This window comes from Syngnathus acus, chromosome 16 (genome assembly GCF_901709675.1).
Source record: "Syngnathus acus chromosome 16, fSynAcu1.2, whole genome shotgun sequence".
Taxonomy (NCBI): Eukaryota; Metazoa; Chordata; class Actinopteri; order Syngnathiformes; family Syngnathidae; genus Syngnathus; species Syngnathus acus.
The window spans coordinates 9,135,498-9,279,676 of NC_051101.1; the positions used below are offsets into that span (position 1 = coordinate 9,135,498).

The 144,179-nt window shown below is 40.1% G+C and overlaps 7 protein-coding genes and 1 long non-coding RNA gene across 12 annotated transcripts in view; 3 read left to right on the forward strand and 5 right to left on the reverse strand.

Annotated features, from left to right (window-relative positions):
• Positions 1-3,191: 3,191 nt before the first annotated feature.
• Positions 3,192-75,744, forward strand: col14a1a (collagen, type XIV, alpha 1a). The gene is made up of 48 exons (XM_037272914.1): positions 3,192-3,438; positions 4,981-5,084; positions 11,702-11,818; positions 13,554-13,697; positions 14,824-14,913; positions 25,629-25,784; positions 25,867-25,986; positions 26,146-26,310; positions 26,431-26,595; positions 27,295-27,443; positions 28,235-28,364; positions 28,937-29,082; positions 29,156-29,285; positions 29,525-29,664; positions 29,936-30,062; positions 31,279-31,418; positions 32,419-32,551; positions 33,016-33,051; positions 33,884-34,026; positions 35,924-36,056; positions 36,973-37,095; positions 37,654-37,803; positions 40,358-40,474; positions 41,120-41,266; positions 42,333-42,407; positions 43,410-43,549; positions 45,973-46,096; positions 51,707-51,850; positions 51,922-52,086; positions 52,159-52,197; positions 52,284-52,422; positions 53,514-53,656; positions 54,371-54,480; positions 56,209-56,367; positions 57,148-57,225; positions 57,912-57,998; positions 59,170-59,223; positions 61,579-61,674; positions 62,059-62,112; positions 65,300-65,353; positions 66,493-66,546; positions 66,633-66,704; positions 67,784-67,819; positions 68,767-68,833; positions 69,272-69,463; positions 69,981-70,058; positions 71,160-71,315; positions 72,929-75,744. Exons 2-48 carry the CDS (start codon positions 4,985-4,987, stop codon positions 72,955-72,957), a joined length of 5,346 nt encoding a protein of 1,781 aa, XP_037128809.1. The 5' UTR covers positions 3,192-3,438; positions 4,981-4,984; the 3' UTR covers positions 72,958-75,744.
• On the reverse strand, positions 75,562-81,841 carry mrpl13 (mitochondrial ribosomal protein L13). The gene is made up of 7 exons (XM_037272917.1): positions 81,705-81,841; positions 81,139-81,262; positions 80,727-80,820; positions 80,417-80,477; positions 80,142-80,228; positions 78,704-78,825; positions 75,562-76,003 (listed from the first exon to the last, which is right to left on the reverse strand). The coding sequence occupies exons 1-7, from the start codon at positions 81,729-81,731 to the stop codon at positions 75,979-75,981; spliced, it is 540 nt and encodes a 179-aa protein (XP_037128812.1). The 5' UTR covers positions 81,732-81,841; the 3' UTR covers positions 75,562-75,978.
• A 5,712-nt stretch (positions 81,842-87,553) lies between these two features.
• Positions 87,554-90,387, forward strand: dscc1 (DNA replication and sister chromatid cohesion 1). Its single transcript, XM_037272916.1, has 9 exons — positions 87,554-87,744; positions 87,820-87,988; positions 88,447-88,581; positions 88,667-88,757; positions 88,850-88,988; positions 89,090-89,142; positions 89,216-89,370; positions 89,451-89,599; positions 89,763-90,387. The coding sequence occupies exons 1-9, from the start codon at positions 87,575-87,577 to the stop codon at positions 89,872-89,874; spliced, it is 1,173 nt and encodes a 390-aa protein (XP_037128811.1). The 5' UTR covers positions 87,554-87,574; the 3' UTR covers positions 89,875-90,387.
• Positions 87,738-89,298, reverse strand: LOC119135388. The gene is made up of 3 exons (XR_005100553.1): positions 89,206-89,298; positions 88,636-88,743; positions 87,738-87,919 (listed from the first exon to the last, which is right to left on the reverse strand). It is a non-coding gene; the product is annotated as an uncharacterized LOC119135388 (long non-coding RNA).
• On the reverse strand, positions 90,303-98,166 carry LOC119135384 (carboxypeptidase Q-like). The gene is made up of 11 exons (XM_037272915.1): positions 98,026-98,166; positions 97,519-97,636; positions 97,140-97,349; positions 96,848-96,964; positions 96,479-96,686; positions 96,186-96,393; positions 93,969-94,080; positions 93,751-93,842; positions 93,425-93,520; positions 93,155-93,260; positions 90,303-91,525 (listed from the first exon to the last, which is right to left on the reverse strand). The coding sequence occupies exons 2-11, from the start codon at positions 97,634-97,636 to the stop codon at positions 91,365-91,367; spliced, it is 1,428 nt and encodes a 475-aa protein (XP_037128810.1). The 5' UTR covers positions 98,026-98,166; the 3' UTR covers positions 90,303-91,364.
• Positions 98,167-98,400: 234 nt separating this feature from the next.
• Positions 98,401-105,745, reverse strand: LOC119135380 (syndecan-2-like). The gene is made up of 5 exons (XM_037272910.1): positions 105,468-105,745; positions 101,699-101,831; positions 100,806-101,011; positions 100,471-100,726; positions 98,401-100,395 (listed from the first exon to the last, which is right to left on the reverse strand). Exons 1-5 carry the CDS (start codon positions 105,525-105,527, stop codon positions 100,232-100,234), a joined length of 819 nt encoding a protein of 272 aa, XP_037128805.1. The 5' UTR covers positions 105,528-105,745; the 3' UTR covers positions 98,401-100,231.
• Positions 105,746-106,560: 815 nt separating this feature from the next.
• ankrd28b (ankyrin repeat domain 28b) lies at positions 106,561-118,121 on the reverse strand. The gene is made up of 28 exons (XM_037272909.1): positions 118,095-118,121; positions 115,677-115,760; positions 115,390-115,468; positions 114,898-114,968; positions 114,587-114,787; positions 113,602-113,689; positions 113,054-113,196; positions 112,727-112,939; positions 112,402-112,480; positions 112,182-112,296; positions 111,946-112,028; positions 111,812-111,875; positions 111,629-111,697; positions 111,396-111,536; positions 111,025-111,136; positions 110,916-110,942; positions 110,562-110,636; positions 110,282-110,483; positions 110,115-110,202; positions 109,915-110,032; positions 109,388-109,607; positions 109,003-109,090; positions 108,839-108,922; positions 108,615-108,760; positions 108,223-108,305; positions 107,994-108,076; positions 107,572-107,663; positions 106,561-107,476 (listed from the first exon to the last, which is right to left on the reverse strand). Exons 1-28 carry the CDS (start codon positions 118,119-118,121, stop codon positions 107,196-107,198), a joined length of 3,156 nt encoding a protein of 1,051 aa, XP_037128804.1. The 3' UTR covers positions 106,561-107,195.
• Positions 118,122-132,250: 14,129 nt separating this feature from the next.
• The window catches only part of hdac9b (histone deacetylase 9b), a 17,592-nt gene continuing 5,663 nt past the window's right edge, over positions 132,251-144,179 (forward strand). The window contains exons 1-7 of one of the 5 annotated variants that reach the window (XM_037273857.1): positions 132,251-132,721; positions 137,597-137,838; positions 138,055-138,262; positions 138,958-139,084; positions 139,183-139,304; positions 142,476-142,607; positions 143,098-143,213. In XM_037273857.1, the coding sequence (XP_037129752.1) occupies positions 132,613-132,721; positions 137,597-137,838; positions 138,055-138,262; positions 138,958-139,084; positions 139,183-139,304; positions 142,476-142,607; positions 143,098-143,213 (1,056 nt within the window). In that variant the 5' untranslated portion in view covers positions 132,251-132,612. The other 4 variants (XM_037273860.1, XM_037273856.1, XM_037273859.1 and 1 more) reach the window with 4 other exon arrangements.

Below are 144,179 nucleotides of genomic sequence, written 5' to 3' on the forward strand. Positions count from 1 at the left end.
CACTAGGCTGTGGTCACTTCAGGCCTATATATTTACCTGCTGCTTGTCATTAACACTCCAACTGAGTGTGTGTGTGCATATATGCAAGAGAAGGAGACTGAAGTCTTTTTTGGTCTTCAGCGTAAAAACTACCTCAGCTCGTACGTGTAAATAAGCTCTATAAGAGCCAAAGTGTGCACGAGAGGACATTAGTGAAGGACAACAGTCAATACAGCAGCATTTCATGGCGAAGTGACCAGATGGGAGCCATTTCTCAGTGAAGCACACATGACAGCCCCCTGGGACTTAGCCAAACGCCACCAACATGACTCACTGACCATGAAGCTCAAATCCATCCATCTGATGGGATGAAGATTGAACTGCTTGGCCACAATTCCCAGTAGCGTGTGTAGAGAATCCCAAACTGGGATCCGACTCACATTAATATCTCGCTTACAGGCACACTCACTAGTATTAGAGACATGCTGTGAGGATTTCGAACAACATATGAGTCGAGAAAGATGGAAGTGGGAAATATATGGAGACGTTCTCACAAGTAAAGCTCAGTTGGAGCTTTCAGGAAAGTGTGAAAGTCCCACCGTGGCCCATCAATGCACCACTGCACAGATGTGAAAATTGCCCTGCACTGGCGCTCCCCATCTGGTTTGGCTAACTAATCTAACAAAAGCAGAGTAAAGAAACTTCCAAAAATAAACAGTCTTGAAAATAATCTCTGATTAAATCTACCCCGTTGGTTCTAAAAGTGTTCCTTGGTTTAGAGTAAACACTTATAATAACCCCATTATTTATTTGGGCAAAATGAATGCTGACTGTCAAAAATTGCAGTCAGAATTTTTCACAGACGAATAGACGGCCTTATAATAAAAAGAAAGTAAAGTTCCCTGCAGTTAAAAGCAATGTGAATTCAGATATTTGTCTATATTTGAAGATTTCATTTTTAAAAACATTTATTTCATTTTTCTTTTCATTTTTATCCATTTTCTTTCCGTATTTTTCCATTTTTTATTTCATTTCTGAAACTATGACTATGTTTGAAGCCTCATTTGATATACTTGATGATTTATTCAAACTGGGCAGTGTTGTTAACAACACTCTTCTCTGTAATATGTCAAATTTACATTTATTTTCACTTTAGAGGGACCTTAAGGATATGATACATGTATGCCCTGGGAGTGCTGAATAGCAGTGGAGTGACAATTTATCACTCTGGACAAGAGAAAATGAGAAAATAGTCTCTTCAAAACCTTATCTCTTCAAAAAAGTTGCTTACTTTGAAGAAAAGAACACTTCTCTAACCCTTTTCAAACTCAAGGCAAATGTAATTGTCTCAAAATTCCGCCTATTTTTAGCACAACTGAGTTCATTATAAGATATTGCTTTGAATCAGTGTAAATCCCGTCATAGTTTTTTTGGGATGTACATAATTCTTGGAGCAGGTCAAAGAGTTATTGTACAGCAATGCCAGGGTCACAAACTTTTCTGAACATCACAGATGGACCATATGGAGCTGAGCACAATGACCTGCTGCTCAACTCTACCGACCATGTGACTGATGATTTTATTCATTAGAGCCGCCGCATGGGAAGGGCGGCGACATTGAAGAGGTAGACAGAAGGAGGGTGCAGAGGTGAGAAAAAGATACACTCATTAAAGGAGAAATAAAAAAAAATAGGAGAATATACCGGACATGTGGGAATAAAAATCAAAACATTGAAAAGAGAGAGCGAGAGAAGCTGTCAATCAAAAGTCATCTGGGCTCCAATGACACACAATATGAATTAAAATGATGTCAAATAAAAAGCATAATTTGTTGAGCAATCAATTAAAGCATTTTGTTTAATTTACATTACTGTGCCTTACTTTAATGTAATGCTGCAAACTTGACACACTTCTATGTCCATTATAATCAATTTGGGCATGCTTGCTTGTTTGCCATCCAATATAACGGCCAAAGGATTTTCTGCAACTTTGATTTGTTCGTTTATTTGTTTCTATCACCTTTAGTTATCAGTACAACAGGAATTGATCAATAACAATAACAGAGGTAAAAAAATATGCATTTTTTTAACCATATTAGCCAAACTAACGTGTTCTGTAATGCCAATTTGGGCCACAGGAGGTAAGAGTGAGCACCAGAAATGAGTAGATGAGTTATGGTATGATTTAAATATGTCTATGGAAAGTATGCATGTATACAAAATCATTTAAAAAGCCTTAGAGTGAATTTATCCCCTCAATTTTTTATTTTAGGTTTGCACAACAGCAGAAGAAGGGAGCACCATCAAGTGAGGAGAACAACAAGAAGGAAGGGCGTCCTCAACCACTATATTATAGTGTTTATGACATCTGGTCAGTTGTTTGACTGAGGCATGAACGGGTGTATGTGTGTGTGACTTTTAGATGCTTCAGGGACACACCTGGTGTGTGTCTTTCAGCTTTTAAGACATCCAGACGGACATTTGACCAGACCAGCTTGAGTTTCCCATGACTCTCTCAAGCCTGGGGGCGAGGCACACAGCATGGCAAGTGTTTAAAAAGATGCCTTACAGATTGCCTTTTGCCTAAAATAAAACAATCTAAGGATTGATTTAGCTGTTCTTTTTAAGATTAGCACCAAAAGCTTCCTTGTGCTTTAGCTTTCTGATCCTTGCTTCTAAGCAATAGCCAAAATCAGTGGTGTGGTGGCCATTAGGAACTTCAAGAAAAATGATTTTCCTGAACAGCCGGTCTGTTTTTGAGACGGCTGCCTCAATTTAAATCTGATCTTTAAAATCTTGTGCAATACTGATTTTACCATGTCCTGCTTTCAATTAATTAAATGATCTGTAAAATCATTAAAACAAAATATTCAAACTGAACAGCTATTCTGGAGCAGATTATGTTCACATTACATGAAGATTTTTAAACCATAAAAAAATGCCTCTGGAGCTCAGTTGAATTATAACCGCACAAAATGAGCTTTATTAAGAAGGTGATTCATTCCAATCAATATTTCCTCGCCTTGACTGGTGGCAAAAATACAGCAACGTAGCCGACTCCTGAGCGCAGGTACCGGACGTGAACCTGGTCACGGGGTCGAAAGGTGACCCCGGGAGGCTGCAGCGGCTGCAGCGGCTGCAGGTTACAGGTTGCACGATGAGTGCGGGTTTGTTTGCGCAGCTGCACTGCGTGGCGCCTCCGTACAACGCGTGTGCGTGATGAGACGCGAGTAGTGAGGGCTGGGACAGGAAGGATTAGCCGGAGGGAGGGATGACTGAATAACGAGGAGAGATAAACACCCACCCACCCACTGCCCGACTCCCGACCGACCGAGCCGTATCCGGAGAGGAGTGACACGCGAAGAAGGAAGGGAGAGAAGAATCGGGACGCGGCAGCGGTCGTTTCGGATTTGTCTTTTTGGAGAAGGAAATAGGACGCTTTCAATATATGACTGGAGAGGTATGAATTGCGATTTTATTCAGCGTGCGTAATTGTGCGTGACATTAGGTGTGTGGGGTTACAGGTGCAGACTTTTGATTTCTGCAAAGAAAATGATAAAAAACTAAAAGTCAGACAGAGTTGGATTTATGATCAATTTTGCACGTATGCACGGGAGAAAACATGTTCCTATCTCATGAAATACTTGGAGCTAATCGGCAGTCTGAAAGGAGGGCGAGCGGCTCGGCTTTGCTCCACATGCCACAATCCAATCTTGACACAACTTTGTTACAAGTGCTGTTTTATTCATAGAGCTGCAGGAGAGCGGGTGTCCCTAGGTGAGAAAGATTCCTCAGCCTTTCTCCTGCAAGGGTAATAATGAGCAGAAGTCAGGAGGTGAGAGGTAGAAGGGGTGAGAAGGAACAAAAAGTGGGAAATTGAAGAAAGGAGAGGGGTTGGTCAATGAATGGCACTCACACCTGGTTACTTATTTGAGCTGTCAGTCAAACTTGCTGACATGTTTGTTCTCCAGTTTTTGCCCCTTGTTGATTTCTCACAATCTACCCAATTCCTTACTTCCAATCTAGTGCTCTAAAACAGAAGAACATTGCAGACTTTATGTTTTAATAACTATACTGCAGGTGATGTAAAAGTGGAATTCTTGCTTAATATTAAAGGAACGTGATCTTCAGATTTGAGTTGATATCGAGAGGCTTGTTAACAGTGCATTTCAAAATTCCGATTTGAATGTTCATTCAAATTTCATAGTTCCAAATCAATTCAATCTTATCTTGTTTTTCAAATCAATAAAAGTATGTGTGTTATATATACGAGGAATCCAACTTTTATGGGTCTTTCCTTAACCAAATTATTAATTAGAATGAGCATCCCTCCCCATCAGCTTTTATAGAATGACAAAAACGTTTGCGGAAGTTCAAAGGTCTCTTCTCCATGTTCTTATCTGGAGAGTATACGATAGGTGCGCTGTTAAATAAATAATCACTTATTTCTTGTATGTCAGTCATTTTGTGGTGTACAAGCCAAAAATCTGCCAATTTTCCATTTGAAATCATTTGTATTCTTCCATTGCCTGCATGCTTCGCTTGACTTTGTCATATAATAAAACCCTAAATTAGTTTTTGAAAGGACAAAGACCACCTTCTTTTCTACTCTGAGCTCTTGTCTTCTGCTCTAAAATTCAAAATTTCTTCCCATCTTCTCTCTACTCTTTTCTTTCACGCTTCTCCTCTCTTCTTCTGCCAACAAAGTCCTCCACTGTTTTAGCCTCCTCCGTGTGGGAGTGAAGTTCGACGACTGCTCTGTGGTCGGTCTAGAACGCCCGACAACTGCTGTGTAATTGTCTCCAAGTGGACATTATGTGGGGCTAACTGATTTCAGATCAGCCCCTTGGGGTTGTGTTGGGGGCTGGGAGGCAAGGTGGGTCTTCTTGACCTCCCGAGCCTCCCTTCAGCTGAATGGCATTCCTCAAGTCTGTCACTGGATGTCTTGTCTCCTTCAGCTTTTAATCATTTGCTCATGTTTTTTTCTCCCATCTCTTTCCAGGTCCATGTCGCTGGTTGTGAGGATGTTTTCTCAGGGTTATCTGTGGGCTCCACTGGTGTTACTGGTTGTCATTTCCCATTTCCCCAATAAAGCACAGGATCAGGGTAAGTTCTCTGCTTTTACTCGTTTTTTTTGGTCTTCTGCTTCTTCCAAACCCCCGTCCAGCTTTCCAAGATCCATCTCCAAATTATGTTCTGTTTCCTCAACCTACTCCGCAGTAAACTTTCTTCTTCACTCTTCCCTCTGTGTAATAATCTTTGATGGAAAGGCTCAGTCTAATCAGATGACCTCATGAGCACGTCGATGCTATCATCTCTGTCAGGGTAGCGTTTTGGCTTCGGCATCACGCTTGCCACCTGGTTGCAGATGCCGCCACGGTTCAGAGCGTTTTTTAATAAATATGGTGTAAACGCGAGCTTCAGGGTGTGGTGATTTGCTGCGTGATGTGCCGCACAACATATATAACGCATCAGTGTGCCTTGCAATCAACTGCAACTCAGCAAACCGGATTGATTCAATATGGGGCTCATCACAAACGTGGCCTGTCTGCTTTGTGCTGACGAATGACTGAAATACGGAGATGAATCGCCATATCCATTTCCCCAATTTGTGTTTACTTCAACCTTTAATATTGTAATTTCCCGAGTATAAGATGCCTTTTAATGTATTTGTCCTAACACTAAAATATATGTGCTGTGAAGGAATTAGCTTGTGTTTTTTATGTGCTACACTAATATTGTATGAGCAATGAATGAAGGTTAATGTCACGGTATCAAGTGTGTGTTTGTGTGTGTGAGAGAAAGAAATATTTGAGCAGTGAAAGGGTTTTACTAAATTTGAAATAAAACAATCAATATTCAAATGTGGACTCAATACCACCAAAAATATTCAAAGTGACATTTTAAAAATCTTAGCACTCTGGTGAGACCAAGTATCTCAATCATTTTATTATGAATGAATGAATGAATGAATGATGATGAGGACATTTATAGGCAGAATGTGTCGACTATACAGTACAAGCAAACATTCTTGGACGCAAGTTTAAAGCATGCACTTTTATACCATTTCTCAATTGACCTAGATCAAGATGTCAAACTCAAGGACCGGGGGCCAGATACGGCCCGCCACATAATTTTTTTGTGGCCCGCGAAGACAAATTGTGCATCGGCACGTGTCAATATTAAAATTACAAATTTTCTTCATTTCACAAAATAGAAGTATTGCTAGCAATTTTATTACCATTCATCTTCTTAAAATATTGGAACAGTTTTTACTCATCTCTTATTTCAAAACTCGTTATTCATCAGTTTGTTGTGTAACAAAAGTGAGGGGGCTAGCATTTACATCATTGAAGGCCCTATGCAAATTAAATAGAACTGGCACCAAGCTGAAATCTGATTGGACAAAGCAAAATGAACCCACAAATGAATGGAAGCTGTGCAGCCAAGACACAAATTATGAAATGAAGACAAATACACAGTTGAAAATAAATGATTACAATTCCATACAAGTTGTGAATGTAGGTCAGTGCTTTGAATTATTTGATTGGCCAGGAGAGAAGTTATTGGCTGCACATTCTCGATACGAAGCTGCTTTGCCAAGCTGTCACTGCATCCACCTTCAATTGTTGCTTGTTTATTTGAAAAGTATGTTTTATTGGCTCTCGACTTGCCCATTTAATTAAGAATATTCCATTTCGTGCTGTTAAACCATGCTGAGGTGCTTTATATTTAATGGCAAAATTCCCTTTTTAACTGCTTGTTTACAAATTACTGAGTGCCTGCCTGCAAATCAAGTGTGAAATGAAACCACCATGTAAATCTATGGTTACATGTCTAAATTGCCCGAGAGTTTTTTTTTTTTTTGTGTTTTGCTGCATGCACCACATGCATGGATCCGACTTATTGACGGGTGTAATGAGGCGGCTTGGTGATGAAGTACTGCCTGTACAAGGTGAAAATACAATAAATGTTTGAAAGGGCATTGACTTTGTTGCTCACCTTGTCTCGCTCGCTTACTTTCGCTCCGGGTCGATTTGCAGCAGGACAAACAGATTCATTTCAATATCAGTGTGTATTTTGACCAAAGAATGGTAGAGACCTATCAAAACACTTTCCCGTGGTGTTCATGATTTTACAATCACTCAGAACTTCTCAAGATCAATTATTCACTTGTTGAGTAATCCTTTCATTGATCTCTTGCACATCATTCGCACAGGCAACCTTCAAGGGGAATTCGATCTTTAAATAATAAATGTTTGTTGGTGGATTTCTACAGGTTGTCTTAAATCATGTTGGGTGCGGTGGCGTCTTGTGTGTAGTTGATTTATTTACACTCGCACGTCCTTATTAAATGGTGATTGCCTTGAAATGAAAGCGGGGCTTTTCTATACCTCCCTCTTTTGCCACTACTTAATTTAGACCTCCCTCTTTGCTCGCACCATTTCCTCTCACTCTATACTATTTTCCCCATTTTTTTTTTCATCCACTTCCTCATCATTTCATTCCAATTTGCAGCAGCTATTGTACCGCATAGAGTGATTTAATTTGATTTTAGACAGAAATAAACAAGTAGTGTGACCAAAGTGTGGATGTGTAAATTAGACTGGGATTTGTTGCCTCTGAGTTAAAGCATCACAGGGGTGACCTCTATCCAGTCTCTTCATTAGGGGGCAAAGAAAAGCCACAAATGTCCCTCGAAGCAACAGCATCAGGTCAGATGGGATTTTAGGGTGAGGATTAGTGTGTGTCTTAGAAATATTTGTATAAACAACACATATCCTCAGGAACACCTACGGTACCAAAGCGTAAAGAATGACTTGACTGCAAGAAGAGCAGCTATTATTCCAATTCAATGAAGACCGATAATATAATTCCAACCATGCATTATTTATTATAACTCAATATCAAATCACATGATACAATTTCAAGAAACCCTCCTGAGGCGCACATTTGACAAGATATGTGACAAGTTATGACTAAACTCATTAAATATAAAAATGTGAAAGATTCTGGGATGAGGTAGCAAAAGGTGCATTTAGAAAAAAAAATAGTAAAGCCACAGGAGGCTCATGTTTAATTTAGTATAATTATTTGTCGCTCAAAGTCCCTGTTATGCTTTGTTTGGAGTGCAGAACAACTGTAATTCTCCTTTTGTGTTCTGTAAGTCTGTAATTCAAGTCCACAACATCACATGAAATATTTGCTACGGCGACATTGAGATTTATTTTGTTCCCAACTCAGCCCCCAGAGGGTGCAAGTAGAAATATTTTTGTGTTGCAGCTGTGGAGGCAGCAACATACTAGGAGTATAATGTGCTGCGTTTTGCACATTTTCATTTTGATAATTAAGTATTTGTTTGTAGTCCGGTCACTCAATCAAGCTCCCTAAAGTGTGTGTGGAATCCCACACCGTGTGTGTGTACTCAGCTCCTGTGTGAATACTCTTCTTTTTTTTTTACGTCCAGTGATTCGTGTGTGTGTCTGCAGTGATCGGCATTTGTGCAGTGAAATTGTGTGCTTAGAGGACAGACAGTAAATGTGAGTGACTTTGCGGTGGCCGATGATTCCGGCTATAATGAAATCCGAGTGAAGTCAGTGAGGCAGAAGCATTAATTCATAAACAAAAGGCATGATGAGGTGGAAGCAACCTGCTTTGAATTAAAATCATGCTCATTTAGCCAAAGCCAATCAAGTGGTAGCAGCTCCTCACCATTCAATGTCTGTTGAATGGAATCCAACTTGTCACCATCTCCAACCACTCTGAAGAACAAATTGAGCTGGAGGCTGTGATGTAAAAAGTGAAGAACAAATTATTATCAGTCAAATTAACCTCACTGATTGCAACGCTGACCGTCCAAAAATGGACAGCGAGACACAATTAATGTTCGGCTAAATCATTTGGATTGGTATCACTTCATAACTGTGTGTCTCCTGGTTCAACGTTTTGTTTTACAAAAGTGTCCAATCCAGGTCCAGAAAGTTAAAAACCCTGCCACAGTTTAGAGCTACTCAAAGGCGCTCCTAATCAACCCCGCTGGCGGGCTGTAGGTCAAGTGATGAGCGGTGCACAATTTCCTCCAAACATGACACCAAAGTGTTCAATCTTTGTCTCCTCCTCAGACCAGGGGAAAATTGAAGCACTGTGAATACTTTTTTTTTGGATGCTCTGTACAACCTGTTCACCAGTCATTCTCAGGGCAGGACATTGTTATATATTATATTCGAAACGGTGTGTAGCGCAAGTTACAAGTGACCCGAGTGTGACAGAGGATTTCATCATTGCAGTTGTATACTACGTGACCATGCTGAATAAAGAGCCTTTTTTTTTGTGGACACAAGTTTTTTCATTTCAAATCCAGGAGGAGGGTACTGCTCCTTCCCGTTTTATGACACAAGAAAAAAAAAAACGCTTTATAGTGGTATGAAGGAGAGCAGGCGGAGGAAAGATTTGAATAAAAGCTAACATGAGGTGCAAACTGTTGTAATGCGACACGTCAATCCGTTTTAAGAAGCGACAGGACAAAGTAAACATTTCTAGGAATGGCTGTAATTGTTTCTGGCTCACACCTCCTGCGTAGTTTAAGATTACGCTAATTAGCCGCTTGTTAAAATGCCTTTGAATGGAATTCACAGCGCCACGCTGCAAGAAAATGTCCTAGGTGTTGTGTTTGAATAGATTTCTTTAATTTTCAAAAACTATGAGGCCTTTTCTGCATAAGTCACTTCAACGCCTCGGACTATTTCCTGGTGCGAAAACTGTTGTTGCTGAGGAAGCCATCAATGTCCTACTTTGAGGATGGTCTTTAATTTTACTGCCTCGCATGAATTGAGCAGTGGCTGAGCAGGGGGGAAGCCACTAAAAATGGCTCTAGTTTGCGAAAAATACGGCTGAGTTTTATACAACACATATATCGTACTGTACTGTATACTCAGACGAGGCTTTCTTCGTATTGGCTATGATTCAGCATTTTTTCTACTATATCCCCAAAAGCATCTTGGCACGTAAAGAAATGGAATGTCGAGGTGCAATATTCATATTCTCTATGTGGCAGATGAGCTGACCTGTGAAGAAGAGTTTAAATAAGAAGCCCTCAATTTCACTCGGCATCCACGGCTATTAGCTATACGATATCCATATTCATTAATCACAGTTCCGCTCTCTTGAATTGCCTCAATGTACAGAGCTTGAGCATTATAGCTGTCTCCTTCAATTTTTACATTCGTTAATTATAATTCAGTGCTTGTAAGGGTGTGTTCTTTGACATGCAAAGGCAAGGTCTCGTTATTAATCTCCTGCCAACTCTATTCAAACGCTATCAAGCACACGCCCAACGCTAGCAGAGTTCTAATGTTCCCAGTGGCCCTGAATTATTCATGGGGTCTTATTGTGCTGAGGTGTAATTATATAGTTTTGCACCATGCATTTGGACTATTTGATAGATGACGTGATATGATTACCTGAGGACTGCAGTGGATTATTGGTGAAACTGCTGTACTCGACACCATAATCAGATCTATAATAAAAAGCAGGGAACCAAGGAGGATTTGAAGGACAGCAACCCAAAATAAAACTTCCTTTAATTTTTTTTTTTGCTTCGAACTAGGTCGGTCAGCATCAAGTGTTTTCAGAATCGATTATTCTCGCAAGCATTCCATTGAATAATTGAATAATCGGATTGAAAAATGCTTTAAATATGTATTGCAAAATCATGTTTTAAATTTGGGAGGATCAAATCAGAAGATTTGGACATGTTTTGTTCATCAATGGCTCTAAACCAGTGGTTCTTAACCTTGTTGGAGGTACCGAACCCCACCAGTTTCATACGTGCATTCACCAAACCCCTCTTTGGTGAAAAATAAAATCATTTTTTTCAAATTCAAGACATCAATGTTTTTACTGGTGCACAAAATGAGCTGTGCATGAACATCCCCTTGTTCAAAGAACAAAACCAACACACTGCATGAACTCAAAACAAATTACATACCTGCAAATCAGCATGACTTCTGCTGTTGCCTTTGCGAGACCACTTTAGATATGCGTCATCACGAATTTACACGATGAATCAGGTGTGTTCGGTCCTCTGCAGAAGAGACTGACTCACCGAACCCATCGGGTTCAATCGAACCCAGGTTAAGGACCACTGCTCTAAACGATAAATTGATTATCAGAATAGCTATAGATGATTTGTTGATTCATCCGATTATTGATAAATCGATGCTTCAACTTTGAAGACATATTTGTTCGATTACAAAACTTGTATTATTATTTGTTTTTACATTCTAGGGATTAAGATCATGTTCTCGAGCTGTTGTTTTGAATGTAAGCTACTGCCAATAAGTTTTCTTCAATGCTTAAACAAGAATGAATATATATTTTCCAATGCACTTTGAGATCCATTTTCCAAAGTTTGCCTTTTTTTTTTTTCTCAAAAATACTGTTATTGTACTTCACAGACACAACTAAAGCACTGGCTGAGGTACCCCAGAGCAAATATGCCCACCTCAAATGAGATTTGGTGCATTGATTGAAAAATGAGTTCACAAGAAAAACAAAAGTCCCATTCTTAAATGTTCACATACTGTTGCTGTAAGGATGAGGGAAATATTTTCTTCCACTTGTGTCCCTGGTGACTGGGAACATTTTAATTAATATAATTTTGATTAATGGCTGCATGACTAATTTCCCATGATAGAAGTGTTGATCATGATGTGCTCCTTCAGTTCCAGCTCCGAGGAGGCTGCGATTCAAAGTGCTGAGCCCAAACAACCTGCTCATCTCGTGGAAAGAGCCCAAAGGCGACTTTGATAGCTACTTGTTCCTCTACAACAGCATACCAGGTAGGGATGTCAACCTTAAAAAAATAAATAAATAAATAAATAAATTATTAAAACTCTCAGAACATACAGAGAAAAAAATCTGCTCTTCAAATTCGAACTGACTCAACTTTAAGGAAGATTTCATCATGTCTTGGATGTTCCGTATCTCAGGAACAATTTTGTATTGAGCATATTATCGAAGCTCCTGCACTATTATCCGACATCTCTGCTCAGTTTGAGATGACAAAAAGTTTGTTGTAACAGCTTGCAATCTGTCAGCAAGTTACAAAGTGAGGCTTTTAGTCAAGTAGCTTCCATAATGATGGAGTCGAGCTCGGAATCAATGTGAAGCACAGGCTGCACACACAGCCGCAAGATTCAGCGTCTCACCCCGCCCATTGTGAACAACTGAAGAATGTTAAAATGTCTGATATGACCTCATCTACTATAATACATTCATTGGTCACCTTAATTGCCATTGATGTGTCTTGTAATCATAGCACCTCTTCGTCACATAAAGTCCTTGACGATGATGCTGCCAACCTCGCAACGCCGTTCCGAAACACAGAAGATAATTTTCTCATGTGCAGCCATTGTATAAGTGAAGGAGCAGGTCTGAATAACCACGTAATATAAAATGCACCCCCCCCCCCCCCCCCAAACAAGCTATCGGGAGGAAAGCTGCGTCTGACAATTTCGTGTTGCGTTTAATAGCGTAAAAAAAGAATAAAAAAAAAAAAAAAATCTAATTTACGGCCGCTTCCTCTCAGGGAGGAGTGGAAGTACTGCAGTGGTTGCTTGGCACTCAGCACATGCAGTAAACATTTTGGCCCTCCACTGTGTCCTTTTTTGTATCAAGATAGTTAAGAGCTCCATGCAAGAGCATCCAAACAGTTTCTCCTTTCACCTCTGTATTATTTATCTTCATATCATGCTCAGATTTATTTTAAGCAGACAAGCTGCATGATGAAAATTTAAGTACTGATTTGGTGGTATTAAAAAAAACCAGCTTAATAAACTGCTGTGCTTGATTTATAAATAAAATGAAAAAAAAATCTGTCAAGCTGACGTTCTCATTAACAGTTAATGAAAATAAATTCAAAAAACTAAAACAGCAATGTTTGTATACATTCTATGTACTGCAGACATTTCTTTTCTTCATTCATTGTTTCATGAAGACTTTTAACCTCATGAGCGCAGCCCGGGAAAAAGAAATGAGAAATTGTTATTCATACACAGGAACACGTGATTATGTATATTGCGAATGAATGCGTTTTGGTTCGGAAATGATCGACAGCATAGAGGTGTGCAATAACATCAAACTATCCAATTAAAACACTGAGCCTGTATTTAGCTGATTGACTTTAGTTTGAATGCTGAGCGCTGCTGTTTCTTCACCTTCTCTCTACGCCTTGCTAGTCTTTTAAGGACGTCATTATCCATCAGACTGCAGCGGTAGGGGGACCGCAGAAAGCGTGCACACACCTTATTGATGGCTTCATTGATTGCAAGTTCAACATTTAAGTGGGCTGATAGTGTGGCTGAACAGCTCACATTGTCGCTCTCAAACTATGCAACAGCATTCTTGGAGTGTCAAATCACAGGAAGTCACTCATTTTGTCCACCTCAAATGTTACTCAGTAAAAATGAATCATCTCCAGGAATTAAATACAAATTGGTCATAAAATGGACAGACTTCCTCCAAGGAACTGAATCAAACTTATGGTTAACCTTGGTGTGATTTTCTTATACTCAGGTGGCCATCAGAGGGAGATCATCATATCAAACAGTGACACTAAGGTGTTGATAACGGACTACGATCCATCCAAGGACTATGTCGTCAGTGTCATTTCTGTCAGTGGCAGTACTCAGAGCCGAGCACTTCTGGGCAGATTTAAAGGTGCGTTTATACCTTTAACCCTTGTGGATTGTTGTTTTGGTCATTCTTAATATGGTCATCTAACTGGAAGATGACTACGGATTCAACTTCCATCTCTACTTTCTAAGTATCCACTGATGTACTATGGCTGCTGCTGATACGCTCTCATTAGTGTGAATGACTTGTTTACTGCTTTCCTTGACAACATACTTTATGTTTACTGTGTGAGCGGATGGATGAGGAAACACTATAAAAGGCTACCTTCTGGGAGGAAAGCTGCTGTATGAATTTATTACAGTGAATCCCCATTTACTGCAAGGATATGTTCCAGACCCAACAGCAATAGTCTGCGCTATAGAGAGATTATTTTCTCCTTCCACACACTTTAAACACATTTAAATATATTAGAACACACTTAATTATAACTTTTTATTTATTTATTTTTATAACCCCCCCCCCCTTTTTTTTTTTCCCCTACTCTCTTGCTTCTTGTACGTAGTATTTACAGAAATCGCCGAACGCTAACTCGGTAACACTGATTGTTCTGGAAATTTAAAAATCTTGGGCAAATTGCATTAATAATAAAATAGTTTGTTGATGTACCATGTTTTTTGGACAATAAGTTGCTTCTGAGTATCAGTTAAAAAAGTACATCAAGAAGAAGAGAAGAACATATGTCATATTAAACTGTAAGTTTGGGTGAAATTTCTTTCATAAAAATCAGGACCAAGAACAGACGTTCTTGAATCGTGGTAACGGCAACGAACGAGAAGTTGCAGTTGATTTACAAATTTGCACTTCTAACTGTGCCAGCTATCCCTTTTGCTGTTGTTTTTATTTTTATAATTTTTTTTATTTTTGTTAAGGAATTTTAAATTAATTGTGTTCTTTTGACAGAGGAACTTCCTCGCCAGATTATTATAAACAGCAACTGTATGCCAATGAGAGCGGCAGTTAGTTAGTACAACATGTTGGCAAATCTCATCTTCATATCTGTAAATCTGGATTTGCTTGTACACTTGCTTGTAAAAAGCAGAAACAAATGCTCGCTTAAAAATCAACAATGTAACAATAAATTGTGATTTATGATGGGGATTGACAAAATCATCGTGCATCTTGTGACACGTCTTTTCTATTCCATGTGCAGCCGTCGATGGTGGTGGAGGAGGCAAAACGGAGCCGCAGCATTTGACCGATTCATTGATTCTTCCCGAAGATGTCAATGAGATCTCCGGAGGTAAGACGAGCACTCGCAAAATTGCCAGGAGGATCAGACGTCACGTCTATATTAATGTGTTGCTCAGATGAAAAATGTAAAACATCAAGTGTTTGCTTTGGTGTGCACTGCTGGTGAATTGACGTACCAAGAACAGCTGTCGGGGCCATGTCGAAACAACAGCTCATTACAACCCAAAGCCAAGAAATAAAAAAACGACACTCAGGGTCTTTCTAAGTCCAGCTGGATAAGATTGTGAATTTTTTACTCCATGCTAACAGAACCGACCTTTTAAAAGTGACGCAGGTAACAAATGCTAAGCCTAATTACACTCTGTTTGTAAATCATTCAGAGTTGTGTACACAGGGTTGAGTGATGTATTTGTCAATTGTGTCTTTGTGGTTTCCTACAAACTTGAACTATGTCACCCCAGACTGGACTGTCTGGTTTTTCATCTTGAAATCATTCAACTGGCAGCCTTAGTGATACACTACTTGTATTTCAATTTTACTGAAACGACAGAGACAAGGAAAGTTTGATAGTCATGTTAGATCCTCTTAAATTTGGTAGGTTCATTTTATATAGACACCTCATATTACACTGGCAGTGTGGTTATTGTTTTGTTTGTTGGGCTTATTATTCAGATTTGCATGAAGATAATTCATCACGAGGCGTCAAGGGAATGCAACTGGGCAACTCAGAACTCTTCTGGTAATTTCAATTAAGCCATTATTCTTATGACTCAAAGGAAACAAAGTATACACCGAGAAATTGAGGGGAAAGTTAACCTCGATAATTGACGAAGAGCTTTTTTTTCCCCCCAAGACCTTTGAGTGTGTCCATCTCATCCGGTTTCTCTTGATGCACAGGAACTAATATTCCCGGACCTTGCCACCGAGGATCTTTTTAACAATCTATAACTTTAATCTAATCCTTAGAGATAGGAGAACCCGCATCAGTGTCGAGACTCTGCTTCCCCATGGGAAGGTGTGTCAGTGGATTTGAGGGTTCGATCCAAGCATGCGTTCCCAAACTCATCACACACAATTTATTTCATCACAGTGACAGGAAATAATTGTATGATCTGCTGATGCTTGAATGATTTTTCCCAACTTGGCCACAAAAAATGAACAATCTTCTCATCTTCTTGGCCTGTCTGTAGCTAGATTCGACATTTGAGTTTCCTTCTGGCTGTTTTATCCCAACTGCAGCGGGGGTGACCTTCATTAGGGTTGTGCCTCACATCTCTCGAGGTTTATAATAGTATGCCGCTGTGCGTCAGTAGACTCAATGAATGCTTTGCGTGTCGCTGAGCTTTTGTGTACTATGTCACACTGGATGAGTGAAAGATGTTCTTTCATTTCATTGTGTGTTGTCAAGGCTTCTATCACATGGCTGTGTTAGTGCATATATTCACATCATTTTAATCAATGATACATTTCATTAATATGGTGGACGAGATTTGCGCTGTTTGGCGTTTGAATGTTCAGCATTCCCCCAAAATATGCATCTTTGGTTTTATTAAATACTTTAAATTGATTATAGGAGTGAATGTGAGTGTCATGGTTGTCCATATGTGTCCTGCCATTTGATGGCGATAGGTAGTGTGTGCACAGCGTGTTCTTTCGAAAGTTAGTTGTGATAGCTCACCTGTGACCCTAATTAGGAAAAAGCGTTCTCGAAACCGGGTTGATGGAGATCCGATCGTCACTTGCCTGATGGTGTGTTTATGGGAGAGTTGAAAGAAAAGCTAGATTGTTTTTGTCGTATAAGCAGGAAAATAAATTGGGATCAGGGCTTGACGTTAACTTTTTGCTCACCAGTCGCTGTGGCTATTGGATTCCTAGAGTTACGAGCCACTCAGCATTTTCACTAGCCGCAATTTTGCTGTTGGATAATAGACATTCTGCCCGACCAAGTTCTGGTTTTCTGAAAGAGGACAAAAAAGGACTATTAGAAAAAAAAAATAGAAAACGAACTGTGCTCAATTTCTTTTTCCACAGCAAATCGGAGCATGTCAGCAGCCAAAGGATCACAAAATGTCAATACGATTGTATGTATGAGTGGTACAGCTTACTTTTTTTTTTTTAAACTAGGGTTTCAAACTAAGGTTTCAAACTAGGGTTAGGGTTTCAAATTAGGGTTGCAAACTAGGGTTTAAGTGCAAGAGCCCCACTCTCCTCAATGAAGCTAATACGCAATTCTCTGCTCCTGTGTAGGTCTGCATCTTAACAGCTGGATTTGAATAATCGATGCAGTGACAGCGCTTTTTTTTCTCTTTCCTTCCATGTAAATGTCTGCCTTGAGAAAAACAAAGTCAAGATTGATGCATTATGGTGTCACAAAGATGTAAATTGAAAGATTCACAAAACCTTTTCTCCATGAACAACGCTGTAAGCGTTTCAATAATAGCCTTCAAGCAGCTGTAAATAACATTAAGCTATATTATTACGTTTATAAGAACACTTCTCCCATGCTTCTTGTTGTTGTCCCTTCTAAACTTCTATTCTTGGTTACTGCGTAAATTTCTTACACTTCCGTTCAAACGTTTGGGGACACTTTGAAAATGTTATTTTTAAAATAAAATCGCTATTCGAGGATAACAAAATTCATTAGGAATACACAAATGTAGATGATCAAATATTTTCTTCAGCTATTTATTTATTCATTTATTTATTCTTTTATTTTTGGAGACCCTACCTCAAGCCTCTTGCTGGGTGGCATGGGTCCCTAAGGTTCACCAATAGCAGCGGGTGTGCCAGGACAGATGCTTGTTTTGCTTGTCAAAGCAACTATAAACTCATTAGTGGGACTCGTGTTAGGCAGTAATGGAAGTCGACCCGAACCAACGTTTCCACAAACACGATAGCTAATAGATGATTCTTTGCACAGCTGCGTGGCATCAGATCAAACACTAATGTTTATGTGTCGGCATCACAGATGTCGTTCATGATCCTCCAGTAGTTAAACAGATTCCAGTCTCCTGTTGAGCCCAAAATTTAAGTCGTAACGGAGTTTGAAACCAAATGGTTTTTCCCGGTGAAATTATTCCCTTCAATTAATTAGACGGCAAAACTTCTTTTCTTGCATTGAGAGTTGATGATCACAAAACACTGGGTCCCTTTCCCTCAGTCAGTCTTTCTCAAATAGTGGGGCGGGCCCCCTTGCGATGGGGGTTGCGATGCCAGGGGGGCGCGTGTGACCCCAGGGATCTTGTTAATTAGGACACAGTGCTACGCAGAAGTGTACTTCTTACGATTTTATAAACTAATGATACTATTTATAGTCACGGGAGGGCGTGAAATATTTTCTTCTTCCTGGGGGGGCATAACAGAAAATAATTGAGAAGCACTGCCCTAAGTTTTAATTCTGTCGAGAAAAGACACCTTAATAATAAGCTTTTGGTTGACTGAGTTTCAGAATCATGGCAGTGAAGTTATTTTTGAAAACTTCTTGTAATGTAAGACACACAATCACATTGGCTGATTTAACATCCAAGAGTGTAAAGTAAAAAATACATCCCAAAAACGCATCCCCTTTGTTACAATGCATTTTTCAACACCTACATAAATTAATAGGATGCGAGCGTTTCCTCCTCCCTCCGTCACTGAAGCCTCAGACTGGCAAGCACACGCGTGCAAGCATGCACACAAATTCAATGAACCCAAGGGACAGATGTAGTTCAAGTTGAACTGGAGGCCAATGAGATTCTGATGCTCTGATAGTGAGAGATAGAAACGAGAGTCATCTTAGAGCATCACCCCTACCTCCGTGTCAGAAATCCTTTATTTGCGACACTATTTGAGCTCTTTGGCTCTGTAATTAGAAGGTTGCGTTGCACCCTCCTGGAGGCCCTTTAATTTAGAACTTGTATTTATTTCCCACTTTGTAGCAGGCTACTCCATCTGTTGTCCCTTTTTCTCCATTCACCTGTAGTACTTTACATATGCTCGAATAAATTTGGTAGCAGTGCTACCTTTAATAACCAGAATATTATTATTGTCATTATTAGTAATATTATAGATTTACTTATTTTTAGCCAGTTTCCAAACACAACAGACAACAGACAACAGCAACAAGACACTGCAAGATGACATCCAACCATCCTAAGTTAATTCTGCAAACTTATTTTGATCTTGTCCTGTGCAAATTTCAGCAGTGTTCATTCAAATGGCATGCTGCCAGCCAGCCATATTGATATGCATACACAGTTGCTTCTTCTTCCACTTGGTTGCTTCCACTTCTGCCTTCATTGTTTTTAATCAATTTCTTGTTTGTGCATTTTCCGTCCGCATGATGTGGCAACGAGATCTGATGCTCCAAATATTAAACCCAGAAATATGTCACAATGTTGGTAAATTATTATGGCAGGCGGTAGGCCCACTCCAACATTCGTTTGAATCATCGCTTGTAGATGTTGCCAGTTCAGAACAGGGTAGAGTGATGATAATGATGACAGCTGGTGAGATGATATAAATACGGTAAGAGAAAGAGCAGCGGGCGAAAGCGGTGAGAAGAATTGAAAACTAATGAACATAAACATTGATGCAAAGTGAGGAGGCAGCTAAAGGACTCACGGAGGAAGCTCATTTCAGTGTCCTTTGCAATTTGCACACTCCTTCTCCATTAATCTCCCTTTACTTACAGCTCTTTCCATCCTGCCAACGTGTCTTTAATACTTTGCTTTTGCCCCACAGCTGAGTCATTTCTATTCAAAGCTGCGTCGACCTCGCGCACGTTGGATGTCAATTCGCAGTCTCGGGAGCAGATCGACCATCGCTCACTTTGGTTTGCATGCAAGCGAGAAAGAGCGAGTGTTCTTGCCAGACTTTTGTCCTTGTCCTCAATTAAGTAACAAGAGTTCGCCACTAGGTGAAGCTAATTGTATGACACTGCACTTGGGTGGCTCGTCCACTGGTAGGCCAAGTAAAGAGGTCAATTAGATTGATTTATGTCCACTTATGTGCCTTTCCAGCTCATAAAAAATGCTGATAATGGTAGCACTCTGAAATATTTTAATCATGTGAAGCAATGTCACACGGAGACGAGTGGCAGGTTAAATGCATTATTTAGTACAGCAACATGCCAGTGGTTTGTATAATTTTGGTTGCTAGATGGAATGATATGGCGAATTTGGAATTTGATTGAATTTTTCAGTTTGACTCTGGCCATCTTGTAAACATGTCTCAATATTCAGGGTTCTCTCTATTTTTTTGGCCACTGTAAATCAAGAGCAGGATACACATAGGCAGGCTTCCCTAAAAACTGTTTTTTTTTTGTTTTTAAATAGCCATAACTGCTAGTAACCACTGACTGGGTAACTACTCGGCTAGAGCTGCATGGTGCCAGGCCAGATAATTAATAATTGTAAAAAAAAAAAAAAAAAAATCCTGCTTTTTGAGGTAACTCATCATAGGTTTGTAGGTATTTATTTGTATAATTTGACTCCTGTGCGAGATCCTTGGGACTCTCCCGGCCCTCCCAGGGAAACAAAAATCGAGCTCCTCCAGTGTTGGTAACATCATTATAATCGTGTTGAATGAATTTGTCACCCGACATCGCACAGCCGCCTCACACTTTTCAGGTTGGGAGTTTGAATCTGAGCTCTAGCCTCCCCAGAGTTTGAATGTTTTCCCCGTGCTTGCACGTTATTTTGTTTTTGGGGGTGGGGGTATGCTGGCCTCCCTCACACATTTCAAAACTGTAGACTCAACAAAACTGTAGACTCAAAATTATCTGTAGATGTGAATGTGAACTGTTTGTCTCTATAAGCATCCGACCCAAAGTCAGCTAGGAAAAACTCCAGCACAGCCGTGATCAAAATAGATGGATGGTGAAATCAAAAAGTTTTTTTATTTGGTACAATGCCAAGTTAGACTGCTTGTTTATTTATGGACTGTATAATGACCAATAAACCGGGAGCAGTCCCAGACAAATAAATTGAGATCCTCTCCCATAGCCGTCACTTACTTTTATTTACAAGCTAGTATGCGTTGGCCATGGTGGAAAGTATCATCTTGAATAAAAATGCCATGCTTGGCCATATTTGACCAGTTTCTTTGACTTTGTTTGAGGGATTTGTGCTAAACTCAAACTGGTTTCACTTAATTGGCCGTTTGGCCTTGGGCATAGCACAGTTGTTAATTATTAATGATTATAATTCATGATGGAATCATAAGGTAAAAAGTCAGAAAATAAAGTATGCGGCAAACTAATGCATCATGAACTTGTGCACTGGTGTCATGATGAACCACTGTGTGTTGAAGTACAGTATCATATAAACAATACTGAGTGTAAACTATTTTTTAGAGCACCAAAATTTCCTTTTTGAGAGAATATTTTCTTGCCGACCTGCGATTGAGGGGTGACCAGTCTACATTTTGCACCCACCTATTGACCCAAGATGAGCTCCAGCTCACCTGCGATGCTGAGTATATAATATGAATTAATATATCTTGCACTTGACTTTGGTGGTTTACAAACTAGTGTCTCGCATTTTGCAGAGTCAATTATTAAGCCGTCTTTAATGGATCCAGGCAGAGTCACCCATGCATTTTTTTTTTCAATATGTACATAAGGCTAAAGAAAAAAAAAATCCACCAGATATGATAAGCGAAATAGAAGCCTACTCTGCTCAACAAATATGTGAGCAACCAAGCGCAGAAATTAGGTTAAGACAAACAGATTGGAGAGAGCGGCGAACGCAAACAAAGGTAGAGGAGAGACGGCTTAAGGGAAAGCCCCTCGGTGTATTGAGCCAATACATAAAGCATCTGCTGTGTCAGAACGTCTTTGGAGGGAGCTGAAACAGAACACGGCAGTCGATTAAAGTTCAACATGTTGAGAAAGGTCACTCGTGGAACGAGGCAAACTGTCAAAATACATTGTTGGGATTATGTTGTATAACCCAATGCATCATTAGACTCTCCCAAGGCGGTCTCGCCGACTCCTTGCATGAATAGCAATGAGCGGCTGAGTTGATTGAGGTGCTCTGAGGATGGCAGATGTGACAATCCTCGACATGTTGCCCGATCTAATGAACTTAAAAAAAAATAAAAAAAAAAAAGAGAGAATATTTTCCTTTTTGAGCCCTTGTCACAGTTCTCAGGAACTTTCATGAAGACTTTGTAAGCATTCTTTACTAACTAAGGTTGTAATGTTTTTTTAAATGTTATCCTTATTTTCAACATGCTTTGAAAAAAAATAGTTGAAGTGTTATCCCACACATACAGGAAGCTGTTCATTTTAAGGGTTCAGTTCCAACATATCCTTTGCACTGTCACAGGAAAGCTGGAGCCTATTCCAGCTGACTTATGGCAAGATGGCTGATACATCACTGCAACGGTGCCGCCGTATATTTTGGCCTGTCATAGCAGCGAGACAGTGCTGTATCCCATTATCGTTTTGTGCCTGGGATTTATCTTAAATCAAGACTGCACATTAATTTAATGAAAAACTGTTTCACAGATATCAGTTTGATTATCTTTGCAATAAATTATCATGGCCATGGAGGTGAATTGCTACTTTCAAACGAGTTTTACGCAGGAATCTAAAGTCTGTTTCTGCTGTCAGTCCATCTGCTTAACCGTCGCTGTTCTTGACATTAATTCCAGCCACTGCAATGTAATCACAGTGCTTGGGAGGAAATAAAACCTCACAAGAGAAGGACTGAAATGGCAGCAGACTCAGTCTGATCCAATAAATAAGTCGCTAATAAATCAAGACGGCGTGGTGAGAAGCAACGGTTAATGAAAATAAAGCAAGGAAACAGTAACATGGAAAAAGGCTGCAAATGTTAAATGTGTTTGTTTAAAGGGCTGACTAAGTTTTCCTACTTTTAAGAGCTCGGTGAGTTTTATTTCATTTTTATATTTTGAGTGTAACTTTCAGTTCCAATTTTTCTTGTTAGTGGTCATTAGGGAGTTCTCGGGGTTAGTCACTTGTGACTTGCTCAATCTGCAGGATGTTGGATAATGGCTCTTTGTTACTGTAATGCCAGGTAGAATGTTGCATTCAAGACTGCTGGGAAATACGCAAATGAAATCCAGGGTGTGGGGTGTGCGACTACAAAAAAGAAAACATTTCACTTAATAACGAACACCTTTCTTTTCTTTTTTTTTCAGCACTTTTATGTATTAAATTGACTGTGCATGGCAGCATACTGTATTTTCTTGTCAAGAAACCTTTTCAGTCAGGCAACTCCAAACACATTTCAGTTTAAACAGAATTTCTTGATTAAAAAAGAAAGCATTATTTTTAAAAAAAGTGTAATAGCTTTTGTGTCGCTTCATTTGCGGGGTGAGCATTTTAGCATCCGAGATACATTTTGGATTTGTTTATATGAGATGCAAAATGTGAATTTTGACTCTCAAATTGTGTCACACAAGTCCATGTGTTACGACCTCTTACAAATTTTGATGTGTCTCTCCATCTTCTTGCTCTAGGTACCATTTATGATCTGCGCCCCTGTGTTTTTGCTCTCCTTGAGGAGTCTGGCAGGCAACTATGGTCTCTTATTGCACTCGTCCCAGTTTTAGTAACAATTTCAGCGCTCCTGCTTGGTAATCCGATTTATGTCTGGATTGCACATACTTTTCCCCATTGGTCTGCTTTGTGGTTGATCCCTTAGGCCTGGTGAACCGTCAGTTTAACCGTTTGTTTGCAAGCCAATTATGGATGATGCGCATCCATTTGTGTACTCGCACGAAAATAGAATCGGTTACGGCAGCGGCTTTATTAATCACGAGCTTATATGCAAATAAGGTTCAAATACAGTTCACTCAACATTCTTTAGCACCTGATATTTCAAAGTTAGCTCAGCACCAAATGCTCTGAGTCTTTATAGGCTTGAATATGAAGAAGAGGAGTCCAGATGTTTGATTCACTTTCAGTGCCGTTAGTTAAGTGGGCCTGGAATTGTGATTGTCTATTTTACAAAGTCATTTTGAGCAATTCTATGCCTCTGGCTTTTTGGCAACAGTTTACGGGAGGCTTTCTTTTGTTCCAGCACTGTGCCCAGATGTGCAAATCAATGCCCATAAGGATATGCTTGCATCATGAGGAAGAACTTGTCATCCTAACTAAAAGTCCATCCTTCCATCCGGTCAACCAATGGGAACAGAGAGAAACAGAAACTGCCTTAGTAAGACTTAACATTACAGACTGGAAGAAAATAGAACAGAACTTATTATACCCACTAAAGAGGACTTGTTGCCTTCTACCTGGGTCTCAATTCTTCATTTTTCAAACCATAAATGAGCTCTTGGACATTGTTCCTCAGGATGTGTAATTTCAGCAAAGGTGTTAGATGAGAGGGGAGATGGAGCGTTGGTGGTTGAAAAAAAAAAAAGAGAGAACTAAGGCAGATGGAACTTTGGGGGAGAAGAGACACCTTTGACCAGCCGGCTGTTGTCTGCAAGGCAGGCGGTGTGTAGCGATGAGATGTATCGGCACGAATCACAGGAGCAAGCAACCAATCTCTCTGACATCAACAACACTGTATGCATATTTATGTGTCGGCACAAAGCAGGACTTTGATTTGCTGTCCCCTTCCTATGCCTCGCTGTGTATTATTTGCGTGCATGGGTGAGTCAATAGCCGCATGATTGCAGAAGTAATGTATATCGAATATGTGATTGTGAATCATTTTTCAAAACATTGGGCAGATTTAATATGGAAAACTGTCAGATGATTACAGTATCAAATACTCTGTAGATTGCAGAGGCTTGTGCAATTTTTTATCACAAACATGCTGAAGTTGTCAACACTTTGTTCCACATGCTCCAAACAAATCTGTTCAGTGCTATCTATACGTACATGTAAGATGAAAATTGTAAAACGAATTACAGTAGTGGCTGGGTATTATGTAGCCCTCCTGAAATTGAAATTGGTTTTGGTTATAGTCAGATTACACCTTGAGGAGGTTTTCTTCCGAGACATTAAGAGTTGTTTTCGTCCTGTACCAGGTTAATGGAAATCCCATTAGGCAAATAGTCTCGTTACAGTATGCCCTCCAAGCATATCATGACAATTAAGAAGCTTGGTTTTCATTCATGTTAATTACTTACGGCCATATTCTCAGAAAAGGTTGTGTCGTTTTTTGGGCTGTGCAGATCCTCCCTTGGACTTCATTCTGTCATTTGCACACCTTTTCACCATTTGCACACTCTGCGTGGAACAACCCTTAAATCTGTCAAATCTGGAAGAGTGCACATTCTCCCAAAGACTTAAGCACCTTTTCTCTTGTGCAGAAGAAAGGGTGAATCATTGCATGAATCAACTCATTGAACGCATTATTCTTATTCTTATTCATCATCGTCGGTTTAAAGTCCGCTTTCCAGGCGTCGCTGGGTTGGACTGGGTTCTCGATATGGCCTTCTTCCAGCGGGAACGGTCCATGGCCATCTCGTGGTTGATGCCGAGTGCCTTTTCTTGCCTTTTAAAATCATCCTAGGAGGTGCGTCACGAATTGCTTGCAGTTCCTTATAAATGTACGCACTTTGAGCTTCTGCCAAACTCAAATAAGTTTCTTTTTCTGCCACATCAACAACTCTCATTTGCATTTAAAGGAAATGAGACGAGACACTCAGATCAGGGTACTGAGTTTGACTTTTTGCTGTTCTACGTTATGGTCAACTTTCATTAGGGAGACCTTTGTAGACTTGGTGGAGGTCTGTGCTTTTGTAAATGTCATTCTAGCATTGATTTTTTTCATGGATCTCTTTTTTTTTTCCCAGTGGACCAGTTTGTGTGCCACACTGAGTCCATAGCAGACATTGTGATCCTGGTGGATGGCTCGTGGAGTATCGGTCGTCTCAACTTCCGGCTGGTCCGCATGTTCTTGGAAAACCTGGTCAGCGCCTTTGAAGTTGGCATCGACAAGACCAGGATTGGTACGTCTCCCTTCACCTTTCCATTATGAAACGAGCGAGTCTTTTGAAGGTTGTGAAAATGTCATTATGTGTGTGATTGTAGGTTTGGCTCAGTATAGTGGTGATCCCAGGATAGAGTGGCACCTCAATGCTTTCACTACGAAAGAAGCTGTCATTGATGCTGTCAAGAACCTTCCTTACAAAGGAGGAAACACTCTCACGGGTACCGATTTATTGTTGCCATCTTTATTTTAACCATTTCCATACTAAAATTTCAATTCATTCGGACTCGAGTGCCTTTCATTATGTCTACCTTCTTTTAGTCCCCCACCCCTGTTTTCTTTTTATGAATGTTCCTCCTCTATCCTTTGTCTCTCCCAAGGGCTTGCACTGTCCTATATCTTGGAGAACTGTTTCAAGGCTGAGTCTGGTGCTCGTGTTGGTGTACCTAAGATCGGGATCCTCATCACTGATGGGAAGTCTCAGGATGATGTCATACCGCCTGCAGAAAGCCTGCAAAAAGCTGGGGTTGAGTTGTTTGCAATTGGTGAGATTGCACACACAGCGGGATGACAGGAGTTGTGAATTATCCTGTTATAGTCGCACGCAAGTGGCCACCGTTAGAATGGACTCAAATCCCCATGTGCAATTCCCTCTTCTTTCGCAGGTGTAAAGAATGCTGATGAGAATGAGCTGCGCTCCATTGCTTCAGAGCCCGATGACTCTCATGTATATAATGTTGCTGACTTCAACGTTATGAGCTCCATTGTAGAAGGACTGACGAGAATGGTGTGTGAGCAAGTGGAGCAGCAAGACAAGGATATTAAGGAGCGTAAGTGGACAATGATACACTATGTGAATGGCAGATAAGAGACTGGAAGGACTACATGGAGTGAAAATGCAGATGCATGTCAACTTATAGATAGAAACTGAACATTTTTAAAAAGTATTTTAGTCAATTAATTGCCAAAATGAACCTTATATGTTCCCGTATATTGACTTTTTGGGGTTAAAATTGGTTTAGTTTTTTTCCTTCAAACATTTATTACGTGTGTCAATTACAGAGATTTTTGTTTGGTCCCTTTGCAGAACTTTTTGAATTAAGGTACTGAGATAACATGCTTTGCACGATAGCTACCTTAACGAGGTGCATTATCTGGGTAATTTCTTGCAATTGTATCACAATGATGTAGGCCTTAATTTAAATTAACAATCCAACTTAGCTTGTAGTTCATGAACCAGATATAAAAAATTTAAACCTAATGGCGAGTCCTAAACCTAAAGACCTATAAAAACAATTTCAGCCTTGTTATCATCATTATGGTTTTCCGAACGGAAAAACCATGAATCAAATCGACTCTAATACGTCTCAATGAGTGCAAACTAAGTTATTGCAAATATTAAGCTTAAGCGGGCAGAAAATAAAAGAAAATTGAAACTATGTCTTGTTCCTTTCCTCATTGTCCCAAATCTTGCACCACTCAGGAAATAATTCATATATCTCCGTGTATCCTTTTTTCCTCCCTTTCAGAACAGCCAGAAAGAATTGGACCGCCATCAGACTTGGTGACTTCAGAGGTGACCGCCAGGTCCTTTCGAGTGACATGGCGCCACACCCCTGGAAATGTTGCAAAATACAGAGTGGTTTATTTCCCTGTTCATGGAGGACAACCGCAGGAGGTAAAGGGCTTGTATTTATTGTCAAAACAAATCCTGGTAAGAAATCTCTTCATCAGAAAAATCAATATCTGATATATACCTACAGTCTCTATTTTCATCGTGGCAATCTCCTCATCAATTATTTAATCAGTCCTATCTCAGTTATAGCCTTCAATATTCTCAGAAACTTCATTTTTGAACAAGTTTAATGTGGAAGAACTCAAGAGCACTCTCGCAAACACCTTTGAGATGAACTACAACAGACACAAAATCTCATTGAGAAGTTCTCTCTAATTACGATCAACTTGATGTTTTCGTAAATCCTTTTTACTTGAAGGTGAAACGGCCTGGCATCCTGAATCTTTGGTCCATATTGTTCATGCTCTGAGAACAAAGAAAATATGACGCAGTAGTGCCTAGAAGGAGAGTGCTCTCTATTTTTACAGAACAAATGTGTGATGGCTCCAGCGAACGGACTGATCCATTTCTATTCCTGTCATCTTCCTAAAAGACACACGACCAAATCAGTTCAAATAAACACATTAGAAATAAAATTCGGACATCTTGAGAAATCATAGTTCCGCAAGTGAAGAGATTTTAGTCTGAATTGTAGCATAGCTTTTAAATTGGCTAAAACATATTCCAAGACTAAATAAATAAATAGTTTCTGTACTGCTGTTTTTTTACGGCTTCCTTCCAATTCATTTTCCCACCACCATCTTTGTTTTCATGTTCTAACATTCATTTTTTCCCTCAACCATCTGCTCCCCAATCTTGTCTATTTCTCTTTGCGCCACTTCCCCGCACCCCAGGCTGTTGTTGACGGCCGTGACACCTCCGTAGTGTTGGGGCATCTCAACTCGCAGACTGAATACCAGCTGTCCGTCTTTGCTGTGAATGAAAACGAAGCCAGTGAACCACTAAGAGGATCTGAAACCACCCGTGAGTGTTTATGCACACCTGTAGTGCATGCTTTCAGTCGCATACATCGCAAGTTTAGCATTGCAATAAATGATTATTATTATTATTATTATTATCCACATGGTTTCTATTATTATTATTATTAAAATGTCTTAAAATTTTAACTCTTAATTGATCCTAAAATGTATCATTTTTATTATACATGTGCTTTATTGTGCGAGGGCACCAAAAATCTGTGTCTTTTGTTGTGTTTTTAACTTTTGTTGAGTCTCTCTGTCATAAAAATATTAAATTTGCTTCATACAGGGCATATCATGCAGATCAGACACCCACTAATAAAGACTAAGAAAAAAAAGGTCTTGCAAATTTGCCATGATTATGTTTTCAATACAGGGTCATGCTGTTTTTTGATGACACCCTTTTTATGGAGGTCATTCTTTCTGCGGACCATTAAAAGTGATTCACTCTTCTATTAGTGCAAAATGAAGTTGTTTAGATGCAACGCAGCCCTTCCAAAGATGAGATTTTTAATAATTTTGACACAATTCGGGTTCTGACTGCTTTTCGCTGTGTGTGGTCTTGTGCATACGCAGTGGCTCTTCCCACCGTGACAGACCTCCAGCTGTTAGATGTGACTCACAACAGCATAAAAGCAAGATGGGACAGTGTGAAGGGAGCATCGGGCTACATGGTGCTTTATGCTCCACTTACGGATGATGGCGACTTAGATGAGAAAGAGGTACTTTTTAAAACAAATGTAGAGCTAGCATACCTTGACTTGATTTTGGTGATTGGTGTCTTTTGGTCTGAAGGTCAAAGTGTCAGAAGCTGTGTACAAGCTGGAACTAGATGGTCTGATCCCCCACACTGAGTATACGATCACTGTTTATGCTATGTTTGGAGAGGAGGCCAGCGAACCCATTACAAAGCAGGAAACAACTTGTGAGTGTTGCATAGCCATATTCAAACATTTGTTATTCAGTATACTGAAAGGAATGAATAAAAATGGATCAAGGTGTAATATTGCATTACTACCTCTGATTATGTTTACCAAACGATCTTTTTAAAGGCTTATATTTTGAGAGCTTTGGAGCAAATTAGATAGTGCTGGTGTGTTTGATCATGTGTGTATTGCGAGCATATTGATTTAACGCCACAACTCTTTCTCGCTTTCTGGTCAGTGCCACTTAGTGCGCCTCGGAACCTCCAGTTCTCTGATATCACGCACAACTCGGCACGCATCAGCTGGGACCCCGCGGCCAATGGAGTGACTGGTTATCGTATCATGTGGGTTAAGACGGATGGGCGGGTTACTGAGGAGGTACGTGTGTCAAATATGTTTTTTTATTTTCTACACTGTATGCTTGCTGACTGAGATAATAATAATAGTCATAATAATAATACTTTTAGTACATTAACCATAAATACTGTTCACATGCTTCAATACTGGTGTAAATTAGCAGCACATCCCTTCCTGCAATTTTTCTTTCTTTCTTTCTTTTTTTATGTTTTTCTTCCTTTACAAAATTAACCAATATGCAAGGAGAAGTGGTAAATGAAATTTGATCCAATTGTGTTTGTTTGTCTTTTAGGTGGAAGTTGGACCTGTGAGCTCTTATGACCTCAGTGGACTGACATCTCTGATGGAGTACTCGGTGGCTCTATTCGCTTTATATGATGAAGGCCAATCAGAGCCGCTCACTGATGGATTCACGACGAGTAAGTCCCTTTTGTTGAAAAATGGATCAAGATGGCTTTTGGAAAGTTTTGTGGAGGGCTATTTGTTTTACCATTTGTTGTTTAGCTTTATACATAAATGAAATCGACAAAAGTCGGTTCATGGATTTTATTTATTTTTTTCTCCCAAGCATTTTGTTGGCATCCTCCACTATGTTGGCCTGAGTCATGACATAGTTTGCAATACTATCACACAATAACTCAGCAGGGTTTATGAGCACAAAGTGACTCAGTGGGCAACGTACACAAAAGTATTGGGACACCTAAGCATTCCACTTACAAATTGAAGCCTTTTGAACTATTTTTTTAACCAATTATATTACGTTTATAGGAATGTATGGAATTGATTGATATAATGCTGACAGGGATTTAAAAAAACTGGCTATTTTGTATCTTCTGTTTTCCTTGCTGCTTTCAAGTAGATTTACTTGGCTTTATCTATTGGGATCATATTGGGATGTGCAACTGTTAACCAAGTGAGACAGATGCCACTACTATAGTACTAATTTGCATGAAGAAGTAAATAAATGTTCCCCTAACTTTGTCTTCTAAATTGATTGTACTTCATTGGGCCAAAGTGAGCTTTACTGGTGGCAATTTATTCTTAGTGTCCATGAAAGGGTGTATCAATACTGTTCAAAGGTGAGCCATTTTTCTCCCAGTGTTGAATTTTATTGCCCCTACAGCTCCCTCTGCTACACTGGCAATATGCCCACCTCATTTACACCTCAGCATAATAGCCCAGGCCCATTAAAAGGTCATTTCCTTGTCCCTGACTATTCAATCATACTAACGATTATTGATTGGTTGGAATATCCCTTTAAGCAACAGGCTTTAGTGCTGAGTCAGAAAAAAAATGGACCTTTGGCAAGGTACCACTGAAGTCCTCAATGGAGAACAAGGTGATGTTTTACCACTTGGTTTAATGAGGCAAAAGCCTCGGGTTCTTTAAGATGAAAGCTTCTCATAAAAATATATTTTGTGACATGCCTTGTGCTTTTTTTCTTATTTTTTAATCCATCCGTCTCGTATTTTGTCTAGCGGGGTACACCCTGTACTGGTGGCCAATCAGTTTATTATTATATATACATTATCTACTGAAAAACAACAATACACGCATTATGTTCTACTTTTATTGCAAAATAAACACTAATGAAGGCATTTCAAAACTGTAAACAACTTAAGCATTTTGTCACAGCTCCAGTTCCAGGTCCCCTACATCTCCGATCCAGTGATGTCAGTTCAGATGGCTTTCAGGTCAACTGGGATCATTCCGCAGATGACATCATCGTCTATAGACTCTCCTGGGCACCACTCGCAGGAGGCAACACAAAGGAGGTTGGTACGGTATCAGTAATGAGCACTTGCTACATGGCTGCCACTGGAACGCTGCAGACTTTGAAGGGTTTATTCTGACAACAATGAAGGCGTGAAATATAAATAGGTTTTTAAAAAGCCACCATTTGGTACTCTCTTCTCATCAATTTGAAAACTATTACATGAGTGAGAATTTAATTTAGAGCCAAACGTGTTTATCCTTTGGGGTACTGCTATTGTTCAGTAAGACAGCAGTCTACTTATGGCTGTGTGTGCCCTGATAAAGTGGAACGTGTGCCGGTTGGACCAAACTGCTTCACTCGAGCTGATAAAACCGCAGACATGACTGAGTATAAATAAAAGCTGAATGAACCCAGAAATGAATGGCTTGGGTGGTTTATTACACTGATCTAGGCCTTGGAGACAACTGGGAGACGGCGATAAAGCGCTCTCATGTTTCCAATTGCATGTGTGCGTGCACGTATGTGTGTGTGCACCCTTGGTGAGAGTGATCAATGCTGGAATTATCACTCTTGGGAGTTAGAGAGGTAAGATGTCAGCATGGATAGTGAGCAATTTTTGACTCTGTCCCGTCTGCTACCCTTGCAACACACGCACGCTTTTTATAGCTATTAAAATACAATTTCTTGTTAAAGTTGGAACCCGCTTTTTCGAGCTGCTCTTGAATAAATCATGAACGGTTGCCTCACAGACAATCAATTACAAAGGCAGCTAATGAAACTGACATGCCTTCCAGCTAGTCATGGCAGAGCTAACAAAAAAATGTTGCGCAAACCAGCCTGCAAGCAAGAGATGTCATTTGAGTAAAACTGGTGCAAATTAATAATGTACAGGACAATTTATGACAAATTAATAGGTCACATAAACATTGTCAAAAGAGCAGATGCATGCCAGGGTTCAGATTCTGATATGGTAATAATAAATTAGTATTATTTGATTGGGTTTTGGGTGAGAATCTAAAAATTTAAAATGTGTGTGTTTCCTTTTTTTTTTTTTTTAGGTGATCCTGAGTGGAAGCGATAACCGATACATGTTGACTGATTTGAGTTCTTCCACTGCGTACGAAGTTATGGTGATGGCAGTCTTCAAAGATCAATCAGAGAGCGACGCAGTTTCTGTCACAGAGACGACATGTACATTTCTTTCAGCATTTGCATTTCTCATAATAACATGTTTTTTCATAATAATAATAGCAGTAACAGGAATAACAATCATATTTTCAATGAATAATTACTTTAAACAAAAACCTCATGTTTCATGTGTACCGCAGATTCCAGTTATTGACTGAAGAACATCTAATCAATACAATTGAATTCCTTATATTGCTTACCCTCACGTCGCACTTTGCTCTCAAGGCAGTATGTTGCCAATCAGCCCAAACATATGTCATCAAAAACAATGTGTAGTTCTGTATTCAGAGTCAAACCCCAAATGTGACTAATTGAATTGGCTTTTGTCCTTGTTTATCTCAGAGGTGGAAAATCTATTTTCCCCATCAATGATTTCTATGTATCTATCTAATTACCTGAGCTATTGATATCAAGGGTTGCTGCGTTTGGCTCTAATTATGTGATTGATGCTTTCTGTATATCCCCAGTGGCCAAGACAACAACCATCGCCACCACAACCACTGGTAAGAAGCAAATGATGCATCATGCACGTGATGTCATCAGTGATATTAAATAATAAATAGTTCCTCTAATTACCTTTAACCGTGGAGAATTTCATGTCAATGACAAGAGTTCTACGATCAAACAGTTCCCGTTTTTATTGAGCGTCAATACAGTGGCCCGCTGAGTTTTAATTACGGTTCAAACCAGAGCATGTTTACAGTGTCATAAGTCTTTCGATTGTTTAAAGATTGGCAAGCTGGCAACGCACGCTGGTATTGCACTAACCTCGTGAGATCCAGGAGATTTGCTAACAGTTTAGAGCGCTGTGCTGTCTGCGTTTGTATGATCCAATCAAATCTGCAACACAGTGGAGTCACCCTGCAACTGTGGTTCAAACGAATTATTTCAGGAGCGTCCCAGAGGCGACCTCGATTGTTTTTCTGTTATGAACCAGGGGTACCTAATCGAGTCAAAGCTTTCAAAATGTAAATTATAACATAAGTTAGCGAAATGGAATTCTGCAACCCTGTATCTCAAGGTTTTTATTTAAGAGTTGCTTTATGTAAGTAGCTTTATAGAATCCAGCAGTGAAAGTCTGCACAAGCTTGATTTACGTGCACAAACATTTTAAAGGCGCTATCATGACCATTGGCACAAACCAACAAAATAGTTACTTTACAGTTTTGTGGGAGACTCCCCCTGTTAAAACTGTCTTTTTTGCCACCTGACATTTTAAATCTGTCCAACCCACTGCTGACAGCAGCGCACTTAAATCTGCTGCCAGTTTTCAGTGACATTTCGATGGATAAATCTCACTGTTGAATACCTTATGTCTGTGCTGCTGTTGCAAAGCCCCCCGCCAGGCGGTTAGGAACCTTCATCTGAGTGATGAAACCACGCAGAACCTCCAGGCATCATGGGAGCTGGACGACCCCCGTGTGGAGAGCTTCAGGCTGTCTTACGCCAGCATCGGGGCCAATCACAAAGAGGAGACGGTGCGTTTAAGAAAATCTTGACAATCTGCCCCCACTAGTCTAAATTTGTGTTTAACGTTTGTTTGCATTTTCAAAACTTCTCTCTTATGATTAGTAAACAAAGGCCAGTCAACTAAACACGGAGTAGTAAAGCCTGACATTCGTCAATGATTTCGGTAAAGCAAAACGATAACAAAAAGTAAACCCTTCTCTCGTATTCTGCTCACATCATATCGCCTTTTCACACATCATAAATTCTTGCAGCAACAAGCTGGGAAGTTGTACACATCGATTTAACAGAACAGACAACAACGCTGCTTTTTCACAGACTTTGCAGTGGTTGCTTCTGGTAATCATTTACTCCCATCAGAAAAGCGATTCCACGTTTAGTGCCGCTCCACTTGGCTTCCCCAATCCCAGATCGCTGATTCACACATTCATTCTCAAGCGGCGGGCGACTCCCTTACCTCCCCCTCCATCTGTTCCCGACTGTGCCTCCCTCTTCTCTCATCACCTCCTTTTACTTTCATCCCTCGAACCCTTATTCCCCCTTCTCGTTTTAATTTCCCGCTGTGTCGTCAGAGCCGCACAAGATGGAGAGGCCTGACCGAGCCAAAGGACATTCCATTATCTTTTCAGCAGCCATTTACCTCCGTGGCTTCAGAGATGGGGCACAGTGGAGAGACGAACAAAAGAAACAAGCTGGGGTGGATGAGGAAACAAATGTGGGACAAGGGTCTAAGCCTGACCACATAATTGTTGTGTCTCTTTGGGAAATTTGAAAAGACTCAGGGCAAGCACGATAAGTCGTGTGATGCCTCAAATAGCTCACTTTCATTACATCAACCTGCTGTCGTCTTGCGATGGATCCACGGGGGACTCTGCGATGAGCACCAGTCCATGCTGTGACCCTCATCTGAATATACAGCAGAAAATTGATGATTGGTTTGGCAAGCGTGACAGCAGTAGCGAGTGTTGACCGAAATATGGGCCAACAGTCATTTATTGTGCACGGATGTTCTTACCGCGGGAATTTCGCCTGGACGGTACTTTTGAAGTCCGATGGACATTTTTTAATCAAAAGCTTTAAGTGCTCTTTCATATTTTCTATTTCAGATACGTATAACCAAGAGTGGTCTTTAGAAAGTCGACAAAGCCAGGAGCTGAAAGCTCAGGTGGTTAGTGACGGGTGTTTTATTTGGAGATGGCCTTTCATCATATTTGAAAGCATGGCACTTGAAACAGGTTCTTCCCAGCTCGGTTGGGTTCTTGGAAAAAGTAAATCCAAAGCGTTTTGTTTTGTTTTCTGGATTCTGGAGTTCACTTTTTTTTTTTTTTTGCTTTCCTCTAATCACTGAAACTTTCCCTATCATGAGGTTGATTGTTCTGATGATCTCTCACTCGTCTTTAACGCTCCCCATTTCTGTGGCCTTGGGACAAAGTTGGACTGGCAAGGTTCATTTCCAGTCCACCGCAGTTTTTTGAAAATGGACACATCAAATTTCTTCTGCTAACGCAGAGCTTGTAAAGTGATGGAACATGTCTGAACAAGACACCCTGAAGTTAACCTTGAGAGGACTTATTGCCAACCATTCACAGTCATCATCACTCAATATCAGTCTTGATTCATCTTCACATCATCTGATCAAGATTGCACTTCCGTTTTGTTGCTGTCATATTAGGCAACCAATTTATTTGGTGGCAACAAGCACATTGAAATGCTGAAAGAGAACCAACTTCAACACTAATAACCAACTTTAATTGCTCCATCTCACTCTTGGCCTTTGTGACTTTATTGACCGAGCTGAAGTGAGCAGAATTGCTGAACAGTTGTGCTTTAAATCCCTTACGTTACACAATATTCTGCAATCTGTCACCACATGAGCTTTGAAATCCGCGTCCATTTGTCTGTGTTTAGGTGTTAGTTCCTGGTCGTCAGAAAAGTATGTTGCTCGAGTCCTTACTTCCTGACACTCAGTACAAAGTAACTGTCACGCCAGTTTACACGGATGGAGGCGATGGCATCAGTGCATCCACACAGGGGACCACGTGTAAGTCACACACACCTGTATTTTCCTGCCAACACATTTCTTAGAGGAGCAATGCAAATTAATTTTTTCTCGCCAATGACAAACACTGATGCCTACTTAATTTTCCTAATGGGGACCATTCATAATTACAGCAGTTCTTTTCATTACGAGACACTGCTGAATTCCTTATTGATTACCTCAACCATGCTCGTGAGAAATACTGATTACCTCGTCGTTAAACAGGGAGAAGGCATGCTTGATAAGATATGTCATCTTCGTAGTATATGAAGCCTCTATGGCTGGCCTTATTGCAAATACAAATCCGTGTGCCTACAAGCAACTGAGTCATAAATCAGATCTCAGACACGGATGTTGGAACAGCATGACAAGATAATCTGTTCTGTGCAGAGATAAAAGTTCACATCAATTATTCAGGAAATAAACATATTAAAACAACCCTAGAACCCCAGCAACACATTTCTAACCCTATCATTTGTCACATTTGCAATTTAAAACCTGTATACAGAGTCTCAGCAAGACATAACAACCAACCATCCGGGCCCTATATTTATATTGTTGCCTCATAAATGAGGAGCATAAATTATTAATTATGTGAGGCACTCACTCAGCCAGAAGCGCAATATAGTTCCTTTTTTTTTTTTCGCTGGAGATTCAAACTAGTATGTGTAATATACCAAACTCTGTGCACTGAAGCGTTTCTTTTCCCTCCTCTTTTTGACATTTTCTTTTGATCAATATTGTAATTGTAGGGCAACTCTGTTACTATTTTTATTTGCACCAGCACTAAAAAAATATTTTAGACATTTTCAAGTTAGACTCTTAATATTGCTCGTGAAAAATTAATGTAAAACTAGGAAATTATACATTTTGTGTACAAGTGGATATATTTGAATGAATGTATTTGTTTTTGGTCCAGTGCCTCTCTTGTCTCCTGAAAACCTTCGTGCATCAGAGGAGTGGTACAACCGCTTCAGGGTCACCTGGGATCCTCCACCGTCTGCTGTTATGGGTTACAAAATCATTTACCAGCCGATTAATGGTAGGTCAAAACAAGTTTTGCAAATGTAAAACGAACAAAAGGTTCATTTGACTCACATGACTCACACTGAGAATGCAAACTGGAGAGTACACCATTTTGGTTTTCATTACTGGTTAGTTTTATTTCATTTATTGTAAGATTGTCTGAACTTCGACATTTATTGCCTTGAAACATGTGCCAATATTTGCTCTTCGGTTGCTAATTGACCACTAATTGCGTCACGGGTCCACTAGAGTTACTTTCATGTCCAGGTCTGCTTGCTGTCAACTCGACGCAATAACTGCTTCGCCTCAAACCAAGAATCCACATTATTCTAGTTTTAGGAAGAGAACAGAAATAACTTTCTTAGAATATATTGCTTGTACAATAAGAATGGGCAGAGTGGCTGTCGAGTTGGTTACCACATAAACAGTCTGGTTTTTAAGCTACTGGTGTTTTACAAAGATAATTGATGCCCCTGTTTGATATTCATAAAATCTTTTCCTGGTTTTGCTTTAATGTAGTCTTCTGCAGAACTATTTTTATTATTGTGTGTTTGCGCATGTTTGTCTTTTGCAGCACCAGGGAATGTTTTGGAGATGACCGTGAATGAAGACTTTAACTCGGTTCTCCTCCTGAATCTGCAAAGTGGGACAGAGTACAGCGTTCAAGTGTCCGCTTCCTACCCTTCGGGACAAAGTGAACCATTGCTTGTGAACGCAAAGACATGTGAGCCCAGTTTTATTTAACGATGCTCGATATCCGATCGCATTCACGTTTACGAAGGAAATTGTCCTTGCAGAAAACAACAGTGTGTGTTGCACGAAATTGAAATGGAATCCATCTTGCAGTTAGTTTGATGGGGCAAAAGGTTAATGATGACAGTGTGGTTAAAATGAGATCTTAAATTGAATTCCTACACGTTGATGGGACGTTGCTGTCAGGTTAAGTCTTCCTCGCAAATTTGTGGGAAGGACAGCGTGACCGACAGAGTGGAAGCAATAACAGCGAAGGTACAAGTACAACGTGCATATTAAAGGCCCACATTTCTATTGAGACTCCAGCAAAAACGGAGCGACAAAATATTTATGTATCCCAGTCAGATGAAAAGAACATTTGTTCATTCATTCTCGGAAGCGCTTTTATTCAACAATTTTTTAATAAATAGATGATTTCAGCAGATGTCCAAGGCTAAAACCTCAGATTTTAGAGGGAGGTGCTTTTATGAAGTTAACAATTTCATTTCCTTAACGATTCAGCTTTTTTGTATTACCGTAATTTTCGGACTATAAGTCGCACCGGAGTATAAGTCGCACCAGCCATAAAATGCCCAAAAAAGTGAAAAAAAACATATATATATGTATATAAGTCGCTCCTGAGTATAAGTCGCCCCCCCACCCAAACTATGAAAAAAACCGCGACTTATAGTCCGAAAATTACGGTACTTGAAACTATTTTTTCGACGGCGTGACACCTGCCATTAAAAAATTCATGAGGTGTGTCTGAAAAGTTACAGGACTGCCTTCAGAGAGTATAAATTCAAGCTAAAAAGAAGAGGGAAGGAGAAAAAAAATCACATTGTGTGAGTAGTGATCGAGGTTGCTTCACCATGGCCAGGAACTGTCAGATGCTCGGGTACATTGAAGGACAAAACTCGTAGTTTGAAACATATCCAATCGAGGAATGCTTCTGTCACACCTCATATACCGCATCCATTGCAAAGAAGCAAAAGTGATACAAATTATACTTGACATGATTTAAAGTTGATGCTTGTGGTGATTCACGATAGCATCCTTCTAATGGTAGCAAACACGCTTGCTTGCACCAATAACTCACACATATGAGCAAGTGGGAAAATAATGATTGGTGCCGATGGAGGGAATGAAATTGCTTCCTCATAATTAAGTTTGATGTTATTTGCTTTGAGATGCCTCTGCATACTGTAAAAAGTGGTTTTACAGCAGTCTCTTCAAAGTACTTGCAGCATGTCTTCAATATGTGTTGTTTCTAAGCAGAAGCCACTCAGATCTGCTCTTTGCCACTTTTTGCTTTCTTCCCTTTGCCTTTCTATCACCTTTCGATTTATCCGTGACCTAGATTTCATTTCTCGAGCCGTCTTCATATTCAGATATGATTCCCCATAGCACTAGAGGGATTTTGTTTAGTTTTTATTTTACATAATTGATCTCCAAGGTAAAAAAAAAAAAAAATGTCTTGTTTGAAGACCGTAATTAATTGTAAAACTTTATGAAGAGGAATCTTGACTTGAGTTTATCGACAAGACCACGTACATGGCAAAATTATGATACTTATTATTATTATTGCTTAAATCAAGTGCATAAAATGCATGTCTTTTTTGCATATTGCTAAAATGAATCATGTTTCTTATAAGCCCAAGTAGCTTTTTAAAAAAATATATAAAAAAAGAGCACCTTCCATATGCGTACTGCACTAAATATCAATTAGGTGCGAGTGAAGCCAAGTTTATTTCCTACTGTCAGCAAATTTGGTTAACAAGGGGGAAGTTGCGGCAGGAAATAAAAGTGAGGCAGGAAGTAGCTCCTTGGAGATTGGCTTGCTTACCGTGCTATTTAAGTTGTTTATGATGTTTTGCATCATGCTGCATCCTGGCTCATTTAGAATAAAATTTGTTACTAACTATAACTGAATTTACTGGTGCTACTATACATTGCCACCAGTGTCTCCAACCAGATTTCTACTACACTACACTCATATTAATAATAATCATAATACATTTTATTTATAAGGCGCCTTTCAAGGCACTCAAGGTCGCCGTACAAACATAAAATAGCATGCACAATTAAATGAAAAAGAGTACAAAAGCAAAGAAACATCTGCACAAAATCAAAGCAAGACACAAAACAAATTAAAACCGACATGTCGCTGTTCAGCTTGTAATTATAATATTTAACCGATAGACCAACTTTTTGAGCTCGCTGTAGTGTTACTTCCTGTGTCTTTGTCTGTAACACTTGATTGTCACTCTCTCACATCGATCGCAGCATGAAGGTGACTGTGAAAAAATTTCACTTGTAAATGTGAACCAAGTCCCACCTCAAATTAAAGGCTTAATGGTTTGCAGATTAAATTCTAATTTCTCATCATAATAAATTCTTCTTTTTTTTTGGGTGGGGGTCATTGGGTCAAAACTCACCAGTAACAAATCAAACTAACCTCATATTGTAAATTACTATGATCTGTAATTGCACAATGTACATGACGAATCGATTATAATCAATATTGTCTTCCTCATCCTCTGCAGTGTTCCTGGGTGTGTCTGACTTGACAGTCTACCAGGTGCGGCACAACAGCATGTGTGTGCAATGGCAGCCTCATCTGCATGCCACTTATTACAGAATCTCCATCCAGTCCACACTCAGTAAGTAGAATAGGATTCACTACTTATACAAATATTAAAGCAAGTGTTAAATTATGTACCCTTCATTACTTTTAAACAGTTTTAACATGTTTCCAGGTAATAGTCTTGCTCCAGTTTTATTGCCAATCTAGATTCTCCTTCAGCATCTCTAAATAAGAGAAACTGTCACTGTATGGCCTTTGCAAAGTCTGGAGAAAATTGAGAATAGATGAGGAAACAAATCAATACTGTGCTGCCATTTATTTACTCTGTTTGTTTTTGTCACCTGTCGAAAGTTGTATTTGTTCAAATGTCAAATGCGCCAGCAAGATATTTGATTATCACAGTCAATAATAACTTTGACAAAACATGCATCTTATCAAGGAAATTCACTATAAATAGAGTTTTGTTTTGTGTGTGTGGATGCATGTGTGTTTTTAAAATTAAATATTGGCCTTTGCATGAATGCGCTTGTTTTTTTATTGGTTTCGGAGAACTTCTGCACTTCATTTAATGTTTTAAAAAAGTACAACAGCAGCTTATCCTGTGTGATCTTTCATTTTTCAAACAGGAAGAAAACGCTTAATAAGATTTCATGGGACTGAGGGGATTTTTATTTTCTTCATCCTCATGGACATTTTGTTGACGTTTGTTGTTTTACTGCAGACAGTCAGCGACAAGAAGTGAGCCTAGAAGGCGGGGCTTCTCGACAGTGCTTCTACGACCTTTTTCCAAGCAGCCAATATGAGATCAGCATTCACGCGCTGATGCCGGACATGGAAGGACCTCCCATCTCCGTCACTGACATGACACGTATGTTATACAAATTATTGCTGAATGTTGAAAGAAAAAAACCTGGCAAGTTCACTTCTCAGTGTTTCTCAAATTTTCAAAAACGTTTCCATTAAAATTTTGCACTGATTCCAAATCTGCAAAAACAAAGACTTCCATTGAAATATGTATAAAACCATCAAGGGAAATATTCTGTGCCTATCGCATGTTCATTTTCATTTTTTATCACTTTCACTTTCCCTTTATTACATCTTTAAGTTTCTCCACCAGTCCCATTTCGAATTAGTGAGACATAGCCGCCTCTCTGCAGCAATCTCGTCGACCTTCATATTTTTTTTTTGTAATACCAGAATCTCTGTAAGGATTCTGGCTCTGTTGCAGTCCATTGGCCAGGTGATGAGCTCAGTTGAATCACACAACTCCAGGGACCTCGGGGGCTCTGCTCACTGTCAGAGTTTTAAGATAGATAAGACTCACCCCAAAACACACAGATTCCCCTCCTGCAGTTTTTCCACCCAGTTGTGGGTGGGGATTAGTTACAACTTCGCAAACTGTGGTGGATTAAAATTTGCCGTTCAGTTTTTTTGTCACTCAGGGCCTTATTAGTACTTTGAGATTTCTATGAAATGTAAAGTGCGTTAGAAATAATCGACTTGTTTATTTGCCATTGTGTTTGTGCCCAATTGTGTCCAGTGTAATTTATTTACATTTTAATTTAAGCTTATTTCACCACATCTGCTCCTTCCTGCCAACTAATCATTTTGGAACAGACACAATCCTCAAGCCTGGGGTTGTTGTTTTTTTATCCCTCTGAAAAACAGCCTGTGGTCAGGTACACACTAGATTGATGAAAATACTTTTTCTGGCCTTAGGTTGTGTGTGTACAGATTGTAGATCTAGACACATTTTTGTCTTTTTTACTCTGACTATAAGTGGAAAGAGACAAAAAGACAATTGGGTTGCTTGTAAATACACATATGCCCCAAAAAAGGTCAACAAAACACAGCTATTGGTGCTAAAAAGAGGATTAGGAAACTTCGGATTCACAGACAGGATCCCATTACCAATTTGTCCTGTGTCTCTCTAGTGCCAGCGCCCACTCAGGCGCCAACTGAACCCCCTGCCACGGAGCCCCCTCCCACAATCCCACCTGCCAAAGAAGGTAAGCAAAGACTTTTCATGATGTCACGCTGTTGTTGTTGCACTATTTTTTCTGACATGGGCAAGTCAGCCACATCACTTCATGTTATCAAAGCGCAGTGAGAAGTAAATTGTTACAAAATGGTTTAAAAAAAAAAAAATGCCACTTGTCGCTGTTCCCATCAAATTAATTTCTACAGTAAAGAAAAGCACCCCTGAAATCAGACAAGATTGGAAGGTGAGGAAGAAAGGCAGACAGTTTCACACGATACACGCATCACCCCCATGCCAAATGTTCCCACGATGCGATGTTGCTGTCTGATAAACTCACCTAACAGCCTGACCCGCGACACAAACTCCACGGACATGATCCAGCAAGCCTGCTGAGCCCTCTGTTGTAATTCAAGTCTACATTTCTGACCTTTGATGCCTTAAGTCTGGACAAAACCACAAATAGCCAAAAATACTAAGCCTACTTGGGAAAATACTGTACAGACAGCAAAAACACAACTATGAGTGATTGCAGTGGAAATCTAAAAAAAAAAAGCCAAGAGAGAAGGACAACAGAATATGAAAATGACAAAAATAATGTGAGAAAAGAAAAAAAATCTGGAAAAACGACTTTTCGTGGGGGCAGGCTACAAAAACATCACAGGTCAAGCATGTAAAAATTCAGCACCTGACCTTTTATCTTGACATTTCTGACAAGCATACTTGCAATGAAATGGCATTTCCTTCCTTCGAAACACAGAATAGTTTTTTTGGGTAGGGGGTTATGTTTTATTATTGCTCCAAAAAAATTGAGTTTTACTTTCTTCACTTGAACATTGAGAAAAACCTTTCCCTTGTCATTTATTGATTATAACTCTAACCCTACAAACTAGAATTTCTTGCAGAAAATTTCCCCTAATGTCAATCGACTATATTTCTTCTCTTTTCAGTAACTTGTTTGTGTTATGTTTCAGTTTCCCAAGCTGTTTGCCCATAACATGTATGCATCTGCCTCATGTGCTTATCTGTGAAGTATGCAAGGAAGCCAAAGCGGACCTGGCATTCCTGGTTGATGGCTCCTGGTCAATTGGAGACGACAACTTCATGAAAATCACAAATTTCTTGTATAATGCCATTGGATCACTGGATCAAATTGGGCCCGATGGTACCCAGGTGAGTTGCGTTAACATGCTGTCACCGACACCATGTCACAAAATGCGTTAGAGGACTCCTCATATTTGTTCCAGAGCTTTTTACTTTGGGAAGTGCATACATTTTTAAGTCTAACTATTGTGTGTAGGATTAAGTCTTATGTCTGATCTGTGAAATCTGAACACAGTAAACATTTAAGATGATGCAAAGTATGTTTTTACATATTGACAAATGAATCTTGGATAAAGATTTATTATTTACTCTCTAAGAAGTTGGTATATGCGGTATATGTTAAGCAAGGCCAAATCTGAAAATGGGAAAAAAAAGTCCAACACAAACATGAATGATATATTTTAATTAAAAAAAAGAAAAAATTGACTATCATTTTTTTTCTCATATCATTCATATCACATTTGGTTATATAGTAATTATTTAATATAAAATAAAAATATCTATTTGATTATTTACAACAAGTCAATCAAGCAATAATTTGATACAATAAATAAAACCCGAAAACTACAATTTTGATAAAGCAATATCAGGAGAGAACATCTTAAGAAAAGCAACAAATATTACAGAACTCTCGATAATGTAAATACTCGCTTCAAGGAATGGGGTGGGCCAGGATGTTGCCCTGGGCCGTACTTTGCAGGCTCACTGATTTTCAATCATGAGACTCTGCTGCCAAAAGTACGTGTCAAGGTTTACAAAACCTGCAGCAGTATTGTTTCTTGCCTCATGCAAGACGTGTCTGACAGTTAACTTACAGTAAATAGAAGTGCACTCATTTTCCCGGGAGCTTCAAATCCTGAGCTGAATAAAAGCTCGATGCTTCTTAATAATAAATGAGATGGTTTACTGTAGTTCTTTGTTCACCTTTTATACTCACATTTACACATATGTTCCCCCTCTGTTGAAAGCTATCTCATGCCATTGAACTGCACACACTGCCTACATTTGTTTACAATACACAGTTCATTCAAAAAAAAAATCCACCCAATGTGTATGAAATCAAATTCATATTGAGTGCATATTTTCAGAAAAAAAATCCAACACATCTCCCATTCATAAACCAGCACCATAACGTTAACTATTTATTTATTTCTAAACAGGGTTGTTATCTTGGGTTTTCTGTTGTGAAATTAGCATAACAACAGTCTATAAATTCACGAAATTGCAAGAGCGAGAGAAGCTTACAATGACTGAACACTGCACCCCAAGGGAGTCTGTTTGTGTTGTTTCTGAAAAAAACAAAAACGTTTAAGCATCTCTGTTTATTTGCTTTGTTTTGTCCCTGAGAACTTCTGGCTAGTTCATTCCAAATGCATTACTCTTTAGAACAAATATCAAGTGGTTCCAGCCCCAGCGCCTTGAGGCAATAGGACTACTGGAAAACACAATTATCTTGATCCTTAGCATAAAAACTACCAGGAGGAATACTTAGAATCATGTTGCCAGAGCGAATGCTACAATCTCTTCAGCCTCAAAGCGTTTCTCTTATATCAGGTTCATCAATAATGCCAGGTTGTTGTAGACCACCCCCCCTCCCCTCCACAATATGTCACCAGCGGTCAGTTGCTTCATTTGTCACGCTGTAGAGTTGCTTGGGAAACCTTTTTCTTTCATTTGTGCAGTACAGTATGTGCTATTAAGCACTTTGCTACCCTCAGCATGCCCTGTAACCTCGTGGCGGTGGGCTACCGACAGCAAAACACTGGCTGTAATGCGAGAAAGTTGGCAGTGATCTAAAGTGAAAGTTGGCTGCTTAATGTTGGATGTCTTGAGCCAACAAAAGTAACATTACAGTTCCCATCTTGGGTAAGCTATTTTAGATTTTGTAAATGACCCTGATTTTGGGAGTGTGGAAATATTACAATTAATGTTCTAAATATTTTCTTGACCACCAGTTTAATTCACATCTTTAATAGAACTCATTAGCTTGCAGTTTCAAATGCTCAGAAGAAAATCAAATGTTCTCACTTGTTGGCTCAGCATTGGTACACTTAAATAAATGAAGCTTTTCTGGGGGGATAATGAGAGAAATATTTTTGAAGACAAATCACATGCTCTTGGTTTTATATTAGCACATACCAAATCAGCAACTTGGACAAAATTGTCCTCTTGGTCAAACGTGTTGACAAAAAAAAAGTTTTTTTATTAAAATGCTGGTGTCGCAGGGCAGGGCTGGTGGGCAGATCCCACCCCCAACCCTTTTGCCCATTGCATCACGGTGCATCATTACAAAACCCAGCTACGAAGTCCTTGAGGTTGCCAATATTTTTGCATTGAGTAAAGTATTAAGTATCACTTAGATTGTTCCATAGTTATACAGAAACTTTTTAAGGTTGTTCTTATGTTTAAGATTTTGAAGTTGTGATTCCCCCTTTATGATTTTGTTTTGTGTATCTGGTGCTCTTTCTACATCACTAAATTTCTTTGTCCAGGTGGCCATTTGTCAGTTCAGTGATGATGCTCGTACAGAGGTCCAGTTGAGTTCCCATGGTAACAAAGAAGCACTGCTGGAAGCGATTCAGAGGATCAGATACAAAGGAGGCAACACAAAGACGGGTCAGTACATCTTACAGCAGCCTTGGTGTTGATTCACAGGGGGAAATTTCAGTAGGACGAAAGATGTTTTGCTTTGGCGCATCAGTCAGTCCGCATTGCAGACACAAGGTCCACTGGCAGCCGTTCTGGAGCTTTGATGGGTGCCACAGGATGCCCAGCAGCAGATGGACTTTCCTCATGTGTAATATTAGGCGAAATAGTCATTTGCAAAGGCAACAACTAACTGTCGCTCTCAACTTTTAAGCTAACTTACTTTCCTTGGAGGAGAGCGTGGGGGGGGGGGGGGGGGGGGGGGTATAAATTTCCAATTAAAATCCATCTCAAAAGGACATCTGCTGCTGTACGATAATCAAAACAGCACAAGAGCATTAATGGGCCTTTTAACAGATTGTGATCGCAACTAGTTATAATTCTCCAATAGACTATTGTCCTCCTGTTATACACAGTCAATTTTCAGACAATCGTAAAAAATGTGAGTAGGAATCACAATTTCTTTTTGCTGTTTTTTTTTTTTAAAATTAAAATGCTCCCATACCATACCCAGGAGACATACTCTGAGGGTTTGAATACTTAACAAGTAGCATGGCTTCTGAATCTGTTGTAATATTCATGTCAGAGTGTCCAGCTGTGCTCGTGAGCACAAGGTGAATGTCGGCAACGTTGATTCGATAATGAGACTTTACAGTGAATGCCGCTTGTTGAGAGCATTTTAAGTCTGGGTGTGGATCAGCGTCTTTTCAGAGGAACGGTGTCCTTGTGCTTTTGTCTGCTTCAGGGCGGATCTCCTCATCATTTCTATACTCTTGTGCCTTTTATCTCCACCAGATCCCAAAGGCCCCTTTTTTTCCCTCCCCTCTTGAGGACCCTACTGTTTGCTTCTCCCTGCCCCCACATTTGTTTCCGCTTTTTATTCGTACCACCTTTCATATTTGCAGCAGTGTTTTGAAAAATTATAGTCAGGTTTCCATTAATCACTACAATTTAGAACCATTTTGTTATTTCTATTGTCAAGTGTACTAAAATACCTTAACCTACTATGTGAGATAATCAAATCAATTGAATAGAAGGGTGCTTCTAAAACTTTTTACTTTAAGTTCCACCTCCAAAACGCATGGCTCTCCAAGGCCAACTTCAACGTACAGTCCCATTGATGGTGCGAGTGTTCATCACAGACATTGGAGAGGTATTAAAGCATAGGTGTCAAACTCAAGGCCCGGGTGCCAGATATGGCCCGCCAAGTCATTTTATGTGGCCCGCAAAGACAAATTTTGCATCAACTTTGTGTCATTCCTAAAATTACAAATTGTCTGTATCTTTGTCCAGTGTCTAGTGAGAAAAAGAGAAAAGAATTTACACGCTATAACGTGTCAGCCAAGGAGGACGGGCCTCTAAGGTTGAAAGTGGAATGATTTATTTTTTTGCAAAGCAGAGTGCCAAGTTTTGAATTTGATAAAGATCTGAACCAGGTTCTCAACATGTATTTATTTATTTAGTATTTTTTAGATAAATTTAACAATTTGAATGACCATACACCCTATTAAAAAAAACTTCCATTGTAATATTTTCACTAAACTTAATTTGTCATTTCGTTAATGAAATAGTGCCTACGTGAATGTATATTAGAATATAGTTTCAAGAGTTACTGAACAAATCAAAACTGAGATTAAACAAAAACAAAAAAACGGACAATATTTTGTTATTTGAAACGGTTCAAACAGAGAAAATACGATACAAGTAAAAGAAAACATGATTCTTGTTCTGAGTCTTTCCGGTGGTGTGTTTGTTTTGGCAGAGACCCAAATGCTTCTGGCAAAATATCCACAGAGGTAATGACCAGGGTTGGCATCGCTGATTATTCAACCTTGATTGGTTATATTAAAACACACGCGGGAACATCCTGGCAACTTCGGCACGTAAACAATTTAATAACTGCACCTTGCTTACTTTGGGGATGTGCGTGTTAAGTAGTCTGCATCTAATCTTCATACCAGAATTTGTGTGTGACAGACACACAATCATGGATGTCAGTACTCTACTCGAATAATTGCTCCTTACATGAAATGAGGGAAAAATGGCACATATAAATGTTAAGGAATGTCTTGCAGCATGTACAGTGTTCTTCGTAATGTATTTATGCATTAGTCTAGCGACAAGATCATTCTTCTTCAACCCATAGAAATCAAGTCATGCTTCTTTTATATGATTTATTGTATTTTTTAATAATGTAAATCTTGAGATATCGCAAAGGAAGTAGAAGCAGATATAATTAGTATTCTTCAAATATGAGTTCTTTCTTGGTCCATGTACACTCCTTCACCAATAAAAAGTGCCAACTATGTCTATTCTTGCTTAGAAACTGGCAAACAAACAAACAAAAAATCATAAGCTCCTTGGCAGAGGTAAAAATATCCTTCTGAACGAGAGAATAAAGGCTTGAGAGGCAGCGAGGCTTTGCGGGCTAAAACAGGAAGAGATTATTTCAAGTATTCTTTTTTTTTTTTTTAACTTTTACATCTTCACTGATTGTGAGACAACTGCTTTCATAAAAGGAGCCCAACGTACGCCGACAGGGTTGACTTAAATACACACAAAGTACTGGTTAATTGAGCTACTAAACCACAATTCCATGTCATATTTCAAAACATTTTGCCTGATTGACTAAAATATTCTCGCCCTTTTTTTTCTTTTTCAATCTTGCCCAATACCATGGTTCCATCTCTGAGTTCCTGGGCCCTCTGCTATGCTCAGAGTCTCACTTCATGCCTGGCTTGCTTCTGCAATTCCACTCTCGCCCCGTGTGATCCCTGGACAGTGTAGAAACATGTATTACTGGCAGCTATATGACAACGCTACTTTTTATAGGCCAACCGCGCTATCATTTGTCATTTTTGACACATCTTTGAAAAAAAGAATGTCTGTGTGGATTCCCTCGGACATCCAGGTCATGGTAATCCGTAAAGGGTTAATCGAGGCTTCTTGGTTGTTGAGGGTGTTTTGCCCTTTATCCCCTATTTATGTCTTTGGTTGGGTGTTATTGTTGATGTTTTGCTGCTGTTGTTTTTTCAACTGCCTGGTGACTTACAAGCCTTGGGGGAGAGATGTCAAGACTTGTACCCTGACGACAACTCTCTTTTGGGATTAGGCCTTTCTAGTTTGACATTGATGCCTTTTTTCCACACCTCTCACAAGCCACAAAATGTTATCATTGTTATTTTTGAGATACAAATGAACTGCTGATCCCGCACCCAAAGAGGTAAAGGAAGTGTCAATCTTGATTTTCATTTTAGTTTCATCAGACTCACTTTATGTGATAGCAGGTTGGTGTATTGACTTATTTAAATGTGATTGGTCATTATTGTGCAAGTTTTTATTGTAAGTTATTCGAGGGTGTGCACACACCACTCATCACAATATATTTTTTTACACGTTCCCTTAAACGATTCCAATGAGTTATTCAATTAAGTTGTGCAGGTTATAGTTCACATTAAAAGTAAAGGTTATGAAATAAAATTTTAATACCTTACAAGAAAAGTTTCAACACGTATCTTTGTCACTTAAACACCTTTCTGATTCAAGGTGTTCTCTTTTTGCGTTTCCCTAACACCCAACGACAAAATGACAGTCTGATAGCTTTTAATGAGTCTCAAGGCTCTTGCTCATATCAAACAGGTGAGTGCATGTGATGGGAATGCCGTGAAAAAAGCCAAATCTGCTCGGAAATATCATCTTGAAGGAGTCTTTCCGCTCCACATTCACATGCCTGTCAAGTTGACTTTGGAGGTGGCGATGTATGTGAATGTGGCTGTCTTCCATCCTCTGGCATGTTCTCATGAGAAACATTTAGCAGCCTTCATAAATGTGCCTGTGCGAACTTTGACTCAAACCCTTCATTTCACTCTTAAATGCATACATGCTCTGCTATATTACTTTATTTTGCAATTCAAAGATTCTATTTTCCATGGTCTCATAACTTAAACTTGAGCCTTATATTATATACAGTATAGGCTACACAACAAACCGATGAATAACTAGTTTTGAAATCAGAGACTAGTAAAAACGGTTCCAATATTTTAAATAGATGAATGCTAATAAAAATTGCTCGCAATTCTTTTATTTTTTTGAAACTGAAGACAAGTCAATGCACAATTTTTCTTCGCGGGCCACATACAATGATATGACGGGCCGTACATGGCCCCCGGGCCTTGAGTTTGACACCCATGCTGAAACGTAACCCAGTTATGTACAGTAGCTTTACTTAAATGTGTGACTTCATTCATGTGAAGATAACACATACTTTCTTTTGGTATCATTATAATAATTGCAATTCAATAATGTCTGTTAATAATTATGTGAGGTGAAGAAATGGTGAAATAATAACTATAATATCCTTCACTGAATTGTTTCGTCTGTCGAGCAATCTATTATCCTTTCTTTCATCGTATTTAATTTAAAAATTTATTATCTGTGCCTTTCTTTGGAGATTAGCTCGTGATTTAGGTTTGTGGGGGAAAAAAAGAGTTTCTTTTAAGACCCAAATTGGTGGGCATGTCTGTCACTCACAGCTTTTAGAGTCCGAAAAAAAAAAAAAAAAACTTGTTGATGTAAGATTGACTCCATTCTAGCCCTGCCACCATTAAAGATCGAGACAAGCCAGAGAAAACAGAAGAAGGATGAGAAAATAAAATGTTAATTGACAGGAGCACTTCTGAAGATAGATGACAGCGATTGTCCATGCCATCATAAAAAGGTCAAGTGCAGCGTCACAAACTATAAATACTAATCAGAATGGCTAAGTGAGAAGTTCCAACATGTTGTGTGGTGATAATGAACTGATCAATCACGGCTTTAAAGGACAACTTAATGATCTGCTTGTCTTGCCATTAATGATCCTAGAGTGTGACAATAAACGGCAACAAACATGAAGCCTCCTGCTTTATCGTGATATGTATTCGCAATGGTTCCTTTCAAAGGTTAGTGAGGACAAGAATTGTTCAGTAACAAAAACAATATCAAATATTTATAGGCTCAAATCCCACATGATTGAGAAAATGCCTTTAAGCCTCATCTCATGAATAAAGTTTTTATGTTTTGTCTTATGGGAGGGTCTTAAAACTATCTAAGATGCCCACATGCATTTTATTGACTGATTAAATCCATGAAAGTTTCCTGTGAATCAACCTTTAAAAGTTGGTCAACTTTCAACCTTTGTGAGATTTTTGTCTTCTGGTCAGTCTTGTCTGTAAACATTAGGAGCTCATTTAAATTCACTTATTCTAAATGCTGCCCTTAGCTTGGCTGCCTCCAGAGTTTTGTCGATCTCTCATTGACATGCATAGGTTTTGGCCTTCAAACTATATTTCATTTGGGCTGACAGAAAAAGAATGCAATTATTTTTTTGTTTTTTTCTTTTACATGTCAGTTAAAATGGTTGGGAGATTCAAGCACAAAATAAAACTTTTTAGTACATAATAGAACTGCTATGAATTCAAATATGCTGTGTATTTTATTAACAGTTATTAAAAACTGCTGACATAAGTAAAATAGTTGAAGATAGTTAAATGTTTATTATTGTTATGATTACTCTTAATTAAAATTGCTTTCCTTTATCAGGGCGAGCCATTAAACATGTGAAGGAGTCCATTTTCACCTCTGATGCTGGAGCCAGGAGGGGCGTCCCCAAAGTCCTGGTTGTCCTCACTGATGGCCGTTCACAAGATGATGTCAATAAAGTGTCCAAGGAAATGCAGATGGATGGTTTGTAGTCTGTTCCACAAAAACAAAAATCTTCAACCGGGTTTGATTTATTGATCTGATCCCCCCAACAGGATACATCATTTTTGCAATCGGCTTTGCCGACGCAGATTACGGCGAACTGGTCAACATTGCCAGCAAGCCCAGCGACAGACACGTCTTCTTCGTGGATGACTTGGATGCTGTGAAGAAAATTGAAGAACAGCTCATTACTTTTGTCTGCGAGGCAGCCACTGCCAGTGAGTAACCACACTTTGAAAATAACAGTTGGAAGTAGAAGGATCTAACTAACTCGCTCGTTTTTGTAACAGCTTGTCCGTCTATTCTGATGAGTGGAAACAGCATGGCAGGTAAGATGTTAAATTGACAGGGGATGATAGCTAATATGGCCTTAATCAAAGGCAGGAGGGGGTGATGAATACTTGGTCTCCTGTAGGTTTTCGTATGATGGAGAAATTTGGTTTGGTGGAGAAGGAGTACAACACCATTGCTGGAGTTTCCATGGAACCGGGCTCATTCAACAGCTTCCCGTGTTACCGGTTACACCGGGACGCTCTGGTGTCGCAGCCCACCAAGTGAGTGAGGGTGGGTCAACTCAGGGGAAAGAAATGTGACGAGAACCTTTCTTGGTTTTACATGAAATGTTTAAAATGTTTAGGTTCATGTACCATTGCAAATATGCTCTTTGAATTAATTCTACATACCGTATTTTCCGCACTATAAGGCGCACCTAAAAACCTCCAATTTTCTCAAAAGCCGACAGTGCGCCTTATAATCAGGTGCGCCTTATATATGGACCAATCTTGAGCCACTACAGCAGACGTGTCCAAAGTCTGGCCCGCGGGCCAAATGTATATATCTTATATATGGACAAAGTTTTAAAATGGGCCATTCATTGAAGGTGCGCCTTATAATCCGGTGCGCCTTATATATGGACAAAGTTTTAAAATGGGCCATTCATTGAAGGTGGGCCTTATAATCCGGTGCGCCTTATAGTGCGGAAAATACGGTAACCTGTTCTTGATATTAGCTTACAATAAAGCAAAAATCTTGGTTGTGCCAAATGGAAAAGAACATGTTCGGAGCACCCGTTCGATGCAACACTTATGTAAATTTAAAAAAAAAAAAGATATTTAAACAGAATGATGTTCTGCTAACACATTCTAAAATCACTTTAACATTAAAATTAGAAACTGCAGTTTTATATTTCAAGTCTTAACGTAAAGCAACAAATTATCAAGTTTAGATTTTAAACTAGATGCGCTTCAAATATAGTAATCCAAAGTACTACTGTAATGCTATTTTGTCAGTGCTGTTGTTGGGGGCTTTTCGTCAGGCAGCTTTAAATTTAGCCTCCTTAACTAGGAGCGTTCCGTTTTTTGGTTTTTAAAGTGACATTGACAAGAGTGCTGAAAAGTAGAAGCTGAAATTGTTTGAACCTCAATGCTCAGAGGCAGCTTCCACCCAAAAAGTTTGATTCTGTGATGAAAAAAGGTGGCACTCTGAGACAGTTTGAGGCAGCCAAGCACTCCGTAAAAGCTCTCAGCCAAGCAGCAAAGAGACTTGAAAAAGACACTCTAGTGAGTAGGCTACATGCCTTTAGGGCACAGTTAACTCATTTTGTGTGTTGTGTACGTGTCTCGCCATTTCTGCACATGTGCACCAGGTACCTTCATCCTGAAGGTTTACCATCCGACTACACCATCTCCATGATGATACGCTTGCTTGCCGAGACTCCGCAGGAGCCTTTTGCATTATGGGAAATCCTCGATAAGGACACCGAGCCGTTGGTGGGACTCATCTTGGACTGTGGGTTTTAATTCGACTCGTGTTGTTACTTTATCTTGTCATTGTCTCAATCTGCAGATTTGTGGTGCTGTCTGCAATCTCAGCACCGCAAGATGAATCCTTCAAGATGATTAGATGTGAAATTAACTTAGCCAGCAACTTTTCACTTGACAAAGACATTGTGTACTTGGAGTTACGAAAGAGCCATTGATGAAAATATGTTTACAGCAAAAAAAAAATTTTTTTTTTTTACTGTATAATCCCCAAAGGAGTGCTTTCAAAGTGTTAGGCTTCCTTTCCACGGGGTTAGCCACAGAACTTCAGAAGCCGTGCAGCCACTTCCCCCAAACCAAAGACAAATGTCTTTCTAAACGTACTGAGGAAAAAAAATTCTTAGTGCCGACAGTGACTCATGAGACCCTTCTGGGGAGAATAGAGAACTCTCGCTGTGTTAATGAGGATGTATATCAAAGTTACTTACAGACAACTTTCACATGGTAATACAATAAGCAGCATTGTACAATGAGTGCAGCTATTTTGGAGTTACACTGGGATTTTTTAAAAATATATTCATGCCTGAATAATCTTAAATGAGAAATCTTTTGTTTTTTGTTTGTCGGTGCTTAATCAAAACGGAGCAATTTGTTTTGAAAACTGACATAATACATTTAATCAGCTGTGCCTATATTTTCTGTAAGATCTGTCCTAATGTTCATTTTTCTGGATCTCCTACAGACTCTGGGAAGAGTTTGACATTCTTCAACTACGACTACAAAGGAGACTTTCAAAGTGTCACCTTTGAAGAGCCTCAAATAAAAAAAGTCTTCCATGGAAGTTTCCACAAGGTTAGTGTTTCTACTTAGTGCCTTATTAATGGTGTATTTTATTCTTTTAAGTATCCATTAAAAAAAGGGAAAAAAATAAGCATCAATTATACCAGCCTTCTGACATTTTGGAGTGTCTCATCGGGAGTTCAAGTAGTTTTAAAAGTGCCAGACCTTTTAGTACTTTTTGACAAAGTATCGTTATACCATTTATTCAAATCTGCTGCAATTAGTGACACATTCGTAGCAAAAATTAGAAACACTCGAATAATGTTGCTTAAAGTAAAGATGTATTAGATTAAACACACAGCAGATGAAAATTAATTGTACATGCTCATTTAAAAACAGTTGTCATGTTGTCTTAGGGCAATTTTTTACTCTTTGAGCAATTGAAATACCACACTCCTCATTTATTAAAAGATTAACTGAGCCCCAGCTAACCCCGCCCCCACATGAATATTCATTAGGGCACTATATCTACTGTGCTAATTCTGCAATTTATGCAACTATTTATGCAAAGCCACACATAAAATATGCAATCCATAACAAATGTATTATTTACAATTCATTACGTTACACTTAAAAGAAAGATGGCCATATTTGTGCAATGACTTGTATATGAAAGATTACCGTGAGCATCAAGTTTTTTCATCTTGAGGCAATGAGTAAGGTGGGAGGATTTAGACGGGGCAAACTGCGAGCAAAGAACTACAAGTGCAGTGACATTTTCTTCACGCGAAAAGATTAGTGAGCGGCTCATGCACCCTTGAAAATGCTGGGTTAAAAATTGGACCAACTCGGAAGTTGGGTCAAATTGACCCAAAACGACCCATTTTTTGTTCAAAACAACCACAACATTGTTTTTTTCCCACAACAACCTGAGTGGGTCCAATTTTTAACCCATCATTTTTAAAAGTATTGGGATGGGTCTGCAGAGAGCCACAATTTGAGTCCTGCTGGGTACAAAAGAAATTGCACAGTCTGCTTCTCTGAGCAGTGTGTAGCCAAAATATACAGTTGGAATTGAGAGATACAAATGAATATAATACATTTAAAGCCAAATTGAAAAAAAAGGGGCATATATTTCACAATAAACAAATATCAAGTCAACTTTGTAATTTATTTATTTTTTGCTCTGATTACCTTTTTTCTCTCGTTGGTGTTTGTTTAGCTGTGTTTGTGCTCTTTGCGGATAACAATCGCTCGATAACGCTGTGTTATGGATTCTCGCTCTCAGAGTACAACAGAGTTAATAAAAAAATCTTCCCCATTTCCCTCCCAAATCATACGTGCCATATGAGTGATAATGCATCACTCTCAGCAGAAGAACCAAAAGCAATTTGTCTCATGTCTGGAAAATGATAAGCCAGACCAAAACAAACGAGGTGCCTTATAAACACCAAGTGATGCTGTTGATGTTTGAGACTGTGAATAATCACTTTTCTCTTTTTTTTTATTTTATGTTTTACCCCAATTGCTCTTTTATTTATTCATATGTATTCATAACTGCAATCTTGTGGTTGATCTCATCAGGATAAACATGGCTTACAATCAAACCTCAAACCACCAAAAGCTTTTGTTATCATCAAATCTACTTTTTATTCATCCATTTTGTTGTGAACAAACTAAAAAATCCGATTGTGTCAGGTGGTTCACTTATAAGCAAGTAACGCTAACATCGGAATAAATCATGTTTGTACTGTCATTTGATAAATACTCAAAATGCATTTAATGCTCGCTTTTGTTTAGCTCCATGTGAGCATCAGCAAGACGGCAGTCAAGGTGGTGTTGGACTGCGCCGTTGTGGGAGAAAAAGCCATCACTGCAGCCGGGAACATCACCACGGATGGCGTGGAGGTCCTGGGTCGCTTGGTGCGGTCTCGAAGTAGACGGGACAACTCTGCTCCGGTCAGTGTTGAGTCATGTATGACCTGCTTGCATATTAACGTCCGCTAATTGTCATCCCCCATTGGCTAATTTAACTTTTATCACACCCCTCAAAGTGAGCAGCCATAAACATTCAATTCCTGTTTTACTTGTGGAGGCAGCATTTGATTGCCAAGCTGCTGAACTGCACTTATCAATTAATGTGGTACATGTGTCAAACCCAAGGCCCGGGGGCCAGATACGGCCCGCCATATCATTTTATGTGGCCCATGAAGACAAATTTTGCATCGACTTTCTGTCATTACAAATTGTCTTGACTTTTAAGAAAATAGATATATTGCTTGCAATTTCTACTACCATTCATCTTTTAAAAATATTTGAACAGTTTTTACAAGTCTCTGATTGCAAAAGTAGTTATGGATCAGTTAGTTTTGTAGCCTATACTGTATATAGAAGACTACTATAACTTGATCAAGCAATGACGCAGTGAAGTGTGTTTACATGTTTAAAGGCATAGAGAAAGGTCAAGTGAATTATTAGCCACGTAAGACACATCAAGTCTCAGGGAAATCAGGATCGAGTGGGCTGTAAAAGATTAAGTGCTGCTTGGAACATACTGAGCAAAAGTATTTCTCTAATAGGACAAGGAGGACAAGTGGACTTTTATCCACTTAACATATCACTGACCATTAACCCTAAGCTGCTCACATCACATTGCATCATATCGAGATGTATGTATATCTCTGAGGCCATTAAAGCCCAAACTGCTCCGAGTCTAACGTTGCGTGGGTGTATTTGCAGTTTCAGCTCCAGATGTTTGATATCATCTGCAGTACGTCGTGGGCAAGCAGGGATAAGTGTTGTGAACTCCCAGCTTTGGTAAGAACACACACACATTCGCACAAACACACACTCCTGTCATCTGTGAACGTGCAGTCATTTGGTGGATATCACAGCTTGAGATAATCAGAGCCGTAATTGTGCTTGTGATCAAATCGAGTGACGATAAAACCAGAACGACCAAACTAAAAGGAGGTCCAAATGACTTGGAATTCGTTTGAATGGGGATGGCCACTGGCGAAGCTGCATTGGCGTTTAACCGCACCTAATTTCATTTGCGTAATTGAATTACATGCAATGGTGCACCCCAGAGGATGTGCTGTATGATCTTTCATTTCCATTATGTTCGCATGTACACACATGAGAGGTATGAGTTGCAAAATCCACTACAGAGTCAGTGCTCCGAATTAATCATCACACTACATTTATTGATATCAACATTACAAAATCTAAAGGGAATGTTGTGTATGTAGTTTGTTGCTTAATAGCGCAACAATAAAAAATGTCAGTGCATTTGCTCAAAATATATTTTTCTTCACGGCTGTGTAGATTTTCACTCATCCAGGTCATGGTAATTGGCAAAGGTTGAATTGAGACGAGTGGACTCTTTTTGTTTGTTGGATTTTTTATTTTTTTTTTCTGAAAAAATTTAATGATGACTCGGGGAATTATTTGGCTCTCAACTCTGACATGGCTAAGCAAGAAGAGTTGTGTTTATGTTGTAGCGAGTTGAAGAGGAGTGCCCCTCAATGCCTCACGCCTGCACCTGTTCTCAAGACAGCAAGGGACCCCCAGGACCTTCCGGACCTCCTGTGAGTTGTTTCTGTCATTCCGTTTTATGATTGACCACAGATGTGTTGTTAGTCGACTTTTATTTGTTCATTTTCTTTCCCTGGAGTCTAATTTATAAATGTCAATACAGCATCTGTTCTTGCATCATAAATTCCCAATATTTTTTTCAGTTCTTTTCTTGTCCAGTTTAGTCAAAGAGGAATAGAAGTAGGAATAAAACGTTTTGTGTGATGCAACAGTAAGAAAATTCATTTTGTTTAATTGGTTTCTCTGCACTGAAATTACTTTGATTTAAATGAATTCAAATATAATATTAATTACACCACTTTCCAGATTTTCTTTTTCATGAAGTTGCAATGGAGTATTTCGGAAAACACATTCTAAGTAACACAAGCTCTTTTATGGCTTGAGCCTTCTACTCGTCATGATCTTCATTTTCAATTCGTCTGTCTCTGTTTCCCCGCTCAGACGTTCCATTCGCCATATGGTCTGTGTTTTCCGCTATTCACTTCCAACTCTCAATCATTTTGTCTGCCTCCACCATCGGCACCACCTCGTTGGAGAGTGTAATTAAATGGTGATTTCATTTATCACAGAAGATTACGATCCGCCACAATTTTCATCCCGGTGCACCCAAGTCAGGTCCACTTTCTCATTTGAGAAATCGACTTGACGGCGTCTTTCTAATTTTCCTTAATTACGTCTCATTTAAGAAGCTTGTATTGCAACAAATTTGCAGTTCAGCAACAAATGGCTAATATAGAAGTAAATGCACTTTTTTTTTTTACCTTTTTTCCTTAACCTGCCTTCATCTCTTTTTATATTTGAATTTTTCTTTCACTTTCATTCTTCAGCAGCGCAACATGTAGCTGTGATACTGTTTTGTGGCCAGGCTATTATTTTTCTTTTACGTCCTCTTCATCCCAACACCAGCTCCCTTTTATGTCTCCTTTTCACAATGTCTGTTTGTACCCGCAGCTTTGAATGGACTACTTAAATCACATTGTAACTGTGCAATGTGGCCGTCAGTGACTGTCGTAATGGGATAAATCTTTTCAGCGCTAAAGCAGCATACCAGTCACCATGCCTCAATGTGTCAACCATGAACCATATCTTTATTTTAATACAATATGTTGTTTATTTTGTAATGATTTAATTTTGAGTGCATTGTACTTATGTACTATGTTTTAGGGTGGTCCGGGGATACGGGGAACACGAGGAGACAGGGGGGAACCTGGAGTGACGGTGAGTTAGCATTTTTGGTGCTTGACTAGACAAGCAAATGAATCTGTAAGCATTTTGGGGAACTTTGAAAGTCCTATGCACAGTAGCCTTCATGATAAAAAAAAAAAAAAAATCACATGGATAGCTTTTATAAGCAATTTCATAAAGACGCTGACTCATTCCTCGTGAATTTTTGCGGAATACGTGAGTCGTGGCTATTGTAGCTCTTCTTCACCTTGGAAAAAAAAAAAGAAGAAAAACATAAAACTAATGACGTCTTATATATCTCTTGAAAATCTGTGATCATTTGAGCAATAATTTGCTGAATAGACAGTTAGTAAATGCAATTTGTAAAAGTCCCATTCACGTGAAGGTGGATTGGGAGCTTATTAAATGTCTGTGTGACTTTAATGAGTCGAAGATAATACAGTCATGTGGTGGAGGTACAATGCTATAGGAGACTGAGACAGCCCTCCCATGAGGAACAACGGAGGGAGGATCAATAAAAACACCCACCACATCTCTCAGCAGTGTTCTCACGGACTTGCTGACTATATATTCTACATGTGTTTTGTCCACACCTGCTCTCCAAGGATCGAACAAACCCCCATCTACTCCCTACTGATGTGGTCAAACGATGGAATCAAATGTCCTGGATATGAAGTGTTCACTTTTATAAAATCCCCCTTTGTTCTTGAAGCAGACATGTAACTTTGCTCTGCTAAATTTAGCTTAACTCTAGCTAAGGAGAGGAAAACAGTTCCCAGGAATCTGAATGGAATAACATTGCACCCCTTCTTTCCTTTTGCACTCACACACACACGTACACGACTGGCAATTTTAATCTTATTCCCACCCCGTAAAGCTTGTGGCCATACAGATTTGATTAAATTTTCACTCTTGCAGTCAGTACTTCATCACCAAGCTGCTGAACTATACTTGTCAGTTAATGTAGCGGTGTGGCGTAAATTCAGTGGAACATTAGCGTGGATGCCAGTGAACATTCCAGTTCTGCTTACCTTTTTGGGTTTGGCAGGATAGTGCTTTTGTGGAATCTGACAGAAGGAGTCCAAGGAATGCTTGACAAAAGTGCATGTAGGAGATTTTGTAGCTTTTGTTATGGTGACTTGTTTTATGTAATACTAGAGTGGCTCAAATAGAGATAAAATCTTTGTGTGTATTTATTATATAAAATAAATATAAAAATGTATGTTATCTTGTATTTCTAATTCCTCACCTTTGGGTGAGATGGAAAAACTCTCCACTACTAAAGCATATGCGAGCATTGAATGTACTGCAGTCAAGTAAATGAAGTTGGTGAGCCTTTTAATATGGGCCCACTCTTATTTTATTCTCACCCCAAAAAACTGAAGAAAGCTGTATCTTCATTGACTGTTCCTCTTTTTTCGTGGTTTAATAAAAATATATACTGTGTGTGCATTCTCCAAAAACTGCACCTAACATTGCAGGATGTCCATAAATCAAAATGCTGAATGTGCGTGCGAGACGCCAACAGTCTTTGGTTTTTTTCTGGGGATTTTTTGCGGTCAGTCCAAGTTGCACCATGTGTGATGGACTTTGCTGTCAAACACGGCAATACATTCGCAACATTTCCTGCCACATATAAAGGCAACAGCTGCACATTACCCACAACAAAAAACAAATTTAGATATTTATGAAGCATGGATGTTCGCAACTAATGAGCCTTGATGTTAACTAACGAGCATGGATGTTGTTATGAATTCAACATTGTCTAACTACACTGTTGCAGTGGGTCCACATACCCATCACATTCCTGATTTTATAAAGGATTGCAATACAGTGTATGTTGATATATTGTATATTTATACGATGGTGCAGTGGAACTAACCATGCAGCAGCTGTGGAAGGAGGTCGCTGTTCAGTGCCCCCATCCCCTTCATGGTTATTTAGTGCGAAATACGGAAAACGTGTTTTGGCTAGGGTTCTCCCTACCACTTGTTCTCAGTCTTGCAGGGAGGCCTTTCGGTAAGTCAATGAGAAAATATTATTGTTATTGGACAGCGTGTCAAGAGATGAACATGAAATGGACCACCCAAGAGTCTTTCTCGAAATTTCTAATTCATATTTTTGTTCTTCTTTACACAATCATATGCTGTACACATGCTCGTGATACATATTTTCTCAGGTAACCAAATAAGTAAAAAAAAAAAGTAAGATTGCCCCAATATACCTAATATTGTAGCTGCAAAGTAAAGTAATGAAATTGCAATACTCACCAACAATATTCTAATGATCAGGTTGTTCTTGTTAATTTTATTTATTATTTGTTTTATTATACTGTGTAGTTTATTTAATTATTTGTTTAGTCCTTATATTTATTTTTTATTTATGTAGGGACCTCAAGGGCCTGTGGGAGAGGTTGGCTCTGCTGGACCACCAGGGCTGCCAGGTCCTCAAGGACCCAGTGGCCTCTCTATTCAGGGGCCTCCGGTAAGATTTTCTTGTTGATGTGCTCACAGTACATTAGATGAATTCCCCTTTCCAGGAAGAAAGTGTTATATAGTGTTAAAAAAAACTATACTGTTGGTCATATACATGCATGACAAATGGTATGACAGGAAATAATTGTTTCCACAATTGGCTCATGAGCTCACATTGTGTTTTCCCAAGTTCTGTGATATCAAAACACCTGCCAGCATAAACTGTCAAAAGGATATCCTGCCAGAAATTTGTAGGCTCAAGTCCAAAGTTCACTTGCGTTAAGGAAGAACTTTACGAAGAAAACGGCTGTTCATTTCTTTGGTCCCTTGATATCGGTCGCTATGACTGCTATCATTCAGACAGCTGACATGTGGAACAATGTTTACATTGCAGGGCGCTGCTGGGGAGAAGGGAAAGACGGGAGAGATCGGCCCAGCCGGCCCAATGGTAAGAGTTGCGCTCCATCTTTATAAAACGTCAAGGGCGCTTTTATTGTAGTCATCGGAGATACAAATGCTAGCAGATCCTGATTTCCATGCTCACTGCACATTTGCCAATTTGGCAAACCGATCGCTGCCAAGCTAGGTGTGCCAACCCCGCAGTGGGAGTGCGTCGCTTTGATTGGCCATGACGAAAGTTGACTGCATTTGATCATTCACACAGCGGCGCAGACCTCCCTCTCTCAGATACACTGGCCTGTGCTATCTGTGCAAGGTTCACCGTGCAAGATTTAGCCCATTCACCAAGATAGAGCCCTCAATCTTATAAAAGTGAAACAAAGCCTGCCGTCAAGCACAGTTGTTTGGTAGGCTGCCCAACAATCATGTATTCCATTCTTCACACAGTTTTGGTTACGATCAAATGAACTGAAACCCAGCTGTGCCTGTTTATAAGTTGTTCTTCTTTGTATTTGTGTGTGTGCGCATGCTTAATGAATACAAATGAACATCTCCTGAGTTATCACTGAAGTGCCTGCAGCCTACAGACAGATGTCAACAAGCCTCGTTGCCATAGAAACCCATTTAATGATTTCACACCTTATTTCATTATAAAATAACCAATATTTCAAAATGGTGTTCATCATATATAACTCATTTGATGGGTTATCATAGGTCCGTTCAAAATTTTTATCCATCTTGTGAAGTAGTAAAAAAAAGTGTCACTGGATGAAATTGACTTTACTTTGAAACTCCCGAATGAGCAGGAATAATTCACGCTTACAGACTGTATTTATTCAAGTGCTAAAGTTAGTGTTATCTGTTACTGTCCTGCCAGTGCAAATTAAATATTAATCTCTGAAAGATCCTCTGAGCACTCCGAGTCCCACATAAGCAGTGCTTATCAACTTAGTTTGACTTGAAATTCAGTTTTGAAAGACCATTTATTGAAAATGGAGTCACTGGCTGACACGCTTAAACAACTCAAAACTAAAGAGCTGAGTCTGAATCTCATTTTTGAGTAACAAATGCTCTCCTGTGGCTAACAACCTCAACTAACAAGTTGAACAGTGTTTATAAAAGTTCCCGTTTCCCACCGCAAGAACAGTAGTATCGTAATTACAGTAAACATTTGTATGGAGGGCTTCTTCCAGCCCATGAATGACCTCCATTCTTTTGTTGCAACCTACCTTGGAATCACGAGAGAAGAATAGGAATGTGTGTGTGAATGTGTTTGTGTATCGGGGTATATATGAGTGTATATGTACATATAAGTGTGTGTGCGCTCGCGTGATGGCTCCTATTTTTCAAGCGCTATAGCAAATATCACCAATAGAGCAACACCTCAGTTTGTATTTCTTTTCTCTTTCTTTCTTCTCAATCTTTTTTCCTTCTGTGGCTGCAGTAAATTCCACAGAACCTTGTCATCATCAGCATCCCCTCATTTTTCTTTCAGTTTGATAGGAAAGAAAATGCTGCTGCAATGAATAGCAAATTGTGTGTTAGGACATCCATCTTCCTTATCGCGCTTTTTTTTATGAGTGTGTGTGTGTGTGTGTGGGGGGGGGGGTTATCATGGAATTATTTGTTTTGTCTCAGCGAGGAATATATACTTCTGTATGTGTATTCACTGCTTACATTTCACAATAGTCTTAAAGCAAGGAGTGAAAACATATCCAGCACATTTCTCTTTAATATTCAGAAATGCACCCACACTTCACAACACATTTCTAATTTTCAATCATTTTCACAAATGTTATATATATGTTTATATGTTATATATATATGTTATATATATATATATATATGTGTGTGTGTGTGTGTGTGTGTTATATATATATATATGTTATATTCATATATACATTGGTTATATTTATTTGTCTAATATTTATTAATTTATTGATTTTTTTTAAATTAATTTATTAATCATGTACAGAAGATCTGAATGTTTATTATTTGAGTTAACAGCTACATAATTTAACACAAACGTTATTCTAGAATCATTCCCACAAATATATCTTTTTTTTAAAAATGCTGTCATTTACTTGGAATGTTTACTATAGCAATAAATTACTCTCTTCGTACGGTTTAGCTTTAAGTATGCACAAGAAAGCAATTGAAAACAATCATTCCACGCGGGAAGATTCTTTTTTCTCCTAGAAAAATAAAATAATATTATTACAGTAATAATGACTCGGGACTCAGCTAAAAGGGCATCGTGTCATTGTTTTGATAAAACCGAATTGACCTGCTGCAAACTTTCCACCCCTTTAGTGAGTTTTGACATGTTGCTGTTGCTCATTAGCTTGTAAATTATAAACAACAAATTTAAATTAAGAGAGTGTGTGTCTGCGTGTGTGTGCATCTGTGTGGCCTGGCTGCCAAAGGCCACATCTCTTAAATTTGAGTATTTAGCATGGTGTCCTCTTTTTGTATAATATTTAACTGTATTTACTGTCCTGCCTTACGGATTTTATTTAGATTTTTATCCTTAATAGCATTTTTAAATTATTCATTTACACTACCACGCACAGAGAGGTTGATGTCGGGAAAACTGTTCGTAAAGCAATTTCATGTTTCCATATTGTGCGAAGTCCACTTTGTGTCCCAGCATGCCTGTGCTCCAATGCGACAAGTTCATTTCCTGTTGTGAAAGCACCGCCTTCGCTCAGCTCAGCAGGCCGTCCGTCTGCACATGGGCCCTAAATTTTGGTGACCAAATTGTCAGTGCATGTCCTCACTGAATGTTCAAAATCATTGCTTACTAATTATTGTTTCACAGCACATTAGTGAGAGGTCATGAGGTGGAAGGATACAATTTACATTTTTTAATTGCCTAGAAATGACTAAAACGGTATTGTGGTTCTTCTATATAACCATGCCAGCAACAGTGACAGACAAGAACAATTGAGAGCTCTTTCCCGAGATGATAAAAAGTACAATTAACCTATTTGTCCACCCGTTTCCGCTCGAACAACAGAATAATAGCTCTGAGTTCAACTAAACAGACAGACACTTACTTCACACTGAGTAAATAAATTGGTGACTAAATTAAGAGATCATCATTATTTTTGGGTTCAGTCGACACATTTTGTAATATTTTTGTTTGGTTGTGTTTTTCTCTAAAGTAAAATATGTGCCTGGGCTCAATAAAGGTTGAGAATATGTTGATGAAATTCTGTTTGTGTTGTGTTTAGGGTGTTCCTGGAAGCCAGGGATCCCCCGGTAGGGATGGTCCCCCCGGAGCGAGGGTAAGACATCTTTTGTTGTTACGACGCAACAGAAAAAGCCTTTACTCATTTCACAGTGAAACAAATTTGAATCATTTTTATGCCTTATCATTTGAAATGATCAAAGTGCTTCATGGCACCACCAAGTTAGTTAATCCCTGCTGTGTTTTTGTCTGTCCCAATGGGAGCCATTACTTCAGTATTACAGCACAGTGCACATTTTAATTAGTCGTACATATAATGCACGGATAAACACTGTGAAATATAAAGATTCAGATCAGTCTTGTTAAAGTCAAATTCTCCAGCGAGAACCTTAAGTACAAATTCGACTGGATGTTGGTGGTGGAATTTAAAGTTGAGCATTTTGTGAGGAGCCAATGGCTTCAAAATCACAGCCCAAGCTTGGCTGGTTACATTTGTCCAATTCATTCTATCAAAACATGAAATGGATTTTTCTTGTTACATATGAACACAATCACATTTTTCGAGAACTGTGAGATGTGAGTTTAGCTTCTCTAGTGTGTCTTTAGCGGTTTGATTGCGACAACGCTTGACTCCTTGCTGCCTCTCCCGCTTGCGTGATTTGTTACTGTGTAAAAAATGTACAAAGTGCTGTTGGAGCAAATGTTTTCATTTGGACGGGTGAATAGCCCCTCGATATCGTCGCTGCCTCCGAAGTCGAAACACCGCAGGGAATGTTCTCGGCAATCTTTGTCTCACCAAATACGATTTGATATCGTAAGCAAGCCAACACACGTAAGCAGAACTTAGAGGCTAGTTGGTTGGAATATCTGGGGGCTTGTATCTTCAGCTGTGTTCAATATTTTAGCAGTTGCATTGCTTTGCGTTGGCTTCACTTCACACGGGCTGGAATGAGAACCATGTAAGGCGAGAGTCTGTGATGAAAGGGCACATTCTGAAAGCAAAACATCTATTTTCCCGGTTGAATGCTAATTCAAGTTTACAAAGCTTTCCAAGGTGAATAATTCTGGATTTGTGCAACTATGTGCCAAAACTGCACGAATCGTTACCTGCAATGAAAATAAATGCTGAGTAGGTCTGCAACTCAAACGTGAAGATGGCGGAAATGTCTTATCCATCAACAGTTAGCTGCTCTCGGATGATTCTTGACTAACAGCAAATCAATGTTTCTGTCATAGGGCCTACCAGGTAATGATGGACCTCAGGGTCGACATGGCCCGCCGGGCCCTCTTGTAAGTTTGGGTTTTCTAGTTATTACCCAGAGAATACATTCTTGGCAGGTACATTTAGTAAACGAGCAATGCTTTCCATCTTTCAGGGAGCCCCGGGCGCACCTGGAGCTACGGGACCAATTGGAGCAGCAGGTCCTAAAGGAGAGCGAGGACTTTCTGTAAGTCCATATATATTTACTTCTTATTTTTAAATTTATTACAAATAAGGGAAAACCTGTGATACATTTGTCAATTACCCTAAAAATCTAAGCTTATGTGGAGACTTTTCTTGTGGGGGAGAAAAAAAAAAAAGCCAATTAAAAGTTATGTAAGCTCTGCTAAAACCATGTGAATCAAATGAAATTAGGAGCAGTAAAATGGAAACAGAGCAATGAGGGAGAAGCAACTGGTGTAATGTAAAAGTAATGAGATACAACTGTGCAATGCAAGGGTGGGCAATTAATTTTGAAAAGGGGCCACGTGGAAAAATCGGAACGCTTGCCCCGGGGCCTTTAAGCCAACATGTTAAACTCAATTTTGTTCATATTATGTTTAATGTTTAGAAAAAGCATATTGTCTTGTTTCAGTACATTGCTACATGTGTAGATATGGTATTTATTGTTAAAATGATCAAATAGTCATTTATGAAAAAATCATTTTTATTAATTTATTTATTATTTTAATTTATTTATTAGAGAAAAAAAAACATTAGCATGGACTTGCAGAACAACCACCAGAAATCATCTTATCGCTAGCCAGGATTTTCCATTGAAGCTCTTCTCTGAGGAATTCCACTTTAAAAGTTAAACTGCACTTTATTAAAGCAATTTGCAGCACAGAGAGCCTGTCCTCTACAATATAATTGTCATCACACAAAGGATAAAGGAGCTTTTTATTAAAATGCCGCAATATGCCGAACGTGATTATTAAATCACAGGCAGGTGAAATTGTATCTTTTGTTTGCCTCAGGATTGCAATGTGCTGCAGTCTGATATGCTTTCGTAGCCGGGGTGCGCTTGGCAGCTTTTCCGTGTATATGGCGTGACCAGATATGAGATTCGGGTGCTTTACAGTGTTGCCAGAAGCCCTCAAAGCCACAATTTTGTGTACACTTTTATGTGCACACGAAGGACCTGCATGGATGGACTATATTTTTTCCAAATATAAAAGTATCAAAACTTGAAAGGTACTGTTGGTGGTGAAGGAGAAATATAGTGAAATCCAAAGCCCATTTTCATTCCCTGCTTTTATTTTGTAGGGTCCCACTGGTATCAAAGGAGATAAAGGAGAAAGAGTAAGTCTGCCCACGCTACAATCAATCAATGTTGGTTTCAACTAATTCACTTTTATGAAATGGGAATATTACTTGCTCAGACTCACCAATGGTGTCTGGATTTGAAGAAGTCAATCCTCCTCTCCTCCAATTAGAGATTTTTTTTCTTTCTTTTTTTGTGTAGCACAAGCCTTCGTTCTGTTTCTCTCTTGGACTGCCTGCTCCTTGTTTGGCGACTCAAGTCAGACTCAGATTGAGAGTCTGGTTTTGGCGACAGGGTATTCAGAGAGAGGCACACAATTTCCTACCCTGAATCAAACTCTCACCCGACCAATTTCATCTACTTTTACGGTCATTTGTGTCCTACTGCGCTTCATTTACTGGAAGTGAGAAGGTCTCTGCAGGATTCCCCCCCTCCCCTCCATCTGTATTACAACTTTGTGCCTGGTGGGCATCTTCCCAATGATGGAGCTCACTTCACAGTGAATGGGGGGTTGGGGGGGGGTACGATCATTTAACAGGGACAAGTTAAAACATTTATTGGAAATAGTCTCATGAAATATTTAGCCGCTACCACTCGCATCTGTTGTGGGTTTGTAATAAGCGTAGCAGACTGCGTTTCCCAAATTTGCGGAAGGGTTTTCACATGCCCTGCAGACTTTTTTTTCTGAATGTGTTAAAATGTTGAATAGCTATTTAAAACAAAAGAGAGGTTCCTCCTGTGATGTGTTGGAAATGCAAAATGGGGACACGCCTCAGTGAATTAATCAATCATCATTGGCCTAGATCCATTAATTTCCCCGGAATCGTAATTCTTCATCTAATTAAGATATTTTGGGAAATTGTATGCTTCAAAACAACAATTTTTATTTATTTTATTATATTTAGATGACATCCAAATGGTATCAGGTATGAGTTGAACCAATCCATTCATGGTGTATAGGAATAAACGTTTATTTCTTTCTCAGGGTGACGTGCAGTCCCAAGCAGCCGTGCGCGCTATAGCAAGACAAGTGTGTGAGCAACTCATCCAGAGTGAGTAATCAGCAAAATAAAATCCCACACACTCACTTGGGTACTCTTTCACACCTATAATAAGATTCGGTGCAATATTTATTTCCACAATTCTGCAGAGAATTAATTATGACCAAATGACCTCGCTGTCAGGGACGATTCGTGGAGGATTGTGACCGAGCCAGCTCGCGAATAGCAACCAGTACCAACTTCTTCTTGTGTTTATGAAACATATTAAAAAAAAAAATCATATGCTGAGGTCAACATGTGCTAAGTAGTTAAACACACCGTATTTAAAGAATTAAAAAAAAAAAATCTCATCTTGGTATCGGTGGAAAATAAATTGAATTCGTATGATATCAGATTTTTTTTTTTATATATATATTAAAGAGCCAGTGCATATCAGGCTGCGGTTTGTTTTTGGAGGAGAAACACAAACCCTCCTCTTTGTGTGTTCAGGCCATTTGTCACGGTATAACTCCATCCTGAACCAGATCCCAATCCAGTCGTCTGCACCAGTACATAGAATGCCCGGGCCACCTGGTGAGCCTGGCAGACGAGGCCCCCCAGGACCTCAGGGAGAGCAAGGACCACCCGGCAGGCCCGGTTTCCCTGGTTCTAACGGGCAGAGTGGACGGCCAGGAGAAAGAGGTGAGCAACAAAGCGGTTTGAGTGACATGCAGACAAAATAGGATTGGCTCTCGTCTGGAAAGGCAGACACGTGTCAAGATGGGAATGGAATCCCTGTCAAACATGTCTTCTCGCCGAGTGCTTTCAGCTCATTCTCAACCTTTTACACTCTGCACTGTATGTAGTTATTCACAATTTTATTCTACGTTCCAAAATGTTGTTTATCCCCACAAATAAATCAATTTTATCTGCCATCTGCGATGTACAACAAATGTAAAATAAATGCTTTTCCATCAGAATGCAGATGGTCCGATTAACCTAATTTGTTGCCATACATCATTATTTTTTCTGTTAGATTTTACAGTCATGTATACTTTCTGTTTTTTGCATACTTTTTGGTGGTGCACTAGGAAATTTTTTCCAATGTTTTGCCTCAAAAAAGGTTGGGAATCAGATCTAATGGGAATACTGAAATGGGTATACTGAAGTGTATATATAGTAGAAATGAAAAATATAACATGACACCTGCTGTCTTCAGGTCTTGCAGGGGATAAGGGTGAGAGAGGCAGTCCAGGTGTTGGGCCACAAGGACCTCGGGGACCCCCGGGACCACCAGGTGCGACTCACTCCACCAAGCAGTTCTTGATTGCTTCGGATTTTTTGTTTTTGCTTGTGTGCAGTTTACTGTCTCAAATGTTTGACCTGGATTTTGATGTTCTTGATAAAGTTTGATCCACATACTCACATTTTGGGGTTTTATAATGGGTGCAAATTCAAATTTATTATTAGAATTTGCAAAAATAAATCTGTAAAGTAAATCCGATGTGTCCACATTTAATCTCAATTGCGTATGAATAATTTATTTAAATTGAGGAAAATCGAATCTCAGGGGAGGTTGGATTTTTTTGTGCCAACGTAGGAATATTTTTGGATCCTGTGGTAGGAGGTCTGATGAAACTTGACCTTCTTTTAGCCATTAAGATTCCAGCCCATCAATCTTCCCACATTGATTTTATGGGTGACAAAGGCCTTGGCAGAAGTCTGAATTCTTCAGAATTGTTTTAAAACTGCTCGATTATTTCGTGCTGTGCTTTGAGCTTCTGGAGCTCCTTGCAACCATGCACTGTATGTTTCAGTAGTAAAGTTAAGGAGTTGAGACTTGCTTGCACTTTGCTCTGATGAAATCAAAAAGCAGCTTGAGGGAGTGTGTTGCTCTTACATAAAGAGCTAGAACTTGATTTCCTCGTAAGCGTTGGGATTTGTCTGCCTCAGCATGGTGATAGCCGTGAGTCTGTACGGCACATTCTTGTAATATCTTATAAATGCTTCGAGTAAGACAGCTTTAACTCGAAGATAAACCGTTTTTATTAAGATCAGCTTTTTAATTAAACAAAACCATCATTGTCATTGTTCAGTCGACTCCATCATAAATACTGTTAGAGGGTTGTTATTTTTAAGAAATGATGACGAAGTGGACCATCTCACTTAGCCAAATATACTGTAGACTCCATCTCTTGCTGAAGTCCATAAAACGGAACCCGCTGTGTAAATGTCTGCTTGTTAGCCGCTCTTTTCCCCTGTGGCTTCTTTTATGCAGAGTCGACATAGCAGGCGGCTTCTTTAGTGTCACTTTGTAGCAAGAGCAAAAATGATATCACCAATGTTGGATGCTACATTTTTGCCAACTCTTCCTTACCTGCTCTGATTCCCTCTTCAGGGTCACCAGGTGAGGGGCGCACAGGAAGTCAGGGCCCCCTCGGGCGACCTGGGAGCCCGGGGGCTCCAGGGAGGCCGGGAAATCCAGGTTCCCCCGGATCAGCTGGATCGCCAGGTTACTGCGACCAGAACTCTTGTTTGGGGTACAATGTTGGAGGTAAGCACACGAGCACACCAGGAAAGTACTTCCAAAAAGGACGGACAATGAGAATGCGCAAAAGTAAAACCACAAGCTTGATTGGTTTCATCATAGAAATGCAGATTCTACACCTGTTTAAAAAAAAAATGGCAAAAAGTACTGATTCAGCTCCTTGATTTAAAACGCTCTTTACTTTATCATAAGCAATACTCGTTTTGTTAAGTTGGCACAACAAAAAAGCTTCTCTGCATACATAATAGTTCACCTCTTTTATTTACTTGCATAGTGCTTGCACTAAAACAAAACAAAACTAAAAATACTTATGAGCTAATGAAAAAAATAATACCCTAGCTGAAATTTTATTTTTTTAACCTAAAAAAATTCAATTTCAAGAATTTAATCTAACCTTAAGAATTTTTATATGCCAGGAACTTATTATTTTTATATTGACACATCCATCATTCTTGCAACTGAAAATGCTATTTATTCAGTCAGACAAGTCAAATGTTCTACTTCTTAATAATTCATGCAGATATTTCAACCTCCTATTTCCACCCATTTTGAGGGATAGAAAGCAGCTGTTCATTTAGTTAAAAAATAAATAAATATGAAAGGCAATAATGTAGACAGCGGCAGTGGGGTTCACACTGTTATTGTTCTCATAAACCTCTCAGACAATGCACGCTAATCTGGCTTTTAGAATTGTTGTGCTGACAAGTTTATGTACTTGACAACCGTCTTGAGTGTGTGGTTTGGTAAACAAACCCCAAAACAGATAAAAGGCAGATTTGAATATTGATAGTGATGAGGCAGCTGCATGTCTGATAGAGCTGCTTCACAGCAAAGTCATCACACCTCTAACAGCTTCAGACACTTGTATCATCCTGATCGTCTTCTAAAAGTGGCTGACGGTGAGACTTTTATCCCTCAAGTCACATTCAAATTCCTGAAAGTTATTCAGACGCCACTTTTATGTTAGAACGTTGAAAGGCCTCGTCTGTACTGATTCGTTTGCGGGTGAAATGTTACTACATCCTTGCGCAATAAACCCCAGCATTTGTTTGTCCTTTGCATGTCTGATTTCATTTGTATTGACTATAGTTTGATTAAAATGTAGCTTCAGCTTGAAGACTTTCAAACAACCTTTTTTCAAAGCATAACTATTTTCATGTAAAAATATAAATAGTTATGCTTATATATAATCAAATAATATGCACATGCAGAAGTTGAGAAAAGTAATTAGAATTTATCTTTTATATATATTTATATATATATATGATAAAAGATACATTTTATTTAAATTAAATTGGATAAAAGATTCATTTTATTTAAATTAAATTTAATTAGTTAAAAATTAATTAGATTTAAAAAACTATATATATATATATCTATACTATATATTATTATTATTTTTTTTCATCCTGCCAAAGTCAGACAGTCTTTACATTGTATTTATTTGGTTCCTCTAGTGTTTTCTCCCAGTACAACACTAATCATTTCCACTGTTAGAACTCTGCAACCTGTGCAGTTTGAGAGTTTGAACCATCTGGTGTCTTTGGGTGCTTTTGTAACGTGAGGTAACATCTCCTTTCCTTCTTCCCTTTGCTCCTCTTCCTCCTCCACAACTCAAGTTCAACGGGACTATGGGAATGATTACTGAGGAGCGCTCTCCAGCTCTCCTCCTGTCCTTCCTCTACATCCTGTAGATTCAGAGACTTCCTCAAGATATCCATCCTCCTTTGCGATGGAGAGTTGCAAGCATTTAAAACTTCCTTCCTGCAGGAGCATTTTTTTTTTCCAGAACCGCTTCATATTTGCACATTGTGGATTTAAAAAAAGAAGAAGAAAGAAAAGGGGGGAAAAAAGTCTAATTCAGCCTTGCTTTGCTGTTCCGGCGCCATATTTTGACAATCTCTGAGGCAACTGTGGATTATAGTTTACCAAAAACAGACCATAATACTGTTATTATGCGCACACAATGCTTCGGTGCCGCAGCCTCTTCAAATCTCTTCAGCGCTAATCTCGTCTTTCAAGTGACTTCTTACTTGTTGGCTGCTTTATTCAGTTTGCCTGCTTAAAAATGGGCACAACCCCATCGAATTTAGGCCTGGTGTTGTCACCATTTCTAACTTCACCAGGAGATGAGATTTCAACCTCTGCATGCTCCTTACGTTTCTTCAAAGCTTCTCTTCTCAAGATGGTGATGGATAAGCAGTTTTTGACTCCACCCTTAGGCCCCCAGGCAACAACAAATCAATATTTCAAAAACAATGTCATTCATTAAATGATTGACTTCAACGGTCTCCTTACAATAGACAAACCTGTTATTAGGGGGGGGTGTCATTTCTGTTTTGTCCGGGATTGCCTGCTGGCTGGAGCCCCCAACTAACCGACAGTCAGCGACAACAAAGAAGGGACTGCAATTCAGGTGGCGGGATTCGTTTTTTCCTAAACGCCCTCCAGGCAGCTCTAATTCTGCTCCTTGGACTCCCCTATGGAGTTATTTCCCGCCAAGTGTGTGCCACAACTGACCGCCAATGTTCCCGTTACCCTCTCACAGTCCAAACTTTTCCTAATGGTGGCTACCAGCCCTACAATCAAGCCTACAACCAGGCCTACAACCCTTCAGCAGTAGCCCGTAATGATGACGAGGAAGAGGGGGATGAAGAGGACCCTTATTACGCCCATCATCCCTATCGCTACCGTTCTGACCCCTCCCGCTCAGAAGATGTGGAAGTGCGGTCACCCGGCGTGGTCAGGAGGTTGACCCGTGATGTCATCAAGAAGGAGGAAGCACTTACCTCAAGTGCTTGAGCTCTACGCTTACACAAAATAAGCTGCAGCAAGAAGTCCCCACCCCTTTCCATTCCCTCTCTGAGTGGTTTTCTCAAACTGTTGAAAGTCTGTAAATATCTCTGTGGACTCTTGTATAATATTGCAAAAAGTGCCTGATCTTTGTTTTGTTTGTAATCGTGAGATGAGCTATGGGAAGCCATTTCAGCATTTATTCAATTCCTTCTTTGTCTTCACTACAAAAGACATTGTGGATTTTACCATTACAGCTTTGCACTAATCTGACATTTGTGCACATTAGCACGCCATTTTTAACATGAGCCAGGGGCGGAGTTATGTGGTGGCCGCTCTCTGGCGACCCCCACCTCTAGGAAAAGATTTCAACTAACAGTTGTTCCACCGGTGAGCCGAATTGTCTAACAAGTGCATAAGCGAACCTTAAGATGGATTTCGAATAAATGCTCAAACAGCTTTCTATAGGCACCCGCTCATCTTCACAAACATCTCGTATTCAAAAAAGACGAGGTGTTACCACTTGTACAGGCAGCTGTTTACGTTGACTAAACATCACCTGGTGATCTATTTCAGTGTGTTCATCTTTTCGGCTGTGTTCACTTTGTTCGGGTGAAAATATACCTTGGTGCGATTGATTGCTCTGCGTGCATGGTTCATGTGAACATGCAAGATGATATTGGTCTGCTTGCAAGTGAACTCAAGTGCGGTGAGACAGAATAGTATTAAAATGATGTCTCAAATAAAAAAAAATCAATTCAGTGCAGACAGCCCGTACTCCTTCCATCAATTTTCTGTAGCACTTAGCATTTGAAATGTTCTTACGTCAGTAGTATCGTAAACCGCAGACCCTCATAGTGGCCATGTGTGAACACCGCCTTCATCTGAAATGATTTTTTTTCTGTACAGTGTTGTTTACTTCCCTTCAGCTGAATACATCGATCCCTTCCCCAAGTTACCTGAACACTGTGGAATACATACAGTACTCATTGCGTTAAATTCTATTATTGCTACTCCGTGTTTGTGTTGTCATAAGCTTTTGTGGTGTTTGTCTCAGCACAATACTTGTGAGCTGCTGGGTTCCAGAGAAAGAAATGTCAATGGTCACAATTGACCTTGATAGCAAGGACCGTCATTCAAAAACAAGATCATAAATCGGTTGATAGCTGCTTTGATAAGTCACAAAACTCATAAATTAGAAAAAAAAAAATGTAATTAGTTGATTTGCCTCAATTGGGCATCAAACAATAATACAAAACACTAAAATGACAAAATTAGACACGTGTTGTTGCTGCTGTTTACTTTTTTGTTATTGTTCTCATGCTGTCTGGTTTTGACTCCTTAACTGGATTCAGTTTGCAGTCAAAATAAAACGAGTTGGGATTCATCCACAAGCACAAAACTTGAGCAGTGCGCCAACCCGCATCTTTTCTGTTTTATTAACTGAACAAGAAATGTGTCATTGCATGAATGTATTTATTTTGTTTGCTTTTATAACCAATAAATCTGTCATGAGACAACAAATGATGCTTCTATTGTTTGGGAATACTCCAAAGAAAATGCTCAAACTATATTTAAAAAAAAAAAAAAAAAAGCACTCAATTAGAATGTCTCAAATTTTATTTTACAACAAAAGTCAAATAATCAAAAAGGGGACATGTTGACAGAAAGAAAAACAGCAGTTGCCCCACTAATAGCTTTTACTCATCTCTAATTGTAATTTCTTTAATGAGAACGTCAACAATGTTTGCGTGGGAGTCAAAGTCGGTAAGACAAGTGCAGCTCTTAAACACAACATGGTGAGAATTAGAACTGCGAAGATGGCAATCACGTCAGTCCATGATGCTTTTGCGTTATTGCGTCCGTCTTTGTCTTCTTACTTCATCTTGAAGTCTTCAGGTCTGCGGAGTGGGGAGAAGACAAAAACAAGTTTCACATTAAAGCAGGCGCGTACCACAAATAGGAAGGTGATGAATGACAAGTCACACTGATTTTATCCATGTTTGTTTTTGTACTTTGAAAATGACACCAAGCACAGCGTCATCTTTTTGGTCTGTTCATATTTCATTTCAGACCTGAGTCTGATATTACCATGAGGCGTTTCGGTTTCAAGGCTTTTGACTATAGTTCTGTTGTTTATTTTCTGTCTGAGTTTTTGTGTGATTGTGTGTCTGTGTGTGTGTGTGTCTACTCCAAGTCCCTGAGAGAATATTAACTGTGTTCATAAAGGGCAATGATTAAAATCGCCCTCTGCGACCCCAACCCCACAAAAAGACAGAGTGAATATTAACAAGGCAAAAGCCGCTCTCTTGAACAAAACACTTTTAACTTGACCTTGACGACCGCACCGCAGCGACACTGATTGGCTGAAGACCGGACCAGTAAACAATACTAGGTCAATTTCATTTATTACGACTCGCACGCACACAAACGGTGATTGCCGACACTGAGCAGAGGCCAAACGGGGACGGAGCTTGCACATAATGCACTAATCCCTCTCTCACAGCTCAAGCTCAGCATGCAAACATTGACCACAAATGAAATGTGTTGAAATAACTATTTATGGTTCAGTAGTTGTCAAAGTTTTTCAACATGAGACTCAAATTGCCAATTTCTTCCTCAGGACTTTATCAAGTCCAAAGAAGTACACGTTCATTAATTACAATATTTTACTCGTTTTGAATTTCAAATAGCTTCTAAATGTTCAGTTTAAAATGACAACTTGAGATGGTAAAGATAGTCACAATTCATACTGTTAACGTAGCAGGACTCCTTCTTGTGACTGGTTCTAAGTCAGCCTTTTGATCATTCCGAGGCTCCAAAACCGCATTGCCAAACAGATGTTGTGATCATTTTGGTACTTGCAGCCATTTCCATTTTCATACACGAGCATACAAATCTGTTCTCCCCTCAACGTCCCTCCCCCTGCCACAGTAATTATAGCCACAGTTGCACACAGTACTGCTGGCTTTGGCTCCGCCTTTTAGACGCCCTATTTAAAGACGCAATATTGGCTATTGCAATTCGTCTCAGGTTTAATAAATCAAATTGTGCGTGCTAAATTAATCTATTTGCCTACACTCCCCACAGATGTGTAAAATGAACTGTGAAGCAATTTAGCCCATTTGCCAGACGCACCAGTGGGTGTGCCCGGTGAGTAGATGAGCTTCCACATCTGTTTTCCCGGGTGGTCAAAGTTTGCCAAAGTTTTTACAAACACAAATCTTAAAAAAAAAAAAAAAAAATCAGGTCCATAGTCACTAGATTTGACACTAACTACAAATCACCTGGTTGGCAGCAGTGATTCGATACTCACTTTGTGGCATGCCCTAGGAATCCTTGGTCGTCATGGTAACAAAAGCAATACTCTGTATTTTCACGTGATAGACACCCAACCACGCTTTTGTATATTTTGATGGAATCATGTCAGAGTCCTTTTGAACTTTTTGAAATTATTTCATAATAAGTCTCTTTTTAAATTCAGGCAGTGTCAAGCCTATCAGCCTGGAGAGTGACTGAGTTGAGGCTACTGTGTTAAACAACCTTAAGAGGGAGCAGTAGAATGCTGAGGAGATGAGATGAGATGGAAAAAAAGTTAAGTTAATGAAGCGGTAGGGTGGCCAATGACCCGACGGGGAGACGGTTAACTACGTGGCGAGGCCACGCGGTGACAATATGATTATTCCTATGATGACTCAAACTCGAGCGTCACTGTCATCATTCTGCAGAAATCCTCTGACAAGCTATGAATACAATTTTGCAGTCCCTCCGACAGAAAAGTAGGTTAGGTGAGACATTTTCAGCCTTTTTCTATTCAAAGATTGTCACAGCAGCTGTCTGAACAAGACCTGCGAAATGACAAGTGACGTCCGTTTAAATCATAGCCGGCACACACACCAGACAACACAAATGAAACTGAAGGGAGTCACAGAATGTAAGTGAACCCACAAAGATTGAATAAATAAATGCAAGAACATTTTGCTTAAGTAACATTCTTAACTGTCCTACAAAGAGAAGTGACCCGCTGTGTTTGCAGGATGATACTGGCCCCTTGTGGCATTTTATGGGATTGCTATAATTAAATTCTTGTGATGTTGAAATCAGATTAAGATGTTAATTGATTGTATTGATCATATTGTACTGAACAGCCACAGTAATGTCAGCTGCTTCCTTTTCTTGTTCTGTGGTTATCACAATTTGCCTTTCCCTAAGGACAAAATTGTTACGTTTGTGATGCCCCCCCAAACACACAAAAAAAGAAAAACTTAAATCATGGTATCATGCATGATGTTGGCTTGCCAACCCAAATTTTGTTTGACTTTTGAGGCAGATTGTTACTGCACACTGTATTTATCTGTTTATGCTTTTTACGTTGCCACTAAAGACTCTCCGGAGAGCCTGAGGTAGCTCCATTTCTTTATTACATGAGCAGCTGCAGCACTTTCAACCATCTGGAGCTTTCCTACAGCAGCCAAGAGTTTAAAAGCATCAAGTAAAATGGCCCTTGTTGTCCTTGACCATTTCCAATATACAAAACACGGCACTGTTTGGGGCCAATATCTGTAGCAGCGTTCATCTCTTGTGTGTGATTTTGTACATACGGCGTCCAGAGCCTGGGGAAGGCATCGATCTCCTCCTGCGTGTACTCATTGAGCTTCCTGGGAATTTGTCTGGGCTGAGGTAGCTCCTCTGTCAGGTTGTCTTGGATGTCTTCGGGCAGCTCCTAGCAATGGACAGAGACCAAGTGAGAGGCGGCGAGGAAAATGTTGATAAATGAAGGCATGTTTCCACATGCATACAGTGAACCACCATTTTTTTGTCGGGCATAAGTGAGCTCGCACTCAGCTGAGTTAGCATATTTACAGTTGGTGAATCTTGCTCAAGAGCGTGTCACTCGTGCTTGTGGAGCAAATTGGCAGGTCTCCAATAAGCAACCCTAATTCCCAGGACTTATACGCCAATAAGGACACTTTTTATGCGCACCCCCAAGTCAGGTCCTTACCGAGTGAGCTATCGCTGCTTTTTAAACCTTTGCACGACCTTGAGATATTACTCTCCAAAGCCTCTCCAACGACTTATTAATGACTCAAGGCAGTGGAGCAGATGGGATTTCGGAACGGGGTGGGGGTCGACCGAGCACTAGTTTGTAACTCTGACCCAAGTTTGAAACCCTAACCCTAGTTTGAAACCCTACTTTAAAACCCTAACCCTAGCTTGAAACCCTGACCCTAGTTTGAAATTCTACTTCAAAACCCTAACCCTAATGTAAAACCCTACTTCAAAAAACCCTAATGTAAAATCATATTTCAAAACCCTAATTTGAAACCCTAACCCTAGATTGAAACCCTACCACGAAACTTCGAAACTCCAACCTATCCTAGATAAAGATTCATTAAGGGCAGTAACAAAGCTAAAGACAAAAATTCCATGGCATCAAATAGACACTACACACCCCACTAGAGGGAAGCTCTTTTTTTCTTTAATGACTGGTTCATTAAAGACTCGTACCACGCAGTGGGGGTTGGGGGTGACTTTTATCATAATGTGACTTAAGATGTATTCTGATAACAAAATCTGATTATATTGTTGCACTGTCTAACCATCATAAAGGGGCTGCCATGAAAATTAAATTTGTCCCAGTCAGATTCCTGATTGATCATCCATCCTTAAACATATCAAAGCTGCAGACTAAAGCAAAGCAAGGCAAAGTCGTATGGCCCCACCTGCTGGAGAAAGCGGATACTACAAGAAAACAACAAAGCTGACATGACTTATATGACTAAAATTCCATCCTCTTAATTCTATGACTTTGTCACAGATTATTTTGTTTTCAGTGTTGCCATGTAATTCTTTGTGTCATGGTTCACAACTCATTGTTGCTCATAGCATAACAAGAAAGTACAACATTTGAAGATGTGTTTTCATCATCACCTGAACAGACACGATATTTCAATTTGATCAATTATCAAAAGAAAAAAAATAGATTTAGCTTTATACAACATACATTAAGATGTGTGTTGAGTGCTGATGTGTACGTACGTCTTCAGGAAAGATATGTAAACGCTGCATCATGGTACGCCTGTGCAGGTTCCTGGGCAGCTTGCCGTATATTGCTAACTTCACAATCTGGTGGCAGGAGAAATATTTCAAATTACTTTAATCAACAGAAGTGTCTTGCAAGAAAAAAAAACATTTGACTTAGTATATAATTGTTTTAATCTGTTCTTTTCATTTCGACAAATCCAAAAAATTAATAAAGAATTTACGAGGAAAGACGGAAGGTGTGTGTATTTTGGGGGTTTTGTGGTGCTTACAGCTTTGGGGTCTTTATGATGAAGCTGAGCAGCAGTGACTTGTTTGAAGCTCCCAGGGTAACTTTGAAAAAGATAAGAAAACACATTGAGTAAGGAACGTTTGACCTTATGGCCTCCGGAGAACATGTTTGGTCTTTGCTTATAACTGTTAGACCACTGTGACACTCTTCTAAGTGTCTCTCAATCGTTATTATTGGAAAAATCTCATGGCACAACACCTAATAAAAATATCAGGAAAAAGTATAAAGTGGAACTACTTGCAGCTGATGGGGACGGACGGGGTAGCCTACGAACAGAGAAAATCGCTCACCCAGTGTGTGATGAGTAGACTTTCTGCTCCCATTTGTTACCAGAGAAGGCAATGTGTTTACTGTTTATTACCACGACATGGTCACCGCAATCACCTGCACACAGGGAACAGTCAGTTCAAAGCTCAGCAAACAATATGATACGATATGTCACTATAACACACATTAACTGTGAATTGTTAAATATATAATTCACGTTTGTTCAACAAATCAATTACAAAAAAAACAAAAAACTATTGGGTTTGTTTTATTCCTTTTTATAACAATTATATTGAATATCCATGGAAGTTGGTCCAACATTTTTTTCCATCTTGTTCTTAAACGTCTTGCAATTTAAACTGAATTTAATACCCCAAGAATTTGTTAGTAAACCACAAAGGTCTGTGTGTTGTGTTGTGTAACGTAATAACTCACTGAGTGCATGGTAAATCGGTTTGTGTTTCCCTTGTAGCCTAATAGAGCACATGGCAGCTATTTTCCCAGGAGGCTGCAATCTGGCGTCGATCAGAAACCACGAACGAGCAAAGGTGGCCCATTGCTTGTAAAAGAAAACAAAAACACACACACACAAAATCACATTACATGACGTTATCACAATGAACACTATGTACCATTAATTTCATGTTTCAAAAACTTAATTCTATCCAATTTCTCAAACTGAATGTCACAATTTAGCTCTTCTGCAGTTGTGTTGGAATAAGTGAAATATTGAATACATTTCATTGCGTGATTAATAGTTATCATCCAAATGAAACCACAAGTGGCACAACACAAATCTACAGTAACTGAAAATACAGAACTGCTACATGGCCATATCCTACAATTTGACAGACCGATGTTTATACCTAACCGATCAAACACATTTCTCGTGGGTCTCCTACTTGCGCTATCTTTAGGGAACAAAGATAGCTAACGAGATAACTCTATAATCTAATAGGACAGAACGCATGACACATTGATAAAATGTATAAAATCACTACCTGGGCAGATCTAGAGAAACTTGACATTTTGCTAACACTACAAGCTCATTCTCGTATGATTTACGGGATGACCCTCAACGTTAGCAAGGGCGCGTTGTGCATATTTACTCGTGTGAAACGCAGTGGTTTAAAGAAGTTCCTCATGGATACTCTGTATAATTTGGGGGGGTTGGTTGGATCGTTTATTTATTTGGTTGTATAATAATTAGGTAGAGTTAGTGTGGTAAAATAAGTAGAAAGCCTCTTCAGTCTGCAGTGACGTTTTTTGAAACGTGGACATCGTTGAGCAAAATGGCTGTTTCATTACGTGTTTATTTTGATGTAACACACAAGGCGCGTTCGGGGATAAACCCCAATCGTTCAGTACACTGTTGTTACCTTTCGGAAATTCTGTGCGTTTATCGATTTTGCCATTTAGAAATTCATAATGCACTAAAAACGGTGTGCCAGTGCGTGCACTCGGCGCTCCGACGGAACACATCTGATGCGTTAGGAAATGAAGGGAAAGGGAACACACGCTCCATACGCACTTACGCGCAGAGTAGTGCACGGAAGTCGGTGTAATTTTCGAGCGCGCCCCAAAGTAGTAATGTGCATTCCCGTTCTTTTAAGTGAACTGAATTTTTAGAATCGTTCTTTTTTCAGTTCATATGACTTCAACCAGTAGGTGTCGGTAATGCGCATTGAAGCTGGTGCCACCTCGCCGTAAATCAAAACGAAGAAGAAAATATGCTAAAGATGGCGGCGCGTGCACACGCAGCGACTTCTCTCTGTCCCGCCCGTACGGTGTTTTGTTCGTCTAATGAGTGTTCGTCTCGTCGTACTAAGTCGTGCTACAAGTACAGCAGGCAGGTTCTGATCGACATCGGCGAAAGTGAGTTTTGTGGCGTTCTGGACTTTGATGCGGAGACATTAAAGGAGCTCGGACTGCTCCGTTCTGAAACGTCGCCGGACTCGCCTGCTATTCCTCCCCCGGATGGAAAGCGTCGGAAGCGGTGTGCGAGGAGGCAGAAGAGGGGCAAGCGCGGAGGCGTCCGGGCCAGGCTGGCGGCTAACCCAGCTCGCCCGGCCGTGCCTTCCATTCTTCTGGCGAATGTTCGATCGCTGGACAACAAAATGGATTACATTCGCGACCACGATTGTGAGTGATGTGAGTCACCCCGCTCACTCTTTGTTCGATCTTCTGCCCTCTGGGAAGAGGTACAGGAGCCTGCGCTCCCGCACCACCAGACTCACCAACAGCTTCATTCTCCAGGCTGTTAGGATCCTGAACTCTCTCCCCCCTTCTGCGTAGCGTCCTGTACTTTTGCGCTCTATTCTGACTGTCTGCTGTATGCACACTTGCTCCATTTTTGCTCCTCTTATTTATTGTTATTTGTTTATTTATTATTTATTCACCACTCTTATTTATTCATTGTTTGTGCCTTCTTGTTTTTATTTTTTTGTGTTGTTTTCTTGTATGTATATTGTGTACTATGGCTTGTCACCGTGGGATAGTGGGTACGTTATTTCGATTTCTTTGTGTGTCTTGGCATGTGAAGAAATTCACAATAAAGCAGACTTTGATTCTTTGATTCTTTGATTTGAAAATGACGTAACTTCCCGTTCACGAACGAGTCGTGAATTGCATTTCCCGTTGACCAACTGAACGGATCTGTGAGTGAACGAGTCAGTGAGTGATTTGCATTTCCAGTTCATCGCGAGAACGGATCAGTGAGGGAACGAATCCTGACTTTCGAGTCAGCGAGTGAACTGCCTTCCTTTCCCCCGTGCATCAACGGATCAGTCAGTGAAGGTGTTGCGTCTCCCTCCTGGCGTGAACTATGTAAGTCAGAATGTCGATTTACGACTTGCCAAGGAAAGAAAGAACCCCTCACTGAAACACCACTTCTTTTATGCACGTTTTCTCCAAGCTAACGGCTAACTATTGCATGAAGGGATGCGCCGTTATGCAAAAACGGGGAGATTATGCTTCTCTTTGGGTAATCTTGATTTTATAAATTAAAGATCGTGAGCGGCAGCGGAGCCCCATTTCAACCCCTTACACTGAGTGCCAAGCAGGGAAGAAATGGGTGCTATTTTTAGAATCTCTGGTATGACCCGGCCGGGGTTTGAACCCACAACCTTCCAGGCTCAGGGCGGACACTCTACCACTAGGCCACTGAGCTGGTAGATGCTGTAGTATAGTGGTATAACACTTATAGTAGTTTTTAAATAACGTGTATGCATATACACGCCTAAATATTGTTATTCAATATATCTACTGCAATGTCACATTGGATTGCTGGTTTGAAATTTACTTTTAATATTATTTTTAATAAACATTTATGTTAAAACTTGTCTGGTGTTTTATTCTTTGTTTTTATATTCGCCAATTAAAACATAAAAATCAGACATTTGGTTAACTGCTTTATATGACAATATGTGTAGGTACACCTCATGGACACTTCAATAGGTACACTACACGAGGTTAAAAAAAAAAAGAATAAATAAAGGGTTAATTGCACAACAAAAGCACATCTAGGCATATTCTCACACCTGGGATCGAACTAAGTTCTTACCGAGCAAGAGCCCGAGTCACTAACCAGTCGGCTATTTCAACCGGCAGGCTACAATTGCCTGCACTGTTTTGTACTAGTGATGTGCATTCCAGTTCTTAAGTGAACTGAATCTTTAGAATCGGTTGTGTGTGTTTAACGAGGGTAACTTGGAAAACATATTGGAACGTGGCCCCGAGGACTAGAGCTTGACACCTGTGACCTTTGACCATGATATTTCCCTAATAAAGTGGCCTGTTATTAGGTACACTTGAAAATGGCGGTGTACCTAATGGAGTGTCTGTGTGATTCGATCGTTAAGTGCACCTGCGTGAAAAGTTTTAGCTCCTGCAGAACGTGAAAGGAGCTAAAACTTTTCACGCAGGTGCGCTTAACGAGGGTCACTTGGAAAACATGTTGGAATGCGGCCCCGAGGACTAGAGCTTGACACCTGTGACCTTTGACCATGATATTTCCCTAATAAAGTGGCCTGTTATTAGGTACACTTGAAAATGGCGGTGTACCTAATGGAGTGTCCGTATGATTCCCTCGTTAGTGCACCTGCGTGAAAAGTTTTAGCTCCTGCAGAACGTGAAAGGAGCTAAAACTTTTCACGCAGGTGCGCTTAACGAGGGTCACTTGGAAAACATGTTGGAATGCGGCCCCGAGGACTAGAGCTTGACACCTGTGACCTTTGTCCATGATATTTCCCTAATAAAGTGGCCTGTTATTAGGTACACTTGAAAATGGCGGTGTACCTAATGGAGTGTCCGTATGATTCCCTCGTTAGTGCACCTGCGTGAAAAGTTTTAGCTCCTGCTGAACGTGAAAATGACCAAAATCTTTTCACGCAGGTGCGCTTAACGAGGGTAACTTGGAGAACATGTTGGAACGCGGCCCCGAGGACCAGAGCTTGACACCTGTGACCTTTGACCATGATATTTCCCTAATAAAGTGGCCTGTTATTAGGTACACTTAAAAATGGCGGTGTACCTAATAGAGTGTCCGAGTGATTCCCTCGTTAAGTGCACCTGCGTGAAAAGTTTTAGCTCCTGCAGAACGTGAAAGGAGCTAAAACTTTTCACGCAGGTGCGCTTAACGAGGGTCACTTGGAAAACATGTTGGAATGCGGCCCCGAGGACTAGAGCTTGACACCTGTGACCTTTGACCATGATATTTCCCTAATAAAGTGGCCTGTTATTAGGTACACTTGAAAATGGCGGTGTACCTAATGGAGTGTCTGTGTGATTCGATCGTTAAGTGCACCTGCGTGAAAAGTTTTAGCTCCTGCAGAACGTGAAAGGAGCTAAAACTTTTCACGCAGGTGCGCTTAACGAGGGTCACTTGGAAAACATGTTGGAACGCAGCCCTTCGAGGACTGGAGGTCGGCACCCCCGGTTTAAGTGAAAAGTGCCACACCCGCCCTCACCCCCACTTTCTGATTGGCTGTTTGATCCATGACGTCTCCTTGGACACTCCATTAGGTACACCGCCATTTTCACGTGTACCTAATAACAGGCCAGTTCATTAGGGAAAAATCATGGCCAAAGCTTAACTGAAAGTGAAAAGTGCCACACCCGCCCTCACCCCCACTTTTTGATTGGCTGGTTGATCTGTGACGTCACACAGACACTACATTAGGTACACCACCATTTGTTAGGGTTAGAGTTAGAGCTAGGGTTAGGGTTAGGGTTAGAGGTAGAGCTAGGGTTAGGGTTAGAGCTAGGGTTAGGGTTAGAGCTGGAGCTAGGGTTAGGGTTAGAGCTAGGGTTAGGGTTAGGGTTAGGGTTAGGGTTAGAGCTAGAGCTAGGGTTAGAGCTAGGGTTAGGGCTAGGGTTAGGGTTAGAGCTAGGGTTAGAGCTAGGGTTAGGGTTAGAGCTAGGGTTAGAGCTGGGGTTAGGGTTAGAGCTAGAGCTAGGGTTAGGGTTCGTGCTTGGGTGAGGGTTTGGGTTAGAGCTAGGGTTAGGGTTAGAGCTAGGGTTAGAGCTAGGGTTAGAGGTTAGAGCTCGGGTTAGGGTTAGAGCTAGGGTTAGGGTTAAGGTCAAAGCTGGAGCTAGGGTTAGGGTTAGAGCTAGGGTTAGGGTTAGGGTTAGGGTTAGGGTTAGAGCTAGAGCTAGGGTTAGAGCTAGGGTTAGGGCTAGGGTTAGGGTTAGAGCTAGGGTTAGAGCTAGGGTTAGGGTTAGAGCTAGGGTTAGAGCTGGGGTTAGGGTTAGAGCTAGAGCTAGGGTTAGGGTTCGTGCTTGGGTTAGGGTTTGGGTTAGAGCTAGGGTTAGGGTTAGAGCTAGGGTTAGAGCTAGGGTTAGGGTTAAGGTCAAAGCTGGAGCTAGGGTTAGGGTTAGAGCTAGGGTTAGGGTTAGGGTTAGGGTTAGAGCTAGAGCTAGGGTTAGAGCTAGGGTTAGGGCTAGGGTTAGGGTTAGAGCTAGGGTTAGAGCTAGGGTTAGGGTTAGAGCTAGGGTTAGAGCTGGGGTTAGGGTTAGAGCTAGAGCTAGGGTTAGGGTTCGTGCTTGGGTTAGGGTTTGGGTTAGAGCTAGGGTTAGGGTTAGAGCTAGGGTTAGAGCTAGGGTTAGAGGTTAGAGCTCGGGTTAGGGTTAGAGCTAGGGTTAGGGTTAAGGTCAAAGCTAGGGTTAGGGCTAGGGTTACCTAGCCCCAGCTCTAACCCTAAGCTTTAGGGAGGTGTATGGTTATATGTGGCAGCACACGAGCAACTGTGTTGCAAATTTTCTATAATAAAACTTTTAGGCCCCACTGAGATTCGAACCCGTGTCACTGGGGCGAAAGCCCAGTGCACTAACCACTACACTATGGAAGCCTCGCTCACATAACCTGGAGTAAATATGGTCCTTTCACGTTCTGCAGGAGCTAAACGTGCACTTAACGAGGGAATCACACGGACACTCCATTAGGTACACCGCCATTTTCAAGTGTACCTAATAACAGGCCACTTTATTAGGGAAATATCATGGTCAAAGGTGTCAAGCTCTAGTCCTCGGGGCCACGTTCCAATATGTTTTCCGAGGTGGCACCAGCTTCAATGCGCATTACCGACACCTACTGGTTGAAGTCATATGAACGGAAAAAAGAACGAATCACTTTAGGAAGTGATTCGTTCACTCTCTTGCGCTGAAAAACAAATCGTTCTTTCGAACGAATCGTTCACTCACGAGCCAACACTACCCCATAGTACAACTTCCGTCCCGCAACAAGAATAGGCGCGTAACTTTGTTGACAAACTATTTTCTTACCATCCATAACAGACATTTAGAAGGCGTTATTGTCTTTCGTGTCCATGTTCAAAATCTATCCTGTATTTATTCAATCTGCGTTGTGTTCAAAATGAGAACTTTGGAGGAGATTCAAGCGACGCTTGAGATCGCTAAGTTAAAAGAAGAAGATCTGCAGAAAACGATTCATTGTTTGTCTCTGGGAGAGAACGTCTCGTCTGCAGACTACTGCCTAATGGTGCTGGACGACACACTGTGCAAACACATAGAAGCGGGTGACAGGTCGGAACAATTTCTGAACTTTATAGTTCCCTGTGAGGGTTTTGTAGACCTGACCTGATGTTGATGTTTTTGCAGCCTGGTGATCAGAGGGGACAAAGAAGAGCACGCCGTGCTGTGTACCGGTGACAGGACCTACGATTTGAAGATCGCAGACACGTCCAACCTGTTGCTCTTTCTGCCAGGATGCAAAACACCCGATCAGCTCACCAGCAGCCAGGAGAGCACACAGCTTGTTCACGCTCAGGTTGGATAAGTTTGAAAATTCCATTGCCCCTCAAATCATTTGTATCATTTTATTTTAGATGAATATTACTGGTTGATTAACTCGAACTATATTTGCAATGAGGATGTTTCTTGACACCATCACATTCTAAATTTACCTTAAGGGACATTTAAAAAATGCTGCAAAATGCACAATTGTGTGCTGTTATTTGTGATTTAAAGATTATTTTGATAATTACGTTGTGATAATGGAAGTAATAAATAAATTAAATTGATAAGGCCCATGCAGGTACTAAAGGCATAGCCCAACACTGATCTGAGTTGCAATTAATAGGTATAAAGTTACAATTTGCTGAATTTAAGCTTAGCTGGGAATTTAAATCTTGCATGGCATTATTATTTAATGCAGTTGAATACTCAATAATCAAAGTAAATGTAACAAGATCATGCAAATCAGCATCAGTGTTCAACTCTTTGCAGATCTGGGGCTTTTGCAACAGCTACTGGGAAGTGAGAAGACAACGTCCTAAACTAAAGAAGCTGCTGAAAGTTTTAAGGGAGAACCCATATGAAGGGCCTGGCCTACCTGGGCAGCAGGAGAACACTGAAAACACGGTAACGTGCTTTTTCTCCTTGGACGAATTCACGCTGATGACATCACAGCCTTACCCACGAAGACAATGTGTATCTTCGTTTGTAGTACACCATGGACGATCTACTGGAGACAATTCAAGCCAGTGAAGAAGAGCTTAAGAACCACTTGAAGGCCATCCACGCCTGTCAGATAAATGGTAAGAGACAAAATAATAACACACTGTTAAATAGTGTTCAGCAATACTGAGCAATTTTAAAGACATTTACAGTTTAGCGTGAATTTCGTCAGGCTGCTGGCGTGTACTCGACTCTGACTACGAGATGAAGTTGCTTGGTCATGTGACTCAGCTGGTGGACTCGGAGTCATGGTCTTGCAACAAGGTTCCACTTCAAACCAGTCTGGAGGAGTTAAGCCCACTCGAGCCCAGGTTTGTGTCAGAAACCCAACTTTATCTACAGAGCACTTTAAAAGCAACTATATATAAAGTGCTGTACATTAAGTAAACTTATTATTTAATGTCATTCACAGAGAGATGATTGAGCACTGTTTAAACTGCTATGGGACACGCTACGTTGAAAATGGTAAGTAAACACTATCGCACAATCTGTAGGAATTTGGAAAATGGATTTTACATATGCACTTACCTCCGAACAGACGATGTATTTTACGCACTGGATGAGGCTAAAGTTTGTCGGGGTACTGCGCTCATGTTGCTGAAGAATGCCATCAAGTTCAACCTGAGGGAGTTTCAGGAGGTGTGGCAGCAGAGCGTACCAGATGGCATGAGCACGAGTCTGAGCCAGCTCAAGGTTTGCATCTACATCATCAGCTTTTCATTCTGAATTTGAAATCATTAGTGGAGCATAATAACAATGTTTTACTTTTCCAGAGTGTCGCACTGGTGGACCGCAGCTCCCGCCCCGAGACCATCTGCCTTCTGCAGGTAGAAGATCTTCCGGAGGACACACTGGAGCGCTTTAATCATCTCTTCACACTGCGAGAGAAATGGACGGAAGAGGATATCGAGCCGTATATAGCGTGAGCATTCTTTTTTTTTAATCGCAATTGATGTTTGTCACATGAGCTTTCAGAATTTGTCAGAATACAAAATATTTCTCCAACAAAAAACAAGGTATGAGTCTGCAATTAAAGAAAAATAAGTAAAAATGAATAAATACATTAGTGTGTGTATTTTTTGCAGGGACCTGTGCGGAGAGAAACAGACCACAGGAGCACTATTGACCAAATATGCTCGATCTTCAATCCAAAATGGTGTCAAGATGTTCAACTCTAGAAGGCCTATTGCAACTTGACCTTCCATTCCATACATTTAGATATGTTTAAAATGTTTGATACTTACTTTTGGAGTTTATTCGGTAAACTGTTGTGGGTATTCGGGTTCAGTTTTAATTGTTGTACAAATTAATTCTTATCATATTTTTGTTATTAAGACTTGAGTAACTGCCTCAAAATGTAAGAAAGGGCTGCTATTTGGGTGGCTGTCCACAAGGTGGCGACATGTTAAAAGAAAATCACCCAAGTGTTGTTGACTACCAGCAGGACCACATGACTAGCCTATGGGCCTCTTCTAAAAATGACTCATAATCAATGAAGGGATAGTTATTTCCATGTTACGTTGTAGAAGTGACCCTTTAAAAATGTTAACACAAGAGATGGATAATATAATAAAGAGATGCATATCACCATCAACGGTAGCATAAGTAAAGCTACATTGAGCAACTGTTATTCCAGATGTGTTTAGCAAACTATTAGTCCTTTCCATTATGAGTATTCAATAACCAAGAAGCAGCTTTCACAAAGGTCAATGACCCCTGGTGTATAGAGAACAACACCTCCTCAGTATAGGCTTTTTACAGTATCACCTTAACATGTAAGATCTCTCAATAGTAGTCGTAACATAAACAAATGGCAACAATTACAAAAAAGCTAATGTTAAAAAAAAAGACTTGTAAAAAAAGTAAAATAATTGTACCAGATGTAGTAGGGCAAATCCATGATGAAGTGACGTCTGTTGTTTTTGTGTGCATGTGGCTTCCTGCAGCTCGTCAGCGCAGATGCGTGACTCATTGTGTTGAAACATCCAATCCGTTTCTCAACTCACGTAATCGTGTGTGTGCATGCGTGTGAATCAGCCCATGAATTCAGAAGGTACTGACAAAAGGTGACTTAAGGCCTGTTACAAGTTACAACAACTTCCAGTGCACACTCATAGTTTCCAAAGAACTTTTGTCTATGCTGGCTGACATCACTGATGGGAATAATGGATTTGAAATACATTGGCCAATTGTATTTCTTGCTGCCTTCTGTGGCAACCAAAAATGGAAATAATTGCAAATTCTTGGCAAAATTTTTGTTCTGCTTTTCTATTCTTTATCTTGCATTTTAACCATGTCATCGTAGCTAATTTTATTTACTAGCGCTTTTGTCACACATCATCATGAAAACACTTAAACATGGTAATGAATGGTCATTCAAAGCAATGGCCTTTTATCCATGATAATAAAACAATGAAATTATTCTTTGTAAAATCTTACAGAACACAAAACTGGTGATGAAATAAAAGTTGCACTTTGTACACATACAGAAATATTAAGTATAAAAACCATGGAAAAATAAAAATGTTTGGTTCAAACCATTTTCCCTAATCCTTGTCACGTTTTGGTCTCACTTTAAGAGAAAGATTATTTTTCGCTAAAGCTTTACAGAATACTCTGCTGCGATATCACCAGTGTAAACACTTCTGACGCAGCTTCTGAGAATCCTTGTCTCGTCCTCCCAACAACTACCGAGGCAGCATGTCCTCGAGGTCTGCTACCACGTACGCCACCACGGCCCACAAAGCCGAGCAGAGGTCCATGTCTCCAGGGTTCTGAACTGTCATGGTATCAGCTTCCGTGTGGTGGAACCAAAAATATCGACTGTCGGCTACATGTAGGCTGGCACCTGGATGAAGGCCAACAATAGGAGTTAGTAGTGGCTGAAATAGAAAAATGAAAAAATTGAACGTCACATTTATGTATCTCTGTATTATACTGAAACTACCGTGTCATCAAAAAAAATTTGCCTCTTCTCCAATTCTTACATTTTTGGACTTTTCCATCTTTAAAATTGAAGATATTAAAATATGTAAATCTCACACAAACTGCACCATGAAACATAAAATCCTATTTGTTGACTTTATTTATTTTGGAGAGAAAAAAAAGTTAAAATCCACATGGTCCTTTTTAAGGTCATGTCAGAGCATTTCAATCAGATTCAAGTTTGGACTTTGACACGGTCCAATATCTTCATCTTGTTTGACTTGCTAGTATGTTTTGGATCGTTGTCCAATTGCAGAACGCAAGTGTATTTCAACTTGAGGTCACAAACTCATAGCCAGACATTTGAACTGATGCAAGGAAGGCCTGCGGTTCTCTAGGTGTGTCATGGGATCTTTTGTTACCTCCTCGATGGGTTGTTGCTGTGTTCTTGGGATCATTTTTGTAGTTCTTTTGGTCCACTTAAATTTGTCAGACAGGGTTTATTTAAGAAATTTCAGATCTGGAGGTAATCATTCTTGAGTGTAATCAGTGAAGATTAACTCCACTTTACCAAAAATGTGTGCAATGTGCCACAGTTCATGATTTAACAAGGGACAAGTACTTTTTTTTTTTTTCCAACACTGAGCCGTCTAACTTTGATTTTTTTTCTCCCCTTGATAGATAAAATCATTTAAAAACTACATTTTATGTTTACTCACATTATTTTTTGCTTATATGTATTATCTCAAACACTTAAGTGGGGAAACTATACAGACAAAAAAAGAATTTGGGAAGAGGCAAATTACAAATACAGAATCAAATTGCCAAATGATATAAAAGTTTCATCCTACATGATGAAATGAGGGGAAAAGTAAGGGCTCTGTACAAATAGTGTTGAAACATTTGTACTCTTGTGTCCATATTTCTGCAGGGGGACCCTCAACCTTTCCCCAAGATACACTGACTGGCATAAGAGAGAACTGATGACTGAACTATTGAACTACATTATGTTAAAAATTCTTGATAAAAACCCTTTTTTATAATTCGTCCATCCGTCCATCATTCTACTGTCTATTTTGTTTTGGTTTGCAGGGAAACGTTTTGTGAGTACTGTAATATGGGTTTTACTTTTTGATCTGAACTACTAAAATCAATTTAATTTTCCCACAATATTCAAATTTATTTATATGCACCTGAATTGGCTCATAGAGCACCTCACAGCTGTAATGTTCATGACAAAATAACTACAGCCCCTATTTGAAATCAATAGTGTTGCTGCTTTGATATGGAGAAATAATCTCTGTTTATGGATCATCTAAAATTTGTGACCAAAAAAAAAAATCATTCCCACCTCAGAATATCGATGTACTGCATATTTTTTCTTTCCGATCAATTTGAAACCAGACGTCATTTGGCAAGAGGCTGAGGAAGTGAATCTCTGTGTGCAGCATTTTTTTTAAAAGTAATAGCATATTCTGTCACACCACAGAAACTAGTATAACTACTTCTCATTTCCCGATCTGGTGAGTAACATCCTACTGATTAATCTGACCTGGTACTCCAGCCTGCATCCAAGGCGAGATGTCCGTACCCTCTCCATGTGTCTCCAGTTTGGTTGTATTGAGAGGAGCCAACAGTTTGACCACCTCCTCCATCACCTGTTGGTACACACATAAACATGGCCTCCTCATCTCGTCCCACCACAAAATCCAACCGGCAGAAAGAAATCAAGATTTATGTTTTCATCATCTCTTATTTTCTAGAATGAACACAATTGCAATATACCTAAAAATATATTTGGATTGTGATTTAAAGATCTTACCCTTTGTGCTTCAGCACTGCCTGTAAATTGCAGGGCCACCGGGCTGAATGTCCCCATGTCAGACTCCATGACCAGATCAAAGTTGGACAGATTCACCTGGATGGAAGAGGTCATGTAGCATATGGTTGAGTCTTAAATTAGCTCAATAAAAGATGGGAAACACTCCTCAGAGCTAATCACTGAATATTGAATTTGTTACATGAAGCCAGTGCAATGGCTAGAAGCAATGTGGACCACGTCTACAGATGCTTTAGTGATTTCTATTGCTCTGTGTTTTTTAATTCTGTTATGTCATCTTTTTTTTTTTATTCAGAACTGCAGCAGACCTTATGAAGATTGTAGTACTGCTGCGCTCCAACTCCTCCCTGCTCTTCACCCGTCCACAGCACTGTACGCATTGTCCTTCTCGGACGTAAACCTGCAAATAGGTGTGTGAACACGTTAACAATAACACGAATGTGTACCACTTCACAGTAAAAGTATCCTTGTATGAATTATAAGTCATTATTTACTGGGCTTTGTGTAATTGTTTGGCTTGCCCTACCTAGCTGTTTTATGAGTGACAGGACTTCCCAGGAAATCATGGCTCCGCCCCCATCATCCATAGCACCCTGGCCAACATCCCAACTGTCAAGATGACCACTCAATAGGACAACCTAGAGCATAGATGTGAAATTTTTTTTACTAAATGCGTCCTGTTGGAAACAAAACAGACAAACACAGTTTCCAGTAATGTTATGTTACGTCAAATTCCTGTCAGTGGGAAGTGCAGGACAAACACAAGTGTGGACTATGATCCTGAAACATTGCACCACAGTGAAAAATCAACAGAAATAAGAACAAAGACCTTGTTTCATAATCCAAAACCAAACAAACAAAATATTGAATCTCTGAGGTCAAATAAAAATATTGTCTTGTTCCTATCAAAAATAATCGAAATTCACATCATTCCTTCCAGGGTTAATCTGTCATCCTAAAACTTTTATCATCCACACAGAATTATTTCTGCCATTCCTTTATTTACAACCAGACTTTTATGAGTCACACCTCTTTCCTGGTAGCACACGAATTTCTAGATAACGAACGATGGGTGTGTCAAAAGTCTAGATGCCAGAATGTGCATCGATAAAATTAGCGTCATTTTTAATCATTTAAAAAAAGGCAGACACAAGTTAACATGACGTTTTAAATCGTAAACAAGCTGCATATGTAATGTAAAAGATTGACAGACGGTTGTAGGAATTACGTGTAGAGCAAAGTATAAAAGGTGAAAACAAAACGTTTGGAGGATTCATAGTTGTTAGATAATTGACTAAATCCCATGCTGAGTCACTAAACCTCAAACCACATACATGTTCTTTGCTGAAACTGCGAAAGGGAAAATCCACAGGCTAGAGATGATTCAAGTACTGTCATGTGTTTCGTTTCCCTTTTCTGTATTTTCCCTGCACAAAACATTTTGGTCTCCGTCATGTATGACGTGCAATGTTTATTTTTAACCGTAAATTGGGCAGGCCTCACATTTACTGTCTTTTTACCGTAAATGATTAAAAGCTGATACACAATAAATGCACAATCACAAAATACTCACCAGACTCTTAACTAAGAATGCATGCGAAATGAAAACAAGTTTGTAAAAATAGTTTCAAAAGGTCTACTTTTGCAAAAATAACAGTACTTGGGTAGAAGCAACTTATCTGTTCATCAAATTCGACCCGTTTTTCTCGGTACGCAGGTATGTGTAATCTCAATGCGTGTTGGCTCAGGTCGTGGTATGTGATATATGATAAAATTATGATAAAGCAAGACGACATTTTATACCTGAGCAAGATCACTTTACCTAAGACTGTATTTTTTTTTCTTAAGAATGAAATTGCTGGCATATTCATTCACATGGAAAATGAAATCTATTTTCAATAGTCAGCAGATTGGTTAGATTGATAAAAAAAAAAAAAAGAGATGTGACATCATCACCAGACTTCCTGTTCTTTAGAAATGAGAAGAAACTGCAAATAATTATGATGAACACAGCAATGGTAGCTTTGTGTATCATTTCATGCGGTCAGAACTGGAATATTGTGCTAAAAAAAAACATAAAGTGATGAAGAAACTTAAAAGCTTTAGACTATCCCACATTCCATCACTTCAGCAAATCCGGTCCAAATCTTCTCTCTGTAGTTTTTGCGTAATTCTACTAAAAGAAAGGCATGAAAGACAAACACCTCGTTGAGGCAGGTAATAAGGAACACGTGTGCTGGTTCTTTCTCACAGTGCTGTGACTCTAAAGACATCAACAAACCACAATTCCAGTGAAATTGGAACACTGTGTTAAATGTAAATTAAAACTGAATGAAATAATTATTTTCAATCTATATTCAAATGTTAGGTTCATGTCAGCAAATTCTGAAGAGACCAGTTGTGCTAACCGACCATAGTTTGTCTGTATAGTGGATTGAGTTGATTATAGGTCGAAAAGGATTTGCAAATCATTGTATTCTGATTTTATTTATGTTTTACATACTTTATTGGAATTGGGGTTTGTATTTCACGCACGTACCTAATTTCATCTAACTTCGGTTCTTGTTAGCTGCGGGGATAAACAATAAAGGACATATGAGCTGATAATTGCTCACACGTGACTACTAAACGGAGAAAATGAATTATTCAGGTGACATTAATTTGAATTGATTTAACATTTAGAAAACAAGAATACATTTGCACACATTTAAATAAACATGGCAGACAGAAAGATGCAAAGTACCTGCTCGGGGTGCTGCCAGCCTTTTATCTCAGCCACCGTGTTATAGGAGTCGGCATCTGGGAGCGTCTTGGCGGCCATGGTGAGTCGGACGGTGATCCGCTGCCCCCTCTGCGCTATACGCGACATGAGCTCAGCATCCTCCATGGTGATGCATGCCGTAGGGATGCGCTTCACACCATCCTGGTAGTCTTGCCAACCTGTGTGAGGGCTAAAGAGGTAGTGGCAAAGATGGATTCAGATTTTTGTTTGATGGGAGTGAAATAGCGCAACCAAGTCTACGGGTTGATGAGCACCTATTAATCGAGAAAGGAGTGACGGATCGAATAAGTGTGGCCACGGCTCCAAATTTCGACGCCTCCGAGGCGCCGTATTCGCGGTATGCCACTGTTGTGCCGTAGCTGACAAATGGCTGGTTGAAGACCACAATCCTCCCTACGGCCTCGCTGGCTCTGCGCTTCAGTTCCTCAAAAGATTCAACAACCAACACCTCGGCCTCAATGCCTTCAGACAGGGAGCAAAAAGAAGTGTTTTATATAACAGTACAGCCACTCAGCAAGTTGTTATTTGAAGGCTGCTGGTTTATTAAATCACTACTTCTGCAATGATTTAGAGCAGAGGAAATACAGAAATAGAAATCACTTTCAAAATGAAGCGTGGCTGACCTTCAGGTGGTGTCCCCACACTGCTCCCCAAACCTAGGAGAGCCAGATTCTTAACCCTTGGCAAGGTCATCACTGCACTCTCCTTTCCTCTAACCCAGTGTGGGATTTTTACTGGTTCTGGTGATACCAAAAGACAGACACAAAAAAATCATCCTTATCAGAGAACGAAATATGAGATGATGATAAAGGAAAGAAATCTTTCTCCTCTGTCCAACATAAGTTGCGCCTCTTACAAAGCAAAAAACTGTATGATGTGATTTTCTTACATTCGCATTAACACAGGATGACTTACCCAGATGAACGTCCAAACCATCCTGCATCATAGCTTTGTACATATATTTGATAGCCATCTCCAGGTTGAGCGAGCCACTGACACGGTTCCCGATGGTGTCTGTAAAGTCGGCGAGGCGTCCGTAAGAGCGATTCTTCGCGGCTCCGAACACAGCCAGGTCGATGATCTGTTTGGCCATATCTGCGTAGCCTGCAACCTCCGCTGCCACGTCTAAAACACATCACAATTGTAGCTTTTAAACCATTGGTTGTGATTTCCTTAAGACATCTGGGGACTGTATTAAATTATGGGGGAAACGGAATGATTTGCCATCTTTAAAATAAATTCCCACCAGCAGACCTCAAGAAAAAGATAACATTTAAAAGAAAGTGTGTGGTACCTTTCTGAGCAGTTCTGTTGAATTCATATCTAACCATTGTTGGGCTTTGGGGTCGCCCAACCAGGGATTTCAGCATGAAAATAAGGATGAAGAAGCAGGGAGACAGTTTACCAACCATCTGAGGAAAGACAGTTTGCCACAATTAACACTATATTAGCAATCAAAATAAAAGAAATGCACTGATTTGTTCAAAATAAACAGAATGGGGGGGGGGGGGGAAACTAACTCGTTCTTACTTCCCTTGAAGTAAGATATTAAGAGGAAGTTGACAAGGTTACTGTTTCACTTTCACTGAGAAGATAAAACGAAAGCTATAACGATTAAATCATACTTGATGTTAATCAAAACAATTTAAAGATGAATTGATAACGCTTTTGTACAGGTCTACGAGATTAAACAAATGAATGGAGGAGCTCAGGGTAAGGGGAACAAACCGGTGTTGTGTAAATTTACAGATTGAAAAATGCGATTATGTTTGATTTGAAAACGGAGTGAAAGAACACAAACCCTGCAGGCCAGGGTAGGAGTCCGGTCGCTTGGGTTTTAAGACTGTCTCCGTCTGCAGGGTAACCAAAAAGATCATTACAGATGTAAACAACCTGATGAAGTATTCTCGTGATTCGGACGGCCTCACCATTGCTGACTTCCTCTCTGGATACTTTCAGAATAAAAGCTTATTTTATCAACCTTTCGGAGTAAAAGCTAACGCAAACGAATGAAAAATAGTTCTAGTTCAGACAAATATAGTACAGAAAAATAATAAGAAAGGCAGTAATAGTATAACAAAGAAGATATGTTGAGAGAAAAAACTGGTTGTTTCATCCTTTTTTTTTTCTTTTGTGAAAATAGTGTCTGCTTTCAAATAAAAAATAAAGACGTGTAAAATATTTTATCAGCTTTTATTGAATGTATTCAAGACAATTGCATACATCCGGCTTGCTAACAATAAATTGAACCAGAATATAATAAAACATACATTTGAAATAATCTGATCCATGAGAATAAAGACAAAGTATTGTACATTTTACATATTGAAATTGGTTATAGTCTAAATTAATATAAATTAATACATGTCATAGTATCATCACTACATAGTAGACAGTGAAATGAAAGTTGCAAACGCGAAACTGTTTCGGTCCACACAGCACGTTTCCATTTTGAGTTTTGTGTTTACCCTCGGTTTAAAGAAAAGTACAACAGTCAATGTGGTTCTTTAAAGCTAAATCTACATGACCATTTTTTGAAGAACTGCTGATTCTGCACCATCTGGCACCCTTAAGATCTTGATGAGAACAGTAAATCAGAGAGAATGAATCATCATAACATTGTGTTTATTCCAACCATGTCAGTCGTTCACCAGAATTCTGCAGGAAATTTGAGAAATGCATGGGAGCCTAGTTTTCAGTAAAATGGCAACAGAAATTTCATAAACATGTTTTATTCACCAACAAAAGATGCTACTGCGTATTGTTGAAATGGAATGAGTTTTAAATCTGAGCAAAATTGCTGCAAATTGTTTGGTAAAAATATGGTCTTATTTTGAGAGGTCCAAATATGAGGCAACTTTTGAAAACATAGAAAGTCAAAAAAAAAAACCCTGCTCTAAAATAACTTTCCCTCAGTCCACAAAGCAAACAAAAAAATGCTTTCACATACAATTAGCACCAGGCGAAATGCTAAAACATGTATAGCTAAAACAGAAGACCTACAAAGTACTGCATTACACTGAAAAACCCAAGTGGTCATTTTAGTATCCCGTTTTACTGAAAAACCTTATTGTGCAGAAAGGCTCTCAATGCTGTCACCAGTCAAACCTATTATTATAGCTGCATGCAGTTGGCAGTTGCAATGGAATGTGGTTTGGCTTTGCTTGCTGCACTCAGTCATCACAGAAAATAGCCCTGTAAATATTAAGAATGTTCAATGCAAGGTTGACATAGCCTGTGTGCAAAGGCATCGGGAATACAATGTATGGACTGAAAATGTTTTCTTTAAAATGGCTTTTGGGTCAAAAATCTCAAAACTATAAAATACATAAACAAGCTACAATTTCCAAAGACAACAAAGAGAACATGATATTGATTGATGACAAGATAAGATTTGAGGGAAGAAAAAAAAAAAATGTACCTGCAGAGGAACCCAATCTCACGTACCAAAACTGGACAGAATATGGAATAACATATTCGCTAGTCACAACAACAATAACAAAAACATTCGTACAATTAACACCAAAAAAAGCACTAAATGAAATGTAACAACATATGAAATCTGACCTCGACCAAACCAAGGATTAACATTGGGATCTTTGGAATACAAGTACCACTTTATGACATCATTCAAAACACAATGAAGATGTCCTGTTTTTTTGTTTTGGTCAACTTCCTCATGACTAGCTGACACCATTGCGAGTCCATCTTAGAGAGGCAGTATGGGTTTAAGGCACAGTGTTGAATAAACTTTCCTTGACTCGAATGGCTGTGATCCTGTGATACTCTCGAGACGTTTCCACTCCTTTCCCAGATTGGAATGATATGAATGCATTTGAATTCTTCCATTCTGTGTGAGAACTGTGCAGACTAAAGACAGAGCTGTGAAAAGAGAGATGAGCAGGAGTTTGCTGCTGTTGAAGATTTGAAAATAAAAGCTGATATTGAGCCGCTCTCAGTCCAAACTGGCAAGTGATGATATCTATTCACAGTCCGTATTGGTCAGTTCAGGCGTAAAACTCCTTGGTTGGTGCTTTATGGTAAGCTGATGTGGAAAGTTTGGTGTCGCCCAGGTCGTAGCTCCCTTCGTCCTTCTTCTTCATGCGGTAGGCCAGGAGGACAAGGAGGAAGATGGCACAGAGCAAGCCGACCACTACGCATGCTATCACCGCTGGAAGAGCAGAATGGAACCATGATCATGTATGTTCGACACGTTCCCTTGGGAGTAATGTAAATGCGCACTTACCTGCCAGCACCTCCGTTCGATCCCACATGCTCTCGGATGTCACGTCATCGGGAGAGTCAAACACTCTGCTGGCCCGACTGACAAGAATTTCATTTGTCTGGATTCCGCTGGTGTCTTCATCGCCACTATTTTTGGTGGCGGAGGAGTCGTCCCATCTATCCAGGCTGTTGTCTTCGTCGGCTTCTTTGTTGTCCTTGGTGGAGCTGGGAGTGGAAGCGTGTGTGAACCAGTCAGCTGTTGGGCCATTACCTGGCACCTGAAACACACAAGCAGATGATGGATGATATGATCGTGTGAATGCCATACTGGGCCCAGCGTAAATATTAGATGTTTACCTCTTCCTTCATGTCCACACCGATTGCTGTCGTTTCACTCTCCATTGTCTTGTTTGGTGGCTCGTGGCGGTCAGCTGCTGTGGTCGGTTGACCGTGACGAGAATCCGCTGTCGACAGCGTTGGAGTCATTTCTTCGCTCTTGTTTGAGTCGACAAACGTGGTGAGGATCTCCTTCTCCTCTCTGTGTAATTGGTAACTGATTGGATCTTGAGAAAAAAAAATGGAGGGCACTTATTGACTATTATCGTGCATAGGCATTGTTGATTAGTACCAACTAGTTTCACAATGGTGAGAGAACATTTTAGCATTTGGTGTTCAAATGTTTTGTGTTTATAACGCGGTTGCTTCGATACCTGAGGTTTGAACACCCTCATTTTACGAAACCACAATTGCTCCATGTGATCACACAAATTCCTTGAGCACATTCTCTCTTGGGAGAGGGCATAAAGATGACTCATTAGGAATACAAGGTGAAAAGTACTTTGCATCTGCTGTCTTCTAATAAAAACCACCTCCTCCACATGATCTAGTTTGGACATCTGGAACACCCACCCACCATACCAACCAACATGTGTAAACAAGTCAAATAAATAAGAACAGCAAATGGACTGACTGGTTTAGGGTATGAAAGGACACGCCTGACAACGGGCAAGAGATCATTCATACACACAAACACACCCATTTGATGATGAACCCTTGAAACCCATTATCCAGTTTTTCCTGAACAAATAAACATTGACTCAAGCTTCCTCCCAACTATTTGTTTCAAATTGTCAAATGTTTTTGTTTCTTCTTTGTTACCGATAAGACTTACTGTATCATTTTATCCACATTGTCCCCAAGTGCACCAAACATGAGGAGCAAGAGCAGAATCAAATGCCAAGTCTCCTTACCATAGTCTCCAGATCCGGATCCTGAGCCCATGTCGTCGCCATCTTCATCATCTATCGGCAGCTCACCTGATGTTTGACCTTCTATGTAAAGGTCATCCCCCATGAATGGGTGCGACTGTGAAGAGACCAGCATCTGAGAGGAAAACAAAATCATTTGTTATCAGAGTGTCATTGCTGATTTCACGAGAACTACTAACCACATGAATAACAAAGAAGAGGGGGAAATAAAACCACTCACAGAAAGTCATTGACCACCGGGAGTTGACCTTTGGTTTATGAGAATGTGTCAATAAAGTGATATCATACTGAGGCATGTGAAGGGAGGTCATAGTTTGTTTGAAGTACTGCACAAAGTTTCAATTGACACGCTGCTCCAGTGAGTTGCAACAGGACTGATAAACCTGAAATTTGTTGCCAACTAAAGCATCACAGGAAGAAGTCAAGGAGATACATTACATGTCTATCTGCAAAAATGCTACATTTAGCGAGCTTGTTGCTGGCAGAATTACTTTTGCAGAATGCAGCATGATAATAAGCCTGAAATTCTGTAATATGCACAACCACACAACCACACACAGATGAATGTGGCCCATTGAGACGTGAAGTATGCATGTCTGGTATGCATGCTATGCTTCCACTAACACAGGTGCGAACATGGACGGATCCCGGCAAAAGGAAAGGAAGGATAATTCTGATGAAACAGGTGCTGAAAACAAATGAAACAACACGGCCATAAACGTTGCTCTGATTCAGAGCGCAGATGCGTATCGTCATATGTGATAAATCACACTTAAGACCCTGGGTTTATTAAAAAAACAAAAACGTCGAATGAAACAATGGAAGAGGAATTTGTGAAACGAGGAAATAAATACAATCCATGACAATGTCTAAATACATTTTTAAATGTTTCCCAACACAAAAGTCGAGAAGCGAAGCATGTGCCAAATTTAAAGCAGAACCCTCAGATATGATCATTGACTTTTCTACCGATTGTGTGAATTTGATCCGTGATTAATTGTGACTTGAAAACATTTGCCAACTCAACTAGCAAACTCTGATCTATCAATTGTCTATACCGATCATCCTGACTCAGGGTCCAGGGGTCACGTGGAAATGGAGCGGAGCTGAAAGTCGGCTTCCACATGGGGAACGTCAACATCAACAGATGTATCATAAAACATTTTTGCCAAAGTTTATCTTTGCAATGCCCTAAGGAAGAAAATTACGGAAAAATGGGGATCAACACTAAATTTAGTAAAACAATGGTGATCAATATTACCACACGACCCGCTATCTTAAGTACAGTTCTAAATATGTCGTGTCGTACGAAATTGAGAAATATTTTCTTCTTAAAGTCTTGAGCAGACTAGGTGGCTTGAAAACATGTGGATTCAATCCAAAAGCAAATGTTTTTTGCTCTAATGTGGCCTTTTTTTTTTTTAATCCAAAGCAGCTCACACCAGTGTCTATTTAACAGACGGACTCTCTGGTTTGAAGGGAACAGTTAAACCGTGGTGAAAGAAAGCACGATTCCCTTTTATGGCCATAGAAGCTCACCTTACCGTGACCTCAGGTGCTTTCATCTGCTCAACAGCAAAAAGCTGTCTCCCATCTTTGAAAATATCACACGCTATACATAAATATCACATCAACTAGATGGAGACGGGACGCCAACGTAGACCCATTGCGAGGTTGTGGGCGACAAGCCAACAGAAGAAAACCGCCAGCAAAATAAAATACAATTCACTATCATGCTCCCGTGCCAAAGAGTTGCTGTAATGCCTGTTTACATGAAAATCAGACATCTGGAAAACATATATGGCGTCTCTCTCCGTCTCACACACACCCACCCACACACAGACCATACAGTATCTATACCCATCTGGTAGCCCGGTGCTCTGTCATGATGAGACTTTGCTGCAAATACATAGCCCTGTCTAAGCAGTCAAACTGTGTGCAGCCATGTCTGATTGGCTCATGGAAATGCATTGGTATCACTTGTGAGAATTTTCTTTCACCACTTGGGCTTATAGTTATTACAGGAAACTATTTCTCACATGGTTCGCAGTCAACAATAATGATGGTAGCATGGTTGTGTAACCTTGAGCACACAGTAGGGTAGCAGCACCAAACGCTGCGTAATGTACAGTATAGTTGGTATTGTCTGAGTTAAAAAAAAAAAAGAAAAAATCCACTTTGATTTATGGCTTTTTACATCTCCTTTTCGCTGTTGTAGGGAAATACCATAATGCCAGAGCAGTGTGAAAATTGACACCGAACATTACACACTCACTTCCCTGCTGTGCTGAACGCAATCTTCACTGTCCAGTGACTTCACACGTCTAATTATCTGAATGCGGAATTCTGTGTCAGCTTTGTGAAAGCGCACACAGTCGTGTGAATGGCGCAGGCAGACAAATCTGGATTTTCTCCTTATGATTTACATGGGTGAAGATTTTGCACGATTACATGATGCAAGAAAAATAAATACCCACCCTGTTGAATATGATGAGTTTGGTTGCACACAAATTTAAACAACCCAAATAAACTACATTTCACTGGTAAATATATAGCTACAAATGATTTTAATCACATGCTTGAAGTCAACTGGGACAAACTCTAGTGATAAGAATAAGCGGATTGGAAAATGGATGCATGAGTAAACCACTAGGTCACCTCTATGTTTTGTTTTGATGGGCAAAGATAAACTTGCCTTGATTTGAACAACAAAACTAGAAACTGCAATGCACAGTGCAACCCTAATGTGTGATTAAGCAATGAAAGCAGGTGTCCTAGAAAGTTGACCAAATTCTGTACGTCCCACACGACTTCTATCTTGCCTGGACTAGCCCAGTGGGACTCACGGTGAGTCATCCATCCAGAAAATGACACACACACACAAAAAAGCTCATATCCTGTCCCGAGCAGGCGTTCATCATTCACGAGCGCAGCATTGCTGGTTGGTTAACTAACTAGCAATTCTAAGGCTTGGGTCATCTGGAAGTGAGGCGATGCAAAGCTCCGGCGCAAGATTGTTTCTCAAAGATCAGATTTATTTCCAAGACTGCGCTTTCACGTTAAAACCTGCAGGGCCTTTTATGTACTGTATGTGAGGAAACTTCATAAACGCTCTCTGGAGCTCCAGTCTCAGGTTTCAGCTGGCTTGCTTTCACAATACACAGTCCAGGATTCATAAATACCACACTTATTTAAAAAGGTAACTTGGTTCCACTGTACTTTAACTGACTTCTATAAACAGGATCTATTGGTTCCTGTTGAGAAAAAAAAACAGAGTAGTTTCCAGGTGTTTTCCAGCTTTGCCACACACACACACACACAAGGAGAGGGGAAACAGGTTGGTTTTTTTGTTGGCGAGGAAGGACAATATGGCCTGAGGCGGGGTGTGGACTAAACTTGATTAAATTTAAAGCTTAATCCAACATGTGTGAGTGAGAAAATAATGGTCACGGTTTGTGGGGGAGGAGGAAAGAGTCAAAAGTCGAAAAAAGATGTGAACTTGACACCATCTCGCCAGCTACACATGGACTGAGGCTATGACTGAATATTACTTGGCTAAATAGCCAAATAGCATATCTCTTATTTAAATGTTTACTTGAAATGGCGGGTCTGTGTTTTTCGTTGTAAACGTGAAAGTAAACTGGTAAATTCTGATCATGGATAAATAGATGTATAGATGGATAGATAAACTAAAAGAAATATATATATAGATAAAACTTTACATTCGATGTCAAGTAAAAGCCGTACTTACTTTTTCACTGATGAATCCAGGGGCTAGCCCGACGAGGAACAACAACCACAGAGTCCTCATCTCAATTTTCAGCGTGACGGTGGTAACTGAGAGAAAAAAAACTACAAAAGTTCCTTAATGGAAATGTATGCGATTAAATCAAAGTTAAATCCTTTACAGTTTATTGTAGTCGCGTTTCGGTCGGTATTTTTTTCTTTTTTAAATCTCTGCTTTACGGCGTGCAGCAGCTGGACGAGTCGAAGTGTGGAGTCGCTCGCTGAGTCTGGAAAAGTTGTTTGGTCTGGCGAGGGATCGTGACGCTACTGTGATGTCACGACGCCACTGCGTCACCTTAAGCGGAAGTGAGGGGCGTGTCCGACTACGTAGGGGGTGATTTACAACGAAGCATGACTAACAAATTCGAGTTATAACTGACAGTGAATAAAATACAATACTTAAGATTTCTTTTTATAGAAGCTTTATATCAATGCAGGCGACACGATGGCCTCCGCTTCAAAGTTCAGAGGTTACAGGTTTGATTCCACCTTTGGCCCTCCCTGTGTGGAGTTTGCATGGTACCTGCGTGGGTGTTCCCTGGGAACTCCTGTTTCCTCCCACATCCTAAAAACATGCTTCGATAGTTGCTTTGTGTATTAAATGTACAGTAATCATATCTAATGACGATCCCTTTTTATAAAAAAATCATTTTATTACCCATAAAATATACACCAATCTCAGTACTGAATTAATAAATTGCAACTATGACTTCACAGTTCTTTTTTTGTGTACATCACATCGCATCTGAAGAATATTCATAGGAATTCACATAATGTACATATTTCCAGTTAAATTGAAATTCGTCAACTAAAGCAGGAATTTCAAGTGTGATATTTTGAGTGGATTCTTTTCAAAACAATAAAGTAAGCAAACCACACAGTATACTAAGAGAAAATCAAATGTTCTGTCCTTGCTTTACTTAGATGTGTACCTCAAAATGGTCTCAGTGCTTCTCACAAACATTTCATTACTTACCTACGAGTCACTGTGCTTTTTACAGCTGCCTCTACACTTTTCACCCCTTCCACAACTAATGAAGGCACAAAATGAGCACATATATCGGACCCCAAAGTACACAAATAATTTATTCTTGAGACTAAACCATAATGGACAAATACACAAGGGTGAAGTTGATCAACAATAAAATAACCTGACGCAAATATTTGATGTTCAAGTGGATATGGAGTTAAAGACAGGGATATTTCAAACTTTTGATTTCAAACATTGACACACAAGTGCGTTCTGGAAGATGTAGTGTGTAGAAGAATCTAACTTCTATATCCACACAAACATCTAAAAATGAATTTTTAAACTGGCTGCACCGCCTCCAGGAAAACCAACCAACCAAAACAAACAAACTCATGTCCACTGAATTGAACTTGGGTTAAAATGCATTCGCATCTTTTGGTCCATGCTGGTATAGCTTTCTTTTAGCTGCTACCGTCCTTCCCATCAGCATGTTATTGCTGTAAAAAAGTCGCTGTATGCCCATCGAGTGCAATCACTTAAGTAGTGAGTCAATGTTGCCTTGTTTCAGCTGGAAGGACACCTGGTGCTGGATGAGGTCGGGAGGGGATGACTTTTAAGGCTCCTGAAGGGGCTCGTCTCGTCTCGTCTTCTTCCGCCCTACCAAGCTGGCCCTGTGTGAACTTTTAAGACACAGTGTGTGCGTTTCGCGCAGTTTCCTGTCCTTCAGTACGTCTCGGAGTCAGAGTCGTTGAGCTCTTCTTTGTAGAAGACATCATGATGGCTAATGTTGTTGAAGCTGCAGTAGGAGCTGTGCTGGTCGTGTAGCACGGGCAGGCTATCCAACGTGACGCTCTTGGAGGGGCTGGTGGTGTAGTGGTTCATGGCACTGAAAGGAAGGGTAGGCGCCGGGGTGCAGGGGGAAACAGGCATCATTGTGGCCAATATGAGGGCGAGGCAGTCTGCCACATCTTTGTTGGGGGCACAAGCCAAGGCGGGTGTGTAACCTGAGGGAATGACCACAATAGTGTTAATAAACACTTCAATGTTAATCAAATATTAACGTGTTTGTCTTTATCAAGGATGTGCATAATATCGTTACCATTCTCATCAACCGCAAGGACACTGGCTCCCTTTGCGAGCAGCTCTTGCACCACTACAGTCAGGCCATTCCTTGCAGCTACGTGCAGAGGCCTTGAATTAAAAAAATGAGGATTGGTGAGGTCAAGTTGAAAGGGATTAGTACATTGCTTATAGTTTTACATGGGAGGATTCACCAATAATCTTTGGAAATAATACAAACGGAATATGTCCATTGAGCTTGTTGATATTTTAATTAACTGGATATTTGGGGGGTAACGTTTGTAATCTACAACCACAATGAACAGTAATTTAAACTCAGTTTCCTACAATACCCGAGTCAGTTGATAGTAAAATCCATTGAAATGAAATGCATCCTGAATTGAAATTTTTAATTTATCATTTGCACACGGAAACAAAACAATAATTCCAAGTAATACATACGTCTGTAAGGCGGCGTTAGTGGCATTTATTAGGTTTCTGTCTGTAATCTTCTCCAATATTAACAAGGCACTGGTTTCATGTCCCTGTGAAAAGCAAGAGAAGGTTTATTGGTGCCAAAAATGACAAGTTGAATAAAATGGCAGGCCTTTAGCATACACATGCAAGAGGACACCCTACTAGCTTTTTGAGAGTGAAACACAGCCATCTAGTGGTTATAAACGGTACCGACCTTACTGCAGGCAAGATGAAGCGCCGTGTTCTTCACTGCATCCTGTAACGTTAGATCTGCTTTTGCACTGCTCACCAAGAGCTCTTATTGATGAGAATAGCATACTCAGTAAGATTCTGATCAATTTTGCCTTTTAGGTATATTTTGCTGGCATCAGGCAAAAACCTTCCATTTCGAAAACCTTTCAGAAAATCCTCAAATTGTTGAGCCGTTAACATTGCATCGTCAACAACAGCAAGCTATTATCAACGCTTTAAACTGGTCAATAACTTGTTAAAATAACAGACCCACACTGGGACTGACCAATAGTATCGATTTGTGTGAAATTGGCCACATTTGTGCATAGGAAGTTTCAGCCTGAAGCCAGCTATGCTCGTGTGTAGCCATCATACCGACTGCGTTGGTTTGGCCGTTCTCGGCAGCCATCATGAGTGGGGTCTTCCCTGTGGCATCCACACTGTTGACCTGTGCGTTGTGGCTTAACAACAGCTGCAGACACTCAACATGGTCAGTGAAGGCTGCGGCATGTAACGGAGTCCTGGGCACAAAACGGATGACGCAAAGCACGATTGAGAATTTTATCAAGCATTTTAGTTGACCTCCACGCAGATATTACCTGTCTTTACGGTCTTTGGCATTGACAATGGCAGGACCCATGGTGTCGATAAGCATTTCAGCAGCACCTTCACTGTCACGAATCCTTAAGAGATGAAAACATTTTTTAAACTCACCCATCTTGTTTTAGCATCTGACAATTACTGCAACGTTTAGATCACTTACACAGCACAGTGAAGGGGGGTGAAGAGATTGCCTTCTGCTTTTTGGAAAACCTCTTGTTCCAGTAGAACCTCCACACATGTATCGTGACCTTTAAAAAAAAGAACACGGTTCATTGTCAAGCTGAGCTATTTTCCAAACATAGTGACATTCATTGTGAGGAATTTGTTGCTATGTTGGCCGCTCAAAATATGAACAAACATGAAGACGGGTGCTGAAAGATTTGGGGACCTGCGCCTCTCTAAAAAGAAAATAATTTTTTTGTACACTACAGGTCTGGTTTATTTCACTGCCATAGGAATGAAACGAAATTCCAAACTGAATCCCTTGTATTGCTGAACATATAAACAGACATAACTACAGACCATTTCTTTCGGAATCCACATACCGTTGTAGCAGGACCAGTGCAGCGGTGTGTAGCCTTGGCTGTCTGTTAACACCGGAGGTGTTTCCACTGACTGTGCAGCATGCAGCAGCCCTCCCAAGACACCAATATGGCCACATGCTGCAGCCAGGTGGATGGGTGTGCGGCCTTTACAGTCTTGCACCAAGAAGCTGGCGCTATGCTGAAGCAAAGCCTCCACACATTCCTCATGACCTGTAACAGCCTACAAACAAAATCAAGAGACATGAATGTTGATACACTTGACAACCTGAAATGGATTTTAAAAACTTTAAAGGAGAAGCAGAGTCGAAAAATCTTCTTTACAGTAATATATTCTTGACTACTCGAAACGTCAATTGAAAATTACATCACAGAGACTTTCGGCTCAGGTGGTCATATGATATTCACAACCTATGGATTTTGCTGTATTAATTCATATTCCATAAATGAAATATTAATCAGAATACAATGTTTCAACTAGTGGGATCATAGAACCTGTTGTAAAGAAAAAAAACTTGACTTTGACTCACTCCTCGATGCAGGGCTGTCCTGCCCCACTTATCTTTGGCTTCCACGCCGGCTCCCTCATTCAGCAAAGAATATACACAGTCTGTGTGTCCACTTAGAACTGACAGCATTAAAGGGGTTCTGAGAATTTAAAAGGAAAAAAGGTTACATTATAGTACATAAACTCACATTTTAGAACCACAATATAAAATAAATAACTTACTGTCCGTTACCATCTTGAATGTCCACTGCACTTTTAAGATCAGCATTTCCAATCAGCAAACGTAAACATTCAAAATGACCATTAGTAGCTGCAAGGAATCGATGAGTTTATAAATTTCAAAATACAACAGAACGAGTCACATTCAAAGCTTTACTGCTGGTCCATACCTGCAGCATGAATTGGGGTTCGCTTTAAGGTAAAGTCTTTGACCAAGATGGAGGCACCTTGGTTTATTAAAACATCCACACACTCCACATGGCCCTTAAATGCCGCCAAGTCTAGCGGTGTTCGCCCTTGGCTGTTTCTCACGTCCAGATCCAACAGAGACTGCACCAGAACCTCCATGGCTTGGTGGTGACCATGGTATGCCTTAATGCCACGAATAAATGTCCAAATATTAGATTTAAAAAGACAGAAAATATTTCAAGAGGTAAAAATTCAACTCACAGCAAGGTGCAAAGGGCTTATGGGAGCTCGAACGTCAGACTCATTGAGGATGTCCGTCCCTGAGGTTTCCATCAACTGATTATAAATAACAAAAATTAAAAACGGAATAGTTTGGAGCTCAGAATTACATTGATGCACAATATAATACAAATTGTTTTTACTAATTTGACAAAACCACTTAAATGGAAACATTTTGTTTCTAAGGTATTTATTGATTTGGTGATTTATTTTATGCTTGAGTTGCCTAAACAAATAAATCCCCAGGGATTATTTGGACATTATATTCAAAAATTCACATGTCACAAAGGTGACCTCAATTTGAGAACCAGTGAAGAAGACTCAAACTCTACTCACCGCATCAAGAGGGGTTTCACTTGCAATCTAGAATATTGGAGAAATTAAATAGATAAGAAAATGCATAGGCTTTTTTTTTTTACACAGCATGCAGTCATGATGCTCTCACCAGCTCCAGACAAAGGCGATGTCCATATGCAGAGGCATAATGCACAGCATTGTAGCCCTGATTGTCCCGAATCCCAGGATTTGCATCATTTCGCAATAAATATTCCAGGCACCTGGAGCCACAACAGAGATGCTTTCAATCTCAAACATTTACTCTATTTTTCGTACTGTAAATCGCACTTTTGTTTTCATAGTTTGGCTGGTCTTGCAATTTTATTATAGTCAAATCAGAGCTCAGAGTGACACCCAAAATCAATTTTGGACTGGTGTGATTTATACTCCAGAGCGATTTACAGTCCGAAATCCAATGACATTCTCATTTGTTGCTTCACCATTACTACATGTTAAAGCAATGCTCAGAGCATTACTAACTTTCCATCTGTGTCAGAAGCGGCAGCATAGTGAAGCGGAGTGCATCCCCGCTCGTCAACGTCATTCACGCTGGCCCCTGAGCCCACCAGCGCAAACAAACACTGGTAGTTACAGTTGGCAGCAGCGTAGTGCAAAGAAGTCCTGGAAAAGTAAACGTTGCTTAGCTGACTGGATAAGGTAAACCATAACAGCACCAAAGCAACGGAGCACCACCATTAAACATCATCGCAAACCTGCCAAAGCTGTCCTTTTTATTGAAATCCGCCCCAGTGTTGAGAAGTAGATTGAGACATTCCAGGTTTCTGCAGGGATTTAAATGACATGATAAATGATTGTCCTTTATCATTAGAAGTTAATAATTGACTGGAATATTTGTTTAAAATAAAAAAAATCGATTCCGTTATGTTGACACTCACCCTCCAGCAGCTGCAGCATGTAAACAAGTCCTTCCAAAGTCATCAGGAGTATCTATATCAAAACCTGATGAAGAAAGAATGATGAGCAACAGCACGCAACTCTAGTGACTGATTACATTTCATACTGGAGTTACCTGAAGACAGAAGCTTTCGGCAGCAATCAGAGAATCCACTGAGAGCAGCCAAGTGGAGCGGGAACATACCGTGGACCCCTCGTCTGCAAAGACATTCTATCGATCAGGTTGTCTCCATTGCACAATACTTTCTTGCTGCAAGCAAGTGTTGACTCAGCAGTTAACTCCTTACTGTCCCCATTAGGATCTAATAACTAAGATAATTATGGTTACATTTGTGAGCAAGGTACACTCACTTGGCAGTGTCAGCTCTGTGGGCAATGAGCGTGTTGATGAGCAACTCGTGACCATATCGTGCGGCAATATGCAGCGGGGTGTTTCCATTCTTATCCTCACAGTCAACCTCAGCACCTTAAGACGAGTGATATACAAGATCAAGCTTTTGAGCCAAAGTCGTATAATGAGCCTCAAGTTTACTGTCCAACTAAAAAAAACGACAGTTTTGGATGAGCTCACCATTTTCAATGATAGCAAGGGACCTTGAGAATCGTCCATGGATTGCTGTCATGTGGAGGGGAGTCTTTCCATCCTTACTCTGAATCAAAACAGAACCACGCTGATGAAAACGGACAGCTTTTCAAAAATGTTGAATAGGTACTAATTGGACTTGTTTTTACCTAAGCAGTTCTTAGAATTGAAAAAAAAGCTTTTGAAGGGCAATTTTGGCAGTGTGCATAATATTCATGCGTGTTATTCTTGAGAAATTATGGTCGATATCAAAGTTGAGCAGTGGCATAGGGTACAACAGAGTTTTGAGAGATGCACTGAAATCTTCACGCACCTTGATATTGACATCAGCCCCATTGCAGACAAGCAGCTCAAGACACAGCTTGCCTTGCCGGGAAGCAGCGGTGAAGTGAAGGGGAGCAAAGCCCTTCTCGTTCACCTGGTTGACATTCGCCCCACACTCTATGAGCTCGTTCACCACCACATCTTGACCGTTGTAGCAGGCCACGTGGAGTGGCGTGTTGCCGTAGGCATTCGGCTCATTGATCTAAAAAAAAACAATCAACATACAAAGGTCAGCCTTATAAACACTGCTATGTTTCACTATGGCACAGTTGTGACGCTATTGCACATGGGCAATCCAATGGTGGGCGGAACTCACATCCACCCCCAAGTCCAGGAGGTATTTAACAACAGTGATCATCCCACTGGAGGCAGCTGCGTGCAGAGGTGTGTACGATTTCTTATCTTTGCAGGCAACTTCGGCACCATGAGACGCCAGCAGCTTTATCACCTCAATGTGTCCTGAACGTTCAAAATACCGTCCAAAATATAGAATTATATTATTCATGAATGAATTACCGCTATTAGCAAAGCATTGCGAACTTAGCGTTGCTGTCGGAGGAAAAACGTGATCATATATATATATATATATATATACTATAAAAAATAAATTCTTACTAATTTGCATGTTGCTGCCATATGATCATTACTTCATTGTAAGTTGCCTACATTTTTTTCACCCAATTATTTTTTTTCCACTGGACAATATTGACGAGGAAATGAGAGGAGTCCAAGTAAATGTTACAGAAACTATACATTATGCTGACTGTGAAAATAATTCTGGGACTAAATGTGGAAAACAAAAGGTACACTTGCATGTTCCATAGAGCGCTAATTACGTAACAGAGCAAGTAGATTTATTTTTACCCATGTAGGCTGCCCAATGGATTGCACGCCGGTCTTTCTTATCAAAGGCATTGATGTTGGCCCCTCTGGAGAGTAAGAGCCGCACCATCTGACAGCATCAGCAAGGACAGGCAAAAAATAGAAGGGGGGGGGGGAAAGAAAAAAAGCAGTGAGTCATAGACTGAATGAATGGATTGTTTCTGTATTTCAAGAGTAGACAAAAGTAGTGTGTCAAAGGTTCCACATTAAAAAACATTTTTATCCATATGAAAATTCTAGACTAGACTTCAATAACATAGTATACTATGTAAATAAAAATTGTTTTATTTCAAAAGAGTCCTTTTTCCTGTGTGTGGAAACTTCGGGGACGCCCTGTATAAGGACTACACTGTTTCCACGATCCAGATTTAGATTTAGGCTTTAATCCCTTGGATTTGAAAATAGAATGTGCTTTACATGACCACACTAATGTGGATCGTTCGAAAATAGCGCAATCCACATTGGCATTTCGATAAAAGACATTGCCAAGACGAGTTGTATTGCTGCATTGTAGTTTAAGAATAGACCTTGTTGTGACCAGAACAAATGAGCATGCCCACTGCCGTAAGGCAGCTTGACTAAAGCTTGGGAATTAATACTTGATTAGAGCAGGCATTTCCTGCCCTAAAATAACTAATCCACATGAAAGTACATGCATCCATCAAATCAGTTACATGGGTGCAGCATGTAGTACTTGGAAGAGCACACGCTCCTAATGCTGAGTTTCTAACGTGGAGAGAATGTATTGAGTTATGGATTTCATCACCTCAACATTCTTGGTTCTTGTAATTTTAGGAATGTGTTCAGCTGAAAGCAGCCGCGTGTGATGCAATGGTGCATGATAAGTATCAGTATTGACGTTTAGAATTTGCAGCGTAGTTTGTAGCGATACATTGCAGGTCTAGGATAACAAGACAATTGGGTGAAATTGTGAACCGAAAACAGGTGAAGGTTCTACCGTATTTACCTCCAAGTGACCACTGAAGGCCGCATGGTGCAGTGCAGTTCGGCCAGCTCTGTCCGACACATTCACATTGCTGAGCAGCGGGACGAGTGCTTCGGCGCAGCGGACTGCTTTGTTGGCCGCAGCGATGTGTAGCGGCGTCTGCCAGTTCTTGTCTCGGGCATTGACGTCTGCAGAGTGTTTCAGCAATATTTGCACGGCTTCCTGCAACAAAGAAAACATCCGGAGTTGGCACCTTTATTGTTCCGTATGATGCACGGTCTGCGTGCGTGTTTGCAAATGTGAGAAAAACAATCGACGGAACATTCTCATACCTCGCTACAGGAGGCAACAGCTCGGTGCAGAGGAGTGAGCCACTTGCTATCTTTGGCATTTACTCTGGCACCTACAGCACGAGTCAGAGGACACAAGTGGTCACTCATTTGAAGGACATAAACAGTATAAACTGCAAACCCGTTACAAAATTGTACTGAAATTAGTATAACAGTTGTCGAAATTCATTCAGTGGAAACATTATAAATGTACAAGGTCATACGGATAGGAAAATTAAAATAAAATAAAATAAAAATAGTTATGTATTCGGTCTTTAATACATTTTCTGAATCATCATCATTAACAGCAATTCTCCTGTAACTTCTTAGATGTTTACAAAATGGAAATAAATTGAATTGAAAAGAAGGGTGGTCAATTGCTTGGTGAGATAATATTAATATTTGTGGAAACTGGAAAGGGTGTGACGGTGACCACATCACTCGTATTGCACAACTCAAAGCCACTCAATATTTGCATTGTAAAATCATACAGACCGGAAAGGATCAGAAGTTCTATAATTTCCGCATCTCCAAGGTAGGCAGCAGCATGGAGTGGCGTCCGCTTCTCATTGTCCTATAAGGAAAGAGGGATGGACTGTAATACAAGGCTCTGAGGTCACAAGTTCACCCCCACAAAGATCAAGCAAGATAAAACAAACGCCCCAATTGAAGTTGTGAGGTATGCAACAAAAAGGTGTGTAACACTGCTACTATCATCATAAAAAAACAATTAAAGGATATGGAAAAAGTAAGATTTTTAAAACACATTTAGTGGAGCTTACCTGGGCATTCACGTCCTCCTTTTTGAATATAAGCGAGCGCACTTCATCGGGGTCCACATTGAAAATTGCTTTCACCAAAGCAGGCTGTGGAAGGAAATAGCATCTTTTGATCTCAATTTATTTGGAATGTTACTCATTGCGGTAGTTCCCATTAAGCGTAAGCATTCGAATGGAACAAATGACGAACTAACCCCGCAGACTTCGGCAGTAAGGAAGTCTGCAGGATCCTCGTCCTCAAGGATCACGACACACACCCGACTCCATCTGTTCAATGTCATCGACCCAAAAAAAGCTTCTACCTTCAGATGCGCAATCAAACAAAAACGATGACACATAGCCACAAGATGTTCTTTTCAGTGACGCATCCAAAAAGACACGTGTTGAGAGATAAGTCTTAAGAGGAACAAAAGTCCGAGAACAGATTCGAAGTGATGCCAAAGTTGCTGGAAGAACAAACAACACTGCCCCTCTTGGTTTCTTTGCCCGAGAGAAAGAGATGATACTGCAGAGGCCCCCCTCCTGCTGTGAACTTTCAACATCCTTAGTGAAGTAAGAGTGGTGGACAGAATGAGTAAACAGGTTCTCCTTGAAGGCCCACGTATGGAGCACACTCTTAAAATGACTGCATGATAGCTCCACCCCATTCAGGGGTGTTTACATGCATGCAAAACTACCCAGAAATATTTGCCTTAAATGCTCTATATGCACAGTTTACACCAAAATTTCCATCAGTCACTGAACAGATAACGACAACCATTTGCTATAACCCTAAATGCAAACCATGAATTTATTTAAGTAACTCATTTGTTAAAGGAGCACACTTAAGTAAGGGTTTTGTGCCGGTTCTGTTTTCAGCAGCATTGAAAAAAAAACCTGGTCGATTAAATCACATGAATCGGATATGTAGTCAACATTTAATCATATCAACGATGGTGAAATCACCACAGTTTCGATTGTTTATCTTGATCAAAGTAGGACCTCCTGACAGAGCCAAATTGTCAATATCAAATAGACTCCCAGCTGCTCTTTTTCGCATTGGACATCTACGTGCTTGACCAGGTTTATTCAAATGTATACTTAAAGCCTGCAAGTGAAGTTTGCAGTCTAGTGTTGCTGCTTCTTTTCAATTCGGTTTGACTTTACAAGAAGCAAGTGAATCAGAAATGCAGTTCCTTGATGAGGATGCAACTTTGACAAGTGCCGACTCTCGCGGAAACTGTCACTGACCATAGAGATGCCTTCAGCTTGGTTTTAGAACAAGACGAGAGCAAAAGTTAGTCCCCACAAGATTAGGAATGACTTGTGGTCTCCCAAATCCCTCACTGATCTTTTACTGACACACTTAATCACACCAGACAATTACGTCCCTCTGAAATGCCCATAAAACGGTACAGGGGGCACGACAGATGCTACTAGGGTCAATTCAAGCTAACAAGGGGTCAGTTGTGCTTCTCACAATGTCTCATGTTGACACTGTGTGTGGGACAAATCTGCGTTTTGTTTTCAGCAGCGCGGCCCAGCTCAACTGCTGTTGTTGATTTTCTAGACTCGTCCAGCAGCCTCATTCGAAGCCTTTAATACGGTCACCATGGAGACAGCTCTTTAAGCAACCACACTCTGACTTAACAGGAGATCATTAAAGCACATGACAAGAAGCATACACATGCGTGATGCAAGATGTACATCGATTACACCCAATAAATGTTTATTAAATAAGCAACCAATGTCTAAAATTTTAACTTTGAGGGAAAAAATAAAAGGCCAGACTTTTAGAGATTTCAAAACTGATATAAAGATGTTATAGGCTACTGTCAAAAAAATATAAGGATCCTCTCCCATCCACTTTACCTGTTAATTAAACGGTTTCATCGTTGGGCTATCGTGGTTTATCCTCATTATTTGTACCATATCTGTTTAGGCCAACAATTGAAGCGCTTACCCACCTAATGTCACAAACATTGAAACGTCACAGTCAGGAGCTTAGTTTATGTTGCCATGGTACGCATCTCCGACAACGTTTTGGGTGTCATTTACGAATAACCAAACTTGAAAGCAACTATTCAAGCCACTTTGCAATTGTTTTATGCAGCAGGTTAACGAGCCATGCCCAATCATATTAACAGTGAAGAGGGGACTGGCTAATTGTTGCAGATAAGCAGTCCTGTTAGCAGGTTACGACTCATTTTGTTTGAGCATGGGTCACCATATAGAAGTGATAAATATCAACTTTACGGCAAAAGCTCTGCTTAGGTTTTGATTCAAGTGTAATGTCGCGAATGGACGAATTTAAAGACAAATTCATCACTCAACGATTGGCAAGAGCAACTCAATTTACAGTCCGCTGGGAAAACTGTAATCGAAGCTAGCAGTCAAACGATATCACTAACTTAAATTTCGTTTTTGACATATTGCTCTTACCTGGTCTCGAATTTTGAGAACCACCATATTTCTGTGGTTGGAAGTGTTCTCATGCAGACTTGTGGGCTATTCGTCTCCTTGACAAACAACAGAGTGTTTGATCTTGTTGCTATCTCTGCAGTTAGTCTGCTGGAGGCCTAGCGTGACGCTAGCTTAGCTATCATGCTAGCCCCACTGGCCTGATTGCATGCAAGTCAACGAGTAGCGGAAACTCCATAACATTACCGCCGCCATATTTGACATCCCAAGAACAAGTATTTTCATTGGTCATTTCTTCCTTTGTGTATAAGAAAGAGCGCTATTGGCTGTTACTGGTTGACGTATATTAACTGGAGCATTACGATTTGACAGCATGTAAGATGTTTTCGCTATTTTCAATATCTTTTTTCTTTTTTTAATAAATGCAGCACGTGGGATGTGGATTTTAATTCGCGTTCTTGATGTGCAACTTTCTTTTTACTTTCAGGATTCTTTTGCATGAATAATCTCCCTAGATATTCCAATTAAATTTAGGTGAGAATGCATTCCATTCACTATTGTAATGGGCTAGTATTCAAACAAACACATTTCTGCTCAATTTTAAGAAGAAATGCAGGTTCGGAAGCAAATGCCACAATCTTACATTTCACAGAACATCAAGTTTGATAAACATATGCAGATTTTTGTCTGGCAAATACCATCAGATAAGCTTGCCTTTTGTTCTTATGTAAAATTCTATTGCTGTACAGTTATTCCTATGGATTATTCTCACATTAAACTTTCAATGTAAAAAGACAACATTTGGTCGACTGTCTCTCTCTAGCGGTTGTTTTCTGAACTACACATAGGTTTTGAAACGCTTTCGTGAGGCTTGGGTTCAAATCTTCATCCTGTATGGCAGAGGTGTCTCAATCCGGCTCTTAAAGGCTGTTGTCCTGCCTGATTTACATGCCTCCTTCCTTCAACACATTCCAAATAATCAGGATCGTTATCAGGCTTCTTCAGAGCTTGCTGATTAGTTGAAAAGTGGGGGACACAAGCTTAGTAGGCCTACTTCACCTATTAAACTAAAATGCATGCAGGGCTATTAAAAACAGTTCCATTCAGTGAACGCTATGGTATTATTTACCATCCAAGAGTAAATGTACCATACTGCATCAAGACTGTTGTCGCAATGTGTGCTTTCTTCCGGTGATTAGTTATTAAGTAAGGGGGTTTAGTGAACGAGTGGGGCTCCAGTGAAAGAATGTGGGTTATCCTCACCATGGGGCTGAACTTTCCTTGCTAGTCTCATATTTCAAGAGCAGGAAAGACTGAGGGGGAGCTTGTGGCAGCTATGCTTATGATTTTACGGGTAGGCGGTAGGTCTTTGCTCGGGGGTAAGTCCTCCTCATCTGCTGCTAAAAAAAATTGTGAAGACCCTAGTAAGCCTCAGTGGAAATGGTTTAACACTGAGAGGTACGGGAGTATAAAAAAAGAAGTGATAGACTGATTATAAATCATTAAATGAAGAAAACATTTGCCCATTACTCCACTCCTGGCCTTGAGGCTGCCTGTGTTTTCAAATGACCACTTAAACATTATTCCAAGGAAATCACAGTATCCCATCCGGTTTTATTACATTGGGAGAACCACTCACTGAGAAATGATGGGCCCTGACTGCTTTTGTCCCAGTTATGGCATCCTTCATGCAGCTCTCCACAGTGACATGCAAGCAGGATGACACGGATGCCCTGAAACCTCGCTGCACCCCAGTCTGGGAACATCACACTTGAGGGATAGCCAACAACTGGATGGTGCTAGCCCCATGTGGAAAGAGCTGTCACTGTCATGTGCCATTATGAAGAGGAGGACAAGCAGGAATAAAAAAAAATCAAGCAGGATCTCTGGAGGACAGAATGAATAAACTTTTGTCAAAAAAAGTTGACATTTGATTAGCGGGGCTGTGGGAAATGTGTAAAGAGAGAACTTTGTTATGCTCTTAGAGGAAGGACATTTGTCCACTGAGCCAAACAGTCAAAGAAGAGGTCAGCAAGAATGCTTTGAAGTGACAAATAAAAATGTGAGACTGTGAACAGCTGTAGATTTATGACAATGACAAATATGTGTGTATAATCTGAATAATCACTTAGGGCCTCACTCCTTTACCCAAAACCCCCACCAGTGAGAAAATGCTCAATTGGTGCCTACTCTCACTTGAACCTGTACACCTGCTCACAACATAAGTTTTTTTTCTAAAAAAGAAAGAAAAAAAACATTGCCTTCACAAAGACATTGATGGTCACTTTTGAGTGACACTCTAAAACAATTTTATGCTTACTCTTATTCTCAAAATGTCAGGTTACTGCAGTTACTTAACTCTTGTTGTGCATGTTACATGGGTAACTGTAGGTTGCACCATCCGAAAATATCACAGTGCAATTTCACTTTTTTTTTTTCATTTTTCAAACAGAACTGGACGGTTACAAGTATTTGGAAGTACACTTGAACGATGGGCTGGGTTGGGGCATAATTGCAATCCCACTTTGTTTATATAGCGCATTTCACAACAGCTGGAGTTTCTTTACATATAACAATGGGGCAAGTGAAAACAGCAAATTAAAGCATACATATGTCCTGTATATTTAGACTGAATGTTTGGCCATTGAGGTGGTAATTGGGCTGTATTTATACTTTTACAATTTGGGCTGTGATGAAAACAAGTTCGTCAGCCTCCCTTGAATGTTTTCAAATTAAAGGAGCGACGCAGTCCCGCAAGTGACCAGTAGACGGCAGCGTATGTCCGCGCGTAACCTACTAGTGCAGGGTTTTAGAAGGTGCTTCGAAGATTCAAAATGTCATGCAAACTCCTTTAAGCGTCAAATAAGAGCATAATGTGATACAATCGCTCTCATAGCAGGAGGTACAACTGTCTATCTTGTGTATCCTGTATCATGCGCAGTGATCTTTTTTTTTTCGCTCATGTAACGCGCACCTGCCGGGGTCTTGCTGAACAGAGCGCTACAGGCGTTTGACTTTCGTCATTTGTTTTTTTCATTAAATATTCAACTATTTATAGTTCCGTCGTCATACTGGCGCAGACACAGCTTGCCTCCTACACGTCTTCTAAATTTAACACAAGCCGGTCAGACCCTGCTCTCAAGGGAGAAGAACATTTTCCTCCCCCTTTATTATTGCCATTTGATTATGTTCAAAACAGTTAAGGCAAGCAATTTTCGAAATTGCAAAAAACTAACGACTTCTATTATTAGATAAATTATTGGTGCAATGGTTACAGGTGGTTTTGTTCGGCGAGTTGATGCAAATCCGCTTCAAAACGCGCCAGTGTTCATTCACACCTAAACTATAAAGTGTCTGTTTAAGTGGTTATTATTAAATTTGTTCTCACCATCACTGTTTTTTCATCGAGTTCCGAGAAATTCTAAAAATAGAAGCAATGACCTCATTCAGTGAAAAAGCTGATTCAGTTTCACCACCTCAGGTCACAAAGGCTCCATACACGACGGCGCCTTTCCTTCTCAAAATATGTTTTTGTAACCAGTTGATTTCGAAATGTGATGTCTGCAAATTGTTGGAATTCTAGTTGCTTGGGGGCATATCAGAAAGTGTCAAAGACTGAAACTCTATCAATGACTTTGCAATTTCTTTTGGTACCTTATAAGGCTGCTCGAAATGGCGTGAAAATATAATGTTTCATTTTAGACTTTTTTTCCCTCTTATCTGGTTGCGGGAGAAAAATCCAACTATCAATGTCAGCCTTTCTTCTGTTCATCTGGTCACTGCCACTTGATTTGTTTTGCTTCTGTTTATTTCAAGATGCAACAAAGTCCACGAAACCCTCATAATTCTCTGTGATTAATGAATCAACTCATGGTTTATTATTCCCATCCTTAACCTTTGCAGAGGTCTTCAATTTCAGTTTCCCTATATACGTACGTTTCATTTTGTTTGTTGTGTTGCTATTATATTTTTTCTTGTTTGGTCTTTCTGAAGGTGTCACAACATTGTGGAGTCTCTCTGTGCAAGGTAATTGGAAAGCAACAGAATCACAGCCCCTCCCAGTGTACACATTTTCTCATGACACTTGAAAAACACCACTTATAGTTTGATGAAAGCCTTCCTCACAGTCTCCGGATGACCTCTCAGCCGACTTTCCATTTCACAATATTTCATATTTTTACATTAGACTTGTTCTTGGCAGGTTAATACTCGCAGATGTCTGCACTGCTCAGATGGCTTGAGGGGGCAGGTACCATCTGAGCTGTGTCGAGGAGAGAGAGTCATTTCAACAGTGCTCTCCACTTTGCCTGACACTTTATTTCCTAGTACCAATGAATGTGCTAATGAGACAAAATGTTTTTTCGATAGAACAAGTCTTGGCCGGCATCTGCGAATTATTCACTGGACATGATAAGTTTGCATAGAATCACCAAACAGAATTCACAGCCGCCGCATGATGCATAACATCCCTGCTGTGTGCTGCATTTTCACCATTAATATCCTCTTAAATTGTCTTAAAAGAAGTGCAAGTGAGCCTGTTTACACAAATTCCGGTTACACCATCTATCGCGCTTTTGTTTCACAGCGAAGGTGATGCATGACGCATTCTCGCTGTGGATTTGTTTCCTGAATATGTAGGCCATTCTTGACCGAGCGTGACAGTGTGAAGGCAGTCTTCTTGTCACTGCACAAATTGCGGAAAAAAAAAAAAAAAAAGAACGCCTGGGTGTTTGAAGTGATTGATGCCAATTGTATTTGTCGACTTAAAATTCACACATGTGCAGGTGTGCTACTGTAATAGATGTTGCAAATAATGTGACAGTTTATTGAATTTCTCAATGATCAAAATAAGACTTTGTCAACTAGCGAGTTCCTATCAGCTTGTACTATCTTTACATTTAAAATCCTTGTATTATTTCACATGTAAACGATACGTTATTCATTACTCATTGAAGATCAGTGTTCCAAAGTAGCTCAAATGGAAGACAACTATAAATGTATTTATTTGGTTCAGTTCTAATGCTTAATAATAAGTGACAACGTGGCAGACAGCCAAAACGAAGCACTGCTAGCAGAGCCCCGTAGAGTCTCGTGGATGTCAAGAGGCAGGCTATATTTGACTGCAATGTTCCTCTCTCAGAGATAAGTTCTAGATCTGGACTTGACATTTCTCTTCGACTAAAAAAAAAAAAAGAGTTTGGGTCAGTGAGTTTTGAAAAGAGGTGAAGCTTTGTTGATGCCCAGAGGACGGTGTTGGCCTCTGTTCGACTTTTTTTTGTTGCCTTTGTCTGTGCACGGTTACAAGTTTTAGATGATTTAAAATGGATAGTTTATGTACTCAAACACAATGCAGTGCGGAATGAATAGTCCCAGTTCGACTGGGGAAAACAACTGAACAGTTTTTTTCTTCTATACATCAATATGACAGTCATATGGTGTGTTAGAAATTATTCTTTTGTAATGTGCTGTCACTCCATGGATAGAAATCATGCTGCTGTCACAAGTTGATGGTTTTTTGGAGCGATACAACATATTAATATGAGATGTCAAAAATCAGCTATGTTGACAAAAAAAGTGTCAAACTCACTGAATGTTTGCATTGTTACCAGTATTATTTAGACATAATGAAAGGAAATGAATTTTTCTTTGTTTGCTATTATCGTATTTGTTGCTATGTTGTCATGAAAAATAAATTCCATTCACACCTTCATCCGCTTTGTTGGTTACTGTTGCTCCATTCTTTAGTCCTTAAATCAACACCATGGTGATGCTCATAAATATTCAAATCATTTTTAATCTCACATCCTCATCCAGCATCGCCTGCTGGGTGGAAAAGTCAGCGCGGTTCTCACAGCGTAGAGTTTTGGCTCCGGCTGTTCATTCAAACAGGAGCGAGCAAAGATACATGTGGGAGGAATAGCTTTCCCTCTTTCAAGATGGTAAGGAGAAGAGGAAGGACATTTTAATGCCCAGAACGAGAAGTTCTATATCGCCGTGTGCCGTCTCATTTGACATACCACACATCCATTTGTTTCACGTCTTATTCAAATGTTGCGAAATGAATCACTCCCTTCTTTCTAAGTTCTCTGTATGACTTTTGTTGTCACGAGTTGGACAAAATTATTTATTCAGTCATTACTTTGTCAGGAGTATGTGGTATGCAAGACAATTGCAGTACAGTTGATGTGATCATTAATAACAGTAGAAGTGATTTTTTTTTTTTCTTTGGCCGTATCTTATTTCCCCTATCAGTCTCGCTGTCAATCAACTACATTGTGAGTGAAGTCCATCCTGCTGTTGTCAGTCTGTGTGGCGTAAACAATAGCGGTGATGAATGAGCTATGCTTCAGAAGCTTCAGTATGACCAACCTGATGGGCAGATTGTCACCCGTTTAGGGTGGGGTCTTTTTCCCTGATGGCCTAAACAGATGAACCTCAGACCATTCGTCTTCCCATCATCCTCCACCTCTTTTCACAGTGTGTTATGCCAAAAATGTCTTTGTTGTTACCTTTCATCTGCGGGCAACCATCACCTCTCTCCGAACGTCCCGTGAGTTATACAGGGATGGGTGATTGTGGCCTCTGCCCCTCCCTACCTTGCGTAAAATGTGCAGAACTAACGGATCCCGCAATGGATTACACAGGGATTGGACACACAGGATGGATAATAGAGCAGAGGCCTCATAAAGGGATCTCTGGCTAGAGATGTGTGAAGGGGTTAGTGACCCACCTGTTTCCAAAACAGACTTTCACTCTCTTTGAGAAGTAAAAGTCACATCAAAGTGGTGCTGGGCCCAAAATATTTATATTTACTTCAATTGATAACAAATATAATGGACACAAAATCATGTGATGTCTCCCCAAGCAATTACTTGAGTTCATGATAATATATATAGTATATATATATTTTTTATTGACATATCAGTTTTATAATATTAATTGTGGCTGAAAATATGAAATGAGGTCATCGTTGAAGGTGTAGCCGAGCACTCAATTGGCTTCCCGCTCAGTGGCAAAGTGGGTCCTGTGATTGACTGCTGGTGTCCAGTAGTGTGCCAATTGCCACATGTCAGCTACAATAGGCTTTGGCTCCCTGCAACCCTGAATGGGAATATATGTTATAATAAATGGTTGCTAGGATGGAATATGAAAAGACAGCATGGTGGGAATATAGAAACTACTGTGCATATTCATTTCCATTTAATTGTCCTTTTCTTTCTGGTGTGTTTGCAGTTGTAAGTGTTGAGTGTTGATTGTAGGTCATTATATGTCCGTGCAGTGTAATCTCTCAAACAGTTAATGCTGCTCTTCCTCACTGGGTCAACCTGCAGGGTGCAATGTTGCAGTTAAATGTACAAGTCCTTCTATTCCACTTATCCCATTATCAAGTCCACTCTATTCCAGTCAGTGACTCACAGAATCAATTGAAAGAAAAACAATGATAACACAAAGAAAATGTACTATGCTTCATTTGGCTTAATTCTAGTTATTGTTGTTGTAATAGTTATAGTTGTTGATTTGTTAAGCTTGTTAGTTAGTTAGTTAGTTAGTTAGTTAGTTAGTTAGTTAGTAGGTTGGTAGGTTGGTGGGTTGGTTAGTTAGTTAGTTAGTTAGTTAGTTAGTTAGTTAGTAGGTTAGTAGGTTAGATAGATAGATAGATAGATAGATAGATAGATAGATAGATAGATAGATAATTTAGCATATAGTTAGTTGGTTAGTTAGTTAGTTAGTTAGTTAGTTAGTTAGTTAGTTAGTTAGTCAGTCAGTCAGTCAGTTAGTTAGTTAGTTAGTTAGTCAGTCAGTTAGTTGGTTAGTTAGTTAGTTAGTTAGTTAGTTAGTTGGTTAGTTGGTTAGTTAGTTAGTTAGTTTAGCAAGATTAACACACACAAAACAAATAAGCTATCAATGACCAAAGAAAGCCTGTTCAAATTTCATGCGGGTCTTTATTTTCAATGTTCACTGTTTGTGTCACTGTGGTGTGAATAGAACATTCTTTTCCAAAATTAAAATGTCATGTCCATTAGTGTGTCTTACATCATCACCCATAAACACAAACATGCATATTGTCTGAAATTGAAGACAATCTTATGAAGGGGTACATTTTTAACGCTTCATTTATGGACATTTCCTGTTTAAATTAGTTGCCTGGGGCTTTATTTAGAAAGTTCACTTGGGGATCTTACACAAGTTATGTACTGTAGAGTTTAATGTGCAGTGGTGAATCATCACCATGCTCAGGCGACATCTTATGGTTTCGGCGAAAAAAGCTTTTACAATGTATCGATTTATTTATTTATTTATTTATCTATTTATGTATTTATGTATTCATTTGTTTATTTATTGTGCTTTTGTGTTGCCTTAATGATAAGAGGAAGGGCTAGTTTTTGGGTGGTATTGTTGCTTCTAAAGGCCTTTGAGATATACACTGCAGGTTGAACAACTGCACCGTCAAGCCGCGTTGGCGTAGGTGGAAGTGGCCCGGACAATAAGCGTCAAACCGCCCTTCCCATAGTAAACTCGATTTCCTGCTTACAACATACGAGCCAGACCATGGTATGTACCGCATGAATGGAACTTTGTCTTTAAAGGTCATTGACAAGATTGCAGTTGGTGTTTCATAATGATCATTTTCACATTTGCATCAGAAGCTACAGTAGTTTAAACAACATAGCTGGTGTTTAGAAAGACAAGTTTTTGCAAACATTCAGCAGTTCCACAAATATGTACTGTATTTTTATCACGATATTAAGATCATATCTCCAGGCCCCTCCGAGGGTCGTTGCAGACTCTGGGTCAGGATGTGCTCTGCAAGAACGCTTCCGATAGAGAGCCTTTGTTATTACGAATCCTTCAGGGAATATTTTAAGGTCAGCCAACCAGGCTTTGCAGGGTTGCAGTTGCACTTGTGTGTCTGTATGCGGTTACACATGATGTATCTGCTTTCTTCCTGTGTTTCTCTGCTGCAACAATTCCACTTTCTCCCATCATGTAAAAAAGATTATTATAATGGAAGCTGTCATTAAGATGGATGATCAGAGAACAAATAGTGATGTGCTTATGGGACTAAAGTTTCTTGAGTGATGAACAAAGTGGGCTGAATGTATGTGGGCGGAAGTTGTACAACAACATGGTCAATTTGATTCAGCCGATCAATGCTTTCCAACAGAGATGAGCACATTGATCAGTAAAAATACCAAGCGCTGCCCTCTGTTTCCAGTGTGCCTTTGTGCTGTGTCTATTTATAGAAAGCCAATGGCAACAGATGAATGCACAGCGTCAGAGACCTATTCAAAGTTAAAAAGTAAACTGACCTCCGGTGCACAATACGTGGATGCTTTTGAAATTGCTTTGAAAGTGTGTTTTTGCCATTTCGGAGGACAGTGCTTCAGTGGTTTCAGGCTGTATTTTCAAACTCGGATAGAGGAGTCAGCAGATGATTGATGGTGCATTGGTGCACACTACATATATATATTTTTTTATAAATCCCTCCTTTGAATTGTGACAAACTTTGGAATCAGCTTAATGGCTAAGAAAAATGATAAACAAATAAATGTGCATGAGTACTGGAGTATAGGGAGTAAAAATAAACAGATAGAAAAACAATAAATGATATAACTTTAAGGATAGTACAAAATCATTGAATGCAAAAAAAAAAGCAATTCACAAAACTTCGGAAGGAACCAGCTACTAGATGGTTCGATTATAATGTCAACAATAATAATAATAATTATTATGATGTGTGTGCATCCACGAGGAGTCCACGTTACATTTCATTTTTGTATTAGCTTTTTTTTTTCTGATATGGCCAAGAAAAATGATAACAAACAAATAAATGTGCATGAGTACTGGAGTATAGGAAGTAAAAATAACTAGATAGAAAAACAACAAATAATAAAACTTTAAGGATAGTACAAAATCATTGAATGAAAAAAAAGAAAAGCAATTCACATTCATGTACATGAGCCTTTATGGGCCTTGTTGATGAGGGGAAGAAACTTTGTACTGTTCACTTTTATGAGAACGGAAGCTGGCTTGCAATTAACTGTGCTATTATTAGCTAAGTTGCCAAACTTGCCGGCAGCGTTTCAGAACGAAGCAGCGAACATGACGATCTTAATTTTTACCCCCTCCCATGTTATTTGATCCAACCTGTTAAGTAAATTCTATATTGCCTTGAAAGTCCAACAGGAAATACCACAGAATGCCAGACAGAGTAACCTAATAAAAAGTGAGCGTACCCAAATCATTAGTGAGGAAACACTCACATAACACATCCAGATGTACACACTAATTGGATTTCATCACATCAACAGTTGTACAGCCTTTGTGCTTTTATGAGACTGACTGCGAGGTAAATGGAAAATGTTTATAAGTTTCCAAACTTTAACAGGTAGAGAGGCTAGTGCAGAGATATAAGCACCCCACACAGGCCCCTCCGCCCCTGCTGCAAATTAATGGAAACTTTTCCGCCAATATGGTGACTCATGAGGAACTGATGTAAGTAAGATGGGGGCCAATAAGGTCATTTGGGACTTGGGAGGAAAGTTAATTTCCCTTCAGTGTCAGGGCAACCAGGGAGATGATCCTCAGGGAAAAAAGGGGGCGGGGCTCTTGCGTCAGGGGTTGCTGGGGGGAAAATCTCCTCTGAATACATATAATGATCTTATTCTAACGATGAAACTTTGCATCCATACAGGCAGAAAGTCAAAAGCAGATCAACCAAAACATATTTTTATATTTGGTCGATGGACAGTCCCTCCCGCGTGAGTAGAAAATGGCCCTGAAGTTCAGAGAACAATAAAACGCTCACTCCCTCGCACAAATGGATTGTACGCTCTGAAAAGAAAAACAACACATTTTTTCTAGCCGGGATCACATTTATAGCAAGCTGTGTTTGTCCACCTAATTTATTTCTTGCAACACTTATCCTTCTCCCGCCTGGCTCCCTGCTGGGTTTCATCATGCACACTTTGTCACAAGGCAGCAGTGCCATGGTGATTAAGCCACAGAAGTCGGGTGTTGACTCGGGGACTGGTCCAGTAACGGAGTGAGAGAGTCAATGTGAAAGAAACATACAAGCTCTTCCATGCTGACCGCAATTTCTCATAAAAGATTGGACATCCTTGTAGAGCACAGGCGTCAAACTCAAGGCCCGGGGGCCATATACGGCCCGCCACATCATTTTATGTGGCCCGCGAAGACAAATTGTGCATCAAATTCATGTGTCATTACTAGAATTGCAAATTGTATTCACTTTTAATAATATCTTTTTTTTTTTTATATTTGACCAGTTTTTACTCGTCTGATTTGAAAACGAGTTATTTGTCAGTTTGTTTTGTAGCTTTTACTGTATATAATATGAGGTGCTCATACATTTATTTGGGTTGACAGTCATAATGGCCCTCCGAAAGAAGCTATGACTACAATGCGGCCCGTGAAAAAAATGAGTTTGACACCCCTGTTGTAGATCATTCAAGTTAAGCCATGCATAAAAAGATGCTTCACATTCATTGTTGGTTGGCGATCTTAATCTTTTTTCTGGAGAAAAATGTATGCATGACGACACAAATCAACGGATAAATCACCCATTCTTAATTATATACATCAAACTTGAATGGGTCAGATACACACACAGAGACACAGTTGGCAGTACATAGAGTGACGATCGTGCGGAGATGCTGACTTTCACACTTAAATGCTTTAATAGGACTAAAGTAGACAAAGGCCACGGGTGACGCACAAGGAGCTATAACGGTCTCGCCACATTGCCGGTTTACTGGGCCCCTAGCAATTGGACGGAGCTCTTTCCAATCCACAATCCCTCATCAGCCCCAGGAAGCAAGTCAGAAATAAACATTTTAGGTTAATCACTACTAACATATATTTCAAGTTAAATACTAGGAAGGGAATATTGCCTCCAACTGCAAATCCATTGCCTCCAATTTATAGTAGTAATATACAAAGCATGTTGGAAAAAATAGGGCCACTTGTAAATAAATTGTTTGGGAGATTATTGAAGAAAGTAATGCTGCAATTCAATTTTAGCAGTGCTCTCGCTCATATAAATAGCGTTTCCATTTTCATATTATTCATGTGATGGACTCACTTCCTCGTTTGAGAAACTATTCCTGGCTTTTGTGGAGGTCAGCCTCTGGGGCTGGACTCAACAATCTTTTGCTCCGACAGATGCTGCGACAGATGGAGTCTTTAGCCATCCTTACCTTCGGCTTGAGGATTTCTTATCTCTCGCACAAATCTTTATCCAGTGGGACTGCCAACCATTTCATAAAAAATAGGAGTGACAAGAGCTGTAAAAGTTGCACAAAGCAGAAGTTTTGATTTTTTTTCCTCATTATTATTCTGGCTAATTGGCTCACAAGCGGCATAATTAATGTCAGACACTCATTGCGCGTTCCAATTTTGACTTCCTTGGCTGTGATAAAAGGATGGAGGGGTTCAATGTTTGCCTAGCTGAAATAACACAGTAAAAGTCTTTCTGCGTGTGCACGCGAGTGTGCGCGTGCACGTCCGCAGCCAGTCGTCACAGCGCAGCACCTAAAAATAGCTGTTCTGGCTCCACGCCCCTGGCTGGGGGACAGGTCAAATTATGAAGGAAGATGAAAAATTTAAAGGCACAGGCTGTTTGGCCACAAAGCTGCCTTAGTGGTCAGATTTGATTTGACTTTTATGGGAGGGAGTCACATTATATCAACAATGGATGTTAGCTAGTTTTGGAAGGCGTATTAATAGAACACTCGTGAAATTGTATATTTTCTCAGGGTTTGGGTTTTAAAAGTGACTAATGTGTTTGCATTTTCTCATAGTCCCACATTATACATCACATTAGACAGGCTGTTGCATGGGGATGGTGGTGGTAGGGGTAGGGGGGGGGGTACGCCATGGGAGATGCTCTTGACACAGTTGGTTTATGTAATTGCCGTCGCGCTGTTACGGCATCTTCCAGTTGGCAAGTTGAAAGCATGCTTCCCGAGTAACAGCACTGGCTTGAATACACACTCGAACCCCACACATAAGCCGACACACACTCGGCAATGTGTCTTCAGTGAACACAGCGTGTATGTGGCCTACCACTTCACCATATCTTGTTGGGTGTTAGTCGGAGAAAGTTGCTTCGAAGGCACTGCGGTGCTCAATTCTGATTTAATGGTAGTAGTACCAGATTTTTTAAACTGTCTGTTTAATCATATATACGACAATAATATTGTAAATAAGAACATTGCATTAGTCAGACTCTTCTCATTGATTTAAAATGCAGGTAAACTCCACTGATTGTTTTATTATTTTTTTATCTTCATTTATTTTTATTGAATGTTGTTTTGGGTAGACACATTTTAGGATTTTTAGAGCTTAGGCCTTTGTTGAGAGGGCTTATTGTTTGGGCTCTATTTGCAGCCAACTGATCTGATTTTTAAAAATCATTTCAACAAGCATGATTCCGATGAGATGATAATTGGTTATTTTCTCACTGCCTTGACCTACATCCGAATTGGACCACCCGAGGCTCCTGGGATAAAAAGATTTAAGTTAAAGGGCGTATTAGCATTAATTGTACCTTGAGGGGTTAAAATAGACGGACGCAGCACGTTTTCTCCCCAAAAGTGTCGTCACAGTACCGAACTCGGTTTGAGAAAGATCAAGTCGTTCGGCTCAAAATAATTTTTCCAATTTCCATCCGCTCACTGGTAAACGAACGATTCAATTTCGACTTGACACAACCCAATGCTGACTGATTAGTCAAGTGCTTTGGCTCAGAGAATGTGAACAAGAGGTGGGAAATCACCTTTAAGAATGCCTTTGTGGTGGATTACACCAGGAGATATTTAAATATAGAGCCGGCATTTTTGTGAATCACATGAAATAAGCGCTTTTTGTGAATCATTTGACAACTACATCAATGTGTAAAGGGGATCCTACTGCTCGTCCACCTGAGAGAACAAAATGAAGATAGGAATAGAGACTTGTTCCACAACTCAAAGAGGGAGGGGAGATCAAGACTCCATCTGCAGAGAGGGAGTCAGGAGACATGCCTTCTGGCAGAAACTGCAGAAGACAGCTGTGTTTGGTGTGGTATTTTTAAACGCATCATTGCTGCTCCAATCCCTGCGCCTCGCCTGACCTATTTTTAGCCAGGGCTGGCTATTGTTCTATTTCTGTCACCTGTGGGCCACGCAGTTGTTGATTCACATGCAAATGAAGCTCACTCCCTCCCCAGCTTGCATTGCTCGCCTGAGTGAGGTGCTCAGCGCTCACTCCACGACTTTGCCAGGCAACATTTGCAAGCTCCCCTCTGACACGTTGCTGTGAAGAGAAAGCAGCGAGCTTGACACTGTCTTAGTGTTTGGGTGCCGGGCCAGGGCTGAAAGCAAACAGCCCTGCAGAGATCGAGAGCACTCCTGCTTTCCAGTGAAGAGTGCTGTCTCAGAGGAGGAGGCGGAGGAAGGCACTCGCTCCCCCGGGTGGCTGAAGGGGTGGCTCTCTTGGTGACGGCGTGCGATGAGACCCGAGTGCTAAGTGGAGTATGCTGCAGACGATTTACGAGGGCGAGTCAAGTTTCTCCACAACAGACGGCCGCGTTGGAGCCCAGCCGCTCCTTTACCAGAGCAGGATGCACAACGTGAACAGTTCAGGTGATGCTTTTTTTTTAGTTGCTCTACCTCGGGATGTCATCTTTTAGTTTTTTTCCCTCCCCTCTCTTGGCTTTTCTACTCGTGCATTCCATCTTGACATCGCACATCGTCAGTGTACTTGTGTCTCTCCCACTCTCTCGCTCGCTCGCTCTTCCACCCAACTCTGCGCGCAGCTTGTCTCTCTTTCTCTGTGCAAAGAACAACTCTCAGCTGGGCGTCGTGGTAGGATCACGCACCTTTTCCTGAATCGAGGTATTTCTCATGACATATGTTGCTTTCTGTTCTTAATCGGTTCTAATGCTGAGCGTTCAAGCAGCTCTGAATTTTCTAATAGGAACTGTCATTGTGCTAAACAATATGAATAGGAAGTGTGCAACCCTTGTTCCCAAACTCTTACCGGTCAAAGTGAGTCACTGAGATTATAAAGGGGATGTTGTTTTCGTGTACTTTTTAGGGAAGTGGAAAAAGTGTCATGGTAAATGCAGAGGGGGGCAACTTAAAGGTTTCCCTCCGAACATTGACCACAGTGCTTTATTTCTGGCTTAACATGAAATGGAAATTTACAATACGGCAATGTATTGACTCACATGAGTTGGCAGCAAAAGGGATTTAAGATGAGTCAGGACGTTGTTTGTCATGCATTTTGTAATTGTTCAATGTTTGAATGGGCTGCATAGTCTTTGATTGTCAGAAGTGACATGGGTGTTTGGTGACAAAGTGATGAATCATTTGGTTAATGTGATATACGTACCTTGAATAGCAATTAGGTGAGACAAAAATAAATCAAATGTGAATTTTAGTCTTTTAAAAAAAACAAGCATGAGTTTGACTGCAGGCAAAACCCCGAGAGGCCGCACGAATTTCGAAAGAAGACAGGAGGATGACACATTCCATCTGTCAATAAATCATGTTGTCACACGTCTTGTCCTCTGTGTGCGAGGCCTGTTTGTCAAACAACGGCTGCACAGAGCGTCCGAATTCAGCCTCCTTGCTTATTCTGTGGGTCAGCTATTCTTAGGTGAGTTATTTTCAGCTTATGGCATTAGCCGGCTAAGATTAGGCGTCTGTGCATTATCATTCCATCTTGGCATGCTCCTGATATAACAGTGCCTTGGAACATATATTAATAGTGGAACCCGTTCGCCTGCTGGATTTGTTTTTTTCTTTTATGGTAAATGACTTGAGATTTTGACAACTATTCACAAGGTGTTTCTGAACTAATCCCGAAAGACTAAGTCAGCTATGAATTGAGGTCAATTGCAATCTGCTCCGACCATAATATATATATATTTTTTAGATAATACTGTTTCATTTCAAGTAGTTCACGTAAATACGAGTGATTTAGTGACATCAGACGAAAGCTTGTTCAAATGGGCTCTCAAAGCAGGAAACTAATTAGCTGAGTCTGAATGCAAAACATGTTGCAAAGCCACTTCAATAGGAAGCTTGCAAACAATAATAGTCTACCTTCCAAGTACCCTTGTGTGGCTCATCTACCTTTATGTCCCCTCAGAAGGTGTTTGAAGTGCTCACGACACACATACAAAAAAAAAGTTGAATAATAGGTTATATAATCCTTTTGTTGTTTTAGATTTTTCTTTGTGGCTTTATGAGGAGGAAGGCTTGAGGATGCTTTTGTGGCTCCCGCCGTCGGTATAATTGATTTCTGGGGATTGATGTATTAGGATATGAGTCATATTTTCTGCAAAAATTGCCATATTTACATAGGACTTGACTATCAATTTTAGAAGATGATATTTTTTGGTCGTTGTTTTTAATAATGAATGAATGGGGTATTGTGTGTTGTTTTTGTTGACGGCCAAACAGGAGCCAGCAAGCTTGCACGGTGATCCGGGTCAGGCCTCTTTGTTAACAGATAGCACTGCAAGTCTGAAATCTGGCTCAGCGGCAAGGACGAGCCGACGTCTTAAAAATAAAGCGCCGTTTCCTGCTTTAGACTTGCAGGCTGCTCAAAATAACAAGGCACTTAATGAGAGATCCAGTGCCACATTGCAGTCACTAAGATCAGCTTATTTTTTTCCACTTCTTCTGTCTCTGCTTCTATTTTGATTGTCAGAGAGAATTTAGATTAGTAAATGTGGGCAAAATGCCACACGAATAAAGCGATTAAGTACTGCTTATGCCCAGTTTTTTTATTTGTAAAAGATGATTAATAGTAGCCAACATCAGAATCGCGCAACTGGTGCAATGGAAGTGAAGTTGTAAGAACAGCTTTGTGTTTGGTGAGTGTTATTTATATGATGAATGACTTGTTTCTCTCCAAGCCATTTTATTCTGAGCAGCCATCTCAAATTAAGGCTGTAATTGTCACTCTAAATAAGAGCAAGGCAGAGCAGGAGAGTAAACACTTTTGAGATCGTTGGCGCTCCGACTGCAGTGGGCACACGGCGTGCGTCACCCAATCGCCGCTCGGCGGGCCTTCTACAGGGAGGAATCTGGGCATGGGGCAACAGGGTACTTGCCTGGGGCTAAAAACACATTTGGGAGCTGTCATTCATAAATATCTTGTTTACCAGTGCGTGGTGCATTGGTGCTGCCGTCCAAGCGTGAGAGGTGTCATTCTAATCTAGAAACATTTATTTGCATCAAGGGTCACCATGACCCAAAGCCTGATTATGACTTGAAGATTACATGAATGCAACATGGCGCTTTTATTTTTGCAAGCGTTAAATTAAGATGGCAGCTTCACAAGTGTGACAGTCTTTCGCACATTGTCTATATTAAGAGCATTTATATTTGGCCCCAGTTACTGGTGGTTCGGTATTCTTGCCTGCCTACGGATTATTTTCGTTTTGACAGAAGCTAAAGATTTCTGTTTCCAGGCTCGAAAGTACTGCGTGTGCTTTTTGTCAAAATGCCTTTTGTTTTGGGGTGAAGTATATAGTCTGAAGAACGTTTGGAACTCTTTTTTTTTTATGGCAGTCGTGATGGATGTATGTTGTCAATTTTCCAATTGGTACGCTTGAATAATCACCATACCTTAAGGATCTCATTATTTTCCCTCAACTTTGGCGCTCGGCTCTGCGCTATTCTTGTGGACGGTGGGTGGACAAGAATAGCACGGGCGCGTGAGGCTGTTGTGGTTTCCTCAAGGGCCATTTCATGCAGGCTCGGTTATCAAATGTGGCCTTAAGCTTTCACACTCCCGCCTACACCCCCCTCACCACCACCACGTCTAAGAAATAGTGATAGAGGCTCAGCTTGATGCGCCGATCAAAGTGAAGATCCTTAATGTCATTCGCAGTCAGGGTTGGGAATGAAGTATGAGATTAATTAAATATCACAGTGGCGAGTTCTCCTCCTGCCAGCAGGTGTTTTTGTTGCTATTTTTAGGTCCATTAGGCAGAAGTAGCACTGACGGTGTCTGACTCACGGAGTCCTTGAATGGTTCACAGGTTCACGGCTGTCCCTGGAACAGCGCCCGTTAACAGTAGAGTCCTTTGTCAAGTACTTGCACGCCAAGATGCATTTTCCTTGTCAACATTGAGGAGTCTGATCTACAGGTACCTTTTCATGTCGGTGCCCTCCTCTGTCATTTCACTGAAGCTGTTTTTAGAACACCAGGACTCCCTACTGGTTGTCTTCACTGTTTGAACCTCTTCTAAGACTATCACACACTATTGTGCAATTTTTCTTTTATTGTGTTTCTCTCTGCTGGGGACTCCGTCTTTATATAAGAGCTGATATAATAGTCCACATGTCACATTGGCACAGTAGGCAGGAGATGACATGTGGCGAGACTCCATAGCTGCAGGATGGGGTGTGTGCTCATAATTACGTAGCTGGTTGTTGCTATGACAGCAGCAAGTTAGGGTGGCGGATACTTGCATGTGGGGGTTGTCACAGACCAGGATTGCACCACTTGCTTTTATGTCGCTATTTATATAATCAGCAACGCCACGTACAAATGCAATGCTGCCTGTTATGCAAATTAACATCAGTATACCTGCCTGAGGGAATGATGGCAACTAGTGAGAAGATGCTTCTTTGACTGGTATATAATAAATATAGTGACTGGTTATTAAAAATATTTAAAGGAAGGAAATAGTGTCGCAATACACAAAATGACAAATGTGAGGTGTGTTTATTAAGGCAAGGAAGGCACTCAATAAATCGAATTGCAGCTACTGGAATTTCAAATGGGTTGTGATGTTTCCTTGGTGTCAAAAACAGAATTTGGGTGATTATACAGTATGTTCAGCTACACAAATTAAAATGGACTTCATAGATGGTTCTTTTGCAAATGAAGATGAACTAGTCTTTTGAAAATGAAGATGAACTAGTCTTCCATGTTTTTAACTACATATCATTTCCCTCTATATACAGAGCTCGTAGCACGAAAGGAAGCTCGGTGTCTTCATATCTGCCAATTACACGTAATGACAAAAACACTTCCGATTAACGTCAGCACTCATTAAGAAAACTGGCAAGATCTCAAAATACAGTGTTATGCCACTATGATCGTCATCCTTAAAACAAATATTTTCCTTTAAGGATTTATAAGTGACATGATGTCCTAGGAGAAATGAGAAGAATGTCGTTTGTTTATAAAATAGGATTTAAATAAATACTTGAAATGTCCACTGTGAGCTCCGTGCCAAATGTCCACTGGGTCCTCAGTACAGCTGCTCCCAGTAGACTCTGCCGGATGTGATCCAGTGTTTGTTTTTAGAAACGATTATAATTACAGGTTTGCATGAGAGAAAGCTTTGCCTTCATGATTCTCACTTTTCTCCTTCTCTTCCTCGCTCTCCATTATACAGCAGCACTGATATAACACTGTGTCTCGTGACGGAGACGCGTTCAGTGTTTGACATGTAATTTTTATTTTTTTTATTTTGTTTTGGAATACAGTGGAGATTAAGTCCGACGTCCCACTGGTTGTGGAACCCATATCGCCGTTAGACCTGCGCACAGACCTGAGGATGCTGGGGCCAGGTTCGGACCCGGGATTGTGGGAGCGGCAGTTGCAGCAGGAGCTCCTTCTCATCCAAAAGCAGCAGCAGATCCAAAAGCAGCTGCTCATCAGCGAGTTCCAGAAACAGCATGAGAAGTTAACCCGTCAGCACCAGGCTCAGCTCCAGGAGCACCTCAAGGTGGGTCAGCTTTAACTTGAAACATTAGGGAGAAAAATTGAGCATCACAATCTTACAGCAGAGTGTGAACATTTTTTCACATGCAAGCATCAAATCATCCATCACTGTGAAATACAAAACCACAGTAAGGTCCCAAAAATAGCTGTGATTTCCCAAAACATCAAGCACCGAGAGTTGCTTTCCTCAGGCTTACCACTGGTTGTGCTGCGCTCTCAGCTTCAACAGGAGCTCCACACCATGAAACAGCAGCAGGAACTTGCAGAGAAGGAGCGCCGTCTGGAGCAGCAACAGCAGCTGCAGCAGCAAAACCAGCAGCACCAACAGAGCCAGCAGCAGAACCAGCAGGAGAAAGAGCAGGAGAGGCATCGGCGAGAGCTGCACATCTCCAGCATGAATCTAAGGGCCAAAGAGCGAGCCAGAGAGAGTAAGAGCTCCACACCGAGGGGGAAAATCACTCTCGAAAAATACACATTATTATTATTATTAAATAATATATTTACTTTACACAAAACTGAGAGGAAAAAGTTAAACTACAATATATAAGACATTTGTTTCGTATGATATAATCTTCCAACTTTGTCCCTTATTCTAATGGTCTCTGTTTTTACTCACATTGTTTCAGGTTTGCTTTTTAAAATTTATTATTATTACATTATTATTAGCTTGGTTTTAAAATTAAGAGGCTAAGAGGATCTTTGTAATTTCAAGGTGATCATTATAAAAAAGACTATAATTAAAGCAATATAAATAGCTAAGGCTTCCTGGTGCCATTTAATCCTGGAATTTTGTTGAAAATATCTTTTAATAGAACTATGAGAATAGCTTAAGGTCTAAGGTTTCATTTCTGTTTTTACATTCTGTCTAATAATAGAGATGACTTATGACTTTGCCAGGTCAGGTAATTTGAAACGATGCCCTGAAACTGTCGGCCTGCAATAGGAGCGTTCTCGCTCACATTTTTTTTTGGTTGCAATTCTTATTGGCCGCTAGGGGGGGATCTTTCTACATGTCAAGGGACAAAAACAGAGCAGTTCAAACAGAAATAATTTGGAATTCACCATATGCATCACAAGTCATGTATCCTTAGGGTAACCCCAATCCTTGTTCTTGCACCTTTTGGTCTCACAGGTGCAGTGGCCAGTACAGAGGTGAAGCAGAAACTCCAAGAGTTTCTGTTGAGCAAATCAGCAAAGGACCCCACCGGTAATGGTGGCAATCATTCATTCATCCACCACCCCAAGCTCTGGTACAGGTGACTACTTTTAAATGAGTGTAAAGCACTTTTGAGGTGCACATTTACATTGCTACACTGCATTGTGTCCTTTTATTGTTTTGTGTCCTCAGGTCCTCTCATCATATCTCTCTGGACCAAAGCTCTCCACCACTGGGCGGCATGTCCCCGACCTGCCATTACACTCTGCCATCACCCGTTGACGGCAAGGACGACTTCCCCTTGAGGAAGACAGGTCAGCTCATTTGCATATGTGTGACACACATACAACAATTCTAGAAATATACACCTAGTGCATCCTTTGCTTTTCATTTGCATTCACTAGACTCCACTTGCAGTCAGAAATACATAACTGGACCTTTATTGATGTATTGGCTCGTTATGATGATGCCTGAAAATCTAATGCTTTCCCAGCTTGTAAACTTTTGGGAAAGAAAACAGTTATTATGGAGTCTACATTACACATACATGAGTACAAGTTGTACCTCGAAGAACAAAAAAGACTGTACCACAAGTTCTAACAGTGTGGGCTATAATTAAGATCCCGTTTGACCTCTGTCAATCAAGAGTTCTATAGAGCTATTGAGTGTTTCCTGGGGTTGCTGATGACCTGCTAATAAGGTCAGTTAGGCTCATTATGACCCCCGCTTCTCTCATCCATCCAGGGAAGCACAAAATGAGGACACTTGAATTCCTTCTTTAGTTGTTTCATAGTTCACTTTGAAACGATTTCAGACACATTTAATGATGTTGGTTTTTTATATCATTATTAGAACCATGACTAACAATATACTCTCTGATTAACTGTTTAAAGAAAGTAATAAATGCAGTAATAAGAGCAGTTAAATCTTTCCCAAATTCTGGGCTTTAGAAGTAATTTTGAACGGACACAGGTTCCCACCGAAAGGTAAAAAAACTTTAGCGGTTTAAAGCTTGAGGAGGCCTTTGGGGAATGCTGTATAAATAAAAATAATTCCCGTCCCTTCGTTTTTACAAGACTTGGCGAGCTCCAAAAAAAAAAAAACTCCGCTATGAGGTCACCAAATTACATTATGTTCTTTCCCCCTCAGTGTCTCTTTAATTTCCAAAACGACCCTACTGGTTAATTTGTGTATACCCAGTTTCGAGATTACTCAGAGGAATTGTGCAGACGTCTCACATTGATAAAACTTGTTGCTTCATAGATTCCTGAATCTATATGTGGTCATTTCCTGCTTAGTCTTTCCTCCCCCACTTCCTGTCTGTCTTCATTAGAGCCATTTTAAAGGTTGACGTACAAAGGTGGCGTTGTTCCCAGCCACCGAACGCCACCGATGGCTGATTGGCAGGTGTTGCCGCGGTCGGGATGGGCCCTGACATGATTGTTTGTTTAAGAAAAGATAGTGCTCTCAAAACAAAATGGAGGTGACTCAAGTACTCTGTGTGAGACACCCGACTGCTTGGTTGGGCCAAAGGGCGAAGTTCATTGTTTATTCTGGTAGAGTTTCATAATCACATTTGTCAGGAATATATATTTTGTCACACGTGGTTCTTTTCATGAGTCTTGGGACTTTTACAAACCCAGTAAATGTCAAGCCATTCCAAGTTTAACAGGAAATAGTGTTGGCGGTTGCCAAATAGTAGGCCAGGGATAGGTTAAAAAAATGTATATCATAACTTATTGGATTCATATATTATTCACTTAAAGCTTAAGAAGAAGAACAGTCACCATTGTAAAAAAAATGGACAAACTGTTCAGGCAAAGTTTTATGTGTATCTGAATTAACCTCTGCTAAAACTATAATGTTTACTCAACAATTAACTTTGAAAGCACGAGGGGAATTTTAGAGGCGGGATTACTGCTTGGAAGTTGAATCTATATTTAGGACAGAGCTAAATATCAAGCAAGTTCCGGTGTACATACCGTACTTGTTGTTTTATGATTGATGTCAACCTATTTTAGTTGTACTCAAGAACGAGAGCAGAAACACCTGGACGAAACCATCTTTTTTTTTTTTTTGGGCATGCCATAACTATCAACCTCCTAAAATGGCATTTGGATTGAGAACGTAGCTAAAAAAAAAGCATGTTGTGGAGGTAATTGTCTAGATATGCACTGATTGATTCATCTTTTCTCAGAATTATCGATGGAATTCCACGTTATTCGCCCATCTAACCTTTCCGTCATAAAGCTTCTACTGCGCTTTAAGGTCGTCATAATTGCCTTCTGTATCTCGGAGCATCAGGGCGATTTTGTGTTTTTCCACGGGGACCAGTGAGAAAGCGTTCCTTCCCATGCCGCTGTCTGCCGTTCCCGTGGTGACCAATTGGCATATGTTGCTTAGTGGCAGCAGCAGTGTATAAAAATAGAAAGCAATCAAGGCAGTGGGGCGTGAAGCAGATTCACAGGACTCCCAGCAGCCTTTTTCTCCCTCCCACTCCTCTCTTCTTTCTTCCTCCCTTTCATTCATCCTCACACCCACAGGATTAGAGGTCCGCCGCCGCCACGTATTAGGGATGAGGCTTTGGCTGCTTTGACAAATGCCAGAAATAGCAGCATCTGGCCCACTGTGCCCCTATCTACCCTCCAGCACCGCCTCCATATTCATCCTCCCCCGCGGCACTCCTACGTCATCATAACCTTACTTCCCCATTTTCAGCTGCATGAGCTTCGCAATGTATGCACACACACACAAATAACATTTTTGATTCACAAACTGAATAATCAAAAAAAAAAAAGATGTTGTGTAACAGGTTTACATAACGTCACTGCAGCATGCGTATTTTATCTTATGGGAGTTTTGGGTCTTCGTTTGGCTGCATGGGTTAAAATCTTTAGTATCCTTAGTAACATCTACTTCAAGTCGAGTGTTCCCAATTTTGAGTTTGGAAATTATTGGGTGAAAAGTCACACGAGAAAAATTGGCTGGTCTATCTGCTATCTGGATAAGGTTCCGCCTGGCTGTTGAAAACTGAGGAGTGTATCGGTATTTCTGTTTTGCATTAGGAGGTGGGAGGTGTTGTGGGGAGCTTGAAACATCTGCCATGTTTTTGTGTTAGTTTAACTGTTGCTACTGTATCAGACTGTGGTCACCAGGGCGGCAGGTAGCGGCAGAATTTCTCAGTGTTTCGCGAGCTAATTTAGTCCAGATGATTTGGAAAAAGGCCTGATCTTGAGTCATTTAATCGATCCAATTTTTTTGGGAATATTTCAAATTGTTGAAGTGTGATAATATAATAACTTGATTGATAGTCTGATTTTATGATGTTCCTGTTTGCTTTCACAAGTTCCATTACATTGGCGAGAGGGGAAAAAAAAACAACAACACTGCTTTGACTTACTCACACCATCGGGTCATTTTTCACCCTCGGAGAATAAACTGAGACTGAAGGTTCACTCGCTATTTTTATCTTCTTTCTTTTTTAGCCTCCGAGCCCAACCTGAAGGTACGGTCCAGACTGAAACAGAAAGTAGCTGAGAGGCGGAGCAGCCCCATGCTCAAGAGTAAAGATGGCAACCTCGTCACACCGTATAAGAAGAGGGCACTCGAGCTCATGGGTATGAGACCAAGCTTATGGCAGTTAGAACATTTTTTATGTATATTTATTTTTTTATGTATGTACGTATATATGTATATTTTAATTTTTTATGTATATATTTGTATATATATTTTATGTGTATGTGTGTGTGTGTGTGTATATATATATACACATATATATTTTATATATATATATATATATATTTAATTTAATATATATATATATACACATATATACGTACCGTAATTTTCGGACTATAAGTCGCACCGGAGTATAAGTCGCACCAGCCATAAAATGCCCAAAAAAGTGAAAAAAAACCATATATATGTATATAAATCGCTCCTGAGTATAAGTCGCCCCCCCACCCAAACTATGAAAAAAACCGCGACTTATAGTCCGAAAATTACGGTATATATATATATATATATATATATATATATATATATTTTTTTTAAAGTTGGATCGTGTGCATGAATACTCATTACTTGTAACTTGTATATGTTCTGCAGACTCCACACCCACAAAAAGTGCCCCTGGCTCCGGCCCCAGCTCCCCCATCGGGGCCTCCAGTGCCTTGGGGGCAGAAAATGGACCCTCCTCTTTGCCTACTACCACAAAAACTGAGGTACATTGGCCAAATGTCTGCAGTGCCTTTTATTTGCCAAATGAAGGAAGCTGTGGCATATGCATGTTTAAAAAAAAAAAAAAAAAAAAAAAGGTTTTGGCGAGATGGGGTGAAAGTACAAAATGCTTGGCTGCCCTTCTGCTCGCAGCTATAAAAACAGCCATTTGCCCTCTGTCTGTTCCCCTCCAGTGAAAATGACTACCCACACCGACATTAAAGAGGCACAGCTTGACCCGTGTGTCCGACTGCGCCAGGTTTACTTGTGTTAAAACAACACATTTTGCAGGAAATGTGAGCGTTTAAGAGCAAACAACAGCAACAGTTTCAATCCTGCTCCTTTTTTATCGCTCACATTATTCCTCCAGATGTTCTGCACAATTAGGCTTTTCAAACAAAAAAAAAAACAATCTGAAGTTTGGCTCCGAGTTGGGCTGTTGGCTTGTCATTGTATTTCTGTCATTGACTTGGCTTCGCGCCTGAGGCATTTCTTGATAGATTCAAGGCCGAGTTCTGGCCCATAGATCCCCTTGGACCGAGCTCACAAAGAAGACCATTATAGCGGGTGGCAGATATGACACATCCACTTGCAATCTCAACAGAGCAGCTGTGTTTTCCTGAACCATGGCTGTTTACTCTCGCGAGGACCTCCAGTGACAGGGAACGCAGAGACGCCCTGACATCAGGGCTCGGGGAGACAAACGGACCGTGGCGTTTAATTGAAATCCCAGGCGCTGGTAGCCAAAAAGACACCCGCGTCGTGAGCAACGTCAACACACAAGCTTGCTATTGTTTCAGCACAAGCCGAAGCTCTCGTGAAAAGTCATTGGTGGAGCGCCGGGTTGCCTGTAGACCTCATGCCTGTTGCAAAAGCAATGCATGTTGATGCACCGTTACATTAGGTATCCTTTTACAGAGGGAACGGGTCCCTCGGGTCGAATATGGGCCGGATATCCACGTACAGGTCAT

Coding starts and splice junctions, on each gene's coding strand:
- col14a1a (XM_037272914.1), top strand. CDS start 4,985: ATGTCGCTGGTTGTGAGGATGTTTTCTCAGGGTTATCTGTGGGCTCCA. Junction 53,657..54,370: donor GGTGGGACTCATCTTGGACT/GTGGGTTTTAAT, acceptor GATCTCCTACAG/ACTCTGGGAAGAGTTTGACA. Junction 54,481..56,208: donor TCCATGGAAGTTTCCACAAG/GTTAGTGTTTCT, acceptor GCTTTTGTTTAG/CTCCATGTGAGCATCAGCAA.
- ankrd28b (XM_037272909.1), bottom strand. CDS start 118,121: ATGGTGGTTCTCAAAATTCGAGACCAG. Junction 115,761..118,094: donor TTCTCAAAATTCGAGACCAG/GTAAGAGCAATA, acceptor TTCCTTCCACAG/CCTGCTTTGGTGAAAGCAAT. Junction 111,698..111,811: donor CATGCTGCAGCTGCTGGAGG/GTGAGTGTCAAC, acceptor AAATCCCTGCAG/AAACCTGGAATGTCTCAATC.
- LOC119135384 (XM_037272915.1), bottom strand. CDS start 97,636: ATGGTTGGTAAACTGTCTCCCTGCTTCTTCATCCTTATTTTCATGCTG. Junction 97,350..97,518: donor CAACAGAACTGCTCAGAAAG/GTACCACACACT, acceptor GATGTGTTTTAG/ACGTGGCAGCGGAGGTTGCA. Junction 93,521..93,750: donor AGTACTACAATCTTCATAAG/GTCTGCTGCAGT, acceptor TCTTCCATCCAG/GTGAATCTGTCCAACTTTGA.
- dscc1 (XM_037272916.1), top strand. CDS start 87,575: ATGAGAACTTTGGAGGAGATTCAAGCGACGCTTGAGATCGCTAAGTTA. Junction 88,582..88,666: donor AGGAGAACACTGAAAACACG/GTAACGTGCTTT, acceptor CTTCGTTTGTAG/TACACCATGGACGATCTACT. Junction 88,989..89,089: donor TTAAGCCCACTCGAGCCCAG/GTTTGTGTCAGA, acceptor TGTCATTCACAG/AGAGATGATTGAGCACTGTT.
- mrpl13 (XM_037272917.1), bottom strand. CDS start 81,731: ATGTCAAGTTTCTCTAGATCTGCCCAG. Junction 78,826..80,141: donor TACATATCTTTCCTGAAGAC/GTACGTACACAT, acceptor GTCCATTGCTAG/GAGCTGCCCGAAGACATCCA. Junction 76,004..78,703: donor TTCCCCAGGCTCTGGACGCC/GTATGTACAAAA, acceptor CCCACTCCGCAG/ACCTGAAGACTTCAAGATGA.
- LOC119135380 (XM_037272910.1), bottom strand. CDS start 105,527: ATGAGGACTCTGTGGTTGTTGTTCCTCGTCGGGCTAGCCCCTGGATTC. Junction 100,727..100,805: donor GTGTGGACATGAAGGAAGAG/GTAAACATCTAA, acceptor TGTGTGTTTCAG/GTGCCAGGTAATGGCCCAAC. Junction 100,396..100,470: donor TCGAACGGAGGTGCTGGCAG/GTAAGTGCGCAT, acceptor CTGCTCTTCCAG/CGGTGATAGCATGCGTAGTG.